The following is a 139680-nucleotide window of genomic DNA, read 5'->3' on the forward strand; positions in this document are numbered from 1 at the left end:
TATCTTTGGTATTACATAGGAACTGTTGACATTTTTAACGATACCATACCACATTATAATATGTATTTACCCAATGTCAAACTGCGCCAAAATGAGTCAGGCTTCCGAGTTTTATTGTTTAAGTATTTAACTGTTTCACGGAATGCAAATAGGTTAAAGTTATGTATCAATATAGAATTGAGAATTTATACTTTTTTCTAACCTAGGTGTAGAAATAAAACTCAAAATATAATTTATTCATATTGGTAACATTATGTTATAATATCTGATAGCCGTGATTGTCGTGTCATCAATTATTTTTTATTTAGTGAAATTAACTTTAATCTTGTGGTTTTGGGAATTTCAGTAACATTTTAATGGGTCAGTTTGTTGTTGATTAATTCAGAGATTTTATTAAGCACCTAATGGTGCACCCTGGAACGAATGACACATTAAGATTTAGGTCATTATAACGAGCAATTAAAAGGTTTTGTTAGAATAATCTTACTTGTGTAAATTATTTAAGCTAATGCTAGTTTAGTTTAGTTTTATTTATTAGTATTAGTTTTTAGGTTTTTTATAATAATCCATAACGTCAAGTTAATAAATCATAAAAAAACATTAATACATATATCCAAAGCTAGATGCGATGAACGTATGTAACTACATATTTTATTCTTAGGGTTTGAATCATAAGTCGTAAACTAAGTATTTCCGCGATCTGTGGTTTCGGCGATTGAGTGTATATTTTATTTCAAGAACTACGACACCAACGGAAAGTATTAGTAAAACAAAGGCTGCTCAGACGTCAAAGAAATAAAATATTCAAAAAATTACGCATCCGAGGGGTTTCCCTAAGTTATAATTCGCAGTTCAACGGTAAACATGGCAGTTGCAAATCGCGCGCTGAGCCAACATCGCGTCTCGCTCGATTCCATGTCCGTGGGCAGCGCGAAAACTCCAGTGACATAGTGTTTTATAATGAAAGGTCAGAGCAAAAGATACGTGAACCAAAAAGGTCAAGCCTACGAGATGGGAGTGAAGAAGAATGACGATGTCGGATTCTTTGATTTGGTATTTTGTTTTTTATTTATTTAGCATCATATTTAGAGTAATTTTAAAATAATATTTATTTGTATTAGGGGTTCAATCTCCACACTCAAGTTCGGTTCAAAATAAAATATAAACGCATGTTTTGATAGGTTATAAAAATATTTAAAAGTTAAGTTAAATAAATAATAATTTAATATCTTAAAAGTTTGTCGTTTCAATTTAGTAATTTTATCATTTAGTATTAAATAATTATACATTAAAAGACAAGCGAAGCACCTTTACAAAATCTAAACAATAACCAGTTTTCCATATCAAATGCTAAATTGAAGCCAATAAACACATACACAAACTAATCTTGTATTATTACTATTGAAATTTAATTTAAAAAAACCCGACCGGTTCACCGAGTGCGCTTAGCGAGGAGGTTCTGGGTTGAAAAATAAAAGCAAGAGCGGTGAGATCCAGCTTGGGTCGGGTTCTTCTAATTTTATAATAAATTATCAATACCTGTTACGGTTATTCAATTACACTTTAAATTAAAAATAATAAAAACATGTACTTAACGCGTGTGATTCTCTTAAAGAAAATTAAATAAATATTCGCTCCGTAGGTTATTCACTTTACGCGATTCGCAAAACATAGTTATTTGCTTGCCTAATAACATAAAATTTATTATTTAAATATATAATTAAAAGCAATTATTTGCTCAGCTAAATAAACTTATCTCGATGGATACTAAGTTGTTAAGCAGCAGCAAAATTATCTTGGACACTTGTATCTTACCTACTCTCACATAAGGGTCCCCGCACATGGGCCACCGGCCACAACCACAAAACGCCGCCACTGGCATATTTCCTGTAATTTTCATACATTTTATATGGAGTCGCCGCACACGGTGGCGCCGGTGGCGGCCACACGCTACAAATCGTCGAAGCTTGCTTCTTGTGGCTCGCACCGGCCACTAAACGCCGACACAAAAAGCCACCACACGCCACTCGCGCGATTCCGTGCCCCTCTCTCCCTTGCCTCAGTTAACCTGAAGTTGACGGTAACGCAAGCACGTAGTCTGTGGTTCATATAGGTAGTTTAACGGACGTGATGTCGCCAGTCACATCCTGCCAAGCCACAGCCAAAGCCAAAGCCAAAGCCAAAGCCAAGCCATGCCATGTCGACCAACCCTCCAACCAACCGCCATGCCTGCCAACCGCAAATGCGGTTAGCAGTCTAGTCTTTCCGCAAGTGCGATGCTTTTCCGCATGTTGGTGTCGTGGTGCTTTAATCCAGCATATAATAGAGCATGTAGTTCCCAAAACGTACCTATACTTAAACGAAAATGTTTGAAAAACTTTTTAGGATGGTTTAAAAGATTATCGAAATGTTCGTTGCATTTGTGTACATTCGTTAAAATTGGATGTATCCAATAAGTACGGTTTCATCTTCTACGACGACGTCTTTTTATCAACAGTAGCGCAATTAAACCTTCTTCGTAAGAGTCCATTATGATACTGAAGGCAAGGGTTAAAAAAGTAGCAGCCACCGACCGCAGGTGTCGACCACCGGCCACAAGTGGCTGTCGCGCGCTTCAGCCAACTTTGTAGCCGCTTCTAGCTTCTCGTGGCGGCGTTTGTGGCTGTGGCGTGTGGCCCGTGTGCGGCGACAGTAACGGCTGCCAAACGTGGACATACAACACAAAAATAAAAACCAAACTAGCATACCAGAACGCAAAGGCAAGCGTACTAAAAATAAGAAAAACACATACAATTATTATAAGCCTTACATTATGCCTTAAATCAGAAGTGGCAATGGGTGGGGCATATAGCAAGATATACAGATAAAAGGTGGACTGAAAGACAGCTGTATGGAAAGGACCAAGAAGGGGCAGAAGGAGAAGAGGGCGGATCAAAAAAAAGTTGAATACAGGAACTAGAAGCGGTAGCAGTAAGCGAATGGAGAAAGAAATCCATAGACAGAGTCAGTTGGAAAAGGTTGCCTTTACCCGTGAAGGGGTTCCGCTCGACGCGGTACTGGATATAGGATATATAGGAAACCAAGATAAAAATAATGTGAAAAATCTAAGCTCTATATTATAAATATTATTATTTTTTTGTCATGATTAGAAATTATTGGAAATTAAACGGGCTTTATTATTAAGCTTAGTTAAATGGCCGCTGCCCGAAATAGGATAAAACCATTATCTCTCCTACAATTCATCCGCCTGCGTAAATTAATTTATGTCTAAAACGAAACAACACGAAATTATTGATGTAAACGTTATTTAAAACGATCATTATTTTTAAAATCATATTTGAGTAAGGTCAACAACCTCCTAAGGTCAATTTTGACACAATTATTATTCAAATGTCAATCTGTGTAAAAGTCAAATAAACACTTTACGGGATTAAAACGCGTATATTATTATCTATTATTAAGAAACAAAAGTCGAATGAATAAAATAAATAATTAAAGCTGCATAGTGACAGTTCCATAAGTGTTATATCAGATAACTGTTCAAACTTATATCACTAACTTTAAGGTTAGTTGCGCTTAGTTAAACCACTCAACTAATTCCTAAGAATATTGCTACAAAAATACTCTAATTTCACCTCATTTTAGTAGACCAGTCGCGTACTAAGGAGCCTGAAGAAAAATATTTTTCATTTAACCAAGATAAGGCTAATACACACACTTAACCATATAGGTCGAAAACCCAATAATTTTCCTGCCATGAGTAAAATTAAGTTATTTATAGAAACATTTTCCTTATAATAATACCTATAAGTGGTTCAATTGCACGATACTTATACAAATTATACATAAAAGCTAACATTTAACCGCGACATTACGTGCAATGCTTGAATAAGCACTTCGGGGCATTAAAAAATAGCATCTCCAATTTCTACCTTTAAAAATGTAAAACAGTTAATACTTTATAATAAAAAGATTATAAATGCAATCAAATAACTTCCAATTTCTTTAAATCTTTTGAGCGGTTGTCCCTTCAATTGTTATTTAATCTAATAATATTTAAGAGTAGGGTGTAGATAGAGTGATTAAAAGTATAAGGAAAACACATTACAGAGAATTGTATGAGTTTATTTTCTGTTTCCTTGCCCAGTTATGAAAAAGACATTTCCTGTTAGAAAGGTGTTGCTGGCAAAAGTAAAGTCCCGAACCCCTAAGCTTACCTTCGCATTCATCAAACGCCCTTAGTCATACAACCTCACCGAGCTGCGTCACGTTTACGACACATTTTTCCCTTCTTAGGCAACTTGATACTCAAACAAATAAAGTTACCGTGAATCGAAATAATCCCAAATAAAAACTCTTTGTTCGGATAGTCGTAAAAAACAACTTAACCGATTAACGAGTGGTTACGGAAACGGCTTTTCAGGAAGTTTATTAGCGTTAACAAATTATTAAAGCTAGTTAAAATCCGCAAAGATATTATTGTTTATTTTTCTCACGATATTGAACCGAAGCTACGACCCTAGCCTTCGTTTAATTTTTAATTAGGTGTAAAACGCCTACAATTTGAACAAAAGAAAAATTGCTGATACATAATTTAATTGTTATCGCTTGTATGGTTCAGTTGTTACAACATAGACAAACACGCCGCAGAGATAATATAACAGTCGCGAGTCGCGTATCAGCTTTACATGTAGTTGCTTTTATTTCTTAATGAAATCTTATAAATACAAGAAATAAATAGACAAAATGTATGGAAGCCTGACTTCATATGCATAAAATAGAAAAGCCTACTTTTGTTCACTGTAGCTCTTCCTGAAAAAAAAATCAGTGGCGCTACAACCTCTTTAGGCCTGGGCCTCAGATTTCTGAATCTGTTTCATGATCATTTCATCATTTCATTCAATCTAATAGGCAAGTAGGTGATCAGCCTCCAGTGCCTGACACACGCCGTCGACTGTTTGGGTCTAAGACATGTCGGTTTCCTCACGATGTTTTCCTTCACCGTACGTACGAGCGAATGTTAAATTCAATGGTGCACAGCCGGGGATCGAACCTACGACCTCAGAGTGAGGTCGCACGCTGAAGCCACTAGGCCAACACTGTTTCTCTTCCTGAGGTCTAAGATAAATTGAAGCAACATTTTCAGCCTTGAGATTAGCTTAAAAATAGGGTAATATACGTGTAATAAATAGTCCCACCAACAGGTTGGGTCGCTACATTGCAAATATCACAAATCGCTTAACAAATGATCGTAAAATATTATTTAAATTTTTATTGGTATCCGCATGACATGATATCGCTGACGATGATATAATATAATATAGTTGAGTGAATGGGTGATTGTGTGATATTGCCTAGTTCTTTCGAATGCTAAAAGGTTTTATTGACCTAGTAGTTATAATTTACCTCGATTAGATATCTATCTATGCTGGTCTAATAAATTTTTTATGACACCCTTAAGGGTATGTATTGTTATCAACTAAAGAGAGCTAAATACCAATAGTAGTTAACGGTATTAATTCTAAGTACGCTTTATAAAGTATAAGATAAAAATAAAAGCAAGTAATGAAACGAAATGTAACGGATGTTATCAAGATGACAAGTGATATGTTTTTGTTGAATACGAATTGCCGTAGCTTGCCAGATAAGGTTCGGTGTATAACGTATTAGCCTCCACAGACAAAACTGCCAATTAGCAATTTGTTTTAAATAATACATTAACTAAATCATTACTTAAAATTGCCTAGATTTCCGCTCAAAATAAAAAAGAATCATTTTATAAATATAATTGTTAGGTACTTTAAAATTAATAATAAGAGCCCGTGTAACCTCCTTCTCACCAATCAAATGATGCTGATGCACCACGAAAATGAGCTATGCGAGACCGCTATTGGTACCGCGATCTACCTCCGCATCTATGATTCATGAATGATTAAACGCTACGGCCACCTGACAACGTTTTTTTTCCTGTTATAAGTATATACCGGGTTTTTATAAACCAATTTATATGTTTATCGTGCCGTATATTATTTTTATGTGAGTTTTTACAAGCAGGAAGCTATAAATTGTTGGAGTACGAGAGAAATCCACCGAGACTGTAAATTGCCGCAGAAGTAGAAAATCAATGTAAGATTTTCACCTAGTTTCCCTAGGTCTCACTCTTTTATGATCGAATACGTGAATATTTGTGTCAGTTAACGACGCTTTCTTTTTGGTTTGCTTTCAATAACGACTGACTTGTTTATAGAATATAAATTAAAAATATAAAAGCGATTCTTCTTAATCAATAGACAGATAATATGTTTTGTTTTAAAGTAATAAATTGCAATAGAGCGCGGGATTCCCTTACGTCGGTCAACCAGTTTGACAACTGAATTGACCACGATTTGCTTGCTTTAAAGTTTTTCCACTTTGGCCCCTCCTCCCATAACTAGATTACTTAACTAAAACTGCTTTATAGGTTATTTCAGTAAGTTAGTCAGCCTCCATCAATCATTTTATCCACAGTTTCATTGGATAAATTAAAAAAAATATCTGAACTGAACGATAAAACGATATCGAGCACCTTTTATTATTGATACGCATAGTGGATGTCATAGGGTCAATTGATAAATTATATCTCATTCTCATTGGAGATTCCCAATAAACTGTTATAACAGGATAAAGTAATTATTATGTAACAGTTTAAATTACATTACATATACGTTTAATTAGTCATTGCAATTACCTGTAACACTATTGATGCACACATGTAGAGTCCCCCGTCTTATCAATCAAATAATTTATTCAAAGCGTTAAGTTTTGACTGTTCAACATACATCATTGTCACCCGAAGCTTTCTTCGATGCAACAAACCTGTTGAGTGAAGTAAAAAAGTAAACATGAGTAGTACGTGAGATTGCCCCTTAAATGTCAGTGACCCTGGTTTAGATTTCGAACCCTGTGTTAGAAGTTGTCTACTTGAAATGAGTAATCTCTGTATGTTTATAAAAGCTTTATGATAGTGTATGATATAATATATATAATACATCATACACTATTATAAGTTAGAATGTCTCGGAACCACTTATTTTCTCGTGTCGGCGTTGATTCACTAGCAATATTAATTTAGATTTATTGATTTGTTTTGCTCATAACAAAATAATTAATTAACACGTGTAAAAAACGACTGCGTAGAATAAATTAATATACACTTGTAAAGTATTGATTACGAGTAATTGATCACTTAGTGGAAATTATTGTGTAATCGGTTATTTATATACCTAAAATATGTTTTTGTATGTTTAAAAAAAACATTTGCTTCCGGTCACCAGTGGTATGAGAATAAAACTGTTTCTCTAATATACATATACGCCCTTAGAGCAGGCTAAAGTCATAGAACGATACCGCCACGCCTTACGTATTAGTTCTTAATTTTATTTTTTATCTAATATAACATATTTCTGTCCAGTGGCGCTATGCAACATATCCAGAGATCATCGCAACTATATCCTCCGCTCTTTGTGGATTTCTGTGCTCCGTGGGTCTAGTTGGGGCGGTGCTTATCTACGGCGAGCTGACCGCCCTTTTTATTCAGAGGGACCAAGGACACGACCCTCCCTCGGAGCCATTGATATTGGAGCTCTTTGGAGGAGGAAGAAAAGTGTTAGTATTTTTCACTCAATGATATGATATCGTTTATCTTGACATCTTGGATATTTGAGTTGTTAAAATATGATAGAGAAATAAGACCCAAAAGTAATACGTTATTGTTTCCCACGTCTACAATTTGCAGTGCACTGTCGCACAGTCCTTATTTCTCTCACTGCATGCTCTGTGAAAAATGCACTCCTCAACTGGCAAAGGTTCTGTCAGGATCATCGCAAGTTCATTTGAACTGGAAATGAGTTCTCTACAAGATTCGTTTATGCTCTTTGTTGTCGCCAAGCAGCTTGCGAGTAAGCTTATTGTTGCTGTAATTGTATGAATGTTTCAGAAATGACACTGACAAGAATGAACACATGGATGCATTGGTGGACGACTCGATTTCGTTTGCGTTGGCCAGTGTTGCCATTATGCTAGTGCAAATGTGTCTTGCTACGGCTGCCGTGACTTTGGCGAATTGGGCCGCTGCGAGGATGGTAAAAATTTCCTATTATATACCTACGATTTTAATATTTATACAACATGAAGAAATTTCTTAGTACTGGTACTACTAAAATATTGGTTAAATAACGGGAACCACACACAAAAATTAAAGACTAGCCAAAATCTTGATTCAATGCTTACTAGCGTTTTTTTGAACTAATATATTGTTTAATTACAGATAGCCCGACTACGATGGCGACTCTTACGCGCGGTTTTGAGTCAAGAAACTGCCTTCTTCGACTTAAACACAACTATGAATTTTGCTACAACAATAACAGAGTGAGTGTAAATGTTTTTTGTGCTAATAAGCCAATTAAAGTTAATCGACTCTTTCAAAATGTAAACGTACTTATTTCAACCGTTTACAGAGACACGGACAAGCTAAAAGCAGGTGTGGGGCAGCAGGTGGTAATGGTGTCGTACCTGGGTGGGAGTGTGATATCCGCCGGGATGGTGGCCATGCTGTACGGATGGCAGCTCACTCTGGCCGGGCTGTGTGTGGTGCCCGTCGCTTTGGTCATTGTCTCGCAGGCTGCTAAGGTACTTGGATCGTTTAAGTTGGATTTAGGATTATAATAAAAAAAAAAAAATGGCGATTAAAAAGAGTGGCGGAGAGTTTATTGCCAGTTCTTCTCTTCCGTTCTACGCCTTTGATTTGAGAACTGGCACTAAATGTAAAATTAGAAGCATTTATATGTATTTCTTTACAGACAAGTCATAAGTGTACAAAGTGTTACCAATATGATTAAATGATTTTTGAATTTTGAATTTTTAATAAATAGGAACTAGTATTTAAACTGATAATATTTTCCCAGTACCAGACGAAGTATACATCAGAAGAAGTGACCTCGTACGGGACAGCGGGTCGTTTGGTGGAACAGGCTTTGGCCGCCATTCGCACTGTCAGGGCTTATGCTGGAGAGACCAAGGAGGTGGATAGGTAATTAAGAAAATACTTAACTAACATTTATTAACTGATAGCTTATTTGATTAGTTTATTCTTTCTTGTATTATTTGTAATAGCTCTAACTACCACCTTACATTATTTATTCAAATCGCTTTAGCTACAAGTCAGCCCTGCACTTCGCGAGTGCATCCACCCACAAGCGATGCCTCTGGACCGGAGCGGGCTCTGGCCTCAGCTGGCTGCTCACCTACGTCCTCAACTCCATAGTCTTTGCGTACGGAACCGTCCTCTGCGTGAGGGACATGGGCGTGCCCGATGATGAGAGGATCTACCACCCCGGGGTTATGGTCACTGTGAGTTCAATCAACAAAATATCGTCTACTTTTTATTTATAATTTTCCGAATAAATAAAGCCGAGTATTTTGACACAGGAATTTGTTATAAAACGTAGACTGCATGGTATTTGATACCATGGTAGCTATTATTTTTATTAATAAGGGACTAACTTTAATCCACGCTATAGTAGCCGTGGTGATGAAAAGACCATTTCAATCGCAGGTTCTCTTCTGCTGTTTCATGGCTGCCCAAAACACAGCAATGTGCACGACGCACCTGGAAATATTCTCAACAGCGCGTGGCGCGGCCAAGTCCTTGTTCGCTCTACTCGAGCGCAACTCGAGCATTGACCCTTTACTCGAGACCGGGATCAAGCCCGATTCTATCAAAGGAAATATTTCTTTTGATAATTTGTATTTTAATTATCCTTCGCGACCGGATGTTAAGGTTAGTATTTGTTATATATTCGCCCCTTTTGGTATTTCAACCTTTCGTTCATATTGTGTAGTATATTATTATTCCTCTTTCCGTATTTAAATAACTTCCCTATTCTTCAGGTCCTCCGAGGGTTATCTCTGACAATTAATCCCGGGGAGACGGTGGCCCTCGTGGGAGGTTCGGGGTGCGGCAAGTCCACTTTGCTGCAACTCTTGCAACGGGCTTACGAGCCGGAAAGTGGGACCGTCACGGTGGATGGCCACAGGCTGAAGGAGCTGAACTTGCATCACTTCCGGAGCAGCATCGGTGAGGGGCCTTAAAAGTTAAATTTAGACTTTCTTTCTGAGCTATGGTAGCTTATATTGTAATAATGTTACATGTTGTAGGCATCGTGGGCCAAGAGCCCGTCCTGTTCAGTGGCACTATCAGAGACAACATAACGCTAGGCGTAGAGGGCGCTACCGAGGAGGACATCGTCGCCGCTGCTAAAACTGCGCACGCGCATCAATTTATTACGAAGTTGGCCAGTGTATGTATCAGTTTAATACGTAGCTCGATATAGTGACAAAAGCTGTGTCGCCTCAACTCCAGTTTGACTTGACTTGAAGTTGACAATTTTCAGCAGGGAATAATTTAATTTATTTTTTTATTTCTCGTATACACTTGCCCTAATTGACATGTCACAGAAAAAGTATTCAAAGTGACAATTCTTCTTCAGGGCTACGACACGCGACTAGGCGAGGGCGGGGCGCAGTTGTCGGGAGGGCAGAAGCAGCGCGTGGCCATCGCTCGAGCTCTCATCCGGAAGCCGGCGCTACTGCTCTTGGACGAGCCCACCTCTGCTTTGGACCCAGCTTCGGAGAGACAGGTGACAGCTCTCTCTTCATATTCGTGTATTTAGAAATCTGTGTAAATTCTGACTTTATATTAATCAACAAAAACAATATTCTAGGTCCAATTAGCATTGGATGCTGCGAGCAAAGGACGGACCACGCTTGTTGTCTCACACAGGTATTATACATTCTTGTTTTTTTGCAATATACATTGACTCGGAGGCAACGGCTCATATAAAAGTATAAATATTGATTTTAACAGGTTATCGACAATAGTTAACGCGTCCCGCATTGTGTACATCGAACAAGGATCAGTTCTCGAAGCTGGCTCACATCTTGAACTTCTGGATAAGAAGGGGGCCTACTGGAAACTGGTGCAGGATGACATGACTCACAGGTCAGTGGGGTAAGGGGGAATGAGGCATAGAGACGATCTCCCGTTACACCCAAATAGAGCAGTGCATATTTCTTTGCTTATTATATACATATACAGTAGTTTTGCCGAGATTCGAACCCAGCATCAAAGTTTATTGTGTATAAATTATAATTACTTGGCAGCCAAAATTTGTGGAAATACCATTTCTATGTTCTGTTGTATGAAGTCCTACACCAGCATCTCCATATTAATCTAATTACACCAAAAAGAAAAAACATTACTAGTCGGGTGACTAGACGGGAGGCGAGCTAATTAGTCAGTTACATTGCCTTGCGTTTAAGAAACGTTTGGCGTGTATTATGGACTGACAATAAAATACAGAGTTATTATATAATATTAGTTAAATTACTTCTATTTATTATTATTTACTAATGTTTCTTTGTATTAATTTGTGTTGTAAATGTCGATGCAAACAAATATATTCAAACAATATAGTTTCTGTAAACAAATATAATAGAAAAAGAAAGATTCCATAACGTCCATATATCCATACATAATTTCCATAATATGTTTACGAGTAAAAGCTTAAGCTTTATACATTTTTAAAAGGCATGGCAATTTGATGCTGTTCTCTTCGTTAATACTAGTTTCTAGTTTCTACTTTAACTTAGAAATGACTAAGTCTTAAATGAAAAACTAATTTTAGAAGCGTGGAAAGTATGCAAGAAGAGAACGTAGACGACGATGTCGTAGAAGAGAAGATGGTGAGAGTGAGAAGGAATAGCAGTGTACGATCACATAGAGGTGAGGTTTACGAGATATTTTGCTACAGTTACGTCCTGTTTCCTCCTCCATCCTCATATTTAATAAAAATATTGTTAACGAATTAATTATTTTTTTACCATTTCCAAACTAAAAAAATATTAGTAATTTGGTATCTAACTAATGTAAAATAATTTGAAATGCAGAGTCATTTATGCGCGAGAGTTTCTCCCGTGGTAGTCGCAGAGTCGCTTCGGTGACGTCATTGCATCCTCCGCCAGATCTTATTCCGCCTCAAGTGAGTGTTTTACTACGATAAATAAATAATTATATATAATAATATTTGTTTACTGATATTTTACCGGAAAATAATAAATTTTAATTCCTTGACTTCTCTCTAATAGAATATAGTGAAATAGTTTAAAAACAATACACGCTTTTCTCTAATCAGGAGTCAACAGAAGAGGCCGAGGAGACCAGTGGGCAGGTGTCCAGTTGGGAACTGCTTAAACTAAACTATGAAGAGTGGCCTCTTCTTCTGACGGGAGGAGTCGCCTCCTTGGTCATCGGAGCCACGATGCCAGTCTTCGCCTTACTGCTGTCCAAGCTATATGGGGTGAGGGTCGAAGACTAAAAGTGCCGTCCAGTCGTCAAAAAGCCAATAAGCTTTTGAACCTTCTCCCTTTTTATGATTATTCAAAAAAATTACATATACGGTACTCGATTCCAGATGTTCTCGTGGCCCGATCCTGAAGAGATTCTGCGGCAGTCGCAGCTGTACGCCGGCCTGTTCGCCATAGTGGCGGCCGTCAGCGGTCTGGTTACGTTCCTTCAGACCTGGCTGTTCGGTCTCGCCGGAGCTAGGCTGACGAACAGACTCAGGGTTACCATGTTCGCTAATTACTTGCAGCAGGCGAGTCTCCTTCCTTAGCTATTATTATTTCTACTTTTCTTCCTTTATTACATTAAAGTCAATTCGTCCAATAGGAGCAAGGCTGGTTCGACTCGCCGACGAACTCCGTGGGGGCGTTGTGCGCTCGACTGGCCACCGACTGCGCTGCCGTTCAGGGCGCTACGGGTAACTCTTTTTACCTATTTTCATACATTCCTTATCATAGGTATCGAATATACTCAATTCCATCTCGTACAGGGACTCGCCTGGGCACAATGCTGCAAGGCGTGAGCACGATGGTGCTGGGAGTCGGAGTCGCCATGTTCTATTCCTGGAAAATGACGCTCATCAGCCTGCTGAGTGTGCCCTGTGTGAGTATTCGACGTTGCGAAATAGTCTATATGCACAATTGAATGGTAGGAGTGCTAGATGAGAGACCGACTCAAGGAAGTAATATGACGGTCTAATTACTCTTTCTGATAACTCGTCGCACGTTCCAGGTGTTAGGTGGCATCTGCATCGAGGGTTGGGTGAACAAGAGGTCGGAGGTCAAAGAGCAAGAAGCGATGGAGGAGGCGTCTCGAATGGCCACAGAGGCCGTGCTTAACGTCAGGACTGTGCACAGCTTGGGTGAGCTTTCGCTTTAATGTTTGTCTCTTCTTAAGCGAACGATGACTAATATATCATATGCAATGACACAGGTGTGGAGCGAACGCTACTGTCGAAGTACCTTCGAGCCCTAGACGAAGCCGAGGCTCGCGCCGGAGTAAGCCGCGGCATCCGGGGCCTTGTCTACGGGCTGTGCCTGTGCGCCCCCACCATGGGATACGCCCTTTCCTTGGCCAGTGGAGGGTACTTGATCGCAAGAGAGGGGCTGAAGTACGAATACGTCATACTGTGAGTGTATAGTATAGAGATAAATGATGATCAATATTAAATTAATCTATAATTGTCACTCATTCCATAATATTCGTCGTAGAGTCTCGGAAGCCCTAATCTACGGCGCGTGGATGTTGGCAGAAGCCCTGTCTTTCGCCCCCAACTTTGCGGGAGCCCAGAGGGCTGGAGCCAGAGTGGTGAGGGCTCTGCAGAGGACTCCGCGGGTCATTAGCGAGTATAATGAGCGTGATGACGAGGACTGGGTTAGTAGTTTTATGAAGCTCTTTCATCCCAACTGGCCCTTTCGGTAAAGATACATTTTAGCAATCTTAGAAAACCTGAAGAAGGAAGTTTACAATTTGATGCGTATTTTATTAATATAACTCGTCCACACTTAATTCAAAGTTTGACATTGTTTAAAAAACATCTTTCGTATATCACGCTATATATTTATTATAATAAAATATAATTGTCAATATGAAAATATTTAACCACAGGTCGCCACTGGCAACATTACCCTATCGAACGTTCATTTCGAGTACCCCACGAGGCCCCAGCAGCCAGTCCTTCGGGGCCTCGAACTGTCGATCCCCGCGGGACGGACCGTTGCCCTCGTGGGACCCTCCGGCTGCGGAAAGAGTACCATCATGCATCTCATTATGAGGAATTATGACCCCGAGAGTGGGACTGTGGTGAGTTATCGTTTAAAATTGTATTTACTCTTCGTTACCTGTGCGTTATCTAAGGTCGGAGAATAAAATGTATTTTGTTATAGAGCCTAGACAGTCGCAACATAAAGTCAAAGATATCCCTGAAGCGTCTTCGGTCGCAACTCGGTCTGGTGCAGCAAGAGCCCGTGATGTTCGAGAGGAGCATCAGAGAGAACATCGCGTACGGAGACAACGGAAGACAGGTGACCATGCACGAGGTCATCTCGGCGGCGACGAAGGCCAACGTGCACGGATTCGTCTCTTCTTTACCACTGGTTAGTTAACACTCCACGAGCGTGATGCGCACTTTAGCGAGTAGTATAGATCTGGTAAGGTCTCATTATTGCTCTTTCACACGCAGGGTTACGACACAGTCCTAGAGTCGGGCAGCTCCGCTCTGTCCGGAGGCCAGAAGCAGCGCGTGGCCATCGCCAGGGCTCTTCTCAGAGACCCCAGGGTGTTGCTGCTGGACGAGGCCACTTCGGCCTTGGACGCCGCCAGTGAGAAGGTGGGCTTATCCTATATATTTTCTCTTTATTATAATCTAATGAGATTTTTAATGATCAAAAAGGTCCTGATAATATCAATTCCTATTACTCTTAGGTGGTCCAAGAAGCTCTGGAGACGGCGTCCGTCGGTAGGACCACCCTCATCATCGCTCACAGACTCGCCACCGTAAGGCATGCGGACATCATCTGCGTGCTTGATAAAGGTATACTAAACATTTTTAATTATTTTTTAACTTTTAGACTAATTTAATTTATTACCATCCATTTCAATGTGTGACACGGTTCGTTCCGATTCCATAAGAAGCTAGTTAAAAACGATTCGGTGGTTGCAGGGGTCGTGGCAGAGAGTGGTTCCCATGACGACTTAGTGAAGAAGAGAGGCCTCTATTGGGAGTTACTACAACAGCAGGCACCCAACGAGGCGTCGTAACCCATCGCCGATTTACGAAAACGAATTTTAATTTGACTAAAAGAAATGAAATACCAGTGCACTTAGTCTTGATTGGTTATTTTACCCTTAATACTTACTTTTCAAAGACTACGCAAAGGAAATTGTTTTGAACACAGGAAGAAGGCCGCGTGAAGCTAGAGAAATATATTTATTAATAAGATTTTTCAAGAAATTTAAGCTGTGATTTTAGTATATAAGTAATTATTATTGTATTTTAGGTTGTATTAAAAACGTTATTAATAATCGCTTTATTATTACAAACCCTCGACCATAAATATAGAATAAATAAAAATAATATTAATACATATATATTATTATTTTCGGTTTTGATTTAAATCGAACTCGAGAAATACTCCATTAATACATCTTTAAACTTTTTAATCACCGCCCATAAAGGGAGTTCTTGGCGTATAATATATAGTTTGCGAGGCCTAAAATTCTCACTCAAATAAGTACCTACCTAATTGGAGGAACTAAACAGCCAATTGTTAAAGTTGATTTCTTCTTATTTCTTCTACAATCTCATCTCTAACACTTGTAAATAAATTACAAAACACTTCAACGTCTTGCCTCGATTCTCTCATCAAAATTCCGGCTAGTTGTATAAATTGGACAAATGATAAGCCTTCTCGATTTGGACAAAGTCGTTCGTAGGATTTTGCGAATAGTTCCTCATTTATTATTCTACCGTCGATGATCTTACAGGCTTTGAACCATTTCTGAATAACCGAAAAGCTTATAGTTCCACCGCCGCTGGCTCCCCGCAAGGTCACGTAAATTTCTTCTAAATTCATATTACTAAGAGACTATTAATAGTAATAATCTATTGGGCTACGGAAAATGAAGTAAAATTTACGACTTGAAATAAATAGACAAATCAGTGGCAGCAAACTATATTTACATATTAATTTAATACAATTACCTAAATGTTAATAATTAAATCTCAAGCTAAGCTAAAACGTTTATATCCTTGGAGACAAATACAATTTGTCTATAAGTCATCCCGACGGTTGTACAGGTTTCCGTAGTGCAGTTTGCTGTTGAGCATGTCGTCTTCATTCACTTCAATGTGCAACGGTGGGATCAAAGCACCTGCTATTGACCTGTTGGGCATAATTTGTGTTAACCCCAGATAAACTAACATATATTACGTCTATACACTAATATATATTTTACGATAAATTACGTCGTACATTAAAACTAATAAGCATGTGAATCATCATCACTCCTCAATTTAAATATCATAAATCACTTAAGACTGAATTCACTAACCATGATATCTACAAGAAATCTTGTGTCTAAAAGTAACATTTGATTGAACTAAAGAAGCCAAATATGAAACAGAGTCGGAAATGTCATAGACAAATAGTTCATTTAGTTTAATTTAATGGTCTAAGATCCCGATATACAACGACCTTCACCGAGATGCTTATTTAATGAAACGTATTTTATATTTAATTTAAATTAATATACGTAAAAAAAACGTATTTTATATTTAATTTAATCATACCGGTGAAAAGTTTAAAAAAATATTTTTTTTAAATTATTAATTAAACATACTCTGGAATGAAATTTGCTAGGCAACCCATATGGATTATATTTATTGACATATTAAATTAAATATAAAATACTTTTCATTAAATAAGCATCTCGGTGAAGGTCGTTGTATATGGGGATCTTATACTATAAAGCCTATACCTGCTTTCCGCATTGAGAAAGTTAAAGGTTGCACAGGCATGTTCAGTTGGTAAAATCTCCACATTCAGTTTTGCTTCACGACTTGCTCGGAACACTGAGTTTAACACTTTACGGTCTTTTGTTTCAAGTCCTATTATCTGTGAACAAATAAAAAGCTAACTTTGTTTGTTTGTTATGTGTAATTATTAAAATTTCTGCTAGCTGCTATGTTATTGCAATATGAACATGTTATTTAGACTAACTCTGCTACTATGTAGAACAGGGATCTCCAAACTTTCCAGCCTTAGGGCCATACTGATTACTCCAGTAAGCTCCGAGGGCCAAAACCATATTATCATTGTTGCCGGTGGTAAAAAATGAAATAGTACACTGATGAAAAAAAAAGTCCGAAAAAGTACGCAACATTTAAAAAAGGTTCTCTAAAAGGAGTTTTCAAGTATTCTAGCTCTCCGCGGGCCAGACAAAATCTGTCCGTGGGCCAGATGTGACCCTCGAGCCGTAGTTTGGAGACCCCTGATATCAGAGGTAACTTATTATAATGTTAATAATACATACTTACTTAATGCCTCTTATTTGACAACATAGAAAGCTTTTTATTACTGTGTAATAAATAAACAAGTAAAAAAAGCTAAAGTAAGTAAATACCACAAGATCCACTTTAGGTTCAAGCAATCTGAACAATGTGAGTGAATCAGCTGTGATGTTGTTTGAACTGTGAATTTGCCAAGATAGGACAGTCCTGTAATGAGAAAATAAAAAATTGTCTATATGTAGTATTTAATGAGAAATCTCAATCATAATCTATGGTCCTTCTGTGCCCATCCAATGTAATGCTAAATATTTTAATAATATCCCATTTTAGAATGGCACTAATTAGAAATTCCTCAAAGAATGTCAAGGACTATACCTTTTTTAGACGCCAGCAGCATCATCACTAGAATTTAGATTTTTGTAATATATTAAATAAGTTATAACCTACCTTGGAAATATAGCCATAGGTCCCAGAACAGTAAGACCATTGTTGAGTCGAAAGCCAAACTGAAATTAAAATGCTATAATATTTTAGTGTATTATGTCAGTGTTTGTGTTATTTAAAATTATTGTTTGGTAGAGCAGCAGTGCAATAATCTAAACATGGTTATTAACTTCTACAATTGTAATTTTATTTTCAGCAGGTTATTAATCTAGGGCGGAATAAAGTTTTAAATGTACCTAATCACTTACTGTGCCGTATGAGTCTATAATAAGTCCGAGATCGGGATCCTGATTTATAATACGCACTGTTGTCTTGCCATCACCCTCATATGCTGCTTTATGGTATACTATGCTAAAAGAAGGACAAGCAATTACTTTTTTAGTATATGAATAAAGCTTGTGATAGAAGTAGGAACGACTTTCTTGTTAAAAGATCTAGTTGTCGTTGTTTTTAGGAGTTTAACGCGTTGTAATTATAAAAAACTACATACCAACCTAGAGCGTGATAAATATTTGAAATCCTCTTGAAAGGAAGATCTTAAAATAGCCGCAAACAGCGGTCGAACCTTTTGAATTAACATTTTCTAAAGGTTTAACTTATTATTGTGTTAAAACGGTTTTCATAAACACTAGTAAGTGCGCTAATCAGCAATCACATATCGACATAGATGACATAAAACAGAAGATTAAATTTTGTAATTTTTTTTACATTTGTCACTTTGACAATTATCTTTTGAAAGCAAATACAAAGGTTACAGAGTACTTTTGTAAATGAATATGTAGTATATGTAAACACGGTAAAGGCGTAAAGGAGTCTTGTGAAAAAGAAACAAAATACAAAATATATCAATCAAGTTCCAATCAGTAAATATCGCCTAAATAAATTTTACAATAAAGTACTTATATAATTAAATACCAATACCATTAAGTTTTATACCGTTACATATGAATCGTTATAATTGACATTTTTGTTTTGTTTTTATGACATGAGCATAAATTTATTATTATTAATACATGAAATAATAATATCAAAATACATGAAAATTTGAAGTGGAGATGGACTGGGCACATGATACGTGATAAACAAGAAAAGTGGAGCAACATCATAACTGACTGGTACCCTAGAGATGGGAAAAGGAACAGAGGAAGACAAAGCAAGAGATGGGAAGACGAATTAAAATTAACAGCAGGCTCAAAATGGAGAAAGGTTGCAAGAGACAGAGTACAATGGAAATTGTTAGAGGAGGCCTTTGCCAAGAGGCACACTGAACTCAGAGATATTTTATAACTTAAAGATAAGAGTCAACCACAAAGTCAAAGGAACAGTTCAGGATAAGAGGCTTATTATTACATGAAAATAAAAGTACACATTTATTCTTCAAGTTTGGCTGGTTGCAACTGTCCCTCACTTGAAAGGGCCATCAAGTCGATCTGTGCTTAAGTTTTAAACCTCACTAAAAAAAATTCAGAATGCGCAAATTCTCTACTAATAGAGAAATTGATTTATATCTTTAGGAATTTAAAGCGAATAAATAACCAATGTGTTCCTAAGATGTTTTATTTTATTTAACTTGATAATATTATGAAAGCGCCGGGAGGTCCGGCGATCGCTATTCAACGGTTGCACTTTAAACAATGTGGGTAAACATTCCCAACTAAAGTTCGACCCATCCGGCACACTAACAAACGACCTTAGGACTCAATTTGCAAAGCAAGTTTGAGTATGAAACTCAACATTCGCATAATTTTCCAATCCATTAATCCATTTTTTGTAAAATGGATTACATGGCTTGCGATAAAATTTATCGTTAATTTTAAAATCATGTTCAATAGTCCGGTCAATTTAGACATCCAAGGTTACAATAATTCGCACTTGGCTGAATATTGGTAGGATTGCTCAATACACTATTATAAAGGAAATGTGAAAAGTCCTCATCGATCCGGCACGTGCAAAAAAATTTACTCCGGGTCAAAGATCACAAAAATGGGTTTTTCGCGATTTTCAGCAAAATGGTAAGTTTTATCATAAAATTAGTTTAGACAAAAATTGTAGATCAGATAATTATCTATAAAAAATGTCGAAATACTTTTTTCCTAAGAGCCACCGTTTTTGAGATTATAACGATTCAAAAAGTTGAAAGAGTTGTAATCGTCTCGTATATTGAGACGATTACAACTCTTTAACTCTATCGTGTATTGAGCAATCCTACCAATATTCAGCCAAGTGCGAATTATTGTAACCTTACCCCTATTTTTTAGTCTAATTTGACCGGATCACAATATACATTTTCGCCATAAAATGAATTCAAATTGTCAAAAATTGGATATATGTATTTGGATTTTTTTTCTATCGAGCGAAGTTATTTAATGGGTCCCCGTAACAAGTCGGAAAATGCATATATTATCTATATAATGGTGTTCCTTTTACTCGATTAGGTACAATACTTTTTAAATCATTGAAATCGGTAAATTGGTTGCGAAGATATTACACATTTTGTACAAGCCAACCGCGGCGCGGCCGAAATGCTCATGTGACGTCACGATTTCCCTACGGACCGCGCGCTCGCTCTTCGCCATTCATTTATTAAAGTTCACTCGATCTGCGCGGGTCGTGTTGTGGTTTTGTGGTTTTTATGTGAAAATATGCCGCATTATAAGTACTGTATAGTACCGAAATGTACTAATACTTCAACTAGTACACCTGAAAAACTGTTTTTTAATGTGCCAAGGGACCTGAAAGTGCGCAAAAAATGGTGTACTGTCATGAAGAGGGGTGACAGTACACCTTACATTACTCATGTGGTAAACAGTATCTTAGTAAAACTTGTTTACGAATGTTAAAGAAAAATACAGGGTCGTACTAGGTGTATTTCAATGAATAAATAAATGATAAAAAGTGTAAGTAGTGAAATTTCTAATAATCCTTCCTCAGTAGTCTGGTAAAACCCAGGGTCGTACTGAGGCTCAACTAAATGAAATGTGCCGTTCCCGGGAATATTTCCCAATGCCGGAACATTCCCGCTTTGGGGAATATGTATCTGTAGGTAATAAAACTGTAGCCAAAGTGAATTCTATACATTGAATATTTTTTTGAATAATCGAGTTATGAGAGCTCCATACACGCAATAGAAACCAAAAATATTGTTTTTGAATTTCTTGTCTGTCTGTTGAACGCTTTTCACGCGAAAACCGCTAGACGTATTTTACGCCTTTTTTTTAAAACTCTTTGCGAATATTTTTACAAGACGTTTTCCTCTTTCCATAGCGACTGTCTCCTGTATGGATGCCCCGAAAATCTGTTCAACTAAAACACCATCAGTCTTGCAGTTTGCAGTTTCGTGAATTTTTGACGCCGTTACTCTGCAGTATCTTAGTTCCCTCCATAGTGGTGAATCAGCTTGCGATAATGTTGCTTCTTCTGCTTTGCTACAGTCATCTATAGTCATCCGACTTGAGCAGAAGATTATTTCATTCTCATTAGGATTGCTTGTTCAAACAATCCAAGGTAAACGAATAAAGTATACCTACCGATTACTTTGTTTCTTATATTCATTTGCACTGACAAAACTAGACGACAACAATACGCAAGTCGATGAGATTGAAATAAAATTAATCATTTCGTCGGGCACTTTTCTTACTTACTTACCAGCAATGTGCCGTCCGTTGCCTACTAACAATACTAGGAACTAACTCCCAATAAGATTTCCGACTGGCAATGCACCCAGAAACATTGAGAAGAATATTCCCCATGTTCATATCCATAAACCTTACTGGGAATTTTCCCGGGCCTGAATACGACCCTGTATTCCTGACCTACTTATTATCCTGCTGTTTTGATTAGGTTGACAATGAGATTTGCTTACCTCTGAAGTTGCCAACCACGAATTTCAGCGCTTGTATAGTTTAAATGATTACTAAGATAATCAAATACCATTTAGGTAGATTATCGGATTGCGCTTGCTCAAAACCGATGTCTACCTTATTTCTACCACTGATTTGTTATATTATAATATTAAAACAAATCAAATCACTTATTAATCGATTGGGTATAAACTGGTGACGTTACGCTCCGTGTTGGACGAGTATCACGAACAGAATAAACAGCGCGGGGCGCGCTGTGGTTCAGCGGCAAGCGTTGAGATATTGTGACGTCATTGCTTTCGTTCGCGTGGTCAGTAAACCTTGTTTGGTATTTTGCCCATAACTTTGTCAGTTTTGGTCGTAGAACAAAATTTTTTACACCTTATGTTTTAGTTTCTCAAGGACTATAAAACTGCATTTATAACATAAAACCGTTACGGGTCCCCATTCGTGTATCGCTCTTTCAAAATGGATACATAAACTACTCAACTCCACCATATTTTTTCCATTCGCCCTACTTCAAGAAAACATGACGAAAAATGAAAATAAACAATATACTTTGTAGTAGTTTGGCGACCAGATCGGTCCTTAAGTATATATTACTAACACAGGACTTCTATAGTCCTATTATAAGCACCAGCCTCGCACAAAGATGGTCAATATCTGAATTACGTAAACTTGTAAATGGCAAAATTATGAAGAGACAAATAAAGTTATTATTGACTTTTCTCCTGACTTATGAAAATAATTAACTTTGAAGTTTAAAAAGTGGGTAAGAAATGTGTAAATTTTTTTAAAGTTGTAACTTAGCTTATGTAAACAAAATACTATTTTGTATAACTTTTTTAAAGAATATAAAGTAACAACGTTATTGGTATGTTAACTAAAGCTGGCGGCTTCAACACATTTACACTTTGTGCTTTTGTAATGTTTGTGAATAAGCGCGAGGCGTCTTGTCACACTGAATATGCATCATGAAAAGACTGTCCGTCTCTCTCGCGCTCGGTCAAGCTTATCCTCAAAAGAGACAGTTATTGTTTTGCTTTTGCTACTGTTTATGTTGATCTTTACTGTACATGTTGATCTTTTTTCTCATTATTATTTTGTCTCTGATTGTTTACTTATTTGGTTGGAGGTTAGAATACTTTGAAAAAAATGTCTTCTGAAATATATTCCGTCTAAACATTAACAGGACAATCTCGTGAAATGGTGTACAATGTTTTTAATTATTTTAAGCATCTTAAATAGTTTAATGAAAATTTTTTATTTTTAATTTGACACCAGATGCGACTGGTGTTACTGAAAGGAGTATTGAAAGAATTGTTAGTGAAGTAAAAGTGAAGTGTGTTGAGCTAGAAGGAGCATATGTCGAAAAATTAAAAATTATTTACACAAACTACTCTTATACGTTCTTGGTCGGGCTTAGAACTTTTGGATCCACCCTCGTTTGCACATGTATTTATATGTATTTGACACATTTTATTTATTTGCGACCCACACAACCTTACTAAACCAGAGTAGACTAAATATAGCTTGGCAAAAAAGTCATATTTTTAAACAACTGTATAGTGCAATTCCATTAGTGTGAGTACTGTGAACGCGCCAGCTTTCGATACCTGACCTATACGGTACTAATTATTTTTGATCCATTTATTTTATCTGTAGACTCACAGATGTTTATCGAAGGGATGGAGTACCAAATGAACAATCTAAGATTAATAAACTTTTTAATAGTCTTAATATATCTATCAGTACAAAAATATAATACTCGCATATACATATTATTTACAAATAGAAAAAATCTAAAGTGGTGGTTTAGAGTATTAAACGGCTAAACGGCTAGACGTCGCCGAGACAAAACACGAAGGACCTTTGTTGATTTTCATTCAGTGACTTTTTAAAACTCAAATCTTAAAAGTTTTGATAACATTTAGAAATAACGATTTGTACAAATAATGTGTACGTTAAGGAAATTATTAGAATATTATTTAACAGATAAGAAATATGAATCATTAAATAATTGGAAAAACACTAAGCAAAAATGTACAATATTCGAAAGCGTAGCTCTAAAAATAAATTACAATACATCGCGACACACTCGGAGCCTCTCTTAATCGGAGAACGCGAGCCGAGCGATCGACAAAGCTCCCTTCGATGGCCCATTCTAGACGTTAATAAATAAGAAACGTGGAAGTTTAAGTGACGCAATATATTTTCTTTTCACGTCTAGGACTATTAAACAGTAATAGCTATATACATTTTATATTTGGTTAGAATATTTATAATATTATTTTGTGCAGCGTATGCCAGTCATTTTGTACAAGTATGGTAACAGCGTTTAAACTATGGCTGGGGATTTTCGACACAGCGCTATATTTGAGCGACGCCGGGCATCGGTCGAAGTTCGCCGGTGACGAGACGTAGCGGGTAACACTGGTTCGCGCTCTGACTAGTATCTCACATTCTGAGAAATCAATTCACTCACGACACCGGAGTTGGGGTTGAGCGATCCGAACCAAACTGTTTTTTAAGTTTGAGTGATTATAATTATATCGAAGTGCGCCCGTTCGCCGACTCGGGTGCGCGTAGAATTAGATTATCCCACAAATGTCCGTTTTAATATCCGGTTATCCGTTGACGCCGGGCTGATCTCGCGTCGGTCGTTTGGGTATGAAAGAGACGGTCATGAGGTCGTCCTCCTCTCGCAAGAGGCAACCTTCACTCGGCTTGTTTCTTTGAAATAATCTGTCGAAACAAATAAAATAATATGTTTACAAGGCTATAGAGGAGAGAGCAAACACGAACAACAGAAAACGGCACAGAGACAAAGCTATCCAAACTGATATAATTTATATATAACTTTCTACAGACGCGTAACACATAACCCTGGCAGCCATAACCCCGTGACGCGCACAAACAAAAATAAAAAAAATGTCAAAAACACACCAAACGACTAGACCTTTAATAGTGCCGTTTTGAGCGAGTCGCGCCTTTTGCTGGAGACAAAATATTGCGTGAGTGGGATGATTTAATGCACAGAAATAAATCTATAGCTACAAATATAATTGAAATCGTGAGTTAGTTAAAAATGGTAAACGAGAGAGAGAGTGCTATCTCCAAAGAAACGCAGGGGTTCTAAGAGTGGAAGTAGTTTTTGAGCCTATTCAATGCAAACAGACAATCCGGTCTTCCACTCGATTCACGAAGTGCGAATTGACGTGTCAATTACTTATGTCATTATCGTAACGTACTTAGCGAGCGGTGAGGCGCGGCTGTCCGGGTATATTTTGTCGTCCAGGCCGCGATGCACGGACACGGAGTCCAATCGCTCCAGATGTATCGACTGGAGATACTCCGTCGTTCGGAGATCCTCCGCTTTGGCTTTTCTGAAACTGAGAAGACGAGTGAGAGTGAGCTGCCGCTCGACGGTTTCGCCGAGAAGAGAGATCTCTCGGCGTACTCACGTCTTGAGCATTAGGCTAGAGCAGACGACGGACACCGAGCTCATGGCCATCGCCGCCGACGCCATCCACGGCTGAAAAGAATACGATCGAGTTAAACACTCTGGCGAGGAGCACGATCGCTATTGTGCGGTTTCTCTTTCGAGTGAAGCTACCTGCAGCTGAAGGCCGAAGAGCGCGAAGGCGCCGCTGGCCAGAGGTATTCCCAGCAAGTTGTAGACGGACGCGAACACGAAGTTGAGCCGGATCCGGCGGACGGTCGTCCGAGACAGCTCGAGGCACGCCACCACGTCTAGCAGGTCGTTCTGCGGGAGTTCAGACGCATCGTTGCGGTGAAGACGTTCGTTTAAATTCGTTAAGTGAAAGCAATAATCGTCGGACGAACCCTCATGAGAACGAGGTCCGCGGCCTCGACGGCGACGTCCGTCCCCGAGGCGATGGCGATGCCCACGTCCGCTTGCGCCAGCGCGGGAGAATCGTTCACGCCGTCTCCGACCTGTGTCCGTATATTTACTATTAGATATATCCGACGGCTTCGTCGACGGACCTCGGACGGAGCCGAGTCGGACTCACCATGGCCACCTTCTGGCCCTTTTCCTGCAGTTTTTGGATCTTAGCCACTTTGTGCGAGGGCAACACTTCGGCGTACACCTTCGTTATTCCGACCTGAAACACGTAGACACACGATTAATAAACTCCAGGACGTGAACCGACCTTCCGACGGAGACGATCTACCTGTCTCGCGATGGCCACGGCGGTTTTCCTGTTGTCCCCGGTGAGCAGGCACACCTCTAGACCCATCTTCTTGAGGCAGTAGACCGCCAGATGGGCCTCCGGTTTCACTTCGTCCGCCACGCCGATCGTGCAGACCAGCTGGTCTAGATTTACACACATTTATTATTAAACGCCTGAACTAACGCGACCTCTCCCTCGGGCGGCGCCTCACCGTTGATGGCGACGAGGACGGCGGTGCGTCCCAACTCCTCGTCGTCCCTGAGCACTCGCTGAACTCTCCTCGGGACGGACACTCCGTTGCGATGCATCCACTCTCGGTTGCCGATCAGAACTATTTGTTCCGCGTCCTGTAATCGAATCGAAATACTTCATAAATAGCGTGTGCTTCGGGACGGTAAAGAGGTGCGCCAGATATTGAGAGATCCGGCTCGAAGGACCGAAACCGACGTAAGATCGTAAAAGGCGAATCGATAGCCACATTCTTCGTTCGTTACCTGATCGTTGCCATTGTGGATGATAGCGTTCAGCCGGTGCGCCGCCTGCGCAGAACTGAGGGCCGAATCGCCATCGCCCTCTATCATGTCCACGGGAACACCTCGAAGTTGGAACGACGAGCCTTCTCTGAAAATATAATCGTAGGTATTTATTACTTTTTATTTAAATGTAAATTCGTCAGGTTTTCGTCCGATCCGTGACGGTCCCACGATTGAGCTACTCGAAGAAATACATTAATAAAATAATAAACATCAATGCAAAAACTGAAATTAAAGTTGAACGCTATCGTCAAAACTAACCTGGTTTGCAATCTTTCAGCCCCGATATCGAGTCGTGGGAAATTGTCGCGCGTGCGCAGCGTGAGTTTGGCCCTGAGGCCGCAGCCCGGCGCCGCAGTGAAGCCGCTGCATTGCGCTCGATCCGACGAACCGAGGACCGCCGTGCACCACCGGACTATGGCTGCGGAGATATTTATTGGGTTAGCGGCGATTAGTTTTAATAACTTTTATTGAAATTATACTTCTTTTGGCACTTTAGGGAAAAATGATGAGAGTAAATTTTTACGATGTGCACACCATCACAAAAAACCGACTCCCTTAATATCTGTTCAAACGTCGGTAAAACAGTCTGGCCCGCTAGTTGACGCTTGCTCTGTTTTATGACAAGTTGCATTGTCTGTCATGGAGTAGCGTTTATTTAAACCAAAATAATTATTTCAGTACAAGAAAACCTGTTCCAATGTGATAAAAAACATAGATTTTATTGTAAAATATCATGATGAGTACATATTATATCGTTTCGATTGGAAGTGACCATTAAAATGGACAAGAAAAATGTAATTCGAAGAGGGAAACCCTCTAAAGTGCTCGAAGAAAATTATTACGCCAAAGAAGTATAACTTCTGACGCGTGTACACACACGTTTTTTTTTATTATCAGTTTTATTAATTAAGAATACGACTCACCGGAGGCCACGGGGTGTTCGGAGTTCAGTTCCGCGGTAAGAATACAGGCGAGGATGTCTTGAAGGGAGTTGGCTTCGCCCGTGAGCAGCGAAACCCTCGCCACGGTGGTACTGCCGCGGGTGATGGTCCCCGTCTTGTCGAATATCACCGTTTTCACCTGCGACAGAGAAAGGTTCGAATCGTGAGAGAGAAAGGTCTCGTCGTTTGCCCCACTCGTGAGGATACGTACTTTGTGAGCGTTCTCTAAGGGTTCAGCCCCCTTTATGAGCAGGCCCAACTTGGCCCCGACGCCCGTGGCGACCATGACGGCGGTGGGCGTGGCCAGGCCGAGCGCGCACGGGCACGCTATGGCCAGAACGGACAGAGCGAAGTGGAACGAGGTCTGCACTATCAGCTCCCAATCGGAGAAGGTGCGGTAAATTTCCTGAAATCGTTAATTTCCCCGTTTATTAGTCTATTCGCCGATGCCCGGGAAAAAATTAACTTTCTTAGAAACACAATCTACACCGACCGGGGTGATCTTTTTGATCTTGTCGATGTCCAGCGCGCCCGTGATCATCCAGCAGACCAGGGTGAGAAGGGACAGGAAGACCACTATCGGCACGAAGTATCTGGAACGAATAACGCGAGTTGGAACCTTCGCTCTCAGTCGCTTATACTTCTCTACTTCGAGGGACGACGGACGCCTCACCCCGCGATGGTGTCGGCCAGCCTCTGCACGGGCGCCTTGCTGCTCTGGGCCTCCTCCACGAGACGCACGATCTGCGCGAGAGTGGACGCCTCCCCGGTGTGGGTGGCGCGCATCAGGAGGGCTCCGTGCTGGTTGATGCTTCCGCCTATCACTAGCGAATCTGGGAAACGGTCGGTTAGCGCTCAATGTATCGTTTCGTGGACGGCTCTCGACGTGAATCAGTTCGCTGAGCTACCTTTGGTCTTCGCGACGGGCATGGACTCCCCGGTGATGAGGGACTCGTCGCACGTGCTCTGCCCCGACATCACTTTGCCGTCCACGGGGATCTTGGCGCCCGGGAGCACCTACGGACGGGACGAGGCCTATTACTCGGATTCAAATAGTTATTACACACTTCTCTGAGTGCAAAATATACCTTCAACACGTCTCCTCTCTCCACCAGCTCGACGGGGATGCTCTTCTCCGAGATCTCTCGACCCTCGCCGTCCAGCGTCACGAGCACCGCCTCCGTCGCCTTCAGGGACAGCAGCTTCGATAGCGCCTCGGAGGTCTTGCCCTGCGTCATGCAGACATTATAGAGATTAATACGCCGATCTCTCTCGATACACGACACGTTAAACGATAACGTGCTCACCTTCGCGATGTGCTCCAGCCACCGTCCCAGGGACACGAAGACCAGCAACATGGGCGGAGTGTCGAAGAAAGTCAAGGGACTGGTGTCCGTCCGCATGACCATCGCCGCGATGACCACGGCCAACGAGTACGCGTAACTGCGGACGCGTCCGAGGAGAATTAACGTTTGCCAGAAGGGAAAGGACGAAGAAGGCGACAGTTCGAGTGCTGAATTACCTGATGGTAGTGGTCATGGAGATGAGGACGTCCATGTTGGAGGTGCCGTGTCTGAGGGCCTTGTAAGCCTGCTTGTAGAAGTGCCAGCCGCCGATGAACTGAAACCGATTTTATTGAACGCGTCGGAACCACGGATATTGGACCTTTGAAATGTCGGATTGGCTCTCGGCTTTACCTGGACGGGCGTGGCCAGCGCCCACATGATGAGGTTTTCGAGGCTGAGGCCGGGAAGGACGCAGCACATGTCCCGGGCGTCGTGGCCCTCGCCCATGTGCCACATGAAGTACACCATGGCCGCCATGCACGGCGCTCCGAATATCAGCGAGATCAGGAAGGCCGTGCGCCATTTCCTTATTTCCTCTCTGGAACGGGGAGAAAACTCTCCTTTACCTATCACACTCTAATGAACGGGAGAGAGACCGCGGCGGGCGACTCACTTGTGTTCCAGGTAGTTCCCGCTATTCCTGATTCCGGAGGTGACGAGGCTGGCTTCGAACCCGAGGCCGTTGACCGCGTCGCAGATCTTGCGGGCGCCGATCGCTTCGGGGTCGTACTTCACTTTGCCTCTGAATCGAAAACAAATCGCAGTCAGCGGACGGGAAGCGACGACATTAACAAGATGCGAAAAGGCTGAAAAGGCCTACTTGGAGGTGGTGAGAGCGACGACGCAAGACACGACTCCGTCGAGTTTGAGCAGCCGCTTCTCGATCTTGCTCACGCACGAGGCACACGTCATCCCTTTTATCTGGAATTCGATAACATATTTTGACTATTGAAATTAAAATACAATTAGGCGAAACGAGAATTGAAGGAAAAGTTACCAGCAGCGTCAGATCCCTCGGCGCGCCGCTCTCGCCGACCACCTCGGCGGGGAAGCCCAGCTCCGTGATGGACTGCGCTATGGACGCGGCCGGAATCACGTTCGGTTCGAACCTCACCTCCGCCTTCGCGGCCAAGAGGGCTATCACTACGGAGTGAACGCCTGGAAGCGAACGACAAAATTGACAAAAGTGAAAAATAACTTAATAAAATTTACAGACGAAACAAAAAAAATACATAATTAAAAAATACAAGCAATAACTCACTACTATAGGCACTAACAAATAATAGAACTTTTGACAGTTCACTAAACGGACAATGAAAAAGGTCCGTTAACCTAATTAGCCCATTGAAATGTTACAATTTGAGGGCCAAACTGAACATTTGTTAGAGGACGCAATTTTATTTATGGAGCATGTAGGGGGGGTAAATACAAGCTTAACCTCAAGTTTGTGGGGTTGGCGTGCTTGTCCCCCGGCCGCCATCTTGTAAAAAACATGTTTTGGGCTATATCTCTTAAGACTTGGACGATCCATCGTACATAAAATTTGTAAAGACACATTTTGTAGCAAATCGCTGTGCCTACAATTATGTCTATGTAACTTTTTATCATAAATCCAAAATTCAAAAAGTAAGTAAAAAAGTACATTGAAGCTCAGTACTGCCGAATTACTGTCCTTAACTTATAAATGTAACAATCTTATGAAGTACACCACAAGCGCGAATACTCGGCGTACTCTTAGCTTTACTAATTCGTTCGCGTGAAATGTGAACGCTCTCCTTCACCCACCGTTTATCTTGGAGCAATGTTTCTCGATGGCGGCCACGCAGGAGGCGCACGTCATGCCCCTGACTTCCAGCGTGCAACGAGATATCTCCTCCGTCGCTGTGGCCACCGTCCCCTGGAATTATATTTAGGTGTTTATTTATTTATTTTTTATTTATTTAATATAATCAGGAATGTTTGTAACCGATTCCTCTAACACTGCGAGGCAGAATAATATCATATGGAAGAAAAAATAAAAATATAAATCACACTCACATTGGCCGGTGCTCCGTTGACCTTCGGAGACAGGTCACCGTCACCGAAGGCTCGCTCCTGAGTACTTTCTAAACAAAAAGTCACACTTTATTTTCCATTTCTGCTTAAATCCCTTTTAACCCTCTCTTTTTCCCTCATCGTATAGAAATGAATAGTTTAGCTCCGATTGCATATGAAACGACTTACCACTGAACGGTTTTCCATCTACGCTTATGATATCCACGTCGAAGCCGAGCGAATAGACGGCGTCTGCGATTTGTCTTGGCGTTATTGCTTCGCGCGAGAATCGAACCGAGGCCGAATTCTCAACCAAACTCACGGCGTTGTGGAGGATTCCCGGCATTTCCGATAGGCTACCTGTTGCAACATTGAAATTTTATGTAAGTTCTCGGAACGACACCCCACAGCTTATGTTCAATGACGGCAATGTAATCACCCTGTATGGTGTTGACGCACGACTGACACGTCATTCCCGTGACGGCTAGCAAGAGGGAACTCTCGTCTGAGCCGGCGCCACTCATGTCGATTAATAAATCTGTTGGTATCTCGCGTTCAAGGAGATTTCTGAAACACGATATTTGGTATGAAATTTTAGTAATAGACATTATTATAAACTAATATAGATTTGTGAAATAAATGGCTCACTTGGTCTCGTCCTCCGTGTCCACTTCGAAGGGCACTTCGAAGCCCATATCTTCTATGTGCGACCGGATAACACTCGCCGTGCACTCGCGAGGGTCATATCTGAAATAACCGGCCTTTTCTGATAACTCCACCTGCAAACATACAAAATGTTTTTAAAGCATTTAGCATTATTCCACTTCTAGTATTATTACCATTTTAAAATGAGTACATAAGTTGAGCAGTTAGTGGGTTACACTGTGCCCGCTGAGCTCCCCGCTTGTGCCGTATCTCACCTCATATAAGAATCGGGAAATGGGATAACTTACTTTGACGTGTCGCACTCCGGGCAGCTCTCCGACGGATCCTTCGATATTTCTGACACACGACTGACACGTCATGCCATTGATCGGCACACGGATCGAGACCGGCTCCTCGCTCGAGTCCCTGGAACCGAACATTATTCTCAATGTCGTGAAGTAAAATATGAAACTTCTCTACGGTGTTTGAGGTTTATTGTCAGCACTTTAATTAAATACGTTTATGATTCAAAAGAGCTGCCTATCGGTCAACACTCGTAATTAATAGTAGAAATAATTATTAATAATAATATTATGAAGTAGGGACTTATTTATATGATAATGAGCATAAAACTACATCTCATAAGCAATTCTCATTTATATTACCATAAGGAAAATCTCATATTATTTAAATTAAATTTATGCAAGATGTAATTATAATAGATATCTTCGCGTAGATAACCCATACATTTTTCCTACACATGTAAAGTACCTTTAAAATTGTCTCGGAATGTTATAACAATCTGTGTTCCCACTTTCCAGTAAAACCTTCACGACATAATTGGCTCTGTTGGTTGTTGACTCAAAAATGCACTAGACAGTATTACATAACAATATATCTTATTTCTACTGATTTTTCTTGTCTATGGTAAGATAAGAAGAGAGATTAGGCTTTAAAATAAAATAAAATTAAAATAAAAAATAAAAATTTATTTGGAGGTCTGTGCCACTAATAATTGAGTAGGTATGTAATGTAATGATAACAACCTATTACCTCCATTCGTCCTAAACTGAAAAGCATTTCATATATCGATATAGGCTAATAAACATTAATCAATCGACTTATACGCAACTAAACACGAATTCAAATCATTTGACGCCTCGATTCATTTGATCACCCAGATCGGTCTACGGACGGAGGCGCTATACTTCAATATACAAACACAAAAAAAACACACATAGCATATTTAATAACAGCCATTTTTCCTGTTGACCTTTCCTTAAATATTTTTATTCGTAAGTTAATTATTTTTGAAATGAAAACTCGATCTAGTTCAAAACAATATTTTTCGTTGCTATTTTCCATCAAAAATTTTAGTTAGTATTACCGCTTGTAAGAATTGTAGAGAAGAGGTATGTCTAATCTATAGTAATGCGAACGAGGTAATATTCTCGTTTGTACGCATACCTTTACGACCGTGAATGTATTGTGTTGTCGGAATTTTTACCTAATGGATCAATTTACTCGTAGCCATTGAGAGTCGAGCCTAATTCGAAGATACCAAACGCTTTGAAGTAGCAAATTGTAACTTTACCACTTTTGCACGAAACGTAGACCAATGTCGGTGACCAGCATAACGTTAAAGTGACGTTTTAGCACTATTCACATATGACGACACACTTACGCGGCAACTTGTATAATAAATTAAACAAAAATATCTGCGGTTTGCGGAATACTGCAGTAATTAGTTCGGTCGAGTGCAAAATTACAACTCCTTAAGCGTTTACAGTGATAACATTATTGTCCAATATGAAATTCTGACTCACACCACACTATGAGCAAAAGCTACAAAAGTTAAGGTTTTTTCTCTTCCGTGGAACACGTAAGCACGTCGCGTTGCATGTCATTACCTAGGTACGTCCGTGTATAAGTTAAGGAGATTTTTAAGAGCTGAATATCGCTTTATCATCGCTGAACGCGCTGTTTTGTACGCGCGAGTGTCGTGTGAATTGACTCCACACGGGCCTATTGTTGACCGTGGGTTTAACATATTTCCATACCACATCTATGATTAATCTCTAAGATTTGTTATTATAAATACCGTGCACAGAATACGAAAGTAATTTAAATACATTATAAAGTTCGCCAAGTATTTTAGTATTCTCGAATATCAATCAGTGTTATTAATAAAAACTAATCAAAATCAGTTTTTGCTAAAAATCTGCATTTATCGCGTTTCGAAACTTCGGTAATCAAAAATAAGAAGAAAATCAAGTTTTTATTATTAAATGTTTGCAACATTTTACACTTTATTTATTGAATAATTGCAGGTAATACGTAAAATTCATTAAAATATTTTAATAGTGCTTAGTGATTAAATAATGTATTAATTGACTATGATGATATGATTGATTATGTAATGTAAATCTGACTTTTAATAACGTAAAACAAATTTGCACGCCATCATGTGTGGCAGAATTTGCGAAACACCATATTCTTGCAAAAAAATAATCGAATTATAATTTCGTTTTACAATTTGTTTTTTTTTAATCCTGGATCAACACAATGTAACACTGTAGTACCAAAACCATAAAAACACACCGAGAACCACTCAACTACTACAATATACAACTTACCAACGTCTCCCAGTGCTAACGTCAGACTGAGTGTTTAAACAACACCTAGTGCTTAGTTGAAATAATTGTTTTAGTTTAGCTGTAACTTGTTTCAAAACTATCCTTTGTCTTATTCGCGAGAACGACCCTTCTACGTAGTTAACCGACCGAGTCCAAACAGAAGGATTATGTTTAAATAAAATATGAGTTTAGACTAGCTAATACTCCCAGTTTCGTCTGGGGACGTTCCACGGTTCCATGTCTCAAAAATGTTACCGAAAAATTAATAAGATTCTTTTTTATAGTACCAATTAAACATAGTATTATCGTTGTGATATAAGAACGGGGCCAACTCATGTGCAAAACTCAAGGTTTTAAATATATAATTTTCCTTTATCAATTTTCCGCAAACAGTATTAGCATATTATTTTTGCATGGCAGTCTTTTAATCGCTCGTTTTCGTCATCAGGATCACTAGGTTGTGATGCCCCTGATGAGCTTGCAAGGAGGGGAACAAACGAGGTGGTGGTTGGAGTCTAACAACGTGGTGAGGACCTTAGCCAAGTCCAGTCTACAAGTCTAAATCGAACGCCCACTGAGCTACAGACACCCATCTCTATCATTAAGAACTGTTAAGGAGGCATAACAAGTCTTTTGACCATAAATGCTAGGGACAGCGTACTATGTAGGGGATCTCTGATATCAAAGCAACCGCTCTCTCACTTCTTCCTGTAATGCGGGGCAATGGCGTGAAGGTCTCTTCAGAAGGCCATAATAGGACTTTACCTATGACTTAGATCACGCTAATTTCCCTCAAACAATACTAGAATTATAGCGGTATTTACAAACAATGCTGCATTGTGACCGATAAACCCGCCTCTCGCACTTTTACTTCACTTCAGACCATAGTCTATAGACAATTAGACATACAGTAATTACAATTACTGATTAAAAACAATTATAATTAACATTTAATTTCACGGTTACTATGTAATGGTATGTATGTATAGAGAGATATGAAGAAGCTCTTAAATTAGGTGAATTTTAAATATTATCCGTCACATTTCAAACAGATATTATTGTCTTTACAAATATTTCAACTAATAATAATGATGATAAGGACATTTATAATTATTACTATCACATGCGTGATACCGTTTTATCACACGTGTAGGAATATCATACTAGAAAAAATACGATTTTTAGCAAATGCATACAGTGCGATTCATTTAATCTACGAGTGGGCGTAGACGACGTGAAGTACGCATAACGTACCTCGTGGCTTGATGAGTGGGCGGACTAAAGTATGACATGAGAAAGGTAATAAATGTGTGACAAGGCTGAGATAATTTGCACCACTGTTGTGTTGTGCCATAGGAAGTGCTACACGTGACAAACCGAAGGTTGCCTAGCTACCAGTTTTATCGACTCACTTTCAATTATTGTAATCAACAATATTCAAATTATGTAAGACGTATAAGACCGGTGTAAGTGATACGATTACTATTAAAGTACAAACACATCTAACTTATTGGCACCCATATAATGAGATCATCTATTCGCCCCGGCAAGTGGGCGGGAAAAATCCACCCACGAGAATGTTTAATATCGTCCCTTCCAATAATTCCCAGCATTCCTTCATGCCTTATTCAGAATTGTACAGAATCACAAATAAAGATTCCATAACCGAACTTCTCTAACTAGTTAAGCGTGTTAAGAACACGGGCAGGGATAATTTTTGGGTATCGTTGCCAAATACTTATGTGTACCTAGTATGTGAGTGCCGATTCGTTGACAGCTCTAACAAACCACAGACGAAAAAAATACGAAAATTGTAAACCCTAAAGCTAAACTAAACTCCTTGGGTATAGACAAGTCCTTGGGTATAGACAAGATTCGTCGGATTAGATGATTGACACCCGTAAATCCACCAAATCTCACTTCTGATAGATAGTATCACGAGACACCAATATTTATGATAAACTATCTTAAAAGGCGGAGGATTTTATACAGTATTTATGGTATTCGACATTCACCAGATTCTAGTCCCCACATATCAGAAATTGCAATGCTTCTATTTTTACCAAGTTTTTAATTTACCAACAATGTTCATATCCTATAATGAAAAGGGCAATTACTCGATGCAATTATTTCGGTAACAAGCACGACTTCCTTTACGAATAAAGGAAAAGAAATACCAATTGCTTTAATCAAGAGTTACGCCAGTCACACCTTACGTAAGGTTATATGAGCGGATAATATTTTAATTATAAAGACGAAATTGCTATCGGGAAAGGAATTTTTATCGTAAATTTTCATATCACATATTTGCCAAATTTCGATTGCTTCTCTTATAACAAAGCTAATCTAGGTAAACCACTTCTTTTTTTGCGACTGAGCCGCAAACTAGCTGCTGTGGTCTCTGGCAGAATGACCAGCGTTGTGGAACATTCTGCTCCTTAGAATAGTGTTAAGCCAGGGCCAATTACAACCACAGCACACACGCATTACACACTTGAAACGAACCGAATGGAAAAAGAGAAAAAAACTTTTTTTTATATCTCTCATTATATTTTTTTTTTCTTTGATTATCGTTATTTTGTGTTATTTAGAGCAGTGTTGGCCTAATGGCTTCAACGTGCGACACGCATACATGAGGTCGTAGGTTCGATCCCCGGCTGTGCACTAATGGACTTTCTTTCTATGTGCGTATTTAAAATTTGCTCGATCGGAAAACATCGTGAGTAAACCGACATGTCTTAGACCCAAAAAGTCGACGGCGTGTGTCAGGCACTGGAGGCTGATCACCTACTTGCCAATAAGATTGACAAATGATCATGAAACAGATTCAGAAATCTGAGGCCCAGACCTAAAGAGGTGGTAGCGCCACTGATTTTTTTTAATTGTTATTGTGTGTGTTTTTGTTAGTAATAAATGTTATGTCTATGTCTAACGGATGGTGCGTTTATGAGCTGATTTCTAGCAGCCGTTTTAAGGTAGGCCGCCCTTCGACAGCTTCGAGCCCGAAATCAATAGAATTCGTCAAAATCAGAGTCTATGTAGGTGTAATTGTACTGTAATAGTTAGATAACTTGTACTGTAATGGTCGGTTACGGAGGGAATTAATATAAAAAGTCTTACCCAACATCGTCATCGTCCAACCGCGAATATTTAAAGCCTTTGGACAGCATTTTGCTCACTTACTACACTACACTTCTCTTGGGAACACCATTACCTAGGAGCTTTTTTTATTTACTCTTTACTCTGTAAACTGATGTTGGAAGTAAATATGTACAACAACATGATGTTAAAATTTGATTTTTAACCAATTATTTATGTTTAAATGTTACTTTCCGTATTTAACGAGTCATTATTTATTAGAATATAGTATTTAAAACCTTAATACAATAAAAAACCCTAATACACTTTATATTAAACGCAGCCAAATAACGTACGCCCGGGCAACTGTTGAAATGGTCACAGTGACGTCACGAACTTTCACTTTTAGCAACTTAGATTCAGTTGTTTTAAATCCATTTAAACTATTACAGCTACTATTGAAATGTAGCAGCAATATTTTAATGAAGAATAATGTTCATTGACAGATCCATCTAAAAGTAGGAATCAATGAAATAGCCGCGACAACCCTAACGAATGGGCACAAAGAATACATATTTACATACGCACATACAATTGTAATTAGTAATACAATAACATTCCCAACATCTCTAACAATATAGTTTTATTAGCTGGAATATTTTGGAGACAATGAGTGATAAGTCCGTGGGATTCGGGACAAAGGTATATACCATATAAATATCGTATTTGATAGAACAAAGCTCACTCGCAAAGAACACTTCTAGTGAAATTATTTCCAAATATAGAAAATTGTAATGTGTGCATAAAAAGTGAATTTAATCTTTGTTTGAATCGAGCAATAGTTTTTGCAGCCCACGCCACATCATTTTTGAAATGGTTCGAGAAATTCGGAATATTTCGAGGAACAGCAAAGATATTCTCATTTGTCAATACTCTGTCCCCCACGATTCTTATCTCTTATCAGGCATGATATCGTTATCAGTAGCCCTTATTTACAAACTTGTCAACATCTATACTAGTATTACGAGGAATGATATATATATTATATTATGGTTGTTTTGTATTTAACGATGAAAAATCTATTAATAGACAGAAACAATGAACGGTATCTAGAAGCTCATATTAAGTTGTGTTCGCCTCAACAGGTGAAGCCAATTAGTATTCACTTATCTTAATGCTTGTTTTACAATTGTAGGAGCATGTGCCTTATCATGTCGACAATCGTGTGATTTAGATACAAACATAATTACTTGATTAAGACTATAGGTCTCAGTTTACTTAGGGTTAAACATATTAACATGTTAAACGTTATTAAATAGGAAAAGACAGCCGAAGGAGTAACAACTGTTGATAGAAAACGAGTTCTTTTGAATTGTATAAATTTTGAACGCAGGTAGGCGCTTATACGCAAATTAAGCAGACGATATATTTCGATACGAATCCTTTTTTCGAACCACCTAATTTGGCATTTGAAAAGGCAGGCAGCGACACCGCACGCCACAAATAAAGATCGTTTTTTTTTTATTTAAACAACATGACGTACTATTTTGAACGGATACACCAAATAGGGTTTCTAAAGGCAAAAAGAGTACCTACTCGGAAATAACAGTCGTCTGGCAAAACCAGCCTCACTCTACCGACTCGGTTTTCCCGTACCGAATACACATGGTATGGGTAATTATTGAGAATACTTTGCTTCTGTTATAATTCTGGAGGATCTTATTCGATAATTCTGCTGATATGCGACTATGTTTTTTTTAATCTAATTGAAAATCTAAAAACTGAGCCTAAATGACGGGGTTTTTTTCTATTTATTTACTTACTTCCAAATGATTACGCAAAAAGAAAGAAAAAAATAAATCTTTTAGCCTTTTAATACTGATTAAGAGTGTTCATGACATAGATAAAATAATAAATAGTAATGAGCATACTAAATTCTTCCAAAAATATATTTTATTACTATTGTATATAATAAAATACTTTTATTAGTTATTTAAGGTAAGGTAAAGTTAAGGTAAGCAATTGGAAGTGTAAAATACGTTTTAGCTGATTTCTGTTAGAAGCAACATACCTATTTGTTTTGATTTTTTAAATTCGTATCGTTTCATTAATGAGCGTGGGGGTTACTCTAAAAAATAAATTAAACCAAAGCGGCATTAACGATACTACATATTTACTTTAAGATAATATGATGTGTGAAAGAGCTCTAGCCCATGTCGCTGATAATAGGGCTAAGTGGTATTTATTTTGTTATTTATAGGATTGGATCACCAATATCGAATTTAAAGTTATTATAGTAACATGTTATTTAATAAAAGAAAACGCACATGCCTTGGCAAATTAATAATAAGGTTAATTTTTAACTATTATTATTATTACTCTGTAGGTTGAGAATATTGTACATACTGTATATGTGTGTGTTGGTAATAAATATCATGTGATTTGTAAATATACATAAGTACTTCCAACTTTCAATTGCTAAGTTATAATATTTAAACCATGAAAAGTGAGTTTTCCACAGCAAGCTCTTCACAAAATTACTAGTTACCATTTGCAAACACTTTTCACAAAAGAACAAGAACAGTCGACCACTAAACGTATTGAATTTTTATAAACACGCACTTTTATGAAAAAGCGCGCGTATTCGCGACGTACTTAACGACGTCACTCTCCGTACTGAGTGCAAGAAGTGCCGTGCGAAGGTGAATGGGAGGCAGTAGGGAGGGGAAAGCGTCGTAAGGTTATGTCGATAAACTCTCGTTCGTGTCTTTGTGAGAAAAGAAATAATACTCTATCTTCTCACTGCCATTTTTAATAAAGCCGTTTTCCGTAAACTGGTACATCAAGAGGCTAGACCTTGCCTCATGCAGAAGTATTACTAAATGATTTTTACATTTTGTAAGTCCATGTTTAATGTTAATTTATCACCTTTAATAAGTTAAGGTAAAAATATGGTCAAATTAGCTTTAGACTGTATTAAAACTATAAACATAACTCGATAATATGCCAAAAATATCGTTAGATATTGCGCACATCTCTAAACCGATTTCGAACCAATCAAGCCATTAATAGCAGTATCTCTATCATACTTATAACAATTTGTACTTTATTGTAAAAATAATAGGATACAATTCGGTATACTGTCATCTGATTAGAGCGTTTAGATTAGATTGTGAAAGGAGTATTCAATCCGCTAAAGTCTGACGCGTATTTTGGCGGCTGTCCCCTTGGAAACCATTATTCATAGCTACCTTCTTTTGCGTGAATTCAAAATTCAGTGGCGCTAGTACAGTACAGATATTTCTATCTTCTCTATGTACTCTCGCCTTTAAAAGTACTTAAAAAATATAATTAATAGTTATCCATTGTAGTAAAAAGTCCCTTATTACACCTTTAAGATTCATTCTTACTAATATGTTCTGCATTATTGTTTATTTTCTGATTGAAGAAAAGGACACTTACACATTGACTTATGAAACTCTTAGGGCAATCTTTTATAAGATACAATAAGTTGAATATAGCAGAATCTTTATAGTGGTACATATTTTCTCATAGAACAATTTAGTTTTTCAGTGAAATTGTTTGTGTTATAGTGTTGGTGATGATTCTGGTTTTATTAAAGTGATTTTTTAGCTGATGGGACCACTAAAGGGCAAATACTTTGAAATAGAGGTTTGAGATTATGTTGATTTCTAGTTAGTTAAAATTAAAGCAATAATGAGTTATAGCTTTATTATATAAGAAATTTTATAACACTTAAACTATTATAAAATATATTGATAATAGTTTTCCCAAGACTTACCCAGATTTTTCTTTTTCAGTCATTTCTGCTGTTGCATCTGAAATTTACAAACATACATTATTAAGCTAGTAAGCATATAGCATTTTTCTTTTATTATTCATTTATTTATATTTTGTGAGTACTTCACAAAAATATAAAATACTATTGAAAAATAAATAATTACTGTAAAAACCTGTTATGATATCTGCAATGTTATAATAGAGATCAGTGGTAGAATTGAGAACTATATCACAATTATTAATTAAACTCAATAGGAAGTATAATTATAATATTACAAATATAAAATATAATAGTCAACTTACCAGTAAGTGTAGTGTCGGTTGTCATTATCGCATGTTATCTGTTGCTGAGTTAATCTGGAACAAAGAGCAGGCCAACCACTTGTAATATTTAATATGTAACACCTAAATATTGATTGTTTAATTTATGTATTAACACATCATAGCAATTTTCTGCAGTGTATGTTACAATCTAAGGTTCTTAAATATATACAATTTTGGTGCATATAAAATTGACAAAAACACTTTATAATTACTTATTTCCCTAATGCAGTTTAGGTACCTGATAGGAGTTTAACAATACTTTCAAAATTTTTATTAATCAAAATAGAAATTCAATAAGTTAATACAGAATATAGCTTTGTAGAAACAAGTTATATTTAATAATGAAGACATATAGGTACTGCAAACTGACTGACATTAAAAAACATAGCATATAACTATGTTTACTAGTTCTTAAGAGGTTAAGCCCAAACATTGTAAGTGTTCAGATTCACTTAACATAACGTGAGCAATTCAGTAATTTGTGCTGGTTTTAAATAATTCTCTTAACCATGTTTAGTTCCACACACAAATTTTATTGTGCATAAAAATGATTTCCTTAAAAATTGCAAAGTAAACTTATAATAATTTAGTGAAAAATACTAGTTAGGTACGATATTTAGTCATATAATGTGTAGTCAAACATATCTTTGTTTGCAATTTTTGTGTTGATGATTAGCACTTTTATTTAATAGTTAGTTCCTTGTTTTCGTTTGAATCAGAAGTGTATTTTAATTATTCATATTGTAATGGTACAAATGTCTATAAAGAGAAGCTATTGACCTTTATCGACAATGTCCTAAATTTCTGTGTATTGGCACTTCTAAACATAAGCACAATCGGAATTCGCGATAAATGTTTGAATACTACAAATCGAATAGACCGTACGTACTTTCGAAATATCATGAAAACAATAGTCAATCGTACACCACATAAAGAACGCTTAAATTCACAATATATTGATGTTCAACTTGTATATTTCTAATAAAAAGAACTAACTAATATTAATTTTTCACTGTTTATAAAAACTGTGGTAGAAAATAGAAATTCGAAATCGGGGCATCTTGGCCTATGTCAAACGCACAGAGTCAACTGTCAAGCCGTAGGCGTAGGCGGTCAGCTGAGAAATAACAAATTTATATGACATTGTCAATAGTCCAATCTTGAAAGGACAAATTATAATATGTAAGTGCAGCAGTAAAAAATTTAAAGCAATTATTGTCTGTTATATTTCTAGCTACAAGCATGTGGTAGCAGTTGGCAACACTGCTCAAATGTCAACAGTCAACACTCAACATTTAACATTCAAAATAATTGTTTTGACTTTTGAAGTGGGCGGCTTTCATATTACTATTTACTTTATAATTTATTGATAATATTTACCTAATTCAATTTACATAGTTTCAAATAAAAATAACCGAAAAACATTCAGAATAATGTCGGCCCAAAATGTCAATGTGTGTGATATAGGGGATGATGTAAAAGAAAAGCTAAAAAAATTTCGTTTTCAAAAGCATACATCCAATAGTGCTTTGATCTTGAAGGTAAAATTTTTATTTATTCAAGCTTATTCAAATTTTATCGTAATTATGTACATAATTACGCATTTAGGTTAAATTCAAAAACTAGACTAGAAAGTTTTTCATGCAAATAAACAAAAAAAACAAAAACAACAAGTTCAACTATATAAATTTAATATACTATTTATGTACAAGCAGAGTAATGATAATGATTTTTTTATAATAAAAGTAAAAAATAATTGCATTATAATAAAATTCATAATGCCAATAAGATCAATTTTCCTTTGTTATTTAATGAGTCACTGCTACTGTACAATAGCAATTAGTTAGGAATTTGTTTCCTATCAGAGTGATTAATGAATAAAATAAATGTTGATATTTTTGTTGTTGATACTTTGTTTATTTGCTTTTAACCTTATATATTATATAAAGGGGTGTACCATGATGTAACAACTTTTTCCTTCCTATTCCTTAAGAGATTTTTTTTATACTACAACTTATTATTTTATCATATGTAATGAATATCTGATGCTTGCTACTAAAAATGTATAGTGTCTTATTTTGCTTTTTGCTTATATAATATTCAAATAATGTAACATTATAGTCAAAAATTATATATTTTCTTTTATAGAATATATACTACATTCCTTTAGTTATTTTAAGGACTAATTAACTAAAAATTCCAGGTGAACCGTGAAAAGCAGGCTTTGGAAGTAGATGAGGAGCTGGACAGTATTGAGTTAGAAGAACTGCAGGATATCCTGCCTTCACATCAGCCACGGTTTATTGTGTACAGGTAATTTTGACATACAAATCATCAGAATCATCATATTTAGTTGATTTTATAAAATTATCAATTTTAGTTATAGAATGGAGCACAGCGATGGACGAATATCATTTCCTATGTGTTTTATATTCTATACCCCTCGAGACGCCCACATGGAACTTCAGGTATATTGCTAATATTATTATAAAGTAGATTTTAAGAATGAAAGGCATATATTTAAGTTAATAGTAATCTGAAGCAGCTTTGCCTCATGCCATATAAATGTGCTAATTGCTATTTAACAAGAGGATCTATTATATATATTGTATAGTAATGTAATTTCGTTAATTTGTTGCAGGTGATGTATGCAGGTACTCAACGAGCTCTGGCTGCGGCCGTGGGTGCCCCGAGACTCCTCGAGGTGAGAGAGATAGATGAACTGACCAATGAGTGGCTTCATGAAAAGCTGCAACGGTAATGTAAGATATACAACAGTAATCATTAACAGTTGAGTTTATGGTTGACCAATATGTATAAAATAATATACATACATTTTTAAAATATTTATCAAGTCGTAAGTAGTGTATTACTTTCATCAAATTTGAAGTCAACAAATTTAAAAATGTTTAGATTACACTTCCTCATTCTTTAAGTTTTTTTAATTTATATATTCAAGATAGAAATAAGAAAAGAAATACGAATTATTTTATGAGAACCAAAGCTGAAGTCTGAAGAGATATTATTTAAATGAAATAGGACACTGCAACAGTTATCATATTACAAAATATATGTACAGTACTCAAAATTTGTGTACCATTGGGATTCAAGAAATACAACCAATCTTTAAGTGAATTGGTGTAGAAATTTATTTTTTTAGATTTGTAGCAAAGTATGTATGTTTTTTGTCATATCCTATAGACTTGCCAATTTAAGACTTTTATTTTATATATGTAAACGACGCATTGGTTCTTTAGTTGATGGAGACTAGAGATTCCAACTATTGTTAGTTACATCAAAGACATTCCATATAAAATATAGTTTACATGCCTTTGCTAAAAATATAATGTAAAGTTTGATATCAAATATATTGTAACTTTTGTGATGTGTGGCATTTTAATGTATTAACGTAAGCAATTATGTGATTTTACAATAAATGTTATTTATAAATAACATGTTTTTTTATTTGCGTTAATCTTGGGGTAAGTTTCATATTTATTGTTACAGTCTAAATGCGTTGGCAAAAAGTTATTAGAAAGAAAAAATATCTAAAAAATTTTTTTTTTAATTTAATGGCATACGTATTATAAAATTAACTAATAATTAATATTTAAAAACTGTCGATGATCGTTCACTGTATTTTGCATTCTTTTATTCTAAATGTAAAACTTAGCATACACTTATTACAGTAACGTAAATACAAGAAAAAGGAACTTTTTCGTAATTATTGCTCTAAAATGTATACTTGATTCCCATTAATTTCGCGCTTTTAGTTGTGCATCCGGTGAGGTCTATCCCGTACGGTTTCATGTCTTCATAGTTTAACTCAGCCAGGGTACGATAGCCACATTTGGCCGCCAGAACTTGTGAGGTGATCGCTGTGAAAACCGTTGCTACGCCATAAATGTTGAACGTCTTGCATATTTGCTCTCTGCAATATGAAGATGTATAAATTTATACTCCGCATCGTTTGTCGAAGGTTTGTTGATAAAATTCAACATTTCGAACAGCTGACATAATAAAGGATTTTTCTCTTACCTAACCGCAATGATCCTGGCGCCTATGTTCTGTCCCCGGTGCCCAGGTAGGACCGTCAATCCACTGGAAGTTAAGATCTGGTCTACCTTGTACAAGTCAAAAACGTCCACAAGCTGTTCGGCCACTGTCAGGGTCCTCAGCAGTTTCTTCCATTGCTCACCCTTTATCTGCAATTGGAACTCCACTTATTTTATAATTCCAATCGCTATAGGCTGCTTGTGTGGTTATAGGTATTACTTACAGTATCTAAATTCTCCTCAGCATCTTCCCGGCTCTTCACCAACAATATGTTAAAACCCACCAGGTCTTTAGGCTGTCCTAGCTCCTCGGTAAAGCATGCAATGCAGAGACCTTGGTCTGCTATATCTTCCCAGTTGGACCTGATCGTTTGTATAGAAGCTGGATCCTTCTCGATCTCTGAAACATATCGCTATATTTTGTTCAGCATCTCAGATTTCCGAAGCAATTATATTCCAGTTGCTTATTTATGCTAAAAGATTGACGAGGTCTTTTTATAAAACAGCTTTCTTAATCATTAGTTTAGGGCGCAGACCTAAAATGTATCAGCGAACATATTAAACAAAAGTTTTATTTATAACGTATACAAATTAACACTTCTGTAATTATCTTTTTTTACCCAATATTTGACACAGTGGTTCATCATCAATAAATGTCTTCTGCATCATGTCCAGACACTGCTTCCGCCACCGTTCATCCATGTCACGAATTTGGTACCTGCAGATAGATAGACCGCCGGATACAGGCTTATTCTACTAAACCAATTTCTTCCCTCATTAGTAGCTAGTAAGTAAAGTCGCTATTTTTTTGGAAACACCTTAAACAAACTTACATACAAGCTGGTTTCCCATCTCTCTCTCTTCCCTGAAACCTGCTCCACACTTGTCCCACTGGAAACGACGCAGGTCGCTTCCAATTCATCCTGAGAGAGTCGAAAAAATATTTCAGAGTAAAGGTTTAGTTACAGCGTTATATTGGAATTTACTCGGAAATTTACTGCGAGTTGTGGTGGTGGTGGATTTACGATTAAGTGAACCACACTACCAACATGTTGATGGTTAGCTGAACTGAATTTTTGTGAACAATTTAATCACTCAAACAGGAACCTATCTATATCTCACGCCTAAACAAGACTTGTCAAAGTAGAGGTAGATTGTAGAACACTACTACCCTCGAGAAGCGCACTAAAGGCTTTCCAAAAACATATTATGTACTTACGAGTCCCTTAAGAAAAAGCCTTCAATTGTACGAAAATTTAAAAAACGTCCACGGTCTCCAGGATCACCACAACATTACCATGGGATTCTCTCGTAAGTTTACACATAAATTCATAAGGTGTGTCCAAATCGATGGGATAGTCGAATGGTCTTTAGGAGAACATACCTACTATTCAAATGTACATATGTAACTTATTGAAATAAAGTTTTATTTATTTCTTAAAGTGAAACTACTTGCCTTGCGATGCCCAGAGAAATATTGGAACTAAGTTTATATCAAGTAAACAAACATGGTTAAAAATACTTAAATACCCACATTTTTCGACAATATTTTTTTTAGTTTAAGAGCTATAAGTACATTATTAAACCATTTGAAATTATCCTAAAACAAAACTTAGATTGTTAGAACCTAATAAGGTGTTATTCGCACAGTGAGTCGTCAAGTCATTACTTCGTTGAATAGGTTTCTGTTTAGTTTTAAACAAAACTTTGAAAGATATAAGTTGACAGAAACAGGTTTTACCTCATGAAATAGCACCGAATCACTAATTTAATGGCAATACACTGATCGACTAAACAAATGCAAATTATCTACAAACTTCTATTGGATACAATACGTGTGTGTTATCTCAAAAGCGACTTTATCTCGTTTCGATAAGAATTACGTAAAGTGCTTTAATGTGTATTGGCTATTTATATGAGTATGTAAGTTTCCATTGTACGTATCGGGCATTTACTAACAGTTGCCCGCGATTATGTCTGAACAACCGATCACTTTTGATCATTTTAAACTTCCTACCCCGACATCAAGTATCAAAATATTGTAACATGGATTCTGGATTTTGTTGAGCTTGTCGTCAACGTTTCTGAAAATGCAAACATTTTAGAAATAGCTAGTTTCGTACATTCGGTGGTGGTTATTAAGAATGTTTTCGTAAAACTGCGGCCCTACTTTTCTACTCATCGTAAAACTTGAAATTACAATGGACATTTATGCGCGAACGCCGATTTACTGGGTATGCCGTATGCGTCACCTTGACCGAACTCAACCAGTAATAAGTAATAACAACTCGCCATCATACTGGACAGCGAAGATAACGTGCTGTACTTGTACACATAATACTTGATAAAACTAGACGTTATGGTATTATTATGTTTAAATAACATACGAAGGTTTAAAGTTTTAAAACAATAATAATAGGCTACATATTTTTAAATTACGCTAAATTTAAGAAAAGTTTTCGCGTTACATTTCCAAACGACAAAATCCATCATCCATCTACACTCCTCTATAGCAACTTTAAAGTAATTCTATGTTATTATTTTACAGTACCATCAATTCCTTCGTAAACGACATAGTAGGACGACCTATTAACTATTTAATTGCTAATTCATAGGGGATTCCCTGCAATAAAATAATTATTACAGAAAAATAAAACGAAGCATAGCAATTGTAAGAAAATCACGAAATAATTTTGAGAAAATTCTATGTCTATTGGTTAGAGAAAGATTCGGAGACCCGTCGCTTCGGTGGATAACAATCTTCTATGAAGTCAGAAACATTGCTAGTACAAACTGGCTTTATCCCACATATTGACAAATAAAGAGAGAGACGTTGTTTTAGTGTCTAATTTTGTTTAATAAAGATTCAATTAATTAATAATAAATATTAAAAAGACGAATAAGCAAAATAATAGTCTCACAATTTCTTGAGATTTGGATATTTATTGGCGATTATGATAATAATTGTGTATTCACATAACTTTTTTTTAAGTGGGGAAACGCATTACGCATACAACCGCGGCGCGACTGTTTGGGGCGGAGGGATAAGTAGGACTCGCGATCTGTGCATAGCCACACGGCTCCACGAACTCTCGCTCCAGACGCGGTAACAGCGGTGCTTCGTCCGCGGTAATTCACGTAGCACATCAACCAGTAGTTGAAAAAAAATTATAACAGTTTATATAAATGCGAATTTATTTCTTTATTTACACAGTTTTAACGACGTTTTAAGTACATTATTTTAGCATCAGTTAACTCGGTAAAGATCTCTTATATTATTTCCTATGATAAGGCCAATGGTACTACAGCCTTAAGATGAGAAGTCGTCTACAGACATAAGACATTCTGAGACACCATATTTGCGGAATATTCGCTTGATCATGAAATAAATATTATTATGCGTCAGATGTTGGTTAACCGTAGTGACTCGTAGTCGGCAGTTATTGAAAGACTGAATATCGGCAACATCAGTGGTAGTGGGCAGTGCGAGCGAAAATAAACAATGTGCTTCTACGAATTCTCTCCAGGTGATGTGATTAAGTGCTGAGCAATTATATATCGATAGATATCTAAGTTTCATCTAAAGGATTTACAAAATAAATAAATTAAAAACCTTTTTCATTACCCTACGCATACTAACAAATTTTACTTTGCCATCTACCTAAACTCAAAACCGAATACGATCGCACAATCATAACTTATACTGAACTCGGAGCGAGTCTTTAGAGCTTGCCTCCTGAGATGCGGGAAATAAAAGCAGTTGACGCGACGGCAGCGGTAACATATTATTATGTACATTTACATGAGTAAGCGACATGTATGTTTTGAATGAGAATAACTTTAAACCTATGTTTGCCGACTGATTGGATGCTATTAAATTAATATTTTACATTTTAACACAAATATACAAATAAAATAAAAAATACATTTTATTACAAAACATGCTAGCACATCACTAGTCCCTCCGAAATGTTATATTTTCCGAATCCCAATGGCCAGTGCCCGGCGGTGTTCGGAGGCGCGAGACGTCGTCGTTACGAATTCGCGAGTAGGTATTTTCGTACACAAATAAGTGTTTTAAAAATAATTTTATCCGTCTGTTGTGGAGTTGTTGGACTATGATTTTGTAAGTATATTGTGCTTAAAATAAAAGTTTTAATGTTTATTTTCATAACTAATATGGGTCCCGCCAAAAACTTAAATAATGTAGTGAAGCAATGGCTTTTGGTAAAATTATAATTTACTGCAGTAAGTAAATATGTGTAAGTATTAAATGTCTTCGTTGTGTTATAAGACTAGTAAGGAACAATTTAATATTTACCTCTTTTATTCAATACTCATTTACTTCTTATATATGTAATAAATGTACCTACCTAATAATTCTTGAATTGAAGAATTCGACTAAATATTAATTAAATCTCACACTACCACTACTATTCTGTCCATGTTGACAGAGTCGAACGAATTAACCGCCATTTCTCCTTACATCTATGCCATTTAAGCAATAGCATTAGGTATAAATGCGAGTATGAAAAAAGACTGGCTTTCTTTCACTTGCAATCACTCTAACGCCGCCGCCTGATTGACATTATCTTTGTTTACAAATTTTAAAATTAAGTATTTGGTAGATATACCAAACTGTTTCAAGTCAAGTGAATTTCCTCTAAAAGAGAAACACAAGAAACACATCGGTCCTTAACGTTCGGGCAGCGAGGACCAACGTCGGTTGTAATGCTCCTCTAAACAGATCTCTTTCGGCATTTAACGACGCTCTGAGTACATGCGAAGCAGATCTATTTAATGACAGTCCCATGTCTTCAGGCGTAAGATGCTGCAGCCACTGTTGATCCGTCACCAATAATAACAATTGCAAAGTAGAAATATATTAAATTGAATATTTGTATTTCTTAACTAGTTTATTGTCTTTTATTTTTATTGTAAAATTTCTTTTCTCTTTTATGTGTATTGTGTATTGTGTTTTTGTATGTCGTGTGTTCTCTGTAAGTGTTCTGTGTTTGTATGTGTTTCGTTAGTATGCAGCCTCTTTAAAATAAATAACTTTCATAACAGGATCATAATTATCTGTTTCGCTTTTATTTTATTTTTAAGTCAACAGTTGTTTATATTTTAATGTCTGTTTATGTTTTTCCTTAAGTTAATATTTACAGTAATTTTATAAATAAGTACCTACTATTATTTCTTATCGTCCAGATTAGGTTGTTACGCGTATTACAATTCTCGCTGTCTTAAGTCAAAAAAACCTACATATTACATTATACATTATATTATCATTTATTCTATGATCAACTGATTAAAAAGAAATATAAATTTCATCGCCTCCATTTGTGATATAAATCTATCAATATCAATCATTATATAAAATATAAATATGTCACTCTTTGTTTGATACATTCCCCCGAGCCAAAGATGCGCCAAACTATGTTCCTATTTTGTTTTAATATGTTCATAGTAAACACACTTTCATGTTTTTTTTTGTTTTTGTTTTTTTAAATAAACAGTTAATATAAATTGTTTAAATTGCATTGTGTAAAGGTATTCTACTAGTAACAGTTCAGGTTAGAAGTGTATAGAACTTTAAAGGTTCTGGTAGATATTTAATAATAAAAGAGTCTCGACACATTTGTTTTGTTTAGCAGTTTATATTAGATGAGTAGTGTCGACGAACGATTATTGTTTTGACTTTTGCACACCTTCATCGGAACGGCAATTTTTGTCGGGAGGAACTCAAATTTATTATTTTAATATTCATCTTTTGCAAACAAACAAATATGCAATAAAAATAATGTTAACTGCTTACAATATTAGTGTAGTATTAGTCAACCCTGTTGCTATATATATCTAATAGATAGCAGTTTGTTGGTATCTAAACCTACTAAAACCTACGTAAACTTCCTACTAAATAACTCACTGTAAGTACCCTGGCTTTTAACCAATATGCATAGATATACATTATTTGACCATTATCTTACCTTAAACTCTTAAATTAGCAAACTGCCTCAACTTCGCCTTATTTAAGTAAAACTAATTCCTTATTGGTACTCGTACTCATTTCAGCGAATTGTCGTGTTGTGACTTATTACAATGTCACAAGGTATTAGACAGTTATTGTTTCGGCAGAAATTAAAACCGAATTAACAAATTAGCTACTAAGTCACAAAGCCAAAATATAACCAAGGATTATCTACAATAATAAGTAAAATAAAGTTTATTCCGTTAATGGAAAATAAAGACATTGAAATGAAAGTAAGCCGCGGCAACTCTACGTCGAATAGTCATTAAAAAGGTGAAAAAACGTTCGCGTAAACAGACTCGCTGCCAAACGGTTCACCTTCAATCCCTCGTCTCACGTTTGTATCCGCGATGAGTCTTCAGTAATCCTCTAGTTGTCTTATCTTCTCGATGGCTGAAATATCGAGTATGTTTCTTTATATTCCGGACTGCATACAATTAGTTCGAATCGGAATCCATTACAAACCCTTAGATTTTTATTTAACAAACATTGTAAGTATAATGCAATTATCTGTATCATTACATATAGACAGCTTCGTTAAGGGAGAACACCATTTAATATTTTATACTCGTAGTATGAATAAAACTGGCATATTTGATATACGTCATGATTGAACGCATTAGAGGGTTAAACTTTAACAAAATTGTTTAATACGTCTCTCTCCTAAGCTGATTATAGAATTTGTAAACTATTTTAAAATTTGGCACGAGACGTCGTTCGCCCGTAATTTCTGTAATTTTGTGGATAATTTTTATTCCTGAAGTGCAACTACGACATGATTTAATGCAATTTAATTCAAGACAAAGAAGAAATATACAGTTCTGAAATCGTTTGCAGAATGTAAACCAAGACCAATATACATATAATATACGACGTAGGTACGAATGTGTCGCCAGCACACGGTCTAAAAGGGTAAAAACAATATTTGTAGGAACGGCTAAAGGTTCACGACTTTGTGATCCTATAGTGGGTTGGTAAGGGTTTTAAACTAGAAGAATAAAGAAGAAAACAACTGCTCTATAAAATGAATACCGATTTCTATTTCTCTCAATGTTCAACAACAATTCAAGTCACAATAAAACTGCAAACATAGTGATGAAATTTTTGACTTTTGGCACCGGATGGGCGGGGCAATCGCATATTTGCACCTTAATAAGGTTTATAGTTAACACAATAAACCTTATTTCTTAAATGACTGATCATAATACAAACTTATACAGGTGTCGGTAGCCTTATTATGGCATAATGCTCTTCATGCGTCTTTGGGTTATGTCTTGAGATGACTTTGCATTGCCCATAGATGCAGGCTCTCCGACCGAATAAACAATATAATATTCATGTTATGTATTTACGTTCAAACAAAGGCTTCTACAAAATTTAGTCCTGCTCCATTTTAACGAAATAAGTGTTTCAGTGACACATTGGCAGAATGACAAGCAGTCATTAGAAACCACCGATATCAGTAGGTTTCGACCTATTTTCTATTACTGCACGGCCATTCACCTACGGCTCATTCAAGGTGTGTGTTTCACCATTCTACATTCAAAACATAAATTTTTCTTACTGTTAAAGTTTAAATGAGTTTTTTTGTAATAAAGTTTTACCAGGGCCGTTTTTTCATTATGCGAGACATTAGTATATTTATAAATAACGAGTAAAGCGAATTTCCGCCCAACATTACCAAACACTTTTGTTCGAAATAAGACGGAAGCGAAAGAAATGAGAGCGACTCGTACACGATTATATACGTACGTGTATTTGTCGAGTGTCGGTGACCGCTGCAAGTGTAATCACCTGGGACTCGAGACTCCAGAACCATTTCAATCCATGCTTTCCGTACCATTTCAATCTTATCAAAATTCAAATTTTAAGGAACACTAAAAAATTACGTAGTCTTTCTAAAATCATCAAACAACATGTAAGAATTTCTTATTTTATCCGTTACTTTAATCTTGATGTTTGAATATTAATTTATTGGTGTTTATTAAGAGAAAATCTTCAAGGTTATTGTTCAAAATAAAACTACAGAGTAAATTTAGTTATTTTTATTTCTGGAATAATTCATAGGTCACTTTTCCAGAGCTTACCTAATGAATCTAGTAATTTGAAGGGCCAATCTTCGTGTATCCCCGCTGAAATACCAGCAAGCACTAAAAAGGCAACCTTAAAGATTTAATTTAATATAATTTAACCTTCATCGAGCCCTACCTACCTACTATCAATTGAAAAAGAATATTCTGGCCTAAATCAACCGCATTTTAAAAATCATTTAAACAGGGTAAATGGGCAGATTCATCTGATAATAATTGTTAATCATTGTCCACTGTGTTAGAGTTGTGAGAAACAATACTAAATATCATTCAAACTGGACACTGTTATTTTTATCGAGTTTCACGTGCACGCTGTCTATTTATAATTTAACGTCTTTGGAGCGGTGTGAATTTTAAATATTCTGCTAATTATAAAACATTTTAAGCAATTGGGTATTAAGAGCGTTACTTTTGCTTTTAAAATATAAATCTAACGGATACACAATATCACTTTAATTTTAAAAACGTCGTGCGAAGTTAAGTCCGTTTATTATAATGCTGTAATGTGTTATAATTTACTCTTATTCTTATAAATCGTAAGTATAATGTTAATAACTTATAACAAGTAATACAATGTAATAAATTCCAGCCAAATAACAGCCAGTAAACTAATTTTGTTGCGGTTAATGTCAACCGTAAGATATAAGAAAAGTTCAAGAGCCACTAATTAAGAAGACGAGAGGCGTTCAATAAATAGTTAGGTATTTGCGACACAATCCTCTTGTAAAAGCACAGCCCAGACAAATATATATAATAAATAATAAAAAAAAAGGGTGCGTGTACTTATGTACGCGCGTAAGAAGTTATACTTTTTTGGCATTATTAAAAATAGTTTTTGATTGCATGCAAATAATTAATTACAATTAAATAATCAAAGACTGGAAAAGGAGTCAATATAGTCAATAAAGTTCAGTTTACATTTGAAAAATTAAATAAATAAGTATATATATATATTATTATTCTCTTGCATTAAGTTTAACATAAATTATATTATAATTCGAATGTTGTTTTTAAATTATGTCCAATGCCGTTGCATCTTCAGTGGGCAATAAATTTCACTCTCATCAATTTTTCATAACGCGCCTAAAGAAGTATAACTTCAAAAATAATTAAAACTCCTTTATTTGTTTAAAAGGTAAATCACAAATGTCATTATGGTCATTCAAAATTCTTGGCATACGAACTTCACGCATATTCTATTTCTTTTTACTTGTAGATTGTCTTATTCCTATCTCGCTCGCGCACGCTATAATCACACTCCCAATTTTGTGTCACAGGTGCGCGCGCATCGTAACATTTCACTCTCATCAATTTTTCATAACGCGCCTAAAGAAGTATAACTTCAAAAAGCAATCAAAGACTTGTTTGTCTTTTAAAAAAAACATTGTCTCAGCGGACCTTCATTACTGTATTTTTATAGCAGAAGATTTCAGATAACATTACGGTGACTTTGTACGCAGGACCAATAGCAAAGTTTCGTGAGGATATACGCAAGAACCGCGACGCCGCGCCGCGCGTGGCACACTCGCTGAAGTCGTTTTGTTTCACTAAGATAATGCCCTCGCGCTAAAGTCTAAAGTTGCGATGGCTGCCATTCAAGAAGCTGGCTTCGAATTGATGGAACATCATTCATTTGACCTAGTGATTTCTACTTATTTCCGTGGTTAAAGGAGCCATAATTGACGATGAAGACGACGCAGTAGTCGCCGCGGTCCACGATGTATAAGGGATCAGAAGGAAGATTAAAATAAAAGAGAATTTTAGTTTAAAAAAAAATATAAACAGTGTATAAACTTGTCAAAAAATAAAATACATTTAATAAAAGATAGCGATTGCGTCATACTTATTTTCACTTCTTATTGAATACCACTAGTATAATAATCATGCGTTTAAATACATACAATTGGTATCTATTGTTGCAGGTTCAGAATAGAGTAGGGGCAATCGGCATAATAATTAAGTATTTTTCTTTTATTAAATAACTGAACAAAAAAAATATGCTGCAACGGACTAAGTTAATATTTGCATAAATTAATAAATTCATCGTCGATAGTAAAAATTGACAGTGGCTCAGGATCAGCAAAAGATGTCGCTGGTGGCGCCTAGGAGAGTGCAGTGGGATTGGACCAATTCAATACCATGGTGAGTATTCAAGTTTAGCACTTATACCTTTTTCAAGATGATTTTTCGAGATTAATTCTTACTTTTTACGGGTAATAATAGGGCCAGCGATTTAGTCAAATTCACGACGCTATAGATCTTAAAGACTATTATTTGAAATAAAAATCGATAATTATTGAACATTTTTATATAAATAGTGGTCAAGAGGTCACTGGTCACACGTTTAAGTTATTTTTTATTATACATTCAAAGGTTATTATCTATTAATTATTATCCTTTCAAAATTATTTCAATACGAACTTCACTCGGTAGCGAAGAAATAATCCGTCAGCTGAGCGAATGTCAAATGCGAACACCAGACAACTTCATACTAGTGAAAAGTTGAAAACCTGTCATGGTCGCTCGATCGATGTGTGTCTCTGTCTTGTGTTAAATTCGCGAAAAATGCGATAATAATATGTCGCATAGAACGAAGAATAGGTGTAGTAACGCAAATTCCACAGTAACACGCGCGATACAATAAAAAATATTTAAATCGTTGTCTAGTGTGGTTTACTCAGTGAAATTTCAACGGATCTAAATTTATTCACGAAGCAGGCACCTAAATTTACTCTGGTGAGATCTCTATTTCAATTAAAACTGCTGTCAATTAGCTTTTAAATATTATGCTTATTAAAATCAGTGCGTTTTTAAATAGTTTTTATATAAATTTTACTCCAAGAATTTGAAAAATCGATTTTATGTGGGTGGGTAGCAATGGAACGTCCATCTCGCTCTATTATAATCCGATCGCGTGAAGATGTGACGTAATTTAAACAAACTGCATAGCGGTGTAGTGCAGGCTATATTGGTTGATATGCTTATTTATCCCTTTCTCTCATTTGTCTAACAATTTTTAATTTGATGTGAAGAGATATTTTTAATTCTAAACTTTAAATTGAATAAAAAAATACATACAATATATTACAACAGAATTATTATTTTTCAATTATGAGGCAATTAAGGATAATTCTTTACTGATAAAATTAATCTATATTTTTGGGTCAGTACAACTGATAGGGAAACTGTTTTATCCCTGCTAAGTGCAATTGTAATTTTATGTCAAAACTGGTCATAAGTAATCCATTGGGATTTTTGCCTTTATTTGGCATTTATTTTTAAAAAAAATATAAGGGGTTCATTGCATTTCAAAATTCAATGAGTAAGTTCTTAAAGACACTGAATAAACCATTGTTATTATTTATAAGTTTCACTTCATAACTCCTATATAGCTGTCCACCGTTACTTTGCTTAATAGTGCTTCAGTATAATTAGAAAATTTTATTGATTAAGTCCAACATAGAGTGAACAATTTTAGTTAAACTTAAAAAGTAATGTTGTTAGTTACCTTTGCAAGCTGGTAATTTACATTTTAACACACATAGTTGTCTTTTTCCATATTTACATTATTTTATTTTGGGCAACAAGACTCATGTGAATAAATACTAAGGAATGCATGCATTCGACACACAATTATGGAAGCCCTGATTTTCTAGGAAAATATCACTTACTAGTAATAAGGGGTATTAGTTATATAAATATCATTAAGACTTCCTGTCATACTACTGTGGGAGACTGCTGTTGTGGCAGTGTGTGAATAAAGAAAAAAATCTTACTAACACAACTTATCTAACTATAAAGACACGTAACTTTATATGAATACAATAATTATGGCAAATTATTGTATATGCTGTTGTAAATTTTCTACAATACTTAGCTTAAATGAGCGTAATGGTAATTAACAGTCTTAGTATTCTATGTTTTGGTACTATGATTTCATGTCTGTCAGACTACATGATGTGCACTTATATTCACATCACCACACTAGTTACAATACCTTAAAGGTTTAGTTCTCTTTAGACGTCATGTTCTAAACATGTCACAGAGTTGGGTTTAAACCTCAGCATTCACATGATTATTTAGTCTGTTTAAGTGACCTAAGTCAAACCATTACACCATATTTGAGACTGTATGCACATTAAGATATGAAAAGGGAATATGTACTTTAATTTTTGATAAACCATGGTGTATTGACAATGTCCCAAAGCTGTTTTTGAGCTATTATTGCAAATTATCATTGTCCTATTTCTAAATTGCTCTTTGCTGTACAGACACAAAGATTGCTTTTTATTACTTGCTTATTAAGAAGAAGGAAAGAAAGTGTCTTCTTATACAGTGGCTTGCAATATTTATTCAATATACATATCTCTAAAAATACTGCAGTAAATACTAAAGTAATTTGTATTGATTGATTTTATTTTATTTAGTTATTAAGCTTACAACATCACACACAGTACTAAATCTACTAATTATTTTACAAAATCTTACATCTAAAATGTGTGACAATTAATGTAAGCATAAGTTTCACAAAAAAATTAAATAGAAATTAAAAATACAATCAAAACATATATGATAATACAAGCACACAATAAAATAAAATTACAGAAATTTGTTGGCACTTAGAGTAGAAAAAAAAGAAAAATCATCAGCAAAACAGCGAAATTAGTAGCTATAGTAAACTATGTTTTTTTAACTTGCTACTCAACTAAAATATCAAATGCAAATCCAATCATATTTTTTTTAATTAAAATAAATTGTAATTATACGTACGTATACATATCTAGTTAAATAAAATTTTAGGGAGCAGGCTGGGTGTGATCGTGAGCCGTACGCTGACGTCGCGCGGCACATCTCTCATCAATCAAGTAAGAGATGCGGAACTTTATTCCCAAGAACATTTACTCTATTTGTATAAATTGCTTCAGGGATAGAGCGACGTCTCATTACGCTTCTGTTTTCAGAATCCTCGTCTTCGTCGGCCGACACAGCCTCACAAGGTTCCGGATCAGCAGAGCAGCCTAAACCACGCAAATATGAGCCGCCGGTAAGTTACTATGGCGCCTACTTTATGGTCTGGACTAAAATTGTGCATTCACTAAGGCCACGCGTACACGAAATGAAATAGACTTAAATGGGTTCTGAAAATGCGTAATACATATATTTTTTGTATATAATATTTCAGAAACAGGAGCGTCGCGCGGAGGTCTGTCCGGCGCGAGTGCAGCCCAACCCGCTGTTGAGGTAACCCCTCATTTATATTTGTAAAAAAATTAAAATAAAATGTAATTTATATTATGTTAATGATAGTGTTCCTTATCTGGAGTAAAGCCGACCGTCAGCGATCAATTGATTGCGATTGAAACAAACATACATCTACGAAGTTAACTTCCAGTGGTGCTACAAAATTGGTGTTTTTCTCTCGTGATCATTTTTATTTATTATATTCATTATAGGCGAGTAGTCGATCGGTCTACTGTGCCCGACACACGCCGACGACTTGGTTCTAAGGATTCCTCGAAGTTTTCATCCATTTGTGCACAGCCGTGATTCGAGCGCTGACCTCAGGGTAGAGAGGCACACGCTCGAGCCACTAGGTCGACAATAACATATTAAATACACACATAAATAATGTCGGCAGAAACCCGATAAGATCTTTGAATAATGAAACCACAATCAAAGCAAACGGATCACTGCTCCAAGGATACGGCAAGCTGCGTGTAAAATATATTATTATCAATAAACGGACCGTGACTATTTTGGAGTTCCGAGAGCTTTTTGGAAGGTTTTTTTCAAGAAATTACATCGAACAGATCGCGGACCCTTCCCAACTTCGGCGGCAAGTGCTCCCGCGAAGTTTCCCGTTGTGACACGTCCCGTCGCGCGCATCACATCACCATGGCGACCGAAGACCTGCTGCAGCCGGGACACGTCGTCAAGGAGAGGTGGAAGGTGAGCTCTTTCGGAGTACATAATGTTCGAGCCGCATAAATCAGTTTCATTACGTATATACGTCTCTCGGGGGCTCGTAGGTGATGAAGAAGATAGGCGGCGGCGGCTTCGGCGAGATCTACGAGGGTCTGGACCTGGTGACGCAGGAGCAGGTGGCCCTGAAGGTGGAGTCGGCCAGGCAAGCCAAGCAGGTGCTCAAGATGGAGGTGGCCGTTCTCAAGAAGTTGCAGGGTGAGACTTTCGAACATTTATCGGAGTCGTATCCTCCGGTAAATGCTGATTGACGTCGTCGTCTGCGCAGGCAAAGAGCACGTGTGCCGCTTCATCGGCTGCGGAAGGAACGCTCGCTTCAACTACGTGGTGATGCAGCTGCAGGGTCGCAACTTGGCCGAACTGAGGCGGGCCCAGCCCAGGGGAGCCTTCTCCCTGTCCACGACCCTCAGGCTCGGCCTCCAAATACTCAAGGCGATAGACTCAATCCATTCGGTGGGCTTCTTGCATCGGGACATCAAGCCGGTGAGTCGGGCTCTCGTCGAATATGTCATAGATATGGGGCGGTTCGTTAAATTACAATTTCACCTCGCAGAGCAACTTCAGCATCGGGCGGCACCCGTCCAACTGCCGGCGCGTGTACATGCTGGACTTCGGGTTGGCGCGCCAGTACACCACCAGCACGGGGGCCGTCAGACCTCCCAGGGCCGCGGCCGGATTCAGAGGTACGCTCGTCGCCCGCGCGTCTCTCGCGGACTCGAAGCGACAAATGCAAATTAAATGAATCGATGTTCGGTCACAGGCACGGTCCGGTACGCCTCCATAAACGCCCACAAGAACAAGGAGATGGGCAGACACGACGACCTCTGGTCGCTCTTCTACATGCTGGTCGAGTTCGTCAACGGCCAACTTCCCTGGAGGAAGATCAAGGACAAGGAACAGGTATCGACCCTGGACTCCGATGGAAATGTCGCTTATATTTGAATGTACCCGGTTCGATCTACCAAATAATCTCTCGCGCAGGTCGGTCTCATGAAGGAGAAGTACGACCACCGCCTTCTGCTGAAGCATCTTCCGTCAGAACTGCGCCAGTTCCTGGAACACGTGCAGAGTCTGGAGTACGCAGACGCCCCGGATTACGGGATGCTGGCTGCTCTCTTGGAGAGATGTTGCAAGAGACGCGGCATTAAGGATACCGATCCCTATGATTGGGAGAAAGACGTGAGTTATTTAGATTTTATCTTCGTGTTTGTCCGCGACCGAGGAAACGGAAGGAGGGTGACGCACACACTATTGTCGGTATTAAACGTATATAATCATCGGACAGAGTGTTCCCGCTCGCGCTCGAGTCCCTCTCCAGGCCGCTCCAGAATTACCGCTGCAGCCTGACGTACCGGACAGGGTGAGCGCATTATTTATTGTTTTTACTCAAATTTAAATATTTTTTATATTTCGCTCGTTACCACCGCAGACGTCTCGTCGACGCGAGCCTGATGCGACGACGGCGGCGGGAACCGACACTCAAAGCAACCTGAGGACGTCGCCGAGACATGCGCACGCGCATCTCAACGGATATGTCAGTAGTCTATTGCACATTATCATTTCGTAAAGTATAGCCGGTATTACCTTCTGTGAATTTCTAATCGATTCGTGTCGACGATTTCAGTCCGCCACCGTGGAGAAAGCGGAGAGGGAGAAAGAGAAGGAGCCCGAGCCGAAGACCACTCCGGCGCCTTCCCCCGACAGGCACGTCAAGGTATCCGTCGTCCTATCGTCCGTCTCTCGTTCGGAGCGAAGGTTGAACGTTAATCCCGACGACTTGTCCTTCGCAGGAGACCTCGACCTCGGCCCTGGCCAGCAGCACGCCCGGCCGCCCCGAGAGGCAGAGCGTGCCGCCCTGCAAGCCTCGGCCCAACGCCACGGGTAACCGTCGTTCGTTCCTCGGAAACCCGACCCTATCGGCGTTCGACGTCGCGTCTAAGCTGTCCTTTACTCGTGTGCAGGTGCTCCGACCTTGGCCCGCCTGCGTGTCGTCACGGCTCCGCCCACCTGCGTCCAAGAGTTGGCTCAAGCCTCGCCTTCGATCACCGGTAACAGCCTCGGCCGCGTCTCCGGCGTTCGGTTATCTCGTTCGTAACGCCAAATTTTAACAAATCGACACGAACGCGTAAAGGTCTGTATGGTCGATTGACCGAGTCTAACGTGACGAACGTCCGCAGGCGAGACGAGCAGCCCGCGGCTGGGCGCGGACGTGGACAGCGTCCACTCGGACACGCACTTCAAGCGAGGTGAGGCTCCCGGGCGTGGCTCTCTCGGGTCTCTGTGTCGTAGCGGGCTAAATACCGACGTCCGCAGGTCGTCGCGGCGGACGTCCGACTCGCGCCGAGCAGAGCGTGACGCAGTGCGCCGTGATGGAGGACGAGAACGCGTCGCAGGCCGTCACGCGAGGGGCGGCGCTCACGCTCGTCTCGCTCTGGAAGTCGCAGTTCGACGACTCCTCGGAGACCACCGACAACGACTGGAAGCACGAGCACGCGCAGGTGAGTTGGATCTATTTATTTATTTATTTATTTATTTGGGAAACAAAACAGATACAATAAAAAAAGTTAAAAATAAACACATTGGACGTATCCACAAAAAGTTTCACTGATAAAAAATATGAGACAGAACAAAGCAAAACAAAACATACCGGTAGCTATAATAAAGAAGAAAGATACAAGGATTAGGACATTAATAGTTGTTTTAAATTATTCTTAAATGAAACAGTAAAGGAGTGCGAAGCGTCTCTGGCTTCTCGATCTCTGCCTCGAATATCTCAAACGAGCTAAATTCCTTCAGTCCCCGGAGCACCGTCAACGAGCTTCGGCGGTGTCCTCCTCGAGCAAGGAGCCTCGCACCCAACCGCCGCTGACCCACACTTCGCAGCACCACACCCACACGCAGCCCACTCTGCCTTCGCAGCCCACGCAGATCAACGTGGTCGTGCCCGGCATCAAGGAGCCCGTCGAGCCGTCTCCCGGACCGCAGGTGCGTCTCACGGCGCGACGACGGACGTCCGAAAGCGAGTGAAATATCGAAACGTTCATTTCAGGTTGAGAAGGAAAAGCCGGAGAGGGCGGAGAAGACGGAGAGCGCGAAGAAGGGGCGAAGTCGGTGCTGCCTGCACAGCGCGGGGGTGGAGAATTTCCCCAAGGTCGTCCCGCTCCTGCCCCGCAGCTGGTCCTTGCCCGCTATCGGTGCGTTTTATACTAAAGCACTATATTAAAATATGCATGTTCTCTCTCCGCGACTTCCCGAAGCTCTGGGCTTTAAGAGGAGTGTCAGATGTCGGCTTTGATCTGTGCAATAAACGTGTGTCGATCTCTTACTGTTTTCATTGTAATGTTTAGTGGTAGTTCGCACGTAAGAAATGAAACTTTCATCAGAGTCGTTCGTTCGGCGATCGTTCCAGGCTCGCACGTCCGCGACATCCGGCCTCCTCTGCTCCAGCAGGCGTCCTTCGACGACGGCACCGGCGCGGCCCTGCGGTACCGGCTCGACGTCATGCGGGGCGTCGCCGCGAGGCTGGAGCCCCACGAGCCTTCGCCACGGCGGATCGTCCGCCGCGGGAGTTTGCCGGTCAGCTCGGCGTTTCCAGTCTTAGAGTCGGACGCGTCGACGGACGGTCGGAGCTTCCGTTTGAAATGCGTCGATCGATTGCAGAGCGTGTCGAATTCGGGCGGCGGCGAGGCCCCGGCGTCGGCGCCCCGAGAGGCCACCGTCTCCAGCCGCCTCGAGATCAGGGTCCGCCGCGACGACGACGCCTCGCCCCTGCACTCCGGTAATCCCCCGCTTCTCGATCCGCCGCGAGACCTCTCGAAAAGACATCGCGACCTAACGCCGTCTCATCTCTGCAGCGGTGCGCATCCAGTCGGTGGTGGTCGGAGCCAACGAGGAGGCCTCCGTGTACTACGACGCCACGGACAGGCATCGCGACAAACGGTCTTCCACTCGCAGCGCGGAGAAGAGCCGCAGCGGAACGGAGAGGCCGCGACCGGATCTGCCCGACAGGTTAAATCTATAAAAATAAACGATGACGGGTCGACGACTTCCGAAGCTGTCTTTAATCGTGTCTCATTTCAGAAGCGGTTCCGTGCGTCGCGACGCGAGCGGCGCAGGCGACGGATCCAGTCTCAGAGACGTGAGTTGCCTCATTTCAGTCTAAGCGAGATTTTGTGGCCTCGTAGCGTCGACGGCAATGCTGATGTTTTGTTATCTGATAAGAATAGAATTTCGTTATCGAGGATAACGGAACATAGATAATAGCTAATTCGATCTATAATAATTATTTATGTCACCCTCATATAGTCGGAGAGCTATTTGCTTGCAATAATTTTCCATCGTAATGATTGTATGGCTTTTAGTTGAGGCGCTTTGGCGACTTGCGACGTCGTAGAAACGACTATTGATCACTACGAAAACGAGAAATTTCTCTACCGACGTCGGTCACGATGCGCAATAGCTGTATTCTAAAAATATTAATCGCCTCGAGCTCTCCAACTACGTCGGTCGGTTTAAATAGGCGATCCGGTGAAATAGAGTTCATTTGACGATCGACATGCTCCTGCCGCTTCTGGTGTCTCTTCTGACCGTGGCGCACGCTCGAGTGCAGACCGTGAACGGTAAAATAAAACTGGAGATCGGCGTGACGTCGCGATGTGGTGACGCGCACGACTTTATAAACGCTTTCGCGCCCGTGTACGAGAAATACGAACGGTTCTTGGACGTGGAGTTCGTGCCCTGGGCGAGGACGCAGCGCGTCGAGAACGAGCTTCGATGCCAATTCGGAGTCGAGGACTGCTGGGCCAACCGCGTCCAGCGTTGCGTCCTCGACGCTCTGCCGGACCGACGATCGGCCGTCGAGTACATGCTCTGCGAGTTCACGCGGCCTCTGCCCGCCTACTCGGGATCGTACTCATGCGCCCGGGCGATGGGTCTGCGCCTCGTCGACGTGGACTACTGCGTCTCGACCACCGGCGAAGACCTGGACAGACGGTACGAGGCGAAAGCGACGGAGCCCATGCGGATCGTCGGCTTCGTGCCCTACGTCGTAGTGAACGGCGTGGCGGACTTCGCTCTGTCCGAGTCGGTGCGTCTGGGGGCCGAAAGGGTGATCTGTGCGGCGCTCGGCGACGATCCCTCCACGGGTGTCGATCCGGCGACCTGCCCTACCTGATCACGAAAGGTGTTCATTGTTCGAGCCGACGTTCACGACGACTTCTTACCGAAACTGATATTTTGTATAATTAATTATTAAATCCCGACACGTGGCGGCAACGGGGCAACGGTGCCGAAATTACATTGTTCCTTATCGATCTAATCAAATATTCGACATAGATATTGATAATTATTATAAACCATTATTGTATCGTCATTTAAGTTAGTCATATAATACGTGTGAGAATTGTTAATTGACGTCGACGTTTATTTTTCTAGTTATTAAACTTATAAAGAGCGAGTAATATAATTATTTAAATTAAGTTGGTCTCGCAGGTCATAGATAGAATATCTGGATATTCTAAAGCTGCGACAGAGTAAAGACAGCGTATTGTACTAAGTTTTATTTGACAATTTATATTTTGCACGCGACGACCCCAGTGCTGGGATCGTCGGCGAGTGCGAAACAAACGACGCTCTCCAGGCGCCGCGAGCTTTGCACGGTGACAGTCCTGTCGACGACACCGTTGATCACCGTGTAGGGAATCGAATTGAAAGTCGCGATCGGCTCGGCCGCGGCGGCTTCCGCGGGTAATTCCAGTGCGTCACCTGAGGAGAGATTAAATTTGAACGGCTTAAAAGTGTAGGTGTAAGAAAAGTTTCATCACTTAAAGCAAAATGTGGGCCATTTAAAGTATTATTTTATAAGTGGCACAAATGATAAACTCACCGGCCGACAAACATTTCTCTATTACCGTATTACGCGAGGTCTAGGACCGGAGTCGACTTCATTTAGTGGAATTTAACCCTAATAAGACAGATTTGCGCTGTCCCACTCTCCTAGAAACCTCGGCTCGAAAAGCAATAATTGGTGTCGCCATATCGAAAAGAGAAAGAAGAAGAAGATGAGAAATTAGTCTTTATGATACTCCGAGTGCTCAGCAGAGTGCGGCAGTACTCCGGGCTCAATCCAGCTCCACATGGAGTATTGTTCTTTCTGATCAGTTAGATCCTTTGGCGTTGTGTAGCGTCCGTCTGCATCTTCTTTCGAATATCTTATCTTGGGCAGTGTTTTTGATTGAATTAATTTTATAAATAAAGCCAATGTTACAGATAATATTCGATAATATTCTTCGATACTAGATTAAAGTTAAGCAAGAATTATACATAAAATATATAATATAATAAATATAATATTTTGAAACATTCGTTAGCGTCACAATCCATGCGATACTATTGAGCCTCCGGATTCCAGGAGACCATATGCGTTTACCTTTTGTGCCACTTTAAACCTTCGTCTTTTCTTCTTTGCTAGAGTAGAATGAACGTGGGTAAAAATGGATGTCAAGAGTCACGAATTTCAGTAATAATGTTACCTTTCGAAGTAGCCATACAATTGTCGACATCTACCAGCCTCAATCCTGCCTGCACGGCGCAGTGGTAACTGCCGGTATACCCTGGCCGGGGTTCAGTGAATTCGCAATTCAAGTACGACACCGTCGCCGTCTGATTGGATTTTAAGAAATCGAGAGCACATCGGTGCAGGCGATTGGCCCAGCAGTCTCTCGCTCCGAATTGGCATTCCAGTCTACCCTCGACCCTTCACCGAGAATTAAATGAAAACAATAAAATGATTATTAAAAAAAATGCATTCGCATTGACTCCATTCTCATCTTAACGTAGCTAAGTACCTGCGAGTCTTGCCCCAAGAGACGAATTCGATATCCAAGAACCTTCCATACTTGCCATACACGGGGGCGACACTCTCCCTGATATATCTCGCGACGTGGGGACAGCCCGCGGTCCCGCCTATTTGCACCTTCAGCCGCCCGTCTACCGTCTGGACTCGACTAGCGGCCGCGGCTAGCAAAGAGAAGAAAATTACACAATATGTCGTGCGCATGGCTGCCGGGGAACTGCCTTATCGAATCGTGTTGCGATTAGATTACTTGCGATATATTAATCGTTTCGTTGTTCTAATTACGATACCAAAGAATTAAAATCAACATTTTTACCAACGAGATTAAGTTTCGAACTATTCGCATGTGTAGCGATCGGCGGGCAGCGGCTCTCGTATTCCGGTGGCCGCCGGCGCTCACCGGTTGGCCAAGTGCGCTTCTTGGAGCGGAGATCGAGATCCGCCTCCGCCCACCGTCGACGATCTCACGCCCGGTAAGGAGATCTCATTGTATTTATGCTTATTCATATCGTAAGAGTTATTTTCTCTAACTATAATAAAACAATTACAGTCTTACAACATTTTGAAATTCCTTTAAGTAGTAAATTTATGTATTTAGACTCTTTGTTTAGGGTAAATGTTGGATTAACTTTTATTTCGTTTATGTTTTTTGCGTGATTGTCTACCTATTGTGTTAAATTTTTTAGTAACTCGGGACCTACCAATGTTTGATGCGCCAATATGTGTGTATAAGTGAGTCGGTGAATTTAAACAAATTATACTTTAGCGTTGCGCCGGCGCAGACAGAACTCCGATAAGTATGCGATGGATCCCGCCCGGGAACTGAACCTGCGATTCGCGAGACCGAGACATCGACCCTTCGCGCAGCCGCCCGCCAAGTGAGTAGATGGCGCGCCACAAACACGCAGACTCCGAGGGTAACGATTAACGAGCCATGTCCGACAGGGCGGAGTCCAGCCGGTCGGGCTCGTCATCGTCGGGCTCCCCCCCTCCCGCGGGGAGCTCCCCGGCGCCCCCGCCCCCCGCGCCTCCCCCCACCGCACCGACCCACAACGCCGCCAGGGCCAGGCGATTCCGGCCGCTCTCCATCGCGCCCTAGCTCAGTTAGTACAATCGCTATTATATTTGACTGTTATTATCAATAAACAATATTTCATTATTATAATCGAAGTTGCACACGCTATTTCGTCAATAGATATTAATTATAATTGTATCTAAGTGTATTCACACTCACACACGGCTCTAAGTTGTTACAATTGATCGTCAGAAGTAGAAGAATTGAAACGTTAAATTGCAGGAGCAGAAGAACAAGTCTGACAGCAGTGAACATGTGTTCGACCTCAAACGAGCATACTCTGTACCGAGTAAAATGTGCCGGCGCAGGAGTCGCGGCGTATGGTGTTTTGGGATCGTGAACTGTTTTTAAGCTCTTCCAATGCTGAAACTGAGCGAGCCGGGACACGATATGCCGTGAAATAAATGCACACGTACTTCTATACATTTATCATTTACAGAAGAAAAGTTGTTATTTTTAAACCTTTCATCGACTCGGGTTTCCATTATACTACGGTTCGATCTTTGATATTAAAAGGTTCCTCTGTTCTGATGTCATACTATAAATAATATTTTTAATAAAATGGACCGTTTTATATAAATACAGTGTAAACTCTAATTGGCGATGCTGACGAGTGCGTCTCCGGGCTTTTAGAGAGTATTATTTACACATCGTGGTCACAACGAACAACAGAACGTACACCTAATGAGTAATGAGGAAACGAGCTCGTTGCGTAGAGTTTACACTGTTTATTGATCTCCGTCTCTCTTAATGTCACTCACTCTCTGGAATTCATGTTTCTCGTCATAGTCGTACATTGAATGAACCGTGCAATGTGTGCGTGAACTCACTTTCCCTCATTTGAATTTTTTTTTCTCTTGGACTAACATTTGAGAGCATTAACTGGACTGCTTAGTCCATTCTTTTGTATTTAGCTTTCTCGATAAGGTAATTTGCGACGCATTGTGCGGTTGAAATCCCTGATCGAGATCCTGTGAGTGGATTCGTTCGGTTCCCTGAGCTTCGTTTAGTATGAAATAATTAAATGTTAAAAAAAATTTAAAACGGTGCATGCACTACCTTTAAAAGTAAAAAAATTGTCATTTCACTAATAATTAAAAGTTTAATAATTGTAAAGGATTCGTCTTACGTATTTATAGTTTAAGCTTTACTTCGCCGTTCGTCCGACGATATGTTCTCGTTCACCGTGTGTAGATCCTTAAATCTTAAGTTAATCGAACGTTTTGAACTGATTATTTTATGGTTAGTAATTTATTAGATTTCTACTTTAAGCCCCAAAGCTCATTATTTTATTTATTAATTTTATGTAAGACTGGCCGTCCTCGAAGCCGAGAAAACTCATCGACATCGATTTCTCATTTGTCGATCCGTTTGGTTGGCCAGTCGTGTCACTTGCATAGGATATGATGGAAGGACGCCTCGGTGTTATTTTCGGAGACACTTTTAATCTATAATAAGAGTGTTTCGCCATATTGACATAGTAGTTTCAGTGAAAATATAATAAAGTCAACTTGGTATATAATACGATTAGACGCTAATGTAAATATGGTCAGTGATAATTGAATGTTTAAATTTGAGATGAAAAAACAAAGGCAGGCGTTCTGATCACTCGCAATGATGCCTCGTAGTTTAAAATTAAATGACTTCAAATGCGCTTGACTCTGAACATAAAAAACTCGGCTGTGTTGCCAATTTTAACAATTCTAAATGAATGATTGAGATAAAACTTCTATTAATGTTATAAATGTCAGAATAAATCATGAATTTCTTATTTTAATAATAATGGTGAACGAACTGAGCTTCTAAAAACTGCTTCGCGTTTGCCTTTGTTTTTTAATTAGAGATTTACTTAAATAGTTATTTATCTTGCTGCTCTAGTAATACCTTACACTGACGTTTTGCTCGCGAGAACTATTAATACAGTAACTGATATAGAGCCACTCGCTTATTTGGCCCGATGAGGGCGAAAGACGTTCGAAGCTAAAGAATCGGATAAGTTTGAGGTATTTTATTGGTATTACATGAATTTCGAGTGTCAACTCTACGAGTGATCAATCGTATGAAGAGTGCATTAAATATGACGGTTGTGTTCATAGACTTCGCACGGATCTGTCGTGACTGATACTCTCGTGTGAGATATCCCACTTGAGATAGTTTAGATAGCCTGGTGTTGTAAGAAAGTGGGAACAATACAATTGTAAGAAATGGATATGGATCGGAAATCTAATTAAAGCATCCAGGTTGTTTATTACCACAATATTGAAACGGCAATCGCTTTTCTGAATATGGATAACATTTAGTTATGTATATTGTGTTCAATGAATTTATCAAAAGGCTCTCTGAAATCGAAATGAATAGATAGTGAGAGTAGAAATGCTTATTATTGTAAATCTTATGAAGGGTTATGATCCGTTTATTTTTTAGAGACCTATGGTCTCAAATCTCGATGTGAGTCATGTTGTAAATTTTTTAATATTCGATTATTCTGTTTTATATGTTAGTGTTGCACGCGAATCTCGTCGATATTCGTTTCATGTCTTCAGAGGACAGTAAAAAACGAGGCTTTGTAAGTCTAATATCTTCGAACTATATACATATGTATAAATATATTACTATGTTGTTATGTAGACGCCATTCGACTCTAGTCTCTGCTGCTTAGTTTAGAATAATGTAACAAAACTATAGAATTAAGATTTATTGGTAATTTCGAGCGGTGTGCGACTTGACTGCGATATCGCAGGCTGCAGCTATCAGTGGCAATTGACAGCTGTCAGCTGCGACAGTAGTCCAAATTGTGTTTGGCGGGAAATAAGCTGAAGTTTACTGACGCTTGGGGTCGGCCGCGGGCCCCACAACACATTCTAGTCTACGAACAGCTTCCGTCTCATAGTTATATTGATGACAGATAAATAAAATTGGAGACAATTATTTTTGACAGATAAAAATTATGTATAAAGTTGTTGTTATATAATTAAGCCCTTTTAATGGATAATATTGCGGCGCGCTGACGCGATCCCATGTCGGAGGTGCACGCTCAGTTACGTTTGTTTTGCGATTTTTTTATATTTATCAAAATATGCACAATGAAATTTAAATTAAAGGTATTTGCCCTTTAGGTCTTGTTTTTATTGTCTTTTTCAGTCCCATTCAGTTTATAATTCAAATAAAACATAAAACCATTATCAATTTATCAAATACAATTCACAAATGAACAGGGACACATTAATCATAAAAATACATTATAACTAATATATTAAACAATTTAACTAATCGTCATCTCAATATTAATTTTCACTACAAACACACAATTATGTTTACACTGACTTTTTACCATTGTAAATTAACCCTTGATCAGCATAGCTCTCACATATAGCACTGTCTGTCATCCGCGGAGTCACTACAATGTTATTCATCGTTTTCATCGCATGGACAAAACTATAAATATGTGAGGCCCAGCATGCATGTACATTGTACATGCTCGATACTTAAATCTTAATCAATCGTGACCAGGGAAATTGCACTTGGAAATTAATTTGATATTCTGTAATAACTCTCCTGCTTTTATATACACCTTCAGGGCCATACCTCACCGAGATGCCATCGCGACGTCGCCAACTAGGCGATAAATACAATGTCAATAACTACAGGTCTTTTTCAATTCTACCAGCCTTCGTCACTATCTGTATCTCTATATAAAATGGAGCAAATAGGTATTAGAGATAGTCCCCTAAAGTTATTTTGTGATTACCTTGCAAGACAAACACAGAGAGTAAATATAGGAGAATATATAAGTGATGAATAGGAAATTACAAAGCATATTAGGTGCAACATTATTTTTAATGTAGATACATTAATGCATTAAGCAATCTAAAAATTGATCACGGGCAAATATTTTCCGATACAGCTTACCAGGCCTGAAGTGAACGGAAGGAAGAATGTCAACTACTGCTAATTATTAAATTAATAAAAAATAACTTGCTTGTAATCTACCTGCTGTCTTTTTATTAGAAAACCAACTTGTTTTCTAATCGAACTCAACCACCGTAAGATTTTAAAATTAAAATACATAATTTCGATTTGTCAGTAGGTCATGTCCGTCAATTACAAAAGTTAGCTCCAACATTTGGCCATCCATATAGACGAGCGTCTCTCGTAGTGTCCCCATTTGACTAGGAGTCAATGACTTGTAGAAAATTAACCCACCTTTCAAACATTTTGCGCGTGACCGCTTGAAGTTTATGGTCACGCGACCTTCAAACATATGGGGGCGGCGAGCAAAAAAATTTTTTTAGAATTAGAACGAGGACATAGGGCTCTTAAAGGTTAAGCTATTTCGAAGAAAGCTGTATGTCGTAAATATACATCTACAATGAATTAAATAGACTGCTTAACATTTACTCGCTCGTCGCAAAGTTGGAGATGCTACAGATAGTTCTGTAACGTGTAGTTACACAACACGATGTTAATTAAGAAATTATAAAACATTTTTAAACAAAACGATTATTTTTTATAGTAACTTTTTTATGGAATTACAATTGTTACGGAAGAGCTAGGGAAGAAGAACAGGGAAGTCAGTGTCAGGTATTTTTTACTTAAAATGCATACTTATAACTATAACAAATGAAACCATTTTTTTTAATCAGTTTCATCCAATAAACAAAATATATTTAAAACCTGATAACCTCCCGAAAACAAAGTCGGTCGAGTGGGACAGTTTTTCTACATACATATTGCTACTGAGGTAATGTAAAGAGCATTTCTTTAATAATTTCTTTATTTAACCAAACAATCACAAATCCATTTGAAAAATTCATTTTAATTCACAAAAGACAATTGGTCTCAATGTGCTCTTTAATAGAAATATATAATCGAATTCTGCGACGCGAACCTGCGCCGCTACGAGTAGTACATAGTGAGCAGACATTGACTGATGACGCGCATGTATCGCTCCCACACGGACTTCAGATCCGCCTCCCTGAGACAACGGGCGTTCGGTGAGTTCTAAGAGGTTCTTTTCCTCAGCGTTTAACTGCACAAAACGCAGACAAGTTACCGTAATACGTCCATCTGAAGCGCGCACTGCTCGTAGGCGGCGAGGAACTGAGACAGGTCGGACTTCGGCCATCCGCCCGCGCGCAGAGGCTCGATGCATCTGCCGGAGGACCCTCGTCACTACTGCGCTCAGAGACCACTTCTATGCAATCTGACACACTCGCGTTTACCTCTCCAACAGGTCGATGAACAGAGAGCGCAGCTCTCGCGCGCGATGCAGGTTACAGGCCACTCCCACCAAGGCGCGCGTGTACACCCTGCGACGGTTCAATTCACGTTCGAATTCAAACATATGGTTTAATGAAATAAAAAATGGTTCAATGTCTGAAGATACGATTGAATGATGATACCTGAAATTGAGCTCCAACTCTTGATAAGACTTCTCCAGGAGCTTGGGCTTCAGCCGCATGCACACCAGACTGAAACAAAAACAGATAATCGCATAGCATAGAGCATAGAGCGACGAGAAGAGGACGATACGAAGACGCACTGCTTATGCTCCTTCTCCTTGTCGAGCAGCACTCGCAGCTCCCTCAGCTCGAGCAAGAACTCGCGGTCCATCTCGGTGTCGTAGTACTCCGGACCCGAGCAGCCGTAGGTCCAGCCCGCCTGGACGGCTCGCGCACACCCGGCCAGCTCCGCGAACGACAGGTACTGCAGCTTGCGCTTGGCCGTATCGAAGCGCATGCAGGCCAGGAAGACCACGGCGCCGTACTTGGCCGCGAGGCGCTCGGACAGCAGGAAGGTGGCCCGCACGTTAGCCACCACGGAGCCCGGCATCTCCTCCACGGCCTTGAACACGCGCCTGACGTTGTCGAACTGGCGCCGGCAGCAGCGCAGGGGCGCCCCCGAGCGCTCCGACACCTCGTCCAGGTCCTTGCGGTGGCGAGACGACAGCTTGCGCCCGACCAGCTCTCGGATCACTGCGTCGTCCAGCTCGTAGTATCTGCGGATGTCGCATCGAGAAATGTGTTCCTCCTACTGCACAACCAATAGAGAAATCGTAACGTACTTCTCTATAAGCATCTGTTTGGTGGGCTCATCGAGCTGGAAGATCATCTGTTCCGATAGCTTTGCTGGAACGGTCAGCAGACGCTCCAACAGGGCAAATGTCCTGCAATAAATGATTTTATGCTGACTACGAAAATCACTGCGAGGAAACCAGTATAACTTAGACCCAAAAAACCAAGGGCATATCTCAAGCACAGCGATCACCTACTTTCCTATAAAGAAAAAAATTATCACAAAACATACTATATCTGAGCCAAGACCAAGGGATGTAGTGTGGGTATAGATTGTTTTTTTTTCTATTGACATGAGATATTAGGACCTACAAATTTACAATTTTGAAATTCAGAGATTTTAAAATTTTTAGCTTTTATTTAGAAACTGTTTTTTTTTATCAGATTAGTTAAAAGATTTAGTATAGTTGGTTACTGACAATAATTCAGAATGGCATGAAGGGAATTTGGTCAAGCTTACCTAATCCCTGTCTTTAACTGTTTTAGAATAGTCCCTCTGAATTTTCACCCGAGAATCATATATGTAGTAGTGCCTTATATAGCCAAATATTCTTACCGATAATGATCAAGGACGTCGCTTGCTATCAACTCTACCGTGGCCCCAGTTTGCTTGGTTACTGCTCTTTGGTGTAAAGTTGACACTGCTTCGCTTGCTGTTAACTCATTCAGTTTAGGTTACAAAGTTATTTTTTATTATAACATCGAAAGGAAAGCCAAATGTGAAAAGGGAATATTACAGCCATACATTTAGATTGGTGTCTTTAATCTTCAATAAGATAAAATATTTAAATAATAAATATTTCTACTTACAGGAACATCCTTCAATCCATAATTGGTAAATCTCTGGGTCTATGAGTGTATAATTAGAAACAAAAACATCTACTTCTGTATACATTGCAATATTTAACTTAGTAATAATATAGTTTATTTACAAATTGCATTCAATATGGTATGGTTTTGAAATATTATAAAAAAACTTGGATATTATTTATTAAAAGCTTATAAACATTATGATGAAAAGTCAAAGTCAAAGTCAAAATCATTTATTCATATTGGTAACACAATGTAGTGTTCATTGTGTTACCAATATGAATAAAAGAACGTCAAAAAAGAAATATACATTAAATTTTTATAAAAAAATAAAAAGTTATTTTCTTATTACTATTGACTAGTAATATTTTTATTAAACAATTATTGTTTCATTTTTTAAGTATGTGCTACTGAGCAGTGATGCCAACTCCTATAAAATATTCGCCCTAGGGGCCTCATAGCCTAGCGGTCTTAGGGTGAGATCTATAGTCCGCACTTGGACTTTGCTCAGACTTACCTTACGAAAAACTTTGCTTAGTGTACACTAAGGTTAAACTATGATTTCGTATTTATAGACATTTTAACGGTGAGATTAAGCTAAGCCCAAGCTAAGACAGCAAATGTCAAAATACAAATTGATGTTTCAGTTCATGCAATACTTTGTTTATTATCCTTTAAAAAAGTAAACAATAACAAATATTTAAACATCTAAAACGGTACACATATATCTTCAATTTATTGTTATTTATGTATTCATTTATTTTATTATTGCAATAACTAGAAATTTACGAGTAACCTTTAGAAAATGTATTAATTATTTAAAGATGACAATAATTTTGTTACGTAGAACGGATCGCATTGTTTTGACAACAGCAACAGAGCACTTGTATCAAATATCAACAATTGAAAATTTTGCCTAAAGTGTTGTATATGTTCGGAACGAATACAACCAAAATCCTTCCATCCTGTACGGTGAGAATGAATTCAAAAGAAGGAACCGTATTTTGAAACACACGGTATTAAATGTGATCCTGCCACTGATCATTACAAACTTGCAACCTTATAACAACAGAGGATCGCCAAACCTACCGCAATTGCAAATACTTTTTGCATTAAGGCATAAAAATGCAACTGGATGTTTTCAGGTAATATTGTGTTCATAAATATGTATGGTTTTTCGATTTGAATATTATAGGTACCTATGTATTCTCAAATGATTTTAAATACATTATATGTTGAAGACATTTGTCTTCTGACTTTCAGAAACATAACATATATGTAACTAATAATAATTCATTGACATTACAGATGGTGTGTGGTGATCTGAACAGAATAAGCCAATCTACAGTCTGTTTAATTATAAATAAAGTCTCTGCAGAGTTGAGTAAATTACTTCCTAGATTTGTAAATTTTCCAAGAAATATGAACACAGCCAAAAGGAAGTTTGAAGAATTAATAAGATCTAATACTCACCATGACCTAAACAGTATAATCAGAGCTATTGACTGCACCCTTATAAAAATTAATAGACCCAAAGGTATCGCTCACTCTGAAGCATACAGAAATAAAAAAGGGTAATTTTCTGTAAATGTGCAAGCAATAATAGGGCCTCATATGGAAATATTTGATATAGTGACCAGGTGGCCTGGCAGTTCACACGACAGCAGGATATTTAGAAACTGCCAGGCGTATGCAAGGCTGCTAAATGGTGAACTAGAAGGAGTATTAGTAGGTGACAGCGGTTATCCGGCACTTAACTTCATGTTAACAACACTTTTATATCCAACGACAAGAGCTGACAATAATTATAATTATTCTCAAATAAGAACTAGGCATATTGTTGAAAGGGTTTTCGGAGTGTAGAAAAGGAAATTTCCATGTTTACAGCTAGGACTACAGTCAAAATTGACAAAATATACTAGTTATATATAATTATAGCTTGTGCTGTATTGCATAATATAGGTATATAGAGTCATAAGCATCCCCTATGCTTATGATGATGGTGATCTTGCTGACAACAGAAGTTGAGTAACACAGAAACAATGAAAGATCTCCTACAGGTCTAGCATTCCGGCAATCTGTGATTGCACAATTTAACTAGGTAATTTGTTCGGTAATAAAGAATATCAAAACAAAACTTGTTTCATTTTAAACATTTATTTTCTGATTCTTTTTTTGAGTGTAATACATATTTCTAATACTAATTTATATTTTTGTTGAAGAAATTCTATTTCTAACAGATTTTTTAATTTTATATGTTCCACTCCTATCTCAAATTTTTTAGGGTAGTCAGGTAATAAATGGTAGAAGATTCAGGGAAACGAAAATAACAGATGTGAAGCGAGAGTCATCGGTTAGGTTATAGTTTGAATTTCGTTGTCACTATAATATGCCAGGGCTGCCAGGTGACAGATACGATATCACACCAGTTATTTATAAGATCTCTCAAAAATGGGGTTGAACACTTATATAAATAATGTAAATAAACAACAATAGATACCATAATAATGTATAATTATTTTATTTCATGCATTTCATAGGTATTTATCAAGATCATTTAAAATTTCTTTGAATTCAAATTCTATTTTTCCCAAAGTCTATGGAACTCTGATACCAAATGGCAACACCGTTCATTAAAAACCGACAAAAATAAAAAGTCCAGTAAAAGATATGATGGTAGAGCAAATTTTAGGCCATTATTTTTGTTAGGCTTATAGTCAAAGTTTTTGGTAAGTCGTCGATTTCGTGGACTTGGGATTAAGCTAAGCCAACACTAGGGAGGGATTCGCAGTTTGCTCTATAAATACCGACTGTGTCTTAGCTCGATAGTTAAGTCAGAGTAAAGTCCAAGTGCGGACTATAGATCTCACCCTTATTAAGTGGCAGCTAGGTGAGGGGTACCGGGTTCGATTCCCGGTTCGAGGGCAAGTTTTAATTTAATTTAAATTTGTTCTCGGCCTTTGGGAGGGTTGTGCGGTACCGGGCGAGAGCCTAAACTGTATATAGAGGACACGGTCGAATTTCTAAAGACAAGCATGAATTATAAAAAATCCTATACTTGACGCTGGCTAATGCACAAATCGTGCCAGAGCCATAAAAAAAAAAACAAAAAAAAAACGATTCTCATTTTTAATTTCTTTGCGTGTGCGAGCGAGATGGGAATAAGACAATCTACAAGTAAAAAGAAATAGAATATGCGTGAAGTTAGCAGCTATGCCAACAGCCAAGCATTTTGAATGACCATAATGACCTTTTAAACAAATAAAGGAGTTTTAATTATTTTTTCAATGAAATTTGAAATGCAAGACCTATTGTTACTTAGGGTGAGATCTATAGTCCGCACTTGGACTTTGCTCAGACTTACCTTACGAAAAACTTTGCTTAGTGTACCCTAAGGTTAAACTATGATTTCGTATTTATAGACATTTTAACGGTTAGATTAAGCTAAGCCCAAGCTAAGACAGCAAATGTCAAAATACAAATTGATGTTTCATTTCATGCAATACTTTGTTTATTATCCTTTAAAAAAGTAAACAATAACAAATATTTAAACATCTAAAACGGTACACATATATCTTCAATTTATTGTTATTTATGTATTTATTTATTTTATTATTGCAATAACTAGAAATTTACGAGTAACCTTTAGAAAATGTATTTAAAGATGGCAATAATTTTGTTACGTAGAACGGATCGCATTGTTTTGGCAACAGCAACAGAGAACTTGTATCAACAATTCAAAAGTTTCAACCGCTTTTTCACTTCTCTGTTTCTGTTTGTTTGAGCATATAAATATTTATTAAAACAACGACTGGCTTTGTGACTTGGACCTGTACCGATCCCGTATACCTACTTAAGACCTACGCTTTCCTGAAGGACTGTGACGTTTTGTGTTTTGGCTTTGATACGAATTTTCAATATCGAAAGTGACAATGGAGAATATAGAGAGAGTTCTAACTTCAATAGAAAACATTGAAACGTTAGGAACTGCAGCCGATATGAATCCCCGTATGCCTAAGCTATATGTTCGGAACGAATACAACCAAAATCCTTTCGAGCTGTACAGTGAGAATGAATTTAAAAGAAGGTACCGTTTTTTTAAACACACGGTACTAAATGTGATCCTGCCACTGATAATTACAAACTTACAACCTTTTAATAACAGAGGATTGCCAATTCTACCGCAATTGCAAATACTTATTGCATTAAGGTTTTATGCAACTGGATGTTTTCAGGTAATATTGTGGTCATAAATATGTATTGTTTTTCGATTTGATATAGACAGTACTTTCAGATTGTCAGTCCAGTGGGCCAGAATGCGTCCCATGCTATTTTTGCTTGTTCTAGGTCACTATCGGACAAATTGTTATTGCCAGTTCACCTTACAGACAGCTATATTGGTATCCTTTGTTTTCTGACGGATCACCTCATTTCTAATTTGATCCTTCAGAGAAATACCAAGCATAGCTCTCCCCATTGCTCGCTTAACCAGTGTCAGTGATGTTTCTTCACCATGCATCATCATTGGCAGGACACACTGGTTGAAGACATTTGTCTTCTGACTTTCAGAAGCATAACATATATGTAACTAATAATTATTCCTTGAAATTACAGATGGTGTGTGGTGATTTGAACAGCATAAGCCAATCTTCAGTGTGCTTAATTGTAAATAAAGTTTCCGCAGAGTTGAGTAAATTACTTCCTAGATTTGTGAATTTTCCAAGAAATATGACCACAGTCAAAAGGAAGTTTGAAGAATTAGGAAAATCTAATACGCACCATGGCCTAAATAATATAATCGGAGCTATTGACTGTACCCACATTAAAATTAATAGACCCAGAGGTATCACCCACTCTGAAGCATACAGGAATAGAAAAGGGTATTTTTCTGTAAATGTGCAAGCTATAATAGGGCCCGATCTCGAAATATTTGATATAGTGACTAGGTGGCCTGGAAGTTCACACGACAGCAGGATATTTAGAAACAGCCAGGCGTATGCAAGACTGGTAAATGGTGAACTAGAAGGAGTTTTAGTAGGTGACAGCGGCTATCCAGCACTGAACTTCATGTTAACACCACTTTTGAATCCACAAACAAGAGCTGACAATAATTATAATTATTCTCAATTGAGAACTAGGAATATTGTTGAAAGGTTTTTCGGAGTGTGGAAAAAGAAATTTCCATGTTTGCAGAGAGGACTACGATCAAAATTGACAAATACCAGCAACATAATTATAGCTTGTGCTGTATTACATAATATAGGTATACAGAGAGGGGATGTTTATGACGATGGTGATCTTACTGATCAAACACCAGAAGTCGAACAACACAGAAACAATGAAAGATCTACTACAGGTCTAGCATTCCGGCAATCTGTGATTGCACAATTTAACTAGGTTGGTTTGGTAATAAAGAAAATTAAAACAAAAATTGTTTCATTTTAATCATTTATTTTCAGATTCTTTTTTAAACTGTAAAATTTCTAGTTCTAATTTATATTTATGTTGAAGAAATTCGATTTCTAACTGATTTTTTAGTTTCATGTGTTCCACTTCTATCTCAAATTTTTTTTTGTTGTTGTCTAACTCTTGCCACAGCAATTTTTTTTTAATATCCTCAAATGAAGTTTTATTTTTTCTGATCGCTGATGGTGTAGCTGATAGCTGAGAGGGTTCACTTTTAGTGGTGACCTCAACACTGGTTTCCGTTAACCCAGCTTCATCAGTCCAGTCCTGGCTTGTTCCCGGCTGAATTACAGATTCAAGTGTGGCCTCTATACTGGACACTCTTGCCCTCTTTGGTCTCCAGCTTTCACCGTCGTTGTCATAACCAGTACCAGCTATAAAAGTAAACAGTCAAATAAGTTATCATATAGGTATGTCTTTTATTGGTTAGAATAAGATAACATGCAGGTCAACTAATATACCTGTCCAGAAGTCTGGTAGGGGTGAGAACAGAGTGTTGTCACATACTTTGGGAGAGGCCTATGTTTAGCAGTGGATGTGAGTTGGTTGAAAATGATGAGGAATTATATCTTTGGGAAATGATCTTACCTTCTACTGTAGTTAATGTGTCACAGTCTATTGGCACATCTATTGATGGCATTATTTGTGGCATGACTGCAATCACTTGAGTGTCCATTGGCCCCATTTCAGGCGGTGCTGGTCCTCCTCCTGTCCTCTTCCTTTGGGCTTCAAGGGTTTTGGCATCCCTAGCTTTTGCCTTCATATTTTGCCACATCTTTTTTAATTGTTTAGAATCAGCCTAAAATCGAAAAAAAATTGTACTGAAATATAAAAGTTGGTTTGCTTATATTATGTAGTTTGAATTTTGTTGTCAACATATGTCAGTGCTGCCAGATGACAGATACGATATCACACCAGTTATTTATAAGATCTCTCAAAAATGGGGTTGAACACTTATATAAATAATGTAAATAAACAACAATAGATACCATAATAATGTGTAATTATTTTATTTCATGCATTTCATAGGTATTTATCAAGATCATTTAAAATTTCTTTGAATTCAAATTCTATTTTTCCCAAAGTCTATGGAACTCTGATACCAAATGGCAACACCGTTCATTAAAAACCGACAAAAATAAAAAGTCCAGTAAAAGATATGATGGTAAAGCAAATTTTAGGCCATTATTTTTGTTAGGCTTATAGTCAAAGTTTTTGGTAAGTCGTCGATTTCGTGGACTTGGGATTAAGCTAAGCCAACACTCGGAGAGATTCGCAGTTTGCTCTATAAATACCGACTGTGTCTTAACTCGATAGTTAAGTCAAAGCAAAGTCTAAGTGCGCACTATAGATCTCACCCTAAGGGTGAGATCTATAGTCCGCACTTGGACTATGAAATGCATGAATTAAAATAATTACACATAATTATGGTATTTATTGTTGTTTATTTATATTATTTATGTAAGTGTTCAAACCCCATATTTTGAGAAATCTTAAAAATAACTGGTGTGATTTTGTATGTCACCTGGCAGCCCTGGCATATTATAGTGACAACTATCCGGCTAATAAATAAATTAAAAAAAAAAAAAAAATAGTGACAACGAAATTCAAACTATAACCTAACCGATGTCTCTCGCTTCACATCTGTTATTTTCGTTTCCCTGAATCTTCTACCATTTATTACCTGACTACCCTAAAAAAATTGAGATAGGAGTGGAACATATGAAATTAAAAAATCTGTTAGAAATAGAATTTCTTCAACAAAAATATAAATTAGTATTAGAAATATGTATTACACTTAAAAAAAGAATCAGAAAATAAAATGAAACAAGTTTTGTTTTGATATTCTTTATTACCAAACAAATTACCTAGTTAAATTGTGCAATCACAGATTGCCGGAATGCTAGACCTGTAGGAGATCTTTCATTGTTTCTGTGTTACTCAACTTCTGCTGTCAGCAAGATCACCATCATCATAAGCATCCCCTCTCTGTATACCTATATTATGCAATACAGCACAAGCTATAATTATATATAACTAGTATTTGTCAATTTTGACTGTAGTCCTAGCTGTAAACATGGAAATTTCCTTTTTCACACCTCTGAAAAACCTTTAAAAAATATGCCTAGTTCTTATTTGAGAATAATTATAAATATTGTCAGCTCTTGTCATTGGATTTAAAAGTGTTCTTAACATGAAGTAAAGTGCTGGATAACCGCTGTCACCTACTAAAACAGGCATTTTCTAAATATCCTGCTGTCGTGTGAACTGCCAGGCCACCTAGTCACTAAAGCAAATATTTCCATATCAGGCCCTATTATTGCTTGCACATTTACAGAAAAATACCCTTTTTTATTTTTGTATGCTTCAGAGTGAGCGATACCTTTGGGTCTATTAATTTTTATATGGGTGCAGTCAATAGCTCCGATTATACTGTTTAGGCCATGGTGAGTATTAGATCTTCCTAATTCTTCAAACTTCGTTTTGGCTGTGTTCATATTTCTTGGAAAATTTACAAATCTAGGAAGTATTTTACTCAACTCTGCAGAGACTTTATTTATAATTAAACAGACTGTAACAGCTTATGCTGTTCAGATCACCACACACCATCTGTAATGTCAATAAATTATTATTAGTCACATATATGTTATGTTTCTGAAATTCAGAAGACAAAAGTCTTCAACATAATATGTATTTAAAATCATTTGAGAAGAGGTATAATATATCAAATTGAAAAACCATACATATTTATGAACACAATATTACCTGAAAACATCCAGTTGCATTTTTATGCCTTAATGCAATAAGTATTTGCAATTGCGGTAGGTTTGGCGATCCTCTGTTGTTATAAGGTTGCAAGTTTGTAATGATCAGAGTCAGGATCACATTTAATACCGTATGTTTCAAAATACGGTTCCTTCTTTTGAATTCATTCTCACCGTACAGGATGGAAGGATTTTGGAAACAGAAACAGAAAAGAGAAAAAGTGGTTTAAAATTTACAATTGTTGATAGTTTACACAAGTGCTCTGTTGCTGTTGTCAAAACATTGCGATCCGTTCTACGTAATAAAATTATTGTCGTCTTTAAATAATTAATACATTTTCTAAAGGTTACTCGTAAATTTATAGTTATTGCAATAATAAAATAAATGAATACATAAATAACAATAAATTGAAGATATATGTGTACCGTTTTAGATGTTTAAATATTTGTTATTGTTTACTTTTTTAAAGGATAATAAACAAAGTATTGCATGAAATGAAACATCAATTTGTATTTTGACATTTTCTGTCTTAGCTTGGGCTTAGCTTAATCTCACCGTTAAAATGTCTATAAATACGAAATCATAGTTTAACCTTAGTGTACACTAAGCAAAGTTTTTCGTAAGGTAAGTCTGAGCAAAGTCCAAGTGCGCACTATAGATCTCACCCTTAGTTAAAAGGTTATGAAACATACCTAGTTTTTAAATTGAATGAATCATATAATAAAATAATAATAATAATTATTATTAATATTAATTAATTATTGAAAAATATACTAAATATTATTAAATTATTAACGTTAAATATTTATTATTAATTATTTAATATTTAAAAAAATAAAGAAAGCCAAAGAAGTATAACTTCTTACGCGCGTACATAAGTACACGCACCCTTTTTTCTTTTAATTTTCTGAATTTGTCGATGGTAAAAAGCACAAATATTTGATATATTATTATGTAACATGAAAAAACTAAACGGTAAAATTATTTAGTATAGTGCTTTTCATGAAAGAAGTCCCGCGGTGATTTTTGGAACTAAATTTGACAGGTCGGCAATGTTGTCATTCGTCGATGTTATCTAGCTCGTTTGTTGTGGTAGATTTTTGTGAATTTTTAACTAGCTTAGTGCATTTTAAAGATTGATTACAATGCCAAAAGTTGTAAAAAGTTCGGCTCGAGAAATTATATTAAAGGTGAAATAGTTCTGTGAAGCGGAACATAAGAATCAAGGTGTTTTAATACCACTAAACAATGTTCGAAAGAGAGTTGCCGCCATAACAGGTACTTTTTAGAGTTGCCATTTAATAATTTTTTGCTGTATTGATGGGACTTTTATGATTTAAATTCGTTTTTGCGACAAAATTGAATAAATACATAACGCGATGAAACTAGGTAACTGAAATTAAAACATATATTACATAAGCATTATAAACTTAAAGTTACTATTATTTTTAATTGTTCATAATTTAATTGCAGGTGTGTCAGAGAAAACTGTAACAAGAATTACAAACAATTAAAAAAATTGTTACCCAACTATTATGCACTAAAACTCTGAATAAAAAATTGTATTGCTTTTCTTTACCCTATTTTCTCATCTTTTCCCTGTAAGTAGGTAGAACACCGCTAATATAAGTAAATAAAAATATACTTTTTACATAACAGAAATGCAAACTTTTTACATGCAGAAAATAATAATATTTGATAAATTACATCTGCTAAATGTAAATAAAATAAGTAAATTTTTTACTCATAAATGGCAACATTACGTTATGCGATTGCAGCACCGCGTCTGGGGGACTTCTTTCATGAAAAGGACTGTAGTCATAAGTCAACTCTATAACTATTTACCACAGATGTTTTCATTTAGATTTTATATACGGACATAATCATCTGTGATGTAATCATGCAATCTGTGAACTGTGATAGGTAATTTTAAATTGATTTTTTTGTTCTTAATTATTCTAATTCTAACTTCCCTACACTTCTAACTTTTACTCTGATTACTGATAAGATTATTTTTACCCCAATAGTAAATATTAGATACAGTAAATATCTATATTATGTATAATTCTTTAATATGTTATTCTTTTCATCTCCATAATTAAGATGATGCACATAAATTTAAATCACTGGGCAGCTAGCAATACTGGGTTTTAATATAAAGTAAGAATGTGATCAAATAAACTGATACACTAACTGAAAGGTATTAAAATAATGAAACTTCTGTTTTATTTTATATAATATCGCAGGTTTAGGCTTAAGAGTTGGTTGAAGAAATAGTATAGACAAACTAGTAAATAAAGCTTTTATATATTATTGACTATCAAATAAGAGAAATATCCACTCATAGAACTAAACTTTTTGTCTATATATATTTAAAGCTGAATGAATTTTCTCTAAAAAAATTTAATTTATTTTAAAAAATTTAATTTAAATTTTCTCTAATCTGTTTTTTTTTCTATAAAGATGTCAGACAACGAGATAGAGAGCAGTGTGGTAACATGTGAGCCTGAAGAGGGTGAGCTGACCAATATGTTTGCAAGTGTATGGGTCAAAGTAGAAGTACAGGCTGACGCTGAGGCTGATGTAGATACCCCTTCTCCGAAACCCAGGTATGGAAATAATATTCTTAAACATAAAAATATTTTTATTTAGTGAGTGAGAGGAATTAATTCTAAAATTAGCTGTAGAACTTGTATTGTGTTGGGTAAAATATGTACTTATTTCTATATTTTTTTTTATGTTTGTTCTTTTTTGTCAGGAAAAGAAAAAAGAAGAAGGGTAAAGAAGTACTTGCATGTCAACATTGTGACTACACAACTATACATAAGAACTGTCTCAGATACCACATCCATGGTCATGATAACAAGTTACTTACATGTGAGCATTGCTCTTATACTACTAAATATCCTAACTCCCTCAATCGTCACTGTAAGCTCCAACACAACCTCTCCCCAGAAGAAACCAAAGACAATACCTATAAATGTGAATATGAAAACTGTGAGTATGTAACTTACTATCGTTGGAACTTGAATGTCCATCAGCGAAAACATAAACTAGAAAAGCATCACAAATGTCCAAAATGTGACTATCGTACTGCCTATAGACACAATCTATTGAAACACAGTAAAAGCCATAATGAAGGAGTGTTCTTTAAATGTGATAAATGTCCGTTTGTTACCAAATATGAAGGACATATATCGAGACACCTTGCTAAAATACACAATGAAGTGTCAGAGGGTGCAAATCGGTGTGATATGTGTGATTTCTCCACTAAGATCCGTTGGAGACTAAACACGCACAAACAGCGCAGCCGGCAGAGCAATAACTTGAAGTGTGAGCATTGTGAATTTACAACATTTTACATGTGTGAGCATAAAAAGCACAAAGAGTTACATTTTGGAGCTATTTATGTCAACAAGAATACAGAATCAAGTATGTCTCAACCTCAACCAAGTGTGCCACTAGATGTCCCCAAAGTGGAACCAGAATCACAACGGGACCAATATGTCATAGACCCTAACTGTCTCGATTGGAACAGCATTCAAATATTGGAGTCTGAAGACAAAGAAAGACCATTCATGTGCTTAATGTGCTCTTACACTTCCAAATTTAAAGCAGCTGTTCAAAGACACTTTCAGAGACATCACACTGGCACTAAGAATCGACCATATAAATGTTGCAACTGTGACTTTTCAACAAAAACCAAAGATCAAATTGCGCTGCACAACAAACGTAGCAAATCTGATAAACTATTGCATTGCCCTATTTGCAGTTTTACAACTATCTTCAAGTGTCACCTAGCAATGCATCAGAAAACCCACTACACTTTCAAATGTACTATGTGTTCATATTCCTGTCGGCAGAAATATGATTTGCAGAAGCACTATGCTGTTACACACATGGGAAAGGGGTTGAAATGTCATTTTTGTGATTATGTCGCAGCCAGGAAAGAGAGTCTTCTCTGCCATGAGGCAATACACACGGGAAATAAGCCATTTAAGTGCACCCTTTGCAACTACAGCTCGGTGAGACGATCTCTTTTGGATGTCCACACAAGGAGATTTCATTGTGATCAAAGACCTGATGTCACCATAGTTAGCGATGACAAAATTGAGTCCCTCAAAGTGCCGCTGCCAGAGTTACTAAACCAGTTGAAGGAAATAGAGTCATTTCAATTTCCACAGTGATTAGAGAAGTTTCTTACGACATTTACTTTCACACTGTACATTATATAGCTTTAGTGATATACGATTTAAATTCTACATTTCGTTGGAAATAAAACGACATAAGCGGTGTATTAGCTTGTTTGCAGACAACTCTCCAAATATTATCAGTTTCAATAATATAAGATTATTACAGAAGATGTGTAGATATTTTACAAAATTATTTTTTTTACATTACGTTATAAAATAACTATAGGTATAAGATACTAGTACTTGTATAAAATGTAAATAAAGGTCTTACAATAAAATTGGTTTTTTATTCTCCAACTTAAAAGTTTAGTTATTATATATCTAAAGTTTGTGTATAATCTTATACCATTCAATGAAAACTAACAAAATATTTAAAACAATTTATTAAAATCCAGCACTAAATACAAAATGTCCTTCATACATCACAATAGTATTATTATGTCTATATTCTCACTTTGTACCTTCACAATTCATCAAAACATAATATCAGATTAATATAATTAAATAAAATCGAAATCACAGAAAATCTTAAAATGACAAAAAGCTAATTTTGTTAATATATTGTTTTAATGTTAGCTTTGTGGACTGTGCGTCGTCGTCGTATTATAAACATACAAGACATCGGTAAACGAGGACAAATAAAGTTCTGTTCGGCGAGTGGCCTATTTACTATAGGTACCCAGTGTATATTTCGAAATTTACGATAGAGATAATTTTACATCACCATTGAAAGTCGTGATTAAGTACCAATGAATGACGTCGCTAAAAAATAAAGTTTATTTAGAACATCACAATTATCATCCGTATTACACATTTAAATTAATAAATAAAACAATATAAATAATTGTATTATATAAGTACTCAAAATATGATCTAGTTGTAAGTGTGTGCACTTGGGTATGCACTATGCAGGTCGAGAGGTTTAATATTTTAAAGCGGTAAAGTAAAACATTCAAGATCCGTGGAGTATTACAACCTATAATATATTACCTATTCGCATCGAACGACTAACGTTCTCTTCGTGGACATCCGTCACTTGTATATACACCAGTAAACGGAGAAAGGGCAAATACGCTTAAGCGGAATATTAGCTTTTATACTGGATAATACTTACCTTATATATTATAACAGCGTTAACGACTCAGTATAATTTATTTACAGGAATGTCGGATAAACAATTGATACGACTATAATGATTCAGCTCGACTGTTTCATAAAATATTGAAATTAACAAATGCGGCGAAGCCCTATAGGCGCCCATCTCACATCGATTAAGTGTTAAGTAATAGCCATCGGTGCGTCTCATATTCGAGTTGGCGCTTTGGACCCAAACTGCGCGGACTGAGGTCCGTTCGCACATCAGTCAAATCCCTTTAGCCTCCTTCCTTTATGTATATATTTTTATATCGACAACGTGTCAAAACTTTATTAATTTCAAGCGAAGAATACAATATTTCGTTTAATAATTGTAAAATCTCTCTACTAGTGTTCTCCGATTTGAAAACGTTTAATAAATAAATCGATTTACCCAATTTCGAGCGAGGGACGAAGCCAGGCTAAAGCCTAAAACGTCTCATACTGACGTCACACGTTTAGGAATAATTTATTTACAACTTAACAAAACTTACTTTAGTTTATTTGTTCGACGAACGATTTACATTTATTCAATTCCTTTGTAGGTCGTCGAGCAAACGAACCAGAGAAAAGGAAGTAACCGTCTCATTCAGTCTTTTTACAATTGTTTCTTACCGGTTCCCACCGCCTGGCTCTTTTCGTAGGCACGAACGCAATTGCGGAGAAAGGCTCGCTTTAGTCGAGACAGGGTAATACGATTGGTTCGTCTTTTACGAATAATTTTTAATACAAAATGTACACGACAATACAACATCTACACTATTTACATGTATAGGGGTGAAGGTGAGCTCTCGGTCAATTCGTTTTCGGTCATTTTTAAGTATGTTAATTAATTTTTAAATTTTCGGAAAATAAATATTCACGATAAATATATTTAATAGCAAATGTGACGTTCGACAGTTTTATCGAATGTAAGTTTCTAATCCGGAAATAGTCTATGTATTTATTTGTGCATTTTCTATTCGGGATCGACCTTTCGTATGACTAAATAGGAATCTGCCGGCGGAGGGGCGTCTCTCGCTAACTAATAATATGATTAAAAGAACGTCTCGCTGAGAACCTTCAGGTGGACGCGACCGCGTGTCACGTGTGTCCGGCGCCGGCTCATATGTCCACCTCGCAGATTTTCCTCTTGTGAGGGAGACCGCACTTCTCCTTTTTGATCAGCTCCCGCTTCAGCCGCAGGTAGGTCTCCAGACGGGAAAGCGCGAACTCCCAGTACCCGAACGGTATCTGGCTTTTGGAGGCGTTGACGATCGACCAGAGACTCCAGAAGAGGTCGCTCACGGGCTGAAAGGCGTCCACCTCGCCCAGCAGCTGGTTGACGTCGTCCACGGTCGGCGCCTCCGCCTCCGGGCCCCCGCTGGCCCTCGCCCAGCCGCTGCGGTAGGCCTTCAGGTACTCCTTTATGAAGATCTCCTGCAAAGCCCACCTTTGTATTCGCCCGCGTGCACAAACACTCGACACTGAGGTCGGGATCGCTTTTTATTTTTCAAATCGTATGGAACCGTATCGGTCTACCTTTTATGATCAAACGAAAGTAATGTCCTCACTTCTATCTCTATTGAAAAAAGTTCTTCTCGTAATTTACAAATTTGACATAATTCATTAATTTAATTTAGACAGTACCTATTAGTAACAACAAAGACAATTAAAGTAAATAGTCAAATCACTACTATGAAAAAGCCGTAACTCCCGCGATAATTACAAATTTTGACGATGGATATCGCAACCGAAATGAAAAAATCAGTCCTTCGCAATATATTCAGTAATAGCAACGGTTAACGCAAGTGCGACAACGTCGTAAAATATGTTATGGTACGGGATGCGCTTAGGATTCATTCAATTCTTTAAAAGCAAGAGAGGCCTAAACAATGACGTAATTTCAAGTGGTACTTACATTATAGTTACTACACGCTGATCGATATAAAGTTTCATAATATGGGAAGTTCAGTATTATAATTATCTTGTGTTTGACATAAACAGTAATATATTTTTAAAACATATTATCTATTACGGAAAGATAGCTCTCAATATAAGCGGTTTTCATTGATTTAAGTTGTAAGTCATCCTTAAAATTACCTATATTTGTACATTAAACTAATAATAATAACGTACTCCAAAAATTATACTTTATTGTGTAGTGCATCTTTAAAGCTTTTATAATCTATGACAATCACATGCAATTTTCAAATGGAGTCAGCAAAATTATAAACAAAAATAGTTTTTAGTATATTTTTTCTTCGTGGTTTTTTGTTCTTTTGCTATAAACGTTAGCATACGACGGAATCAAGTGGTTAAAGGCATAATTAATATGAGTTCAGTTTTTTGAAATCCTACAGCTACATTGCCTCAAGTTACGACTTGGACGTACATGTACAAAATGGCAGAAGAATTCACACTATTGCATGTTTAGTTTTATACCCATTCAAATTACTAACGAGCTATCGTAGATGAAGACTTTATATTTCATTCATCTGTATCATTTTTTATTACGGTTTCTTTGAAATAATATATTTAAACAAATCACTTCACGTCTCGACTGTTCGGGTAGAGATGGACGCATACGTCACTATGGTTACGCCTGACTCCCACTAATTTAAGAGTTTGTTGGTGAAAATATTCCTTATATTTTAGCATAGCACGTACCGTGAGATATTGATCATGGCTAAGGTTGATTTGTTTTAATGCTATCTATCATATGAGATCATATGAAATTTAGAATAAATTGTTTCTGTGGTAAGGATGTGATTTTTATGTGAACATAACATTTTTATGTGGTCTAATACTTTAATTGTCTTTGGTAAAAGTCAGAGTGCATAACATTTTAAATATAATTTTTGTATTTGGAAACCTAAAAATAGTTAACCGTTGGATTTCTCCAAGATACCTAACTACTTACGCCTTCGCTAGAAATTGTCATAATTCGACAATGATTACCGTGTGCATTTGTAAATTAAGGAGATGGGTGAAGAAATCCATCGGTTGTAGAATAAGAACGAAGACCTCGGGCCGCTCTGCCGTATCGAAGAGAGCGATGTGCCATTTAAAGGTTCTCTTGAACAAATTCTGACAACCGATGAGAATACGATACGGCAGAGCGTGTACACTTACGAGAGTTTTACACTTGTTTTAACATTCGTCACTAGAGAATATCCGTACGTACTCTCGGAATGTTTAAACAGGCGAAGAGGCGAGATTAGGTGGAGCCTCTCCTCGCGCCGAGAGCCAGGGCTAAGGCGGACGCGGAGCGGGGTCCTCGCGCCTCATCCCCGGCTATAAATAACCAAAACTCACACGAGCGGCGTAACGGCGACGCCGGTATTGCCAGCGCTAAAACAAAATTTACCCACACCGTACCCGACGCTTTCTAGTGTTCAGACTATCGCGTCAGTTAAAACATAAGTTACGCAACACATCGACCGCGCGATTAGAAAATAAAGTAAGAACTGTACGATGCGGTCGAGCGATGAAATCATAAAAGCGATCCATTTCGAAGCAATATTAGCATAAGAGTTATTCAGTCGTTTGTCTATTCGCGGCTTTACCTTCTGCTCGAGCGTGGGTTCCTGGTCCAGAAACTCGAAGTAGAAGGGATGCTGGGAGTTGCTGTAGTCGTAGCTCCACTCCTGCAAGAACGGGACGGTCAGCGGCCGGAGAGAGAAAGGGCGAGCGGGAGGGTGGAGGAAGACGTACCTGAAAGTGGTTGGCGATGTCGAAGGCGCGATGGTTGTAGGCGCAGTACTCGAAGTCGATGAGCATCAGCCGCGGCTCGCCGATGTCCGACAGGCTCGAAGACACCGAGTCGCTCGAATCTTCCAGGGGATAGGTCTGCACTAGCGCTCCTTCCTCTTCTTCCGCGCTCGTCTCTTCTTCGACCAGGAGCACGTTTCCCTCTTGCATGTCGTTGTGGCAGAAGACGACGGGAGAGTTGACGGTGTTGGTCAGCTTCCGAACCCACTCGATTTCCGCGTCCCAGTCGACTGAGCGGAGACGCTCCATAATTTTGCGTTCCTCGCCTTTCTACGATGAACCATTGATAATACGATGAGAGCACTTTTGTGACGAGAGCCAAAGCTATAATTTATACACTATGTACTATATTTATACGTACCAGATCGTGCACCGTGAACCGTTCTTCTCTTGCGGTCCGCAGCCACTTAGACATGGTCTTCCACAGCCAGTTGGGTTCCTTAGACAGCGGTACCTCCATGGAGTGTATGGCCGCCATCTTCTCCGCTATCTTCATGGACAGGGCTGGCTCCGATAGCTCTTTAGTGAGGAGAGATCGCGCCTACGTTTCAAAATATTAGGTCAATCTAAGTATCTTTCTAAAACGTAGATATTCGCATTAAACAATGTAAATATTAGTTATTTTGAATACTAAGTATAAAGCACAAACATAAAACGTGAGTACCCATAAGAGGCGGTGTCGCTTAACATCACACAGGCCTCCCAACTGTTTTATATAAAAATGGAGAGAGAGATATATAACACTATAATATACCGGAATGTATGCCTCGATGCGTCCCCCTGAGAACACCCCGTGCAGTTTGGGTCCGAGACGCCGCTCGGACAGCAAAGTGAATATCACAGATTCGGTTACGATCGCATCCATGGCCCGCTCGCCGTGCACTTGGCCGTAAATACGCAGCAACACCTGGGAAAGCGGCCCCGCTGAGCTTTACAATTCATTCGGTTTTAGGAAAAGCTAATCCATGCGTGGCCTGGGTGAGTGGAGTACCTTTTTGGGCTCGTCTAGCAAGAAAGAGTGTTCGCTAAGCGTCTTGATGCGGTCCTGCGGCGCATCGCGGTACGTGGCCCGCGAATCCGGGAGAGCGACGTAGTACAAGAAGTTGGACAGACCTCCGCTGGAAACGATATCTTAGTATAACTAAAACTAGATTTGTCTCTGATGCCGAATCATAGATAATATTTACATTGAGGCATGTTCATGTATCTTAAGGTTAATGCTATGCGACCCGAGATCACCAAACTTAGTATTAAAATTGTAAAATTAAATAGGCGCGCGGCACGAGCGCGACCCAAATGTGCAGGCGGTGTGGACGCTCCATACCGCGTGCGATCCATTTGTTGTCGGTTTTTTGTTCACGCTCAAAGGGGCCTCTCAGTCACTTGCCGCGCGCGGTATGGACGGTTGTGATTTGAATCGCGTGATCCAACGTTATGGATAATTCACTATGTATTCTTTCTTTATAGGGAGAATAAATGTTTATGGGAACCTAATGATATTACACAAATAGTAGGCAAACTTCCAACTAGTTTGCCTACTATTTGCGATGAACAAAAGTCAAATTGATCTGCAGACAAAGTTCATCTGATTCAGTATGGATCAGCCAGTCAGGATCGCAAAAGATTGCTGTTGGATCGGCCTAGTACGATTCTTGCTCCACGCATCGCGATCTTGGATCGCCGATCCATTTTGGATCGTTCGGTGTGGACGCAGCTAATAAGTATAAATATATACATTTCTTAAATTGTGTTGAACGAATGTTGTTTAAACAAGCTTGGTTTCATTTATTAATCTAATATGAAACACAAAAGGTATGAATATAAAATAAAACCTCCTGTTGATTTTATTTTACACGTATGTATATATTATGTACTTTATAAAACTTTTGTGAAGAACAAAGTTCGCATCAGACCATAGTTCATTGACAATTTTACTGGAATAACATATTTTATGAGATTGTACCAACAATAACATTAATTAACCCAATGCATAAATATTTACAATGGTTTCTTTAATTGAAGCGGTCGTTTCTCATTAGACCGTGTTTAAATGCGATTGCAATTGAAATTAATGTTTGTCAAAGCATATTCTATCTAATAAATATTGTGCATTTTATAAATGCCTAAAGAGGCATGTTAACGAACAAAGCGAATGGCCCTACGGAATCCTTTCAGTCTATGTAATGAACATTGGAGATAACATTATTTATTTAACTATGAATCATATAAAGTGGGCCATCGGAAAAGTACAGCTGATAACATCACTCTATTAAGACGTAGTTGTTCTGTTTGTCAGACCACGTGTTATATTTATATCCTCGTTTCCCATAATAATCTCGGATTGATCATTAAACGAAGGCTGCCGTTTCAAAAGGTAAATAAAACTAGTCATACAAATGTCTTGCGGTTTTTCCAACCTTCTGGTCTCGGAGTTATATATTTGTATTTACAATTCTTAATTACAAGAACAGTACATTACATTACCTCTGAAGGTGACATTTGCATTAGTTTTCCTCGGTGCGATCATAAAAAACATTGACGGCGACAAGAATTGTTAGTCGTAAATGGAAAGATACCTATGTTTTCGCTTTTTTAAACTAATTTATCTAGTCATTCGTAACTGTAATTTATATATGTAAGCACATAATATATAAGACTATTGCTGTTGTGGATATATTATAGAACTATCTGGGATTCTGTGTAACAGACGACGATAGAATATTAAATGCCTCGTAACGTATCTTATGCCCGCTAGTTTTTATTTTGCAGTAACTAATAAGTAATTTAAAGAATTGTGTCGAATCCTTTCATAGATAAAGAGATCGACAAAGGACTTCAATGTAACTAGTCTTCTTGTAATTTTGGTATTTTCACTTTATCCAATACGAATAAACAATGTATATATGTTTGTTATATTGTGGTCTATGGGCTATTTGAAGCAACATTGTTTTTCTGTAAAATACATTACAGAATGTTCGGGAGTGTAATTACACATGCGCTCAAAATGTATTTCTTTATAAGATAATTATTTGTTACAGAAGGCAAGCTTATCGCGTGTCGCGCGTGCCTTGCGCGCGCCGGTGGGCTAGCTTGTTCAAGGTCACGGACGCCTTGTATTTACGTTTTTTACTCGATGTTATTTTCAATCAAAGATAAGGTCAGATAATACTATTCCGCCCTCATTTTTTATGTCAATTTACAAAGAAAATTTGTAATTGATTATTGGAATCAGCGTTTCACTCACAATTAGATTTTATACATAAATAAATATGTAAAGCGTTCTCCGTCATTCATGTTTTCTTATTTTACTTTCGGAAGAGGGTAAACACATTTATAAATATATTGCGTCGCGATTATTCAAGGCCCAACCAAACACGTCTCGAACTGGGATCAATATTTACAAACAACATTGTTTATTTCTGCAAGTTATCACTCATTTTAACATCCGGTTCATTATAATAATATTTTTCGATCATACTTTTTATAATATTAACTAAGTATTACTCCGTGCGAACACAAGTCGTGGTATTATACGTGAGTAATGACTAATGAGAGAGCCCATAACGTAACATATGTTTCGATGTTCTTCTAGAAGTCAGAAAAGGGCATTACTTATCATTTATCAACACGCAATTGCTTGCAAATGGCTCAATAAACACTTACGTTTTAAATGAGGTTGTTGTTAAAAATGATAGAGTACCTATAAGGAGCTGTCACTTCGTATTTCAAGCTGAATGCTGCGGTTCGCGAGATGAAACAATAACATTTTGTTTTAAGCTATTCTCACAGTGTAAATATATTTTTGTATCTGAGATGTATGTTTAGCTAAAATGCAAAAATGCGATAGAGGTAAAAGGCGTGCAAATGCAGGCGCCACAATTAACCTTTCTGTACGATGGATTTGCGGTGAAACCTATGAAGACGGTCTGTTTTACATATAATAAATTAATACAATTAAATTTTTCTCATTGTCTTGCGCGCACACATCTTTATGTTTTGTTACACACAGAACTTAAGGGAGGAACAAGAATTCCCTCAGGGGCTGAATCAAAGTTATTTTTTTTTAATAAGACTGTATAAGTTTGTGTGTTTCTTTAGTTTTGAAGAAGATGTAAGAGTCAAATTTACCGCAATTGTGGCTAATCGAGAGAATGAGATAAGGTCATTATTTTTTGATTACCTAATCCTTTTAAAGTCTAGGTCTCTTGGGTCTACAGTTTTCCAGGCGCCGTGGAGGTAGTTTCGACAGATCCTTCCAGCCACTTCACGCATCTCTTCCTCGCTCCCGCACATCTGCAGTTTCTGTAAGCGACGAGGGAATATAAAGGTTACATTACATTACAATTTTAAATAGCTTTAATAAAGTAATGAATTCATCACCTATTAAAAAGGCATATAGTTTTATGTAGCTTAAGACAATCCGAAATGATTAAAAAAATATTTCGCTCATGAGCCAGGTCAGCTAGTTGAATATTTCTGGCAGGGGACATCACTAAACATTCTACATATTATGTCCATCGGATAAGTACATTAAATTAATCATATCACCTGCTGTAGCTAGTCAACAATCATGTTTATTATTTGTTCATAAATACTACAAGTTAATAAAAATATTATTGTGATATGGAACCTTTATTAAAATATTGTATACATCTAAATATATATATATTGTTCATCTAACATTCATACATACTGTTTTATTTACTGAATGTTACAAAATGCAACTTGCATTTTTCTTATATTGTGTACTTAAATAAGTGAACAAATAGAATTGATATAAAAATAATAGTAATTTTAAGAGTTAATACATCTATGACATGTGCCATATCACTTTATGGCAGTTATAAAGTGCCTTATAGAGTAATTTACTCAAATCCAAGAATAACAATATCTTTGGCCTTCACCTCGCACGAGCCACACAATAATTTATCTCTATGATAAGAAAGAGCTTTTCGAGCCTTAAAATGTGAAAAGTAAAGCACCAAATTAATATAGTTAATAGCTGCTATATGGGATTCACTATTCAAGTGTAAAGAAATATAATGTACCCAGATAGCCATAGCCACATAATTATTTAATGCTAGTCTGTAATTGTTTAATAGCTTAAATAAGCTAGATTATAAATTCATATTTTAAAAAATTTAAGAAAAATATGAAAGTTATAGCACATTACTTAATTAGTCATTGATATTGGTTTAAAAAAGCAAAGGTGTGTTGTTTTCTTTTCATTATATAGAGAGCAATAAACTGATTGCTTTACAGTGCGTGTAGTAAAATTTATGATAAGATATCAGAACACATAGTGAGGATTATGTTGATATGTGGTTACCAACATAGTATCATCAAGGACAGTCATAAATTCAATATACTGTTGTTAGTCTCTAGAATAAATGGCTGCTTTAAAAACACATTCTAAGCAAGTAGCAGCAAAGCTATTCAAAGCAAACTCCTCAGTTTTAATCAGAAAAATATTTTAGTAGTGTTTACAAGCACATATTTTGTACTTTATTATTACAACACTGAATTAGTTAATTAAGAGCAGCTTGCTGTGATTACTAATTTACACTAATTATAGTGGAATTTTCCATTGATAATTAAATATACATCACTGATAAATAAATACAAACATAAAAAGTGAATATAAAATCGATGCCATTGGGTTGAAATGCTAACAACTGTTTTTAAAGGAAATCCTAATACATATAAGAATATAAAACTGGTATCAAAAATAACAACCTACTATTATGTTCTCCAATATTATTTTATGAAATGAAAACATTTAAAACTAGTATTGCAGCTCCTTTCCTAATTAAAGTAAATAGATCAAAAATATTAAGTGAGCCCAGGTCTAGGATTCTGTAAATGAAGAAGGAATTTATATAAAAGCTAAAACATTTAAATACTGTACTATATAGTAGTAATATATATGTATCAGATAAGAGAACTGTTGTTCAGTATCACTTATCAGTCAGACAGTAATAATATTCAACAGTCAAGTCTATGCAAACTTATTTGTTCTTATATGACAAACATTGTTCTTACATATTTTCCAACACAATAAAAGTATTTTTAATTATTGTTTCATGATAAATACAAGGCAAACACAACCACAATCTTCTGAAAATCTTAAGATATATTCCTGTGACGTAATATAACATTTACCACAAAAATGATGATTCTAATTAAGTCGTGATTAAATAATTAGGGGACGGAAACAAACCTCGCACTCGCGAACATAACGCCTCACAAACATTTGTGTTTTTAACTGATAGCAATTTCTTAATATTTTCCCTATGCCAATCATTTTAAAGTAAAACTGTTTTCTTGAATAACAAAAATTAATTATTACACGGTACTTAGTTTTTCAGCGATCGCCGATCAGTAAATTTCGCGCTGCTACGTCGTTCTATGTGTGCGTGAATGTATTGATTTTTGACATTGACAGCCGTCTAATATTTTCAAGAACTGTGACGCAATCTGTAAAATAATTCTCGTTGTGTATTTATAATTGAAGCTGTTCATAATTAAGCGAAAGTAACTATGAAGTTTAATTATATTATATACATCCAATATATTTGTGAAATTGACATTCACTATATAAATGCAAACGATTTTTAATAGCGTATAAGTTGTATTGCGAAAAGATATAGTACACATGAATTTCTTTAATAAAGTTTAAATTGTTGTTAATCCTATGTAAATACCGTTCAAATAAGCGGGGTTTGAATAAAAAAATTGTGAATTAAGGTAATTATTAATAATTCTTTGACTAAGAAATAAATAAAACAGTAGATATTATTTCTTAAAAAGGTGATCTTTTAATTATTATAATTAGATTACGTTATTTAGTTGGTTTAATTTTAGTTTACCAAATACCTAATATTTCATTTTCCATTTCTAGCATAATACATACGTCACAGGGTGGTCTGATGTTCGCGATGCAAATTATCGTTTTTCCAAACTGAAAGCCTTCCCGCTGTTAGGATTTATTGGAACTTCAAATATTACCTTAGCCATGGTTTTCAAGAAGTCTTTTTGAAAGATAATACAGAATATTTATATTTTTAATTCAATTACAAAAATACACCAGTGCTTATTCACATTTAGACGTTCTAACTGCGCAAGGTATAAATTCAAACTGACGAGAGCCGTCGCCCGTCAATTCACTGTTCAGTCGAGACTGGAAAATTGACGCGCACTGTTGTCATTTGTCTGTTGACACTTGACGCGTTTGCCAAGAACACTTGCTTGAAGTTGAACAGCAACAGCAGTAGTGTTGCCATAATGTAACTTTTCAACTATATCATACATTTTTTTAAATCACAAGCGAATTAAGGTACAAAGCAAAAAATACATAAAATGGCGAGAAAACAGGAATAATAACGGATTATTCTCGAAATGTTATGATGCAACGTGGGGGCTGAGACTATATGAAGAAAGAAGAAAATTTGTTAATTTGAAATTAAAGCGGGCCATAGACGGACCGCTTTAATTTGAAATTAAAGCGGGCCATAGACGGACCGCATGTTGCAGTCAAGACCGACTGCCATATGCGGTTTGCCCAGGAATTGCTTGAGCGGTCCGTCTATGGCCCGCTTAGGCAACGCCATGACAGTAGGGTTGTTAAAATTTTTTTTTCTTATAATCGATTTTCATAATAATATTAATCGATTTTAATAAATCGATTATAATATAAATTAAGCGTTTAAATCAATTTTCATAAACAGTGCGCTATTTGATAAAAAAATCGGAAACATCCAAAAAGTGCACCTTTTTTCGGTTGGTTTGGTGAAAGCAAAAATTTTGCCTTCAACATCGATGATCATCGAGCACTCTTAGACCTTAAGGCTGCTGCCTCGAATTTCGCGGGCAGCGGGGCGGCGGCGGCCGCGGCGCGGGAGCGGCAGGATATTATGCGTACAATCAAATGGACCGGTTCTCGAAAACAGCGGCGCGGCAGCGGCGCGGGCGCGGGTAACGAGCGGCGCAATCCAGTCAAGCGGTGACCGCCCGCGTTGCGCGTATGCATTGTAGTATAGTGCTGTACATATTTTTTGTGACGTATCAAAATGACCTCGGACGTGCAAGAGCAAATTATTTCAGAAATCTTTGAAAGGAGACCCATATGGAACTATATTTTTGCATATAACATATTTTTGCCCACAATAAATCGAGCGTTAGGAATAAATTTGAATCAAAAAGATGTTGTCGCCGTTTTTTAGACATTTCGTTCGCGAATAAAAACAAATATCTCGACTACACAACCACGAACACAACACTACACCGCTATAGTGCCGCGCGATCTGCCCGCTGGTTTCGAGAACAGGTATGCGTTGGCCGCCTCGCTCCCGTGCCGCAGCCGCTGCCGCCCCGCTGCCCGCGAAATTCGAGGCCGCAGCCTAAGGGCTAGCGCGCACCGGTGACTTTTGTCACCGTGACTGTTTCGTCACTCACATCAAGTCTATTAGTCTGTATGGAGGTGCGCGCACGTTACGACGAGACAATTGGGTGACATTTTTGTCCGCCGACCAGCGGACATGCCCGTGACGAAACTGTCACCACGCCGCTAGGTTTTTATAGCAGCGCGCGCACGGGCAACAAAATTGTCACTCAACACGTAGTTCTTCCGCCATTTGCATTCGAACCGTCGTCTTTAGCGAACGCAAAATGGCGTCAACGTCTACGCAAAACGTGAAGGTGCACGAAAGAGGATATCGATAATGATTTACTTATTGAAGAAGTTGAAAAAAGAGCATTAATTTACGATAAAAAGCTGAAAGAGTATTCAGATTCTAATTTGAAAATTAAAGCATGGGATGAAATCAGTCGTATAATATTTTCTACAGTTTGGGGTACGTTGTCGTCACAAGAAAAAACTGAAGCTGGTGAGTATCTTTTTATTTTTAGTATTTGTAGCTAAAACAACAGTTGTACAAAAAGGTGAAATTCAGATTTTGTCATACTGCCATGACACAGCCCCTTGTGGTGAAGTAAAGTAATTCGCAAAATAATTACGTATATTTGCTGCTGATATGGTTCTGTCTGATGGATTTGTTGCAATACCTTTTAATGGACAATCGTAAACAGTGTCAGTAAATTGAATGCCATCTCTGCACCGTACAAAATTATGTAAAATACAACATGTTTTTACTATTATATCAGCAAAATCAAGACTGACGTCAATCGGCCTGTGCAAAATTCGCCATTTGTTACAAAGTATACCAAAAGTGCATTCAACCATGCGTCGTGCCCTAGTGTGGCGATAGTTGTAAATTTTTTTTACAGTAGACAATGATTTTCTTGAATATGGTCGCAAAATATGCCTCGACAAGCCAAATGCCTCATCAGCGACCAAACAAAATTTTTTTTCCATTTTCATCATATGGCAAATTACGATCATCTGGTATGCTCAATTGATTTTGCTGCAATCTTTTGCCCATGCCAGAATTCTGAAATACATTGGAGTCGCTTGCTGCTCCATTAGCACCAACATCTATGTATACAAATTTATAATCTGCATCTACCCATGCCATGAGAACAGTAGAAAAGTACTTTTTGTAATTGAAACACTGCGTACCGGTGTTTTCCGGCTGAATTATTCTCACATGTTTGCCATCAATTGCGCCAATTATGTTCGGAAAATTTGTCCGTTGGTAAAACTGATTTGAAATAGTATACCAATCCTCTTCAGACTTTTCAGGCATGTATAGTGTATGTAAATTCCAGATCGTAGAACATGTAGATTTTACAATTTCTCGTGCAGTGGTGGCACCTATCAAATATTCAAATGATATGCTGTAAAAACTGTTGCCGGTTGCAAGATATCTGAAACAAAAGAAAATTAAATACATAATACAAAATTAAAGTTAAAAATACATAAATTAAATAAATGACTGACTGTTTTATACTAGTTAAATATTTATTTTCAGGTAAACTTGTACAAAAACGATGGAAGAATTTAAGGGCTTGTTTTTCACGTGAGCTACGTGAGCAAAAATGTACTAAGTCTGGCCAGGCCGCTACAAAAAGAAGAAAGTACAAACATTTTGACCAACTGTTATTTCTTATCCCAAGCATGGATACCCGAGAAACCTCAGGAAATGCTGATTCTGTAGAGGAAATTGCTTGCGAAGACGATAGTCAGGATGCCAGTGTGGAAGTACTACAGCGAGAAGAATATTCCCGAAAGTAAAATAAGAATAAAATATGTTACGAAGAAAGGCTTCTAGAGATTTTAAACAACAAAAGAGTTGATGATAACAGGTTTATCGAGACTATGAGAAATAACAAAAGTGACTGTAATGACGATGACAAGGAAAAGCATTTCGCGCTGTCTTTGGTGCCGTTGTTAAAAGCAGTCCCGGAGGAGAAAAAACTAGACGTACAGATCAAAATTTTACAAATTTTCCAGGAAGTTCAGAAACAAAACACTCAGCGCAATAATTATCCCCCATCCACAATTTATACAGGTAGTCCTCAAAATTTCCAAATCAAGCCCAAATATTCTGTTTCTATACCATCGCAAAGTCCCCAAGGCCCACTCCACTTAGCAAGAAACACTCCACTGATTTTATCTCCTTCTCCTACATATATTCCATCTTCAAGCCCTCAAAATATGCAAATCAAACCCAAATATTCTGTCTCTCTACCATCGCAAAGTCCCCAAGGCCCACTCTACTCAGCAAGAAACACTCCACTGACTTTATCTCCTTCTCCTACATATATTCCATCTTCAAGCCCTCAAAATATGCAAATCAAACCCAAATATTCTGTCTCTCTTCCATCGCACATTCCTCAAAATCCGCTCCACTTAGCAAGAAACACTCAACTTGTTTTATCTCCTTCTCCTACTCATACATCTACAAGTTCCCAAAATTTGCTACCGTCTGCACACACTCAACCGAATTCATCTTCACAATCATCGCCTCCTAAGCAAGACCCTAAAAACTCCTCAGCCGCCTCATCGTCATCAATTCAAACCTATATTACAGAGTTTACAGAAGATTCCGAATTGTATGACATCTGCCAGGAGCACAATATCAACCAACATGAAGAATAATTAAAGAATATTACATTTCAATTACTTTTTTGATTTTTGATTATAGTTAAAAACTACTTACTTTAATTTGTATAACATTTTTGTATTTTCATTAAAATAAACAATTTAAAATTACATAATATTCTAATTACTTATATTTACCTCAAAGTAACAGCGAGTCTTTCTTCAGCCGGAACAGACAATCTCATGTTTGTATTTTCGTATGTCAACGCAGGTCCTAAATTGCGAAGTAATTCATCAAAACTTCTAACACTCATTCGAAAATACCCAAAAAATTTCTTTGGATGTTCCCGAAGTTTATGAAACATGGTGTAGAACTTTCCATTTATTAACCTGTCACTCCAAAGGGGGTGTACCCAGTATTCTTTTCGCTTTTTTTCTCTTTTGAGTTTCTTTATAAGCTCACAGATGACGACCGTCTCTTCGAAATCCATTTCGACAAATGAAGGTTTTAAAAAAAAAATTGTCACTGTCACCTTTCATGAGCGCACCTCGCTTTGGAGGCGTGACGTGACAGCGACAAAAACTTTTTTGTCATGCTGACAAAAGTCACCGGTGCGCGCTAGCCCTTAACCTCTAACAAATTAACAAGAAATGAATCTACTTTAAGTTGCATGTACTACGATTTCGAAATTTTTATTTTATGACGTAAAAGTACTTATTATAATATGTTTTTTTGTAAAAATCAAAAAACATTATTGTGCCCAAATGGCTTAACAGTTTTAATGCAAATTTTGGGAATCGTTTAATATCGTTTAGCTCTTGTTTGTTATTATTTTAATGTGATTACCTATGAAACAAAGTATAGAGATATTTTAAGTTAGAGTTTTAGTTTTTGCTTAAGTATATTTAAATAATTTTGAATGGAATTGATGCAAGGATAACTTAATAGACATAGATAAATATGAAAATATCAAGAATATCAGCAAATTAGTACAGGTAAATATTTTTTTTCTTTTCCTTTAAGCTAAGGTTTTCTGGAATTCAAACATCTTAGTATGTAAGTCTTTTAAATTGTGCTTTAATTTGAAAAAATAAATTATTCTACTATTTACTTAAGTGTATTGTTTGTAATCATAAAGTAAAATTATGGTACATTTTATTAGTATATTTCAGGTGTGAAAGCAGTCACTGATGAGCTTAATTAGTAGTTTTAAAAATGTGACTGTAATCAATTATATTAGAAGAAAATTATTAATATTTTAAATTTATCATATCAAACGGATGCTTAATGTATGCTTCATGAACTTGTAAGTAATGGTAAGTAGACATTTTCTTTAGTTACTTATTTCTTAATAATAATAATAAATTGTTTATATGTATGAGGTACATTCAGAATAATTAATTATAAAAAATACAGCACAATCAGTCATATAAAAATAGGCATATAAATTTTATTTTAATTAGGAGCTAAAATAGAAAAGTTTATTATAATATTGTTAATACACAAGAAGTTTGAATTCGAGTTTGTTAGGAATTACTGACATTGTTTATTAAAAACTTTAATTGACTACAAGTCTCAAAGTGAGGATTAACTTGTCTTTTTTTTTTAAATTTAGAAAAAAGTAAGGAAATGACTAGGAGGTATGTGCATCAGATTCACAAATTTTATTTTCAAACTGTTATCACTGTTAACTGTTATATAGTAACATATATACATAATCATGCCCGTCTTTTATCACTTAAATAATCACTAAAATATAATAATATAAGTCATTTACGACGACTCATTGGTCTAGTGGTTAGTACCCCTGACTGCGAATCCATGGGTCCCGGGTTCGATCCCCGGCTGAGACAAAACATCGATGTGATGAGCATTTGGTGTTGTGCTTAGGTCTTGGGTGTTTAAATATGTATTTATATGTCTATCTATCTATAATATGTATGTATATCTGTTGCCTAGTACCCATAACACAAGCTTCACCAGCTTAGCATGGGACTAGGTCAATTGGTGAGAATTGTCAATAAGAATAAAAAAAACTAGAGGTGTCAAGGGACACCCGGATGGAACGAAATTCCTTTCGATTAATTTATATGTTAATTGGTATCATAACAGTATGATAGATTTTCTGGACACCAATCTTACGACGAAAAAAAAAGCCAACATCACGAGGTGTTCCCAGGCGGTCACCCATCCAAGTACTGACCTCGCCCGACGTTGCTTAACATCGGTGATCGGATGAGAACCGGTGTATTCAACGTGGTATGGAGTTATGGACGTTGGCGATAGCTAAATCGAAAATGTAAAATTTAACAACTATAGCAAAAAGTGTCGTTACAACTTTTGGTCTTAATTTATTCCGTCTAGCCCCCTTTCGCAACGCTCGATAACTTCGTTCCAACAAGACTAATTTAGTTAAGTGATTCCAAAAATAATTTTCATTTCTTATCCCTACAAAAAAAAGCCAACATCACGAGGTGTTCTCAGGCGGTCACCCATCCAAGTACTGACCTCGCCCGACGTTGCTTAACTTCGGTGATCGGACGAGAACCGGTGTATTACAATAGCAAATAGCAAAAAAGTGTCGTGACAACTTTTCGTAAGAATTTTTTCCGTCTAGCCCGCTTTCACAACGCGCGATAAGGAACTTCGTTCCAATAAAAAAAAAATACTGTGGTTCGTCAGCCTGCGTATGAATACAGCTACCATAATGGGTATATGAAGTTCTGTCAGAGGTCCACAATGGACCTCGAACTTTTACTTCTGTGTGTAGTAAAAAGAAAAATGATTGTATTCAACGACATGTCATATTGAATTCAAATTATTTGAATCGTTTAAGATCGTTGTACCCTTTTAAATATATCAAAGAAACAACATTACCTACCTATATTTCAGATTGTATATAAGATTAATGATTAAAGCGGATAAAGAAATGTAAAAAAAAAAAACAGCTAGTGCTAAATAACTGAATCAAATAATGGTTAAGTTGTACCTTAACGTCTTGCTTAGTCTTGTGTGATAGCTTCTGGTTCTTCTGTATTATGGCAGAGTAGTTGCTCTCACCCTGGTGATAAAATAAATAAATAAGCAATATTATATTATTTCCTAGCTGTCGCGCGTTATACTGGGTTGCACGAGACACGCCCACGACTGCATATTGAAGGGCTCAAGGGTTTAATGAGATACACTATGAATCAGGGAAACCTTTGCCTCATGCAAAAAAATACTTCGTCTAGGGTTACGGTGCACTAGGCTGCGCGCTGGAAGTAGTGAAACTAACAAAATATCAGTTTCAACTTAAATAGCAACGCTTTTCCCATAGACAGTATATGGAAGATTATTTGAAATGTTTATCTCTCCTGGGCATACTCCCTGGCAAATGTTCTTGCCGGAATGGAAAAAATACCATGTTCCACATCTCTTCTCTCGATACCGATACTACCATTCCGATACGAACAAATCAAGTGAATCAAATTGGGCGTTCTATGGACAAGGGCGCTCTATGGAGCGCATTAAAAACATTTCTTAACAATTTAGTTAAAAATAAAACATAAATAGAACGCCAATCTAAAGCTTTTCAACAAAATATTGAATCACCTTCGGAAATCTATCTAAATAATGTATACCAATCTATCCAGATAACCTATCCAGGTTAGGCAGTTTTATTATTACTATGTTATACTATTATATTAGTGTGAAGGAAGGGAAGGTATAAACAGATAGATGTATGTGGTAACACCTACCGTAAGCCTCTGTCTTTGTTCTAAGTTAATTAGTCGCTTCTCCATAAACCCAAGGCGTTTGTTGTAGTCATCAGCGATGCATCGACACAAATTCATAGACTCTCCGAAGATTCGGGCCTTGCATTTCAACTGCTCGAAGTCTGATCGGAATCTAAAACATAATCAATAATTCTAACATGTTAGGTATGTCACAAACCACAAAATTGGAGGAAAAAAGACAACAAAAAGCCCACGCCATTAAAAAAAGTGTCTATTTTAAATACGTTGGTGAAGATTAATATCATTCGGTAACGCCTCACTTCCGCTTGTAAATTATTTTGGAAATAAAACATATTTTACCTTGAAATGGAAGAAGTCAAAGACGGACGTGATGTTGAAGTTGCAGTATCGATGGTGGAAGACGTGAGAGATTCGCTGGGCAGAGGACGTCGGCCTCCTACTCTTGGCCATGCCCCTTCGCTGCTCGAAGAAGAGCCAACACCATCCGTCCCCGCCGACCGCATTATCCCATATTTCACCAACTTTCTATTGAAAGACCGATAAAACATCCAACAAATTTTCAGTTTATGACACACTAGTAATTTTTTCAAAAACTACGTATTTAGACATTTAAGAACTCGAAATTTTTTATCAATCAACATGACAGACGTCAGTGTGCTGCGTAACATACGTGCCTAAAGGTGGGAACTGACCAACGTTACGAGGTGTAATGTAACATGTAATGTAATGTTACACAGCGAGCATTCGTGCAGTCAGTACGTCGTGTTACGGGGAAACCAGCGAGCAACGAGCCGCTCGTTGCTCGCTTTGAGTGCTCCACCCGGCTGTCGGTTTTTTGGCGAATCCTTTGAGTGGTACGCGGTTCGGTCAGTACGCTCTTTGTCAAAGGTCGTCCCGAGCGCACGCGCGTCGCGAGTAATCACACGTCAATCAATCAAACATAGAGTGGAACAACGAAAAATCTCTGTATTTTTCTATAAAATGGAAGAAAAGAGGAAGTGTTGTGGAACCCAGCTCATCCAGAGCAAATAAATTCAACAGTTCTTCAAAATCGATCGGAGACATGCGTACAAAGTTTTTATACTGTCCAGTAATCATTTGGTTTTTCAAAGTTGCTATCAATGACAAACCACCACATATGCCTCTGTTTTTAAATAAGTTTGATCTCCAGTAACGTTTTTTTCTTCTTCTTAATTTGTATGAAACAATAATTAAGTAGAATCAAAGATACCAACGCGTCCTCGCTGTCGGCCATCTCGTGAACACTGGCGGTGAAAGCGGAGCACAGACGTTTGACGAGCATGTTACGCCGATTTTAAAACACAGCGTAACATGCTCGATGCCTTACACGCTCGATGCGAATGCTACATTACACATCGTAACTTTGGTCAGTTCCCACCTTAAGATGAGCTTTTAAACGAAATATTGTTAATATAAACTTTCTTTACTCTCTTATCTGTCTCTGCACGAAATCATTATTGAACATTTCGATCTAGCCTAACTAACTAACTAAGACTAATAAGTAATTTAAATTTATCCTAATTTACTAAATAGGATATTTAACATAAAAAATCTGTTCAATAACAACTTGAAGTCTGTATTACGGCTCAAGCCCACCGTGCTGTCTGAGTATGTCTGTATGGCAGTGTATGAGCGCATGCACACGAGACCGGGCCTACACCCGGCGCGTGCCGACTACCTACGCAGTACGCACAACGCAATATCTTCGACGACTTCGATACGACTTCAATAATTACATAATAATTATTGAAGTCGACCAGGAATTATTAATTGGAAATATACTACTGCGCATATTTGTATCTTCATGTTTAAGTTTGGGTTCTAAAATATGTAACATTTTTATAATGTTTCTTTTTTCATTCGAAAGTACGTCTCAAATTTCTCGTCATAGTTGCTTCTGAATGAGCGTATGAAATGCACCATGATTTCTCTTTCTGTTAACATGGGAGGTACCCAATGTCGTCTATGTATTTTTTCTCGTCTTTTTTTTAGCTTTTTATACATGTACCACGCAATAATACATTTCCTCTTTTTAACACTCAACATTTTATACGTCCACAATTCATTGAATGAAAAGAGCGTATGAAGGCGGCACCTCGATGAAACCGGGTCGTGTACAAACCGTGTTGTGTGCAAGCTCGGCGGTTTCTACCCGGCGCCGCCTAAAAACCGGGCCGTGTTGAAACCGGCTCGTGGGCATGAGCCCTTAAGGGTAAGGCACTCTGTTATAATTTCACCAATAGATAGTATGATTCAAAAGAAACGTTTCGATATATAATTCTTAATATTAAAAAGACTTACCAAAAATTGTGTAATTCATAAGAAACGTTTTAATATATAAATATCATCATGGTTTTACGCAAATTGACAGAAATATTAGCAGTTAAACAAGTTTCGAAAATTCTTTATGCGTACAGAAACGGCATTTACCCAAAAACTAACTAATGGATTTAGACAAAAGACTTACCAAAAATTGTGTAATTCATAAGAAACGTTTTGATATATATAACATCATGGTTTTACGCAAATTGACTGAAATATTAGCAGTTAAACAAGTTTCGAAAATTCTTTATGCGTATAGAAACGGCATTTACTCAAAAACTACCTAATGGATTTAGACAAAAGACTTAACAAAAATTGTGTAATTTATAAGGAACGTTTTGATATATATATATAATTATGGTTTTACGCAAATTGACAGAAATATTAGCAGTTAAACAAGTTTCGAAAATTCTTTATGCGTACAGAAACGGCATTTACCCAAAAACTAACTAATGGATTTAGACAAAAGTCTTACCAAAAATTGTGTAATTCATAAGAAATGTTTTGATATATATAACATCATGGTTTTACGCAAATTGACTGAAATATTAGCAGTTAAACAAGTTTCGAAAATTCTTTATGCGTATAGAAACGGCATTTACTCAAAAACTACCTAATGGATTTAGACAAAAGACTTAACAAAAATTGTGTATTTTATAAGGAACGTTTTGATATATATATATAATTATGGTTTTACGCAAATTGACAGAAATATTAGCAGTTAAACAAGTTTCGAAAATTCTTTATGCGTACAGAAACGGCATTTACCCAAAAACTAACTAATGGATTTAGACAAAAGACTTACCAAAAATTATTATTTGCATGCAATCAAAAACTATTTTTAATAATTCCAAAGAATTCCTTTTTTTTTTTTTTTTAAACCGTTGTTTTTTTTTATTTTTTTTTATTCACTTTTCTATTCTCTTATACAACTTGGTTATTTTTATATAAAATAGACCTGATTTTGCAGATAATCATTTGGTATTAATTTACTTCTTCCAAAATGTAGGTGAGCTTTTAAACGAAATATTGTTAATATAAACTTTCTTTACTCTCTTATCTGTCTCTGCACGAAATCATTATTGAACATTTCGATCTAGCCTAACTAACTAACTAAGACTAATAAGTAATTTAAATTTATCCTAATTTACTAAATAGGATATTTAACATAAAAAATCTGTTCAATAACAACTTGAAGTCTGTATTACGGCTCAAGCCCACCGTGCTGTCTGAGTATGTCTGTATGGCAGTGTATGAGCGCATGCACACGAGACCGGGCCTACACCCGGCGCGTGCCGACTACCTACGCAGTACGCACAACGCAATATCTTCGACGACTTCGATACGACTTCAATAATTACATAATAATTATTGAAGTCGACCAGGAATTATTAATTGGAAATATACTACTGCGCATATTTGTATCTTCATGTTTAAGTTTGGGTTCTAAAATATGTAACATTTTTATAATGTTTCTTTTTTCATTCGAAAGTACGTCTCAAATTTCTCGTCATAGTTGCTTCTGAATGAGCGTATGAAATGCACCATGATTTCTCTTTCTGTTAACATGGGAGGTACCCAATGTCGTCTATGTATTTTTTCTCGTCTTTTTTTTAGCTTTTTATACATGTACCACGCAATAATACATTTCCTCTTTTTAACACTCAACATTTTATACGTCCACAATTCATTGAATGAAAAGAGCGTATGAAGGCGGCACCTCGATGAAACCGGGTCGTGTACAAACCGTGTTGTGTGCAAGCTCGGCGGTTTCTACCCGGCGCCGCCTAAAAACCGGGCCGTGTTGAAACCGGCTCGTGGGCATGAGCCCTTAAGGGTAAGGCACTCTGTTATAATTTCACCAATAGATAGTATGATTCAAAAGAAACGTTTCGATATATAATTCTTAATATTAAAAAGACTTACCAAAAATTGTGTAATTCATAAGAAACGTTTTAATATATAAATATCATCATGGTTTTACGCAAATTGACAGAAATATTAGCAGTTAAACAAGTTTCGAAAATTCTTTATGCGTACAGAAACGGCATTTACCCAAAAACTAACTAATGGATTTAGACAAAAGACTTACCAAAAATTGTGTAATTCATAAGAAACGTTTTGATATATATAACATCATGGTTTTACGCAAATTGACTGAAATATTAGCAGTTAAACAAGTTTCGAAAATTCTTTATGCGTATAGAAACGGCATTTACTCAAAAACTACCTAATGGATTTAGACAAAAGACTTAACAAAAATTGTGTAATTTATAAGGAACGTTTTGATATATATATATAATTATGGTTTTACGCAAATTGACAGAAATATTAGCAGTTAAACAAGTTTCGAAAATTCTTTATGCGTACAGAAACGGCATTTACCCAAAAACTAACTAATGGATTTAGACAAAAGTCTTACCAAAAATTGTGTAATTCATAAGAAATGTTTTGATATATATAACATCATGGTTTTACGCAAATTGACTGAAATATTAGCAGTTAAACAAGTTTCGAAAATTCTTTATGCGTATAGAAACGGCATTTACTCAAAAACTACCTAATGGATTTAGACAAAAGACTTAACAAAAATTGTGTATTTTATAAGGAACGTTTTGATATATATATATAATTATGGTTTTACGCAAATTGACAGAAATATTAGCAGTTAAACAAGTTTCGAAAATTCTTTATGCGTACAGAAACGGCATTTACCCAAAAACTAACTAATGGATTTAGACAAAAGACTTACCAAAAATTATTATTTGCATGCAATCAAAAACTATTTTTAATAATTCCAAAGAATTCCTTTTTTTTTTTTTTTTAAACCGTTGTTTTTTTTTTTTTTGTTTTTTTTTATTTTTTTTTATTCACTTTTCTATTCTCTTATACAACTTGGTTATTTTTATATAAAATAGACCTGATTTTGCAGATAATCATTTGGTATTAATTTACTTCTTCCAAAATGGTAAAATACGAAATTAAGCGATAGTACTAGTATGGATTTTCATTTTAAATATACTAATAATAACATAATTACAAGAATCAGTATCAAATAAAACGATTGAATACTATCCTAAACCAAGAAACTGACTTTAATCAGTTCAAATAATGCACCAGTAGATGGCGCTGATGGTCTTATAAAACGCACTATCGTATTATTTTAAATAGCGGAAACTACATTTAAGCGTTACTTCCGTCAGAAAAAAAAATCTGAGTTACTCCCTAGTCGCACCTAAAGAAGTTTATTTAAAGAGATCTATTAGGTATGAGGGTGTGCAATTGTTTAATCGGTTGCCGTCTAAGGTTCGTAACATTAGCGTGATTGATCAGTTCAAAAGGGCATTAAAGATACACATCAGAATGGGCCCACCCATTAGACTAAAATTGGGCTAGCTGATGGCGACGTGTATCTCGTTCGTATATACTTAATATTAAATTTCTCATGTAAATAAAAAATAATTTTTGTAATGAGAAATAAAGTTCTTTAAACATTACTTCAAAAAAAATATATTTTCTTTACAGCTTAAACCTGACAAACTCGCTGAGTTGAGAGACATGTTGACAAAGCAAATACGTCATGAAATATATGTTTGTACCAAAAGAACATTTCATGAAGACATCTTTTTCTATCTTGATGGCGTCTTTCTAAGTAAATAAATTCCATTATTAGAATATTTTCAAAATGGTTTATTATTGAAAAATTATTTGTTTATTTTAATTAATAAAAAAGCAGAGTAAAATAATGCTATTCATGAACATAATAAGGAAAAGTTTAATAGTAATATAGACAAGTGATATATAATTGTTATTTATTGTAAAATGAAGAACAAGGCTGCGGCTTTTGTAGTTTTTACCTAAACTACAAATTCCAAATGAAGATTCATGTGTGTCATTCTTATGTTTTATTTCATAATTTAATTATGCATGGAATATTCGTTAAAGATAAATTACCTATAAAGTCTTAATGATACATATTATATGTACTTATAACCAGGTTTTTTTTTTTTTTTTTTTTTTTTAAATAATAATTTAATCATGCATAATGAGTCCTACTGGGTATTTTTCATAGGAAAGAGAGCGGTCCTACAGTATGTAGGTTAATTTTGTATCAAGTATACCAGATGGCGCTATATGTTAAGTAAAACGCGAAAACGTTAAACGGCAAACACAACATAAGAAGTCTATGCTTGTATAATACGTCTTCGACGAGGTTAGGTTAGGTTAGGTTAGGTTAGGTTTTTTTTTTTTTTTTTTTTTTTTTTTTTTTTTTTTTTTTTTTTTGCACCTAATAGGCCTACCTTCCCCGGCTACTTTATCGCACAGGGTCGTTGTCTAAGCTAAACTTCCATCATTTCTATCATCCTTCCTCAAAATAATTGACACACAGCTTTATTTTTTATTAGGGTTTTACACATAATATCAGTATCACAGTTTCAGTTACATTTTTTAATATCCTATTTTTATCTTTTTCTTTACTCTATCTATTTATCCTTACATTTCTATCACAGTCAGTCTCTTATTTTCCTACTTTTATCTATATCCTTACATTAATTATTTTCAACACATTCCTATCCAGAGACGGGGCCCGCGACGCGGGCGGCTTTTACTTTTCCGTGAGTATTCTTATAATACTCATTGGCAAGTGGGCGCCGGCCGCCTCGCGGTCCCCGCCCCGGCCTTACTCTTATTGAACTTAGCTGTTCTTTTGGTAATTTTTTGGCAAAAATCCTCCAGGTGCGATCTGTTACAGACTAGCATGTCGGGCAGTCCCTGAAGACTAAGCGACATGCCCGTCATCTGTTCCAGGTCGCATCTGGAGGAGACAAAAATGGGGCACTCCAGAAGTAGGTGTGGGATGGATTGTTCCACCCCACTCTCACATTCGCAGTCAGGTTTTTCTTTCAGCCTGAAACGGCACAGGTACTCGGCAAAGGGCCCATGGCCTGTGAGGACCTGTGCCATCCCGGGACTGAATCTTTTCTCTCGGATTTGTTTATGTGCCCTTGTAATATTTGGCAGGAACAGTTTGGTTATTCCCCCTGTTATCCCTTCCTTATATCTTCGATCCCATTCTTCTATAGTTTTTCTTCTCACTTCTTTCCTGATGTATGAGAGCGGGTACTCTACGTGAGCTGCTTTGACTTTCGAGGTCTCCGCAGCGGCTCTCGCGAGTTCGTCCGCCCTCTCATTCCCCTCCGTGCCGACGTGCGCTTTCACCCAGTGGAGCTTAATATTCTGGCCCTTTTTAAGGCTCTCCACCAGGTGTCTGCGGATCTCGACTACTCGGGGGTTTCGAGAGCGTCCGCCCGCAATCGCCTCGAGCGAAGACCGCGAGTCGCTGCAGATGTTCACGTCAGTACCCGCTATCATCGCCTCCCTCACTGCACCGACGAGAGCCGCCAGCTCTGCTTGATATACGGTGCAGTAAGGGGCCATCTTTATCTTTTTCCATTTTCGCTCTCTTCCTCCTTCCCATTTCGTCCATGCTGCCCCTACTCCTTTCTCCGTCTTACTACCGTCTGTGTAGATAGCTGTTATGTCGTCATTTTGTATTAGGCCAGGGTCAGTTGTGATGGCGAAGCTTATCTCCGGTTTTTCCGCGGGATGGGGTTGTTCTAAAGCAGGTACGGCTAGCTCAATCCGGTCTCCTTCGCGTATCAACGGAGACGACCCCCTTCTGGCCTCAAACATCGCGGCGGCTTCTTCCACCCTGAGGTCGAGGGGCAGTATCCCCGCCAATAGCGTCGCGGAATTTAGCGATGCCGTCCTGTAGGTCTTTGCTATTTTCTGTGCAAAAGCCCTCTGCACCGTCTCCAGTTTTTTCTTCGTGCACAGTTTCTTAACTGTCGGTGCCCAGGCTGCCGACGCGTACGTAATTATCGGCTCTATGACGGCTTGGTATACCTGGTGTACCATGTCTCCCGTCATTCCCCATTCCAGCTTCGCCATTCTAGCTACTTTTTTATGAATATCCGCCGCTTTTCTTGTGACATTTTGCACATGCTTGTTAAACGTTAGCCCTTCGTCTATAGTCAGTCCCAGTAATTTAATTTCCTTCTCTAATGCTATGTCCTGTCCATTCATTCTTATTCTTGGGGTATCGAACTTCAATCTTCGCGTCAGGACCATTGCTTTGGTTTTTTGTGGCGCGAAGTTGAGCTTGTTCTCGATACCCCACTTCCTCACATACTCGAGGGCAACGTTCGCTCGGTTTTCGATGGAGTGCGTGTCCGTTCCGCTGAACATCAGCACAACATCGTCTGCGAAAGCTTGTGCGTATGTCCCATCCTCTTCTAGTTCGACCAGTAGTGGGTCGAGCAAGATGTTCCAGAAGGTGGGCCCGCTAATCGAGCCCTGAATGCATCCCTTTTCAGGTTGCCTCACGTTCTCTCTGTTTGCGTAGCGGACCACCACCTTCCTGCCTTTGAAGTAGTCTTCCACTACCAGCCTTAGTTGCTTGGGACAGTCTTTCTTTGCTAGTTGGTACTTGATCGCCGGCCACCATGCGTTGTCGAAAGCCCCCTCGATATCTAGCGACACCATCAGCACTATTTCCTTGTTTTTAATGTGGCTCCTCGCTTTTGTCAAGATATCGTAGAGGGCATCCTCCGTGCTCTTTCCTGGCATGAATCCATACTGCCTCCTGCTCATCCTGGGGAGTAGGCTATGTCTTATTCTATTTATGATCACCTTTTCTAGGATCTTCCCCATGACTGGCAACAGGCCTATTGGACGGTAGGATTTGGCGGCCGCGTAATCCTCCTTTCCTGGCTTCCTCAGTACCACTATCGTGCATTCCTTCCATAGATCGGGGAAGCATCCCACTTCGAGGCATTTGTTGAAGATGGCCAAGGGAACCTCCGGGTTCGCCGTGATAGCTGCGCAGCAGATATCCGCAGTGAGTCCGTCAGCCCCCGGGGCCTTCCTCGGGTTGAAGCTTCTAGCAGTGCTGATGAGCTCCGCCATTGTGATTGGCACTTCATCAGCACTACTTCCCTGCAAGCTGCTGGTCATTTCCTCAACCGTTTTCCTCATTCTTTGATGGATGTCATCATCCATCTCACAATTGTCAGGCGGGAAGAATTTCTGTGCCAGCAGCTGCACCGATTCTTCGGAGTTCAGTGAAATGCCCTTCTCTATTAGCGTGGTGTGGTTAGGTTAGGTTAGGTTAGGTTAGGTTAGGTTAGGTTAGGTTAGGTTAGGTTAGGTTAGGTTAGGTTAGGTTCCCCCCCTCCGCGGATGGATTTACCCGCGGCTCCTAGGCTTGTCGTGCCGGGGGGGCCCAGTACCTGGAGCGACCGCAGCAATGCCGTCGCAAAGGGGAAGCAAATAAGGAGGCTATACAGGCTGGCCTTTATCTTGGAGGCCAGTCTCTGGAGAGGGCATCAGCGCCCAGCGGAGATGAGTCCGCTAGTCCCCGGCAAGCTGGAGAGATCACCTGATCTCAAAGGTGAGGCTGGGGGACCTTTGCTTTGTGCGGGGGGTGACTGGGGAGGGGGTCCATTTCGTTGCGATGCTACGCACTTGTTACTGGGCCTCGGCTGCTCTCGACTCTTTCTTTCGGGAAATATGCGAGATGCGGTGCACTGAAGCTAGTTGAGTTTTGGAATCAGCTGCTGCGTTGCAGCGTGGTAAGGTGATGGATACATCACGGCACTCAGTGGTTGTGGTGGAACTGTGGCGCGGTGGGCCGTGACGGCGATGTGTCGTCGTCGGTCAGGGGTCTCGACCCCCCGCCGGGCAAACTGGTACTTTGTGCAATTGTCGTGGACATGTCTCGCGGATTGTACCTTGCCAGTGGGCTTGCCTTAACCGGCCGGTCCGAGTGGAAGGAAAACCACAATAAAAAACCCTGAATGTGCACGCGTTGTGGCGCCCTTTGAGGCCTCGCGTGACGCTGCACCCCCGCTCTTCCGAAGGGTAAGCGGGTCGTTCGATCAGTAAAGTCGAGCTTCTAGCGGCCAACCCTTGGATAATTCCCGACCTCCAAGCGGTATTAGGGTTACTCGGGTGCAGGGGCCTCCGCCCGGGTGGACGTTTTATATCCCCCATGTACCTAAACCAAATATGGAAAATAATCAAAACAAAACCAACTTAGAAGTAGAAGGAGATGGAGATGTTACGGAGAAGAGGTGGAGTAAAGAGGAAAAGCAGGAAAGTATAGAGAAGACGAGAAAGCTGCGAGTTGTTCTGGATCGACTGCCGATCCCAGACACATCTACAGCAATTGAGGAAAGCGCAACCGCGCGGATATCTGAGCCGGATGTCGAGTCGATGGTTAGTGTGTCGTCCACGCCATCGGCGAGCCGAGTCGGGTCACTGGACCGGGAGTCATTTGGCCGTTTCTGGAGCTGCAGATCAGCTCCCAAGAGAGGTAGAGAAGAGAGTGAGGGTAGTTCCACAGACACTCCCGGCTCCAAGGACCGGAAAAAGAAAGGACGAGTCAAGCCACCCACAACGGGAGAATACGTCGGCCTCGCTGCTGAAGTAGCCTACCGTAAGGCGCAGCGAGAAGAGAAGAGAACACGCGCTGAGGCCGAGATTCTGGACTCAGTTGCGCAGGCTCGCAAGACCCGATCGACATTGTTGCTATCGGAGAATGAAGAGTGTACCCTCTATGGAGGAGACAGATCGGACACGACAGCCACCGTCTTAAAACGGATGGAGGCCAGTCTCGAAGTGGTAACAAAAGTTGCCACTAAATCGAGCAACCTAAAAGGCGGCTTCGTTCAAGCCCTCAAACAAGCTGTACTTGACATAAGAAAGGATGCAGCTGCGCTCGCACAGAAAACGATTTCAGAAGAGACGCGTGCGCTACGCGCGGACAATGAGCGCCTCCATCGTGAAATAGAGGAGCTCAAGAAGCGAATGGAGACGCAGATGCCGGGCCTCGAAGAGATGGAAGCCCGTATCTACCGAAATCTCGGGGAAAGGCTCAATGCACGCCTTGAGGACCTGGAGCCAAGGCTCAATCCCGCGCAACGAGTCCGTCCCCCGCTCGCGGCAGATATAGCCACAAAAGGCAGAGTCGAAGCAGTTGCTTCAATCCCAGCTACTGCCCGACAGGCCTCAGAAATGAAGAAAAATAGGAAGAAGAAGAAAGCCAAAGCATCTGGCGAGAGCAGTAAGAGTGTGCCCATACCAGAAGTGCCCTCTACGTCCGCCACCGTTGCGCTCCCTACAAACCTAGGCGTTAAGAGCCGAGATGGCGAGAGCGCTTGGGTTGTAGTTGGCAAACGAGGTAAGGATGTCAATGACCTGCCGACTTCGCCGAGAGTGCGCCAGGCACGCGCTAGTTCGAAGACTAGCCCGAAGAAGAAGGCTTCACCAAAGCTCCGGGTGACACGTTCTGCAGCCGTGAGCATTACATTAGCAAAAGAGGCCGAGCAGAAGGGGCTCACCTACGCCGACATTATAAAGGAAGCGAGGCAGAAGATCGACCTCAACGGCCTCGGCATAGAGGCGGTCAAGTTCCGCCGTGGAGTGACCGGGGCCGCCATACTACTAATTCCCGGTACTGGGAAGGACGGCGTCGCAAACTCTCTCGCGGACAAATTAAAGGAGGTACTGTCCGCAGAAAGCGTAAAAGTGGCTAGACCTCAAAAAGTTACGAGCGTCCGCATATCTGGACTAGATGACTCAGTCACAGCTGAGGAAATCCGTCTTGCGGTATCGGCAAAAGGAGAGTGCCCCACAGATCAAATTCGGGTGAGTGGAGTCCGCCCGGACAGAAGTGGGCTCTCCGCGGCGTGGGTGACGTGCCCGATCACAGCTGCAAAGAAGCTGACCGAAGGAAGGTTGCTCGTCGGATGGGTGGCGGCGCGTGTTGCCGTCCATATGCCCAGAGAGCTACGCTGCTACAGGTGCCTGGAGAAGGGACACGTAGCGGGCCGATGCACGGCGGAAGACCGCAGCCTACAGTGCTACAGATGTGGAATAGCCGGCCATAAAGCGGCAGAATGCACGGGAAAGGTCCAGTGCACTATTTGTGTGGCATCCGGTAGGAAGGCCGATCATCGTTTGGGAGGTCTCTCATGCTCGGCCCCCAAAAAGAGGATGCCTAGGAGAGTGCCCTCATCGAAGGCACCCCATCCCAACCCGAGCGGGGATAATAGTATGGAGACGGACGGGGCTGTAGTCAACTGATATGGTATTTAATTTCCTACAGGCGAACATTAACCACTGCGCCGCCGCTCAGAATTTGCTGGTTCAGAGCGTGGCGGAGTGGTCCATAGACGTAGGCGTCATTAGCGAACCGTACGCAGCACCTGATCGCCCAAATTGGGTCTCGGATCGCTGTGGTCTGGTCTCTATCGTTGCTGCCAGCAATTCAGAGTGCCACCTCAGGAACGTTTCGAAAGGAGACGGCTGGGTAGCAGCCAACTTGGGCCAGCAGAAAGTTGTAGCGGTTTATTTCTCTCCAAATAAACCAATCAGTGAATTCGAGTCCTTCCTGGCTAGCATGGATAGTATTGTAAGGCAAGGCGCGCCTGGCGGGGTCTTGGTTGCCGGAGACCTGAACGCGAAGTCTGCGGCGTGGGGTTCCCCAGTTAGAAATTGCCGCGGGGACGTGCTAGTAGAATGGTTGGCATCCTGCAACCTCGTCGTACTGAATGTCGGCTCGGAATGGACGTGTTGCAGAGAATCGGGAGCTTCAGTGGTGGATGTGACCTTTGCCACCCCCGCCCTTGCGTGTCGTGTACGGGATTGGAGAGTGGAGACGGGGGTGGAAACGCTCTCCGACCATCGATATATACGTTTCAGCGTTCACCCCCCCTCGTCGTCGGTGCCTCCCGTCCGGGAGGGAGCTCCGCGTGAGATAGGCCCTAGATGGGCTTTAAAAGCTTTAAACAGAGAAGACTTGGTGGTAGCAACTGTGGTGAGCTCCTGGTGTCCTGCCGCTGGAGCTCGGAGTATTGACGAGAAAGTGATCTCGCTGGAAGGGGCTTGGAAAGAGATATCGGATGCCTCGATGCCTAGATCTCAGCGTCCTACTGTTCGAAAGTATGTTTATTGGTGGAGCGCAGGTCTGAGCAGACTCCGCAAGGCATGCACTGAGGCGCGAAGACGCCTGCGAAGGTACAGAAGGAGAAGTGGAGCCATTCTCGGTGGCGACGAAGAAGCGAGGCTTCGTGCGGACTTGCAGCAAGCGAAGAGGACACTGAAGAAGGAGATCAGTGAGGCCAAGGAGCGGGCTTGGGAGGAATTCCTGTCCATTCTGGACCTCGACCCCTGGGGCCGGCCGTATAAGACGGTTATGGCAAAAATGCGTCCATGGACCCCGCCAATCACCGAGGGAATGGAGCCGTCTCTCCTGGCTAAGGTCGTAGAAACGCTTTTCCCACCGGCATCGGCAATGTCGGACACAATGAGACCCTATGCTACCAGAGACATAGAGGAGGAGGACGACGAAGCGTCGGAGGTTACAGAGGAGGAGCTGGTTGCTGCGGCGGAACGAGCTGCGCTCAAAAAGACGGCGCCAGGCCCGGACGGGGTACACGGAAAGGTCTTGGCTCTCTCCCTCCGCCACGGGCTTCTGGAAAGGTTCCGATCTCTTTTGACTGACTGTATAAAAAGAGGGTCCTTTCCACAAATATGGAAAGATGGACGCTTGGTCCTCTTAAGGAAAATCGACAAACCGGCCGACTCGCCCTCAGGCTACAGGCCGATCGTACTCTTGAACGAGGCGGGCAAAATTTTCGAGCGCATAATTTCCGTGCGCATAGGGCGCCACCTGACATCGGTTGGACCCGATCTGTCGGACTGTCAATTTGGCTTCCGGTCGAGAAGGTCCACCATGGACGCCATTGCCCGCCTCCGAGAAATCACGGAAGAAATAACATTAAAAGGTGGCGTTGCGATCGCGGTGTCGCTCGACATCGCCAACGCGTTCAATACCATACCTTGGGAGGCGATCACTAATGGTCTCCGATACCATGGGGTGCCCATTTATTTGAGGACACTGGTCGCCGAGTACCTGCAAGGAAGGAAAATCATATATCCCGGTAGGGATGGCTGGAGGAGACATCAGGTGCGATGCGGTGTTCCACAGGGGTCGGTGTTAGGGCCACTGTTGTGGAACATCGGATATGACAGGGTCTTGAGGGGGGTGTTGATTCGTGGTGTGCAAGTTTTATGCTACGCGGACGACACACTCGTCGTGGCTTCCGGCGACTCTTTTAGGGAGGCTTCCCTCAGAGCGACAGCAGGCGTTGCGCAGATAGTGGGTCGCATTCGTAGTTTGGGCTTGCGTGTCGCCCTTAAAAAATCAGAGGCCATTGCCTTCTACGGCCCCCGGAGATCTCGCCCCCCGGACGCCCAAATCGTCGTTGGAGGGGTCCCGATTGATATAGGAATGCGGCTTAAATACCTGGGCCTATTGCTTGACCCCAAATGGTCGTTCAAGAATCATTTCATAGAATTGACGCCGAAACTGGAAGCGACAGCCATGGCGCTGAGTCGCATCATGCCCAACATTGGCGGGCCGCGTGAATCGTGCCGAAAGTTATTCGCCGGTATCGTCAGAGCGAAAGCCCTATACGGCTGCCCAATATGGGCGAATGCAACGGGCCTTAACACGCAGAATAAGGCGCTGATCAGACGGACGCAACGCACGATTTCATTGCGTGTGGCAAGAGCATACCGCACCGTTTCCTTTGACGCAGTTTGTGTGATAGCAGGAACATGCCCTTGGTACCACGATGCGGTAGCACTAGCCGATGTTTACTGGAGGAGAAACCACTGGCGGGGGCGCGGAGAAGAGCCGCCCTTCGAGGTAACTAAGCAGTGGCGAACTGAATCGCACGAAGTCGCGATACGAAACTGGAGTGCCGATCTGACAAATGCAAGCGCGGGCCTGTGGACCCTCGAGGCCATACGGCCCGTCCTCAAAGAATGGCTTGACAGACGATGGGGGTCACTGAGATACCACCTGATCCAGCTACTAACTGGACACGGATGCTTTGGCAAATACCTTTGCCAGGTGGCTCGCCGAGAGGCAAACCCCCTTTGCCATCACTGCGGGTGTCAAAATGACACGCCGCAGCATACCCTGGAGGAGTGTCCAGCGTGGGAGTCCGAGAGGAGCGCTCTGCTCTCCTCAATAAATGTGACCGACTTGACACTCCCAAATTTAGTGTCCGTCATGGTAAGGGATAGACGAGCCTGGCAGGCGGTCGAAGCCTTCGCCGAGGCTGTCCTGCAGGCGAAAGAAACCAGCGAGCGAGCCCGGGAGGCTGACCCTACGGCGCCGCCTTTAAGGAAGAAACGTACCGCGAGTAGCCGTCGCGACTTTCTGCGTCGCTGACGTCATACAGAGATATATAGGGCTTTTTATTAGGAGTGCTGCGCGCTAATTGGCGCCACGCAGCATGCGCAAGCTGGAAAGTGGGTTCAGGCCTGAAAAGGCTATTACCACGACCCAGCTACAGACACGCTACGGATTGGGCCCTGGTGGTTTTAGTGGGTATGGGGTCATCGCTTTTTATGACCTTGACCCCCACACTCCCCGCGCCACTCACACTTTGCCCAGGCGCGGGGGCCCGTAAGCGGGTTTCCCCAGGTAAAAAAAAAAAAAAAAAAAAAAAAAAAAAAAAAAAAAAAAGGTTAGGTTAGGTTAGGTTAGGTTAAGGGCCTCATAGCCAAGCGGCTTTGTATGTGACCGTGGTGGGTGTGAGGTTCCGGGTTCGATTCCCGGTCCGAGTGTAAATTTATATTTATTCTCGGCCTTTGGTAGGGCTGTACGGTGCCGGGCGAGTGTTTAAACCGTACATAGTGGGCACAGTTGAGATTCTATAGTGTGCAGTGGGCACCCAACTATATCGATACTCCTGTGTGAGGATGGCAATTACAAGTGGTTAAGTAATTCAACATTCCTTTTTAAGGGCCTCATAGCCAAGCGGCTTTGTATGTGACCGTGGTGGGTGTGAGGTTCCGGGTTCGATTCCCGGTCCGAGTGTAAATTTATATTTATTCTCGGCCTTTGGTAGGGCTGTACGGTGCCGGGCGAGTGTTTAAACCGTACATAGTGGGCACAGTTGAGATTCTATAGTGTGCAGTGGGCACCCAACTATATCGATACTCCTGTGTAGGCTTAGAACGTAGCAATACGCTCTAGGCCGAGGGTGGCAATTACAAGTGGTTAAGTAATTGGACATTCCTTTTTAAAGGGCCTCATAGCCAAGCGGCTTTGTATGTGACCGTGGTGGGTGTGAGGTTCCGGGTTCGATTCCCGGTCCGAGTGTAAATTTATATTTATTCTCGGCCTTTGGTAGGGCTGTACGGTGCCGGGCGAGTGTTTAAACCGTACATAGTGGGCACAGTTGAGATTCTATAGTGTGCAGTGGGCACCCAACTATATCGATACTCCTGTGTAGGCTTAGAACGTAGCAATACGCTCTAGGCCGAGGGTGGCAATTACAAGTGGTTAAGTAATTGGACATTCCTTTTTTAAAGGGCCTCATAGCCAAGCGGCTTTGTATGTGACCGTGGTGGGTGTGAGGTTCCGGGTTCGATTCCCGGTCCGAGTGTAAATTTATATTTATTCTCGGCCTTTGGTAGGGCTGTACGGTGCCGGGCGAGTGTTTAAACCGTACATAGTGGGCACAGTTGAGATTCTATAGTGTGCAGTGGGCACCCAACTATATCGATACTCCTGTGTGAGGATGGCAATTACAAGTGGTTAAGTAATTCAACATTCCTTTTACATGTACTCCGAAGTCGGGGTTCCAATCCGTCTTAGTCCTAAATTTATATTTTAAGGGCCTCATAGCCAAGCGGCTTTGTATGTGACCGTGGTGGGTGTGAGGTTCCGGGTTCGATTCCCGGTCCGAGTGTAAATTTATATTTATTCTCGGCCTTTGGTAGGGCTGTACGGTGCCGGGCGAGTGTTTAAACCGTACATAGTGGGCACAGTTGAGATTCTATAGTGTGCAGTGGGCACCCAACTATATCGATACTCCTGTGTGAGGATGGCAATTACAAGTGGTTAAGTAATTCAACATTCCTTTTTAGTACGCGTCGAGCTGTCGTAGCGGCAACTGCGTTTTCGTTCGCTCCGCGGCTATAAAAATCCTATGTGGGATTTTTGTGTCTGATAATTTTGTGAATGGTTTCATAAGATTCAGGAATTAATACTGATCATTTTGATGTGTGTGTGAACCTTGTAAGTTATAAACATTAATAACTACAAGGCATAAGTGAGTGGGAAATTGACCCGGTGTGTTTGTGTTGTTTTTGTCGTGACGACGTATAAGTTTTTAGAACTTATTCTATGTGTTGGATTGCAGTGACTATGTGAGTACTTTTATTTTTAAAATCGGCTCACAGAGTTGGCTAAAAAATTACTTTTAGTTTTGAGGTGGTTTTTAAACCATATTATTTCGGAGGGTGGTCTGATGACCTAGAAGAGATAACCATTGCCTTCGTCTCAATAAGGCGGTTTGATTGGTATCAACATAGTCTGGTTTGGAGCAGGGAGGGCTGAGATATTGATGTTAGCATCATTCATCATTTATGTTACAATATACGACGCCATCTTGTCGTAAATTTGGTGTCAAGTGAGGCGCTGTGACGCGTCGGTGTTGGCGGACGTCTCTCACACCGCAGTGAGTGAACGTGGAAGATTTACACCGAAGTGGATTAAGACATTATATTTAATTTTAAGTCTAATTTTAATTTTAATTTTAATTTTAATTTTAATTTTAATTTTAATTTTAATTTTAATTTTGATTTTGATTTTAAGTTAGAGTTAATCTTAATTTAATTTAGTTTTGTGTGGTGTATTATATTATTTATATTATTTCATTGTATTCATCCATTTCATACATGCATCTTCATTGATGAGGAGGATTATGGGGAGGTTTCCGTCGTCGTCCGATAGTGACGACGATGTGCCTATTGGCACTTGTTTTAGAAAGCGGGGTCATGCTAAGAGCCCAGGGCGGGATGGGAAGGGAAGTTCTTCTCCATCTTCTCCACCTGCCAAGGGTAAGCCACCAAAAAAGGCGGCTTCTCATGTGGTGGGTTTGGAGGTGGCGCAGAGTGAGTTGCGGGATCTTGAGGCCTGCCCTCTCCCTGGAGAGGAAAAGCGTGGTGCTGGGGGCCATTTACAGGATGGGGCCTCAGCAAGCTCAGTGAAGGCTCCGGACGGGCCCCTCTCATCATGGGAGGATTACGAGGACGCAGTGGTTCTCTTGGGGGTTCCTGAGATCAAGGAGAAGTCGGCTGCCCGGGTTCACCAAATCATAGAGATTGCGGTGAAGTCGGGCAACCTTAAAGGTAAGTTTGTGCGCGACCTAAAGGTTGCGGCGAAAGATATGGGCGAGATGGTGGAGGATCTCGCCGACAGATGCCTCAGGGGGGATGAGGATAGGCGTCTCCAAAGAGACAATGTTCGCCTGAGGGCCCAGGTAAAAGACCTGGGTCTGGAGCTTGCGGCCCTTAGGAGGGATTTTAATGAACGCACTGCGCACTTTGCGCAGGCAAAGGGACACTCCGTGTCGGTGGAGGGTCCCTCCACTCCAGATGCCCTCCGTCAAATGATGGAGGGGCTTTTGGACGGGGTGAGGGAGAATCTTATGGGGGATGTGATGCGGGCTGTTGGGGGCATGTTGGATGCCAAGCTTGCGGGGATTGGGGACAGGCTCCTCCCTGAGCCTGTGCTGCGTCCTCCGCTGGCGGCATCGGCCCGTAGTCAGAACCCCGAGCGTTTTGTAGAGAGGGGGGGCCCGGGGGCCCCGAATTTAACGGGGCCCCAGGGCTCAAGGACCCGTGAGGGTTCATTGGGGGGTCGGGGCACGGTGGCTCCGAATGTGGTGGGGACCCAGGGCCCCGAAGTTTTTGAGGGGAGCAGAGTCCCGGAGGCCCCAGGTCTTTTGGGGCCCCAGGGCTCTGGGGGTCCTGGTGACGGAAGCTGGGCGACCGTCACCAAAAAAAAGAAGAAGGGAAAAGGAAAGGGGAAGAAGAGTGGTTCTCCCGCTGCGCCGGTCCTTCCCCCTGTGAGTGGGGGAAGTGGCCGTGTGGGCCAGGCACAGGACCATGGAGTGGGTCACGGCGCAGGGCCCTCGGCTGGGCGGTCTGTCAGGGTGCAGCCTTCGCTCACTCCGCCGAAAACTTCCGCAGTGGTCATCACATTGCGGAGGGAGGCGGTGGAGCGGGGGGTGACGTATGCCGACGTGTTAACCAAGGCCAGAAATGGTATTAGCCTGGCTGAGATTGGTATCGCAAGTATCAGCATCCGGCTAACAGCAACGGGAGCTCGGATGCTGGAGGTGCCGGGGGTTGACAGGGAGGAGAAGGCTGATGCCCTGGCGGCTAGGCTTCGTGTGGTGCTGTCGGAGGAAGCCTTGGTGGGGAGGCCCGTCAAATGTGCGGACCTCCTTATTCGGGACCTCGACGACAGCATCACTGAAAGGGATGTGACGGAGGCGGTGGCTGCCATGGGTGGGTGCCTGGCTGAAGCGATCAAGCCAGGTAAGATTTGGAGGCGTGGGATACGGGGCTTGGGGGAGATGTTCCTCCTGTGTCAGGTCGCCGCCGCCGAGAAAGTGTGCCAAGGAAAGCTCCTCATTGGGTGGAGCTCCTGTCGGGTTGAAATCCGAGAGGATCGCCCTTTGAGGTGCTTTAAGTGCCAGGAGTTTGGTCACGTGCGGGTCACCTGTACCTCGGCGGTGGACATGGCGGAGGCGTGCTTTAGATGTGGGGTTGTAGGTCACAAGGCCCATGAGTGCAGCTCGAAAGAGCTGCATTGTGTGGTCTGCTCAGCGGCTGGGAAGCCGGCAGACCACAAAATGGGGGGTAGGGCCTGCAACCCTCCAAGGCGGAGGGGGGCTCCGTATGCCCCTGTAGCGTCCAGCACGGTGGTGGGGAATGCTCCCATGGAGGTTGGTGTAGAGCTGTCAAACAAATAAAATGTCTGACAGCCTTACTAGCCTCCTTCAGGGGAATTTAAGGCGCTCCGCTGCGGCTCAGGACTTGTTCCTGCAGTCGATGGCGGAGTGGGGGGTGATGGCGGCCGTTGTTACTGAGCCCTACTATGTGTCGCGACAGAGCTCATGGGTGGGGGACCTTCGGGGTGATGCGGCTGTGATTGCTCGGCCGCATGGACCTCCTCTCTCTCTAAGAGAGAGAGGTTCTGGGTTTGTTCTGGCTGATTGGGGGGAATGGACGTTCGTCGGAGCGTATTTTTCCCCCAATGAGCGTCTGAGCCATTTCGAGGGTTTTCTTGATGCCATGGGCCTGGCCATACGGGGGGCTCTTCCGCGGCCCCTTATCCTCATGGGAGACCTTAATGCGAGGTCTCCCACCTGGGGTGACAGGGTGTCGTGTCGGAGGGGCCCGGTTCTGGAGGAGTGGGCGGCGGAGTTGGGCCTCGTATTCTTAAACGAGGGAACGGAGCCCACCTGTGTCCGCCCACAGGGCAGTTCAAGGGTGGATGTGACCCTTGCTTCTGCGGCGGCGGCCCGGGTAACGACGGCATGGACTGTGCTGGACGGAGTGGAGACCCTATCGGATCATCGTTATATCCAGATGTGGGTCTCCACTTCGATGAGGTGGGATGTGCGGGGGCAGACTCGGATGAGATTTCCTCGCTGGTCCATAGGCCGACTGGACCGTCAGATTGCGCAGGAGGTGGCAATTGTCGAGGGGTGGTGTGCGCCCACTGGTGTTCTGGATGTAGATGAAGGAGCTGGCAGACTGAGCCTAAGTCTCCGAAGGGTGTCGGATGCGGCAATGCCCAAATGGAGGCCGCCGAAGGGGAGGAGAGCGGTCTACTGGTGGACATCGGAGATTGGCAATCTCCGAGGCGCATGTGGTGAGGCCAGAAGGGCCTACTACAGGAGCCGCCGGAGGAGGGGAGATAGCCCCAATGTCACGGAGGGCCTTCGGTTGATCTATAATGATCGCAAGAAGGCTCTCCAGGGGGCTATCTGTGAGGCAAAGGAAAGGACTCATCAGGAGATGCTTCGGGGGTTGAATGATGATCCATGGGGGCGCCCCTACCGATCGGCTCGTAAGAGGCTGAAAGGTACGGGGATGCCTCTCGTGGAGAGTCTGGAACCGACCTTCCTGAAGCGGGTGGTGGCGGATCTGTTTCCTTTGCCTTCTGACACTATCCCTCTGAATATGGCGGCGTCTGTGGGGGATGTGGCGGGCGGAGAGGAAGGGATAGCTCCGGAAGTCTCTGATATAGAGATGGAGGCTATCCTTACCCGTCTCAAAGCCCGCAAGAAAGCACCTGGCCCGGATGGTGTGCATGCGCGTGTCCTGGCAGTAGTCCTCCCTCATATGGAGGTCTCCGTCCGGGAGTTGTACACCGCGTGTTTGCGCGGTGGACGGTTCCCGGTGGCTTGGAAGACGGGACGACTGTGTCTCGTGCGGAAGGAGGACCGCCCGGCGGACAGTTCGGCGGCTTACCGCCCTATTGTCCTTTTGGACGAGGCGGGCAAGGCGCTGGAGTGGGTCGTGGCGTCTCGGTTGTGCCGGCACCTCTCTGTTGAGGGGCCGGATCTGAGCGAGGCACAGTACGGCTTTCGGGCGGGTCGGTCGACGCTAGATGCTCTTCGGGACCTGAGGTCTCACACCGGTGGGGTGGTTAGCGGGGGTGGAAGGGCATTGGCAGTATCATTAGATATTGCCAATGCCTTCAATAGTCTCCCTTTTGGCGTGGTTGGAGAGGCCCTTGAATTTTTTAAGGTCCCTCTGTATCTGCGCCGGATAGTGGGGGACTATTTTGCGGAGAGACGGATCGTGTACTCCAATAGAGAGGGCACGGTCTGTTACCACCCTGTGCGGTGTGGGGTACCTCAAGGCTCGGTCCTAGGGCCACTCCTGTGGGACATGGCCTACGATTGGGTATTGCGGGGCGCGCTTCTGCCAGGATTGCGCGTCTTCTGCTATGCAGACGATACCCTCGTAGTGGCCAGTGGGGCAAGCTATGGGGAGGTGGCTCGACTTGCAACGGTTGGCACCTCCCTTACTGTTAGACGGATAGGGGCCCTGGGACTTAGGGTGTCTCTCGATAAGACGGACGCCCTATTGTTCCATGGCCCTAGGAATGGTCCACCTCCTGGGGCGGTCCTGATGGTGGAAGGAGTAAGGGTTCCGGTGTCGTCCAAGATGAAATACCTTGGTCTCGTCTTGGACGGTCGCTGGAACTTTGAGGCCCACTTTAAGGCTCTCGGGGGGAAGTTAGTGGGGGCAGCGGGGGCAGCGGGGGCGCTAGCAAGGCTTCTGCCTAATATTGGGGGCCCTCAGCAGAGTGTACGGAGGCTGTACTGCGGTGTCATACGCAGTATGGCCTTGTATGGGGCCCCAATATGGGATGATAGGCTGGGGGCGAAGAACCGCGCCCTGCTCAGGAGGCCGCAGCGAGTGATGGCGGTTCGGGCAGCTCGCTGCTATCGGACTGTCTCATTCGAGGCGGCGTGCCTGTTGGCGGGGACTCCGCCCTGGGAGTTCGAGGCGGTGGCCCTAAGTGGCCTGTATCGTCACAAGTGTGAGACGAGAGCAGATGGCCGATGGGCCGAATTGGTCGGACCAGCGAGGAGGCAAGCCAGGGAGGACACCTTTAATAGGTGGGCCCATGATCTGGCTATGCCAAGGGCGGGTTTAAGAACAGTGGAGGCGATTCGCCCATTTTTACGGGAATGGGTGAATCGTCTGGGTGGGGCTGTGTCCTTTCGGATGGCGCAGATGCTGTCCGGGCATGGGTGCTTCGGACGGTTTCTGCACAAGGTAGCGGGACGGGAAATCCATCCCATCTGCCACCATTGTGGCGCCCCGGAGGACACGGCGGAGCACACCCTGGCTGAATGTGCCACTTGGTCGAGGCAACGCCACGACCTAGTGTCGGTCATCGGGACGGACCTCTCGCTACCGAGCGTTGTTGCAGCAATGCTTGGTAGCCAGGAGGCATGGCGAGCGGTAGCTTTCTTCTGTGAGCGCGTTTTGCTGCAGAAGGAGGCTGCTGAGCGTCAGCGGGAGGTGTGTGGCGATGGCCGGAGGGGTTGTGCTCGGCGAAGGCGTGGCGTGGGCGCGGGGGCTGGACGCGAAGAGCGTACGCCCAACAGCGTTCAGCTGCGCCGTCGTTGAGCCCTTATGCGGACATATTCGCCTGAATTCCCTGGGTTGAATGCCTTGTGCGACCCCCGGGGAATTCAATGCGGTGCCAGATGTCATTCATTCAGAATGGATGTGTCTGGCACTGCAGGTGATATGGAGGGCCTAGGAGGAATTTTTAGTGGGTCGGGTTTCTCCCCTCTGGTTAGCAGAGGGATAAGAGATAACCATCCCCACAGTCCCCGCGGTAGCGACTGCATACGCCCGCGGGCCTGCAATTGTGCATTTTAACCTCCTTCATAAAAAAAAAAAAAAAAAAAAAGGTTAGGTTAGGTTAGGTTAGGTTAGGTTAGGTTAGGTTAGGTTAGGTTAGGTTAGGTTAGGTTAGGTTAGGTTCTGGAGGAGACATCAGGTGCGATGCGGTGTTCCACAGGGGTCGGTGTTAGGGCCACTGTTGTGGAACATCGGATATGACAGGGTCTTGAGGGGGGTGCTGATTCGTGGTGTGCAAGTTTTATGCTACGCGGACGACACACTCGTCGTGGCTTCCGGCGACTCTTTTAGGGAGGCTTCCCTCAGAGCGACAGCAGGCGTTGCGCAGATAGTGGGTCGCATTCGTAGTTTGGGCTTGCGTGTCGCCCTTAAAAAATCAGAGGCCATTGCCTTCTACGGCCCCCGGAGATCTCGCCCCCCGGACGCCCAAATCGTCGTTGGAGGGGTCCCGATTGATATAGGAATGCGGCTTAAATACCTGGGCCTATTGCTTGACCCCAAATGGTCGTTCAAGAATCATTTCATAGAATTGACGCCGAAACTGGAAGCGACAGCCATGGCGCTGAGTCGCATCATGCCCAACATTGGCGGGCCGCGTGAATCGTGCCGAAAGTTATTCGCCGGTATCGTCAGAGCGAAAGCCCTATACGGCTGCCCAATATGGGCGAATGCAACGGGCCTTAACACGCAGAATAAGGCGCTGATCAGACGGACGCAACGCACGATTTCATTGCGTGTGGCAAGAGCATACCGCACCGTTTCCTTTGACGCAGTTTGTGTGATAGCAGGAACATGCCCTTGGTACCACGATGCGGTAGCACTAGCCGATGTTTACTGGAGGAGAAACCACTGGCGGGGGCGCGGAGAAGAGCCGCCCTTCGAGGTAACTAAGCAGTGGCGAACTGAATCGCACGAAGTCGCGATACGAAACTGGAGTGCCGATCTGACAAATGCAAGCGCGGGCCTGTGGACCCTCGAGGCCATACGGCCCGTCCTCAAAGAATGGCTTGACAGACGATGGGGGTCACTGAGATACCACCTGATCCAGCTACTAACTGGACACGGATGCTTTGGCAAATACCTTTGCCAGGTGGCTCGCCGAGAGGCAAACCCCCTTTGCCACCACTGCGGGTGTCAAAATGACACGCCGCAGCATACTCTGGAGGAGTGTCCAGCGTGGGAGTCCGAGAGGAGCGCTCTGCTCTCCTCAATAAATGTGACCGACTTGACACTCCCAAATTTAGTGTCCGTCATGGTAAGGGATAGACGAGCCTGGCAGGCGGTCGAAGCCTTCGCCGAGGCTGTCCTGCAGGCGAAAGAAACCAGCGAGCGAGCCCGGGAGGCTGACCCTACGGCGCCGCCTTTAAGGAAGAAACGTACCGCGCGTAGCCGTCGCGACTTTCTGCGTCGCTGACGTCATACAGAGATATATAGGGCTTTTTATTAGGAGTGCTGCGCGCTAATTGGCGCCACGCAGCATGCGCAAGCTGGAAAGTGGGTTCAGGCCTGAAAAGGCTATTACCACGACCCAGCTACAGACACGCTACGGATTGGGCCCTGGTGGTTTTAGTGGGTATGGGGTCATCGCTTTTTATGACCTTGACCCCCACACTCCCCGCGCCACTCACACTTTGCCCAGGCGCGGGGGCCCGTAAGCGGGTTTCCCCAGGTAAAAAAAAAAAAAAAAAAAAAAAAAAAAAAAAAAGGGTTAGGTTAGGTTCCCCCCCTCCGCGGATGGATTTACCCGCGGCTCCTAGGCTTGTCGTGCCGGGGGGGCCCAGTACCTGGAGCGACCGCAGCAATGCCGTCGCAAAGGGGAAGCAAATAAGGAGGCTATACAGGCTGGCCTTTATCTTGGAGGCCAGTCTCTGGAGAGGGCATCAGCGCCCAGCGGAGATGAGTCCGCTAGTCCCCGGCAAGCTGGAGAGATCACCTGATCTCAAAGGTGAGGCTGGGGGACCTTTGCTTTGTGCGGGGGGTGACTGGGGAGGGGGTCCATTTCGTTGCGATGCTACGCACTTGTTACTGGGCCTCGGCTGCTCTCGACTCTTTCTTTCGGGAAATATGCGAGATGCGGTGCACTGAAGCTAGTTGAGTTTTGGAATCAGCTGCTGCGTTGCAGCGTGGTAAGGTGATGGATACATCACGGCACTCAGTGGTTGTGGTGGAACTGTGGCGCGGTGGGCCGTGACGGCGATGTGTCGTCGTCGGTCAGGGGTCTCGACCCCCCGCCGGGCAAACTGGTACTTTGTGCAATTGTCGTGGACATGTCTCGCGGATTGTACCTTGCCAGTGGGCTTGCCTTAACCGGCCGGTCCGAGTGGAAGGAAAACCACAATAAAAAACCCTGAATGTGCACGCGTTGTGGCGCCCTTTGAGGCCTCGCGTGACGCTGCACCCCCGCTCTTCCGAAGGGTAAGCGGGTCGTTCGATCAGTAAAGTCGAGCTTCTAGCGGCCAACCCTTGGATAATTCCCGACCTCCAAGCGGTATTAGGGTTACTCGGGTGCAGGGGCCTCCGCCCGGGTGGACGTTTTATATCCCCCATGTACCTAAACCAAATATGGAAAATAATCAAAACAAAACCAACTTAGAAGTAGAAGGAGATGGAGATGTTACGGAGAAGAGGTGGAGTAAAGAGGAAAAGCAGGAAAGTATAGAGAAGACGAGAAAGCTGCGAGTTGTTCTGGATCGACTGCCGATCCCAGACACATCTACAGCAATTGAGGAAAGCGCAACCGCGCGGATATCTGAGCCGGATGTCGAGTCGATGGTTAGTGTGTCGTCCACGCCATCGGCGAGCCGAGTCGGGTCACTGGACCGGGAGTCATTTGGCCGTTTCTGGAGCTGCAGATCAGCTCCCAAGAGAGGTAGAGAAGAGAGTGAGGGTAGTTCCACAGACACTCCCGGCTCCAAGGACCGGAAAAAGAAAGGACGAGTCAAGCCACCCACAACGGGAGAATACGTCGGCCTCGCTGCTTAAGTAGCCTACCGTAAGGCGCAGCGAGAAGAGAAGAGAACACGCGCTGAGGCCGAGATTCTGGACTCAGTTGCGCAGGCTCGCAAGACCCGATCGACATTGTTGCTATCGGAGAATGAAGAGTGTACCATCTATGGAGGAGACAGATCGGACACGACAGCCACCGTCTTAAAACGGATGGAGGCCAGTCTCGAAGTGGTAACAAAAGTTGCCACTAAATCGAGCAACCTAAAAGGCGGCTTCGTTCAAGCCCTCAAACAAGCTGTACTTGACATAAGAAAGGATGCAGCTGCGCTCGCACAGAAAACGATTTCAGAAGAGACGCGTGCGCTACGCGCGGACAATGAGCGCCTCCATCGTGAAATAGAGGAGCTCAAGAAGCGAATGGAGACGCAGATGCCGGGCCTCGAAGAGATGGAAGCCCGTATCTACCGAAATCTCGGGGAAAGGCTCAATGCACGCCTTGAGGACCTGGAGCCAAGGCTCAATCCCGCGCAACGAGTCCGTCCCCCGCTCGCGGCAGATATAGCCACAAAAGGCAGAGTCGAAGCAGTTGCTTCAATCCCAGCTACTGCCCGACAGGCCTCAGAAATGAAGAAAAATAGGAAGAAGAAGAAAGCCAAAGCATCTGGCGAGAGCAGTAAGAGTGTGCCCATACCAGAAGTGCCCTCTACGTCCGCCACCGTTGCGCTCCCTACAAACCTAGGCGTTAAGAGCCGAGATGGCGAGAGCGCTTGGGTTGTAGTTGGCAAACGAGGTAAGGATGTCAATGACCTGCCGACTTCGCCGAGAGTGCGCCAGGCACGCGCTAGTTCGAAGACTAGCCCGAAGAAGAAGGCTTCACCAAAGCTCCGGGTGACACGTTCTGCAGCCGTGAGCATTACATTAGCAAAAGAGGCCGAGCAGAAGGGGCTCACCTACGCCGACATTATAAAGGAAGCGAGGCAGAAGATCGACCTCAACGGCCTCGGCATAGAGGCGGTCAAGTTCCGCCGTGGAGTGACCGGGGCCGCCATACTACTAATTCCCGGTACTGGGAAGGACGGCGTCGCAAACTCTCTCGCGGACAAATTAAAGGAGGTACTGTCCGCAGAAAGCGTAAAAGTGGCTAGACCTCAAAAAGTTACGAGCGTCCGCATATCTGGACTAGATGACTCAGTCACAGCTGAGGAAATCCGTCTTGCGGTATCGGCAAAAGGAGAGTGCCCCACAGATCAAATTCGGGTGAGTGGAGTCCGCCCGGACAGAAGTGGGCTCTCCGCGGCGTGGGTGACGTGCCCGATCACAGCTGCAAAGAAGCTGACCGAAGGAAGGTTGCTCGTCGGATGGGTGGCGGCGCGTGTTGCCGTCCATATGCCCAGAGAGCTACGCTGCTACAGGTGCCTGGAGAAGGGACACGTAGCGGGCCGATGCACGGCGGAAGACCGCAGCCTACAGTGCTACAGATGTGGAATAGCCGGCCATAAAGCGGCAGAATGCACGGGAAAGGTCCAGTGCACTATTTGTGTGGCATCCGGTAGGAAGGCCGATCATCGTTTGGGAGGTCTCTCATGCTCGGCCCCCAAAAAGAGGATGCCTAGGAGAGTGCCCTCATCGAAGGCACCCCATCCCAACCCGAGCGGGGATAATAGTATGGAGACGGACGGGGCTGTAGTCAACTGATATGGTATTTAATTTCCTACAGGCGAACATTAACCACTGCGCCGCCGCTCAGAATTTGCTGGTTCAGAGCGTGGCGGAGTGGTCCATAGACGTAGGCGTCATTAGCGAACCGTACGCAGCACCTGATCGCCCAAATTGGGTCTCGGATCGCTGTGGTCTGGTCTCTATCGTTGCTGCCAGCAATTCAGAGTGCCACCTCAGGAACGTTTCGAAAGGAGACGGCTGGGTAGCAGCCAACTTGGGCCAGCAGAAAGTTGTAGCGGTTTATTTCTCTCCAAATAAACCAATCAGTGAATTCGAGTCCTTCCTGGCTAGCATGGATAGTATTGTAAGGCAAGGCGCGCCTGGCGGGGTCTTGGTTGCCGGAGACCTGAACGCGAAGTCTGCGGCGTGGGGTTCCCCAGTTAGAAATTGCCGCGGGGACGTGCTAGTAGAATGGTTGGCATCCTGCAACCTCGTCGTACTGAATGTCGGCTCGGAATGGACGTGTTGCAGAGAATCGGGAGCTTCAGTGGTGGATGTGACCTTTGCCACCCCCGCCCTTGCGTGTCGTGTACGGGATTGGAGAGTGGAGACGGGGGTGGAAACGCTCTCCGACCATCGATATATACGTTTCAGCGTTCACCCCCCCTCGTCGTCGGTGCCTCCCGTCCGGGAGGGAGCTCCGCGTGAGATAGGCCCTAGATGGGCTTTAAAAGCTTTAAACAGAGAAGACTTGGTGGTAGCAACTGTGGTGAGCTCCTGGTGTCCTGCCGCTGGAGCTCGGAGTATTGACGAGAAAGTGATCTCGCTGGAAGGGGCTTGGAAAGAGATATCGGATGCCTCGATGCCTAGATCTCAGCGTCCTACTGTTCGAAAGTATGTTTATTGGTGGAGCGCAGGTCTGAGCAGACTCCGCAAGGCATGCACTGAGGCGCGAAGACGCCTGCGAAGGTACAGAAGGAGAAGTGGAGCCATTCTCGGTGGCGACGAAGAAGCGAGGCTTCGTGCGGACTTGCAGCAAGCGAAGAGGACACTGAAGAAGGAGATCAGTGAGGCCAAGGAGCGGGCTTGGGAGGAATTCCTGTCCATTCTGGACCTCGACCCCTGGGGCCGGCCGTATAAGACGGTTATGGCAAAAATGCGTCCATGGACCCCGCCAATCACCGAGGGAATGGAGCCGTCTCTCCTGGCTAAGGTCGTAGAAACGCTTTTCCCACCGGCATCGGCAATGTCGGACACAATGAGACCCTATGCTACCAGAGACATAGAGGAGGAGGACGACGAAGCGTCGGAGGTTACAGAGGAGGAGCTGGTTGCTGCGGCGGAACGAGCTGCGCTCAAAAAGACGGCGCCAGGCCCGGACGGGGTACACGGAAAGGTCTTGGCTCTCTCCCTCCGCCACGGGCTTCTGGAAAGGTTCCGATCTCTTTTGACTGACTGTATAAAAAGAGGGTCCTTTCCACAAATATGGAAAGATGGACGCTTGGTCCTCTTAAGGAAAATCGACAAACCGGCCGACTCGCCCTCAGGCTACAGGCCGATCGTACTCTTGAACGAGGCGGGCAAAATTTTCGAGCGCATAATTTCCGTGCGCATAGGGCGCCACCTGACATCGGTTGGACCCGATCTGTCGGACTGTCAATTTGGCTTCCGGTCGAGAAGGTCCACCATGGACGCCATTGCCCGCCTCCGAGAAATCACGGAAGAAATAACATTAAAAGGTGGCGTTGCGATCGCGGTGTCGCTCGACATCGCCAACGCGTTCAATACCATACCTTGGGAGGCGATCACTAATGGTCTCCGATACCATGGGGTGCCCATTTATTTGAGGACACTGGTCGCCGAGTACCTGCAAGGAAGGAAAATCATATATCCCGGTAGGGATGGCTGGAGGAGACATCAGGTGCGATGCGGTGTTCCACAGGGGTCGGTGTTAGGGCCACTGTTGTGGAACATCGGATATGACAGGGTCTTGAGGGGGGTGTTGATTCGTGGTGTGCAAGTTTTATGCTACGCGGACGACACACTCGTCGTGGCTTCCGGCGACTCTTTTAGGGAGGCTTCCCTCAGAGCGACAGCAGGCGTTGCGCAGATAGTGGGTCGCATTCGTAGTTTGGGCTTGCGTGTCGCCCTTAAAAAATCAGAGGCCATTGCCTTCTACGGCCCCCGGAGATCTCGCCCCCCGGACGCCCAAATCGTCGTTGGAGGGGTCCCGATTGATATAGGAATGCGGCTTAAATACCTGGGCCTATTGCTTGACCCCAAATGGTCGTTCAAGAATCATTTCATAGAATTGACGCCGAAACTGGAAGCGACAGCCATGGCGCTGAGTCGCATCATGCCCAACATTGGCGGGCCGCGTGAATCGTGCCGAAAGTTATTCGCCGGTATCGTCAGAGCGAAAGCCCTATACGGCTGCCCAATATGGGCGAATGCAACGGGCCTTAACACGCAGAATAAGGCGCTGATCAGACGGACGCAACGCACGATTTCATTGCGTGTGGCAAGAGCATACCGCACCGTTTCCTTTGACGCAGTTTGTGTGATAGCAGGAACATGCCCTTGGTACCACGATGCGGTAGCACTAGCCGATGTTTACTGGAGGAGAAACCACTGGCGGGGGCGCGGAGAAGAGCCGCCCTTCGAGGTAACTAAGCAGTGGCGAACTGAATCGCACGAAGTCGCGATACGAAACTGGAGTGCCGATCTGACAAATGCAAGCGCGGGCCTGTGGACCCTCGAGGCCATACGGCCCGTCCTCAAAGAATGGCTTGACAGACGATGGGGGTCACTGAGATACCACCTGATCCAGCTACTAACTGGACACGGATGCTTTGGCAAATACCTTTGCCAGGTGGCTCGCCGAGAGGCAAACCCCCTTTGCCATCACTGCGGGTGTCAAAATGACACGCCGCAGCATACCCTGGAGGAGTGTCCAGCGTGGGAGTCCGAGAGGAGCGCTCTGCTCTCCTCAATAAATGTGACCGACTTGACACTCCCAAATTTAGTGTCCGTCATGGTAAGGGATAGACGAGCCTGGCAGGCGGTCGAAGCCTTCGCCGAGGCTGTCCTGCAGGCGAAAGAAACCAGCGAGCGAGCCCGGGAGGCTGACCCTACGGCGCCGCCTTTAAGGAAGAAACGTACCGCGAGTAGCCGTCGCGACTTTCTGCGTCGCTGACGTCATACAGAGATATATAGGGCTTTTTATTAGGAGTGCTGCGCGCTAATTGGCGCCACGCAGCATGCGCAAGCTGGAAAGTGGGTTCAGGCCTGAAAAGGCTATTACCACGACCCAGCTACAGACACGCTACGGATTGGGCCCTGGTGGTTTTAGTGGGTATGGGGTCATCGCTTTTTATGACCTTGACCCCCACACTCCCCGCGCCACTCACACTTTGCCCAGGCGCGGGGGCCCGTAAGCGGGTTTCCCCAGGTAAAAAAAAAAAAAAAAAAAAAAAAAAAAAAAAAGGTTAGGTTAGGTTAGGTTAGGTTAAGGGCCTCATAGCCAAGCGGCTTTGTATGTGACCGTGGTGGGTGTGAGGTTCCGGGTTCGATTCCCGGTCCGAGTGTAAATTTATATTTATTCTCGGCCTTTGGTAGGGCTGTACGGTGCCGGGCGAGTGCTTAAACCGTACATAGTGGGCACAGTTGAGATTCTATAGTGTGCAGTTGGCACCCAACTATATCGATACTCCTGTGTAGGCTTAGAACGTAGCAATACGCTCTAGGCCGAGGGTGGCAATTACAAGTGGTTAAGTAATTGGACATTCCTTTTTAAAAAAGGGCCTCATAGCCAAGCGGCTTTGTATGTGACCGTGGTGGGTGTGAGGTTCCGGGTTCGATTCCCGGTCCGAGTGTAAATTTATATTTATTCTCGGCCTTTGGTAGGGCTGTACGGTGCCGGGCGAGTGTTTAAACCGTACATAGTGGGCACAGTTGAGATTCTATAGTGTGCAGTGGGCACCCAACTATATCGATACTCCTGTGTAGGCTTAGAACGTAGCAATACGCTCTAGGCCGAGGGTGGCAATTACAAGTGGTTAAGTAATTGGACATTCCTTTTTTTAAAAAAAAAAAAAAAAGTACGCGTCGAGCTGTCGTAGCGGCAACTGCGTTTTCGTTCGCTCCGCGGCTATAAAAATCCTATGTGGGATTTTTGTGTCTGATAATTTTGTGAATGGTTTCATAAGATTCAGGAATTAATACTGATCATTTTGATGTGTGTGTGAACCTTGTAAGTTATAAACATTAATAACTACAAGGCATAAGTGAGTGGGAAATTGACCCGGTGTGTTTGTGTTGTTTTTGTCGTGACGACGTATAAGTTTTTAGAACTTATTCTATGTGTTGGATTGCAGTGACTATGTGAGTACTTTTATTTTTAAAATCGGCTCACAGAGTTGGCTAAAAAATTACTTTTAGTTTTGAGGTGGTTTTTAAACCATATTATTTCGGAGGGTGGTCTGATGACCTAGAAGAGATAACCATCGCCTTCGTCTCAATAAGGCGGTTTGATTGGTATCAACATAGTCTGGTTTGGAGCAGGGAAGGCTGAGATATTGATGTTAGCATCATTCATCATTTATGTTACAATATACGACGCCATCTTGTCGTAAATTTGGTGTCAAGTGAGGCGCTGTGACGCGTCGGTGTTGGCGGACGTCTCTCACACCGCAGTGAGTGAACGTGGAAGATTTACACCGAAGTGGATTAAGACATTATATTTAATTTTAAGTCTAATTTTAATTTTAATTTTAATTTTGATTTTAATTTTAAGTTAGAGTTAATCTTAATTTAATTTAGTTTTGTATGGTGTATTATATTATTTATATTATTTCATTGTATTCATCCATTTCATACATGCATCTTCATTGATGAGGAGGATTATGGGGAGGTGAACAAATAAAACACCAATCCCCAGGCTGAGACAATTTAATACAAAAACAATTGAGATACTTATACTATTTTTGAATCATAACGATACCGCGATTCAAGCAACCACAGACGACATCTATTGGTTGAACATAGAACTATAATATGTTTAAACATACCGCCCACCATG

The 139680-nt window shown here is 40.4% G+C and overlaps 13 protein-coding genes, 4 long non-coding RNA genes and 1 pseudogene across 43 annotated transcripts; 8 read left to right on the plus strand and 10 right to left on the minus strand.

Moving 5' to 3' along the window:
• The first annotated feature begins 859 nt into the window (after window positions 1-859).
• LOC125055145 (multidrug resistance protein homolog 49-like) lies at window positions 860-15463 on the plus strand. The gene is made up of 27 exons (XM_047657417.1): window positions 860-1053; window positions 7451-7644; window positions 7976-8120; window positions 8306-8406; window positions 8496-8667; window positions 8943-9067; window positions 9192-9387; window positions 9593-9817; window positions 9928-10114; window positions 10195-10337; window positions 10527-10676; window positions 10761-10819; window positions 10904-11038; window positions 11724-11821; window positions 11986-12077; window positions 12231-12395; window positions 12510-12692; window positions 12767-12857; window positions 12930-13042; window positions 13172-13301; window positions 13373-13568; window positions 13651-13813; window positions 14048-14242; window positions 14326-14535; window positions 14622-14768; window positions 14864-14972; window positions 15102-15463. The coding sequence occupies exons 1-27, from the start codon at window positions 961-963 to the stop codon at window positions 15197-15199; spliced, it is 3915 nt and encodes a 1304-aa protein (XP_047513373.1). The 5' UTR covers window positions 860-960; the 3' UTR covers window positions 15200-15463.
• Window positions 15464-16097: 634 nt separating this feature from the next.
• LOC125055406 (NADH dehydrogenase [ubiquinone] 1 alpha subcomplex assembly factor 3) lies at window positions 16098-18576 on the minus strand. 3 transcript variants are annotated; one of them, XM_047657862.1, is made up of 6 exons: window positions 18389-18576; window positions 18143-18245; window positions 17898-17956; window positions 17564-17657; window positions 16919-17055; window positions 16098-16323 (listed from the first exon to the last, which is right to left on the minus strand). In XM_047657862.1, the coding sequence occupies exons 1-6, from the start codon at window positions 18472-18474 to the stop codon at window positions 16212-16214; spliced, it is 591 nt and encodes a 196-aa protein (XP_047513818.1). In that variant the 5' UTR covers window positions 18475-18576; the 3' UTR covers window positions 16098-16211. The 3 variants fall into 3 exon arrangements, with proteins under 3 accessions (XP_047513818.1, XP_047513820.1, XP_047513821.1); XM_047657864.1 differs by having other exon boundaries at window positions 18385-18535; XM_047657865.1 differs by having other exon boundaries at window positions 18131-18245; window positions 18385-18535.
• Window positions 18577-23464: 4888 nt separating this feature from the next.
• LOC125055292 (copper-transporting ATPase 1) lies at window positions 23465-42387 on the minus strand. 9 transcript variants are annotated; one of them, XM_047657697.1, is made up of 32 exons: window positions 42072-42387; window positions 41271-41324; window positions 40969-41005; window positions 31761-31878; window positions 31456-31586; window positions 31247-31374; window positions 30997-31167; window positions 30811-30878; window positions 30559-30670; window positions 29771-29931; window positions 29594-29694; window positions 29387-29515; window positions 29125-29311; window positions 28950-29047; window positions 28735-28870; window positions 28516-28656; window positions 28336-28444; window positions 28101-28260; window positions 27921-28020; window positions 27639-27833; window positions 27410-27566; window positions 26745-26904; window positions 26445-26571; window positions 26162-26297; window positions 25951-26093; window positions 25789-25881; window positions 25601-25711; window positions 25371-25520; window positions 25219-25289; window positions 25006-25146; window positions 24714-24750; window positions 23465-24499 (listed from the first exon to the last, which is right to left on the minus strand). In XM_047657697.1, exons 2-32 carry the CDS (start codon window positions 41293-41295, stop codon window positions 24473-24475), a joined length of 3660 nt encoding a protein of 1219 aa, XP_047513653.1. In that variant the 5' UTR covers window positions 41296-41324; window positions 42072-42387; the 3' UTR covers window positions 23465-24472. The 9 variants fall into 9 exon arrangements, with proteins under 9 accessions (XP_047513653.1, XP_047513647.1, XP_047513646.1 ...); XM_047657698.1 differs by having other exon boundaries at window positions 24362-24499; window positions 24701-24750; XM_047657691.1 differs by lacking the exon at window positions 24714-24750 and having other exon boundaries at window positions 42181-42385.
• Window positions 42388-42579: 192 nt separating this feature from the next.
• On the plus strand, window positions 42580-44710 carry LOC125055298 (glia maturation factor beta). The gene is made up of 4 exons (XM_047657712.1): window positions 42580-42832; window positions 43495-43604; window positions 43672-43759; window positions 43933-44710. Exons 1-4 carry the CDS (start codon window positions 42725-42727, stop codon window positions 44050-44052), a joined length of 426 nt encoding a protein of 141 aa, XP_047513668.1. The 5' UTR covers window positions 42580-42724; the 3' UTR covers window positions 44053-44710.
• A 130-nt stretch (window positions 44711-44840) lies between these two features.
• On the minus strand, window positions 44841-47690 carry LOC125055296. Of its 5 annotated transcripts, none has more exons than XM_047657705.1 (6): window positions 47088-47690; window positions 46180-46269; window positions 45967-46064; window positions 45571-45746; window positions 45330-45496; window positions 44841-45222 (listed from the first exon to the last, which is right to left on the minus strand). In XM_047657705.1, exons 1-6 carry the CDS (start codon window positions 47090-47092, stop codon window positions 45024-45026), a joined length of 735 nt encoding a protein of 244 aa, XP_047513661.1. In that variant the 5' UTR covers window positions 47093-47690; the 3' UTR covers window positions 44841-45023. The 5 variants fall into 5 exon arrangements, with proteins under 5 accessions (XP_047513661.1, XP_047513664.1, XP_047513662.1 ...); XM_047657708.1 differs by lacking the exon at window positions 47088-47690 and adding an exon at window positions 47016-47039; XM_047657706.1 differs by lacking the exon at window positions 47088-47690 and adding an exon at window positions 46881-47001.
• A 1642-nt stretch (window positions 47691-49332) lies between these two features.
• On the plus strand, window positions 49333-70492 carry LOC125055294 (tau-tubulin kinase homolog Asator). 4 transcript variants are annotated; one of them, XM_047657703.1, is made up of 28 exons: window positions 49333-49472; window positions 55390-55609; window positions 58268-58332; window positions 58429-58511; window positions 58650-58708; window positions 59278-59416; window positions 59497-59647; window positions 59718-59932; window positions 60003-60132; window positions 60210-60349; window positions 60431-60628; window positions 60735-60809; window positions 60879-60983; window positions 61074-61163; window positions 61240-61330; window positions 61411-61536; window positions 61627-61695; window positions 61763-61947; window positions 62246-62434; window positions 62499-62643; window positions 62859-63025; window positions 63110-63227; window positions 63304-63457; window positions 63530-63587; window positions 66655-66775; window positions 67069-67180; window positions 67248-67405; window positions 67600-70492. In XM_047657703.1, exons 2-27 carry the CDS (start codon window positions 55554-55556, stop codon window positions 67399-67401), a joined length of 3195 nt encoding a protein of 1064 aa, XP_047513659.1. In that variant the 5' UTR covers window positions 49333-49472; window positions 55390-55553; the 3' UTR covers window positions 67402-67405; window positions 67600-70492. The 4 variants fall into 4 exon arrangements, with proteins under 4 accessions (XP_047513659.1, XP_047513655.1, XP_047513657.1 ...); XM_047657699.1 differs by having other exon boundaries at window positions 62859-63227; XM_047657701.1 differs by having other exon boundaries at window positions 61411-61497; window positions 62859-63227.
• On the plus strand, window positions 63594-64908 carry LOC125055297 (GILT-like protein F37H8.5). The gene has a single exon (XM_047657710.1). It carries the CDS (start codon window positions 64005-64007, stop codon window positions 64620-64622), a length of 618 nt encoding a protein of 205 aa, XP_047513666.1. The 5' UTR covers window positions 63594-64004; the 3' UTR covers window positions 64623-64908.
• LOC125055299 (GILT-like protein 1) lies at window positions 64985-66680 on the minus strand. Its single transcript, XM_047657713.1, has 3 exons — window positions 66295-66680; window positions 65980-66203; window positions 64985-65212 (listed from the first exon to the last, which is right to left on the minus strand). Exons 1-3 carry the CDS (start codon window positions 66504-66506, stop codon window positions 65019-65021), a joined length of 630 nt encoding a protein of 209 aa, XP_047513669.1. The 5' UTR covers window positions 66507-66680; the 3' UTR covers window positions 64985-65018.
• A 1641-nt stretch (window positions 70493-72133) lies between the features above and the next one.
• LOC125055295 (acidic fibroblast growth factor intracellular-binding protein) lies at window positions 72134-74460 on the minus strand. Its single transcript, XM_047657704.1, has 8 exons — window positions 74262-74460; window positions 74008-74104; window positions 73442-73543; window positions 72920-73375; window positions 72780-72848; window positions 72600-72686; window positions 72431-72529; window positions 72134-72352 (listed from the first exon to the last, which is right to left on the minus strand). Exons 1-8 carry the CDS (start codon window positions 74344-74346, stop codon window positions 72274-72276), a joined length of 1074 nt encoding a protein of 357 aa, XP_047513660.1. The 5' UTR covers window positions 74347-74460; the 3' UTR covers window positions 72134-72273.
• Window positions 74461-74981: 521 nt separating this feature from the next.
• LOC125055493 lies at window positions 74982-76398 on the plus strand. The gene is made up of 2 exons (XR_007117913.1): window positions 74982-75406; window positions 75570-76398. It is a non-coding gene; the product is annotated as an uncharacterized LOC125055493 (long non-coding RNA).
• A 1795-nt stretch (window positions 76399-78193) lies between these two features.
• LOC125055318 (putative nuclease HARBI1) lies at window positions 78194-79692 on the plus strand. Its single transcript, XM_047657740.1, has 2 exons — window positions 78194-78496; window positions 78876-79692. Exons 1-2 carry the CDS (start codon window positions 78194-78196, stop codon window positions 79656-79658), a joined length of 1086 nt encoding a protein of 361 aa, XP_047513696.1. The 3' UTR covers window positions 79659-79692.
• Window positions 79693-79706: 14 nt separating this feature from the next.
• On the minus strand, window positions 79707-80558 carry LOC125055319. The gene is made up of 2 exons (XM_047657741.1): window positions 80316-80558; window positions 79707-80101 (listed from the first exon to the last, which is right to left on the minus strand). Exons 1-2 carry the CDS (start codon window positions 80500-80502, stop codon window positions 79707-79709), a joined length of 582 nt encoding a protein of 193 aa, XP_047513697.1. The 5' UTR covers window positions 80503-80558.
• Window positions 80559-81559: 1001 nt separating this feature from the next.
• Window positions 81560-82840, minus strand: LOC125055608. The gene is made up of 2 exons (XR_007117931.1): window positions 82494-82840; window positions 81560-82337 (listed from the first exon to the last, which is right to left on the minus strand). It is a non-coding gene; the product is annotated as an uncharacterized LOC125055608 (long non-coding RNA).
• A 1485-nt stretch (window positions 82841-84325) lies between these two features.
• LOC125055394 (zinc finger protein 431-like) lies at window positions 84326-86964 on the plus strand. 3 transcript variants are annotated; one of them, XM_047657849.1, is made up of 3 exons: window positions 84326-84416; window positions 84957-85102; window positions 85252-86964. In XM_047657849.1, exons 2-3 carry the CDS (start codon window positions 84957-84959, stop codon window positions 86678-86680), a joined length of 1575 nt encoding a protein of 524 aa, XP_047513805.1. In that variant the 5' UTR covers window positions 84326-84416; the 3' UTR covers window positions 86681-86964. The 3 variants fall into 3 exon arrangements, with proteins under 3 accessions (XP_047513805.1, XP_047513804.1, XP_047513806.1); XM_047657848.1 differs by lacking the exon at window positions 84326-84416 and adding an exon at window positions 84432-84693; XM_047657850.1 differs by lacking the exon at window positions 84326-84416 and adding an exon at window positions 84432-84653.
• Window positions 86965-87052: 88 nt separating this feature from the next.
• On the minus strand, window positions 87053-106834 carry LOC125055392 (choline/ethanolamine kinase). Of its 8 annotated transcripts, XR_007117875.1 has the most exons (11): window positions 106656-106834; window positions 106317-106467; window positions 105566-105637; window positions 95754-95875; window positions 92565-92691; window positions 92328-92480; window positions 91935-92114; window positions 91517-91843; window positions 91369-91449; window positions 90987-91096; window positions 89101-89239 (listed from the first exon to the last, which is right to left on the minus strand). XR_007117875.1 is itself a non-coding variant. In XM_047657840.1 (10 exons), the coding sequence occupies exons 1-10, from the start codon at window positions 106817-106819 to the stop codon at window positions 88925-88927; spliced, it is 1692 nt and encodes a 563-aa protein (XP_047513796.1). In that variant the 5' UTR covers window positions 106820-106834; the 3' UTR covers window positions 87053-88924. The 8 variants fall into 8 exon arrangements, 7 of the variants coding, with proteins under 7 accessions (XP_047513796.1, XP_047513800.1, XP_047513799.1 ...); XM_047657840.1 differs by lacking the exon at window positions 90987-91096 and having other exon boundaries at window positions 87053-89239; XM_047657842.1 differs by lacking the exon at window positions 89101-89239 and having other exon boundaries at window positions 89965-91096.
• On the plus strand, window positions 92688-97728 carry LOC125055395. The gene is made up of 2 exons (XR_007117876.1): window positions 92688-93947; window positions 94612-97728. It is a non-coding gene; the product is annotated as an uncharacterized LOC125055395 (long non-coding RNA).
• LOC125055396 lies at window positions 100457-102897 on the minus strand. The gene is made up of 2 exons (XR_007117877.1): window positions 102774-102897; window positions 100457-101398 (listed from the first exon to the last, which is right to left on the minus strand). It is a non-coding gene; the product is annotated as an uncharacterized LOC125055396 (long non-coding RNA).
• On the minus strand, window positions 104731-104857 carry LOC125055650 (annotated as a pseudogene).
• Window positions 106835-139680: the final 32846 nt, after the last annotated feature.

The sequence above is a fragment of the Pieris napi genome, chromosome 13 (genome assembly GCF_905475465.1).
Source record: "Pieris napi chromosome 13, ilPieNapi1.2, whole genome shotgun sequence".
Classification (NCBI taxonomy): Eukaryota; Metazoa; Arthropoda; class Insecta; order Lepidoptera; family Pieridae; genus Pieris; species Pieris napi.

Coding starts and splice junctions, on each gene's coding strand:
- LOC125055296 (XM_047657705.1), bottom strand. Junction 46,065..46,179: donor GATGGGAAACCAGCTTGTAT/GTAAGTTTGTTT, acceptor ATCTATCTGCAG/GTACCAAATTCGTGACATGG. Junction 45,223..45,329: donor GCCAGGATCATTGCGGTTAG/GTAAGAGAAAAA, acceptor TTCATATTGCAG/AGAGCAAATATGCAAGACGT.
- LOC125055318 (XM_047657740.1), top strand. CDS start 78,194: ATGGAGAATATAGAGAGAGTTCTAACTTCAATAGAAAACATTGAAACG. Junction 78,497..78,875: donor ATGCAACTGGATGTTTTCAG/GTAATATTGTGG, acceptor TTGAAATTACAG/ATGGTGTGTGGTGATTTGAA.
- LOC125055406 (XM_047657862.1), bottom strand. CDS start 18,474: ATGTTAATTCAAAAGGTTCGACCGCTGTTTGCGGCTATTTTAAGATCT. Junction 18,246..18,388: donor AAATATTTATCACGCTCTAG/GTTGGTATGTAG, acceptor TCCTTCTTTTAG/CATAGTATACCATAAAGCAG. Junction 16,324..16,918: donor TTTCTCAATGCGGAAAGCAG/GTATAGGCTTTA, acceptor TATGCCCAACAG/GTCAATAGCAGGTGCTTTGA.
- LOC125055299 (XM_047657713.1), bottom strand. CDS start 66,506: ATGCGCACGACATATTGTGTAATTTTCTTCTCTTTGCTAGCCGCGGCC. Junction 66,204..66,294: donor TCTTGGGGCAAGACTCGCAG/GTACTTAGCTAC, acceptor TTCTCGGTGAAG/GGTCGAGGGTAGACTGGAAT. Junction 65,213..65,979: donor TTGTATGGCTACTTCGAAAG/GTAACATTATTA, acceptor ATCTCTCCTCAG/GTGACGCACTGGAATTACCC.
- LOC125055295 (XM_047657704.1), bottom strand. CDS start 74,346: ATGTATACAGAAGTAGATGTTTTTGTTTCTAATTATACACTCATAGAC. Junction 73,544..74,007: donor GACGTCCTTGATCATTATCG/GTAAGAATATTT, acceptor CATTTATTGCAG/GACATTTGCCCTGTTGGAGC. Junction 72,849..72,919: donor AAGGAGAAGGAGCATAAGCA/GTGCGTCTTCGT, acceptor TTTTTGTTTCAG/TCTGGTGTGCATGCGGCTGA.
- LOC125055145 (XM_047657417.1), top strand. CDS start 961: ATGAAAGGTCAGAGCAAAAGATACGTGAACCAAAAAGGTCAAGCCTAC. Junction 1,054..7,450: donor ATGTCGGATTCTTTGATTTG/GTATTTTGTTTT, acceptor ATTTCTGTCCAG/TGGCGCTATGCAACATATCC. Junction 10,820..10,903: donor ACGCTTGTTGTCTCACACAG/GTATTATACATT, acceptor TGATTTTAACAG/GTTATCGACAATAGTTAACG.
- LOC125055392 (XM_047657840.1), bottom strand. CDS start 106,819: ATGCGGTCGGCGGGGACGGATGGTGTTGGCTCTTCTTCGAGCAGCGAA. Junction 92,692..95,753: donor CTAGACTTTAAAAGGATTAG/GTAATCAAAAAA, acceptor TATCGTTTCCAG/CGGAGGTCTGTCCAACTTCT. Junction 92,481..92,564: donor TGCTAGACGAGCCCAAAAAG/GTACTCCACTCA, acceptor CCGCTTTCCCAG/GTGTTGCTGCGTATTTACGG.
- LOC125055297 (XM_047657710.1), top strand. CDS start 64,005: ATGCTCCTGCCGCTTCTGGTGTCTCTTCTGACCGTGGCGCACGCTCGA.
- LOC125055394 (XM_047657849.1), top strand. CDS start 84,957: ATGTCAGACAACGAGATAGAGAGCAGTGTGGTAACATGTGAGCCTGAA. Junction 85,103..85,251: donor ACCCCTTCTCCGAAACCCAG/GTATGGAAATAA, acceptor CTTTTTTGTCAG/GAAAAGAAAAAAGAAGAAGG.
- LOC125055319 (XM_047657741.1), bottom strand. CDS start 80,502: ATGTGGCAAAATATGAAGGCAAAAGCTAGGGATGCCAAAACCCTTGAA. Junction 80,102..80,315: donor CACATTAACTACAGTAGAAG/GTAAGATCATTT, acceptor TTACTTTTATAG/CTGGTACTGGTTATGACAAC.
- LOC125055294 (XM_047657699.1), top strand. CDS start 55,554: ATGTCGCTGGTGGCGCCTAGGAGAGTGCAGTGGGATTGGACCAATTCA. Junction 61,948..62,245: donor GGAAGCACGAGCACGCGCAG/GTGAGTTGGATC, acceptor AAATTCCTTCAG/TCCCCGGAGCACCGTCAACG. Junction 63,228..63,303: donor CGCCTCGCCCCTGCACTCCG/GTAATCCCCCGC, acceptor TCATCTCTGCAG/CGGTGCGCATCCAGTCGGTG.
- LOC125055298 (XM_047657712.1), top strand. CDS start 42,725: ATGTCGGCCCAAAATGTCAATGTGTGTGATATAGGGGATGATGTAAAA. Junction 42,833..43,494: donor ATAGTGCTTTGATCTTGAAG/GTAAAATTTTTA, acceptor TAAAAATTCCAG/GTGAACCGTGAAAAGCAGGC. Junction 43,605..43,671: donor CCACGGTTTATTGTGTACAG/GTAATTTTGACA, acceptor TATCAATTTTAG/TTATAGAATGGAGCACAGCG.
- LOC125055292 (XM_047657691.1), bottom strand. CDS start 41,295: ATGACAACCGACACTACACTTACTG. Junction 29,048..29,124: donor CGCTGGCCACGCCCGTCCAG/GTAAAGCCGAGA, acceptor AATCGGTTTCAG/TTCATCGGCGGCTGGCACTT. Junction 28,871..28,949: donor TCCATGACCACTACCATCAG/GTAATTCAGCAC, acceptor ACGCGTCCGCAG/TTACGCGTACTCGTTGGCCG.